The sequence below is a fragment of the Carassius auratus genome, chromosome 15 (assembly GCF_003368295.1).
Source record: "Carassius auratus strain Wakin chromosome 15, ASM336829v1, whole genome shotgun sequence".
In the NCBI taxonomy this organism is placed as follows: domain Eukaryota; kingdom Metazoa; phylum Chordata; class Actinopteri; order Cypriniformes; family Cyprinidae; genus Carassius; species Carassius auratus.
In genome coordinates this window covers 21,409,631-21,553,809 of record NC_039257.1, presented here as the reverse complement: position 1 = coordinate 21,553,809, position 144,179 = coordinate 21,409,631, and the positions used below count along the sequence as shown (strand labels likewise).

General features: G+C 36.7%; 5 protein-coding genes, 1 long non-coding RNA gene and 1 pseudogene across 7 annotated transcripts; 2 read left to right on the top strand and 5 right to left on the bottom strand.

The window, feature by feature from the left end:
• The first annotated feature begins 27,605 nt into the window (after positions 1–27,605).
• Positions 27,606–28,523, top strand: LOC113115585 (olfactory receptor 52K1-like). Its single transcript, XM_026283157.1, has one exon. It carries the CDS (start codon positions 27,606–27,608, stop codon positions 28,521–28,523), a length of 918 nt encoding a protein of 305 aa, XP_026138942.1.
• A 15,318-nt stretch (positions 28,524–43,841) lies between these two features.
• Positions 43,842–67,037, bottom strand: pgm2l1 (phosphoglucomutase 2-like 1). The gene is made up of 14 exons (XM_026282898.1): positions 66,339–67,037; positions 64,653–64,820; positions 63,355–63,461; positions 62,606–62,690; positions 62,344–62,427; positions 59,914–60,107; positions 57,650–57,839; positions 52,323–52,420; positions 51,837–52,017; positions 51,551–51,644; positions 48,001–48,130; positions 47,680–47,869; positions 47,459–47,592; positions 43,842–46,830 (listed from the first exon to the last, which is right to left on the bottom strand). The coding sequence occupies exons 1-14, from the start codon at positions 66,438–66,440 to the stop codon at positions 46,728–46,730; spliced, it is 1,860 nt and encodes a 619-aa protein (XP_026138683.1). The 5' UTR covers positions 66,441–67,037; the 3' UTR covers positions 43,842–46,727.
• A 2,404-nt stretch (positions 67,038–69,441) lies between these two features.
• Positions 69,442–101,955, bottom strand: LOC113115369 (ATP-binding cassette sub-family G member 1). The gene is made up of 15 exons (XM_026282897.1): positions 101,739–101,955; positions 96,523–96,754; positions 82,293–82,410; positions 79,881–80,013; positions 79,171–79,221; positions 78,536–78,681; positions 76,764–76,887; positions 76,541–76,655; positions 75,281–75,429; positions 74,851–74,952; positions 73,900–74,068; positions 73,691–73,791; positions 73,128–73,286; positions 72,904–73,022; positions 69,442–71,460 (listed from the first exon to the last, which is right to left on the bottom strand). Exons 1-15 carry the CDS (start codon positions 101,799–101,801, stop codon positions 71,232–71,234), a joined length of 2,010 nt encoding a protein of 669 aa, XP_026138682.1. The 5' UTR covers positions 101,802–101,955; the 3' UTR covers positions 69,442–71,231.
• A 3,131-nt stretch (positions 101,956–105,086) lies between these two features.
• On the bottom strand, positions 105,087–110,009 carry LOC113115368 (probable signal peptidase complex subunit 2). Its single transcript, XM_026282895.1, has 5 exons — positions 109,862–110,009; positions 108,685–108,768; positions 108,254–108,414; positions 107,999–108,133; positions 105,087–106,289 (listed from the first exon to the last, which is right to left on the bottom strand). Exons 1-5 carry the CDS (start codon positions 109,898–109,900, stop codon positions 106,103–106,105), a joined length of 606 nt encoding a protein of 201 aa, XP_026138680.1. The 5' UTR covers positions 109,901–110,009; the 3' UTR covers positions 105,087–106,102.
• A 1,297-nt stretch (positions 110,010–111,306) lies between these two features.
• On the bottom strand, positions 111,307–120,977 carry rnf169 (ring finger protein 169). Its single transcript, XM_026282894.1, has 6 exons — positions 120,600–120,977; positions 119,630–119,703; positions 119,216–119,302; positions 118,659–118,765; positions 117,918–118,020; positions 111,307–114,647 (listed from the first exon to the last, which is right to left on the bottom strand). Exons 1-6 carry the CDS (start codon positions 120,940–120,942, stop codon positions 113,499–113,501), a joined length of 1,863 nt encoding a protein of 620 aa, XP_026138679.1. The 5' UTR covers positions 120,943–120,977; the 3' UTR covers positions 111,307–113,498.
• A 1,143-nt stretch (positions 120,978–122,120) lies between these two features.
• On the top strand, positions 122,121–136,190 carry LOC113115365 (putative lipoyltransferase 2, mitochondrial; annotated as a pseudogene).
• LOC113115366 (uncharacterized) lies at positions 124,253–126,160 on the bottom strand. 2 transcript variants are annotated; one of them, XR_003293878.1, is made up of 4 exons: positions 126,106–126,160; positions 125,835–125,928; positions 125,021–125,038; positions 124,253–124,736 (listed from the first exon to the last, which is right to left on the bottom strand). It is a non-coding gene; the product is annotated as an uncharacterized LOC113115366 (long non-coding RNA). The 2 variants fall into 2 exon arrangements; XR_003293879.1 differs by having other exon boundaries at positions 125,835–125,902; positions 126,106–126,145.
• Positions 136,191–144,179: the final 7,989 nt, after the last annotated feature.

Genomic DNA, 144,179 nt, shown 5'->3' with positions numbered 1-144,179 from the left:
AGTGTTGATTTGGTCCAGAAACAGTATAAGTTATGCCTAAATGAACCTTAAATGATGTTGAAAATATTTCTACTGATTAATTTTTAACTAATTTTTAACTTTTGTAAGGAGGTTCTGTGAATGTCTAAATCGGACGTACAGAAGACGTCAAAAATGACGTCATAAAAACTTTCATTCTGGCTCCTCAGCAAAGACATAAAAAGACATTCACTGGACGTAACTTTGCCCAGTGGGCACCTTAGGCCATCTCATGAGTTTTTCTCGAAAGGCTCTCTGAACAATGAACGGGTTTCCATACCGCTCTTCAAGGACCTTCCAGGTGCCCTGGTATGCATCGTGAGAATTTCTATAGAAGAAACCTTCCACAGCCTTATGAGCTTCTCCAGTAAGATAGGTTTTCAAGTAGAATATCTTCTTGCTCGCTTCAAGATTATTCTCATGATTGTTGTAGGCATTCACTCGAGCTGTGGCTACCTTGACTTCTTTATCTGCTTGTAGCATCTGCAGCCTAGTCCTTTCTTCTTCTAGTCTTAGACGCATCTCTGATTCTTTCTGTTTTACCTCTGCTAGCATTCTTGCTTCATTCAGCTTCCAGTCATTCTCCATCTCAAGTAATCTGGCCTGCTGATTGTGAATTTCTTGCATAGCCTTCGCTTGCTCTACTTTGGCTGCGAGTTCAGCTTCTGCATCGGTTCATTTACTGGAAGCTCTAGAAGAGGTCTCCGATGTTGTTAGGCTTTCTGAGATGATGGTATCAGTGTTTGTGTAACCAAAGACAGATGCATACTCATCTTTATTTAATGTCTGCCTTACTCTCTCTTTTACAACTTCTTTTTGTTGGATCTGCTCAACAGTTTCTATTTGTTTGCTCACCAAATCAGAAATTTCTGCGGTTAGTGTGGCACAAACATCTACTCTTTTAACAATTTCTGAAGTTGTTGTTTGATTGTGCAATAAGGGAGCATAATGCTCATAAGCTTTATTAAAAGTAGAACCACTAATCACTAATGAATTGGTCGCTCAATGATTGAAGGTTTAGGGTGATGCCCTAACTTAGTCTTTAGTTTTCGTTCTCCTGTTTGAACTTTAATTCGTCAGACTAAGACATCGTTCCCTTGAATGACTTCAACTACTCTACCTAACTGCGACGTCCTAGTGGTATTTCATTTCTATTCATGTTTTGAAAACTGACGTAACACACTGTGACTTTGTATGACACTGTAAACCTGGCTACAATATCAAAACAATATAACAAAATTAACAGTTCAGTTATGTAGCATGTGTTAATGGTAAGATACTGCATGTAAATTTTTCTGTCAAGGAAGCTGAACACAGAAAATTAGATAGAGGTGAAAATAGAAGAATAGTGTGCACAGAAGGATGTGGTGGAGTAGGTCCATCAGGGTGCAGAGAAGGAGAAGGTAGAGGAGGTCAGACAGGATGCAGAAAAGGAGAAGGAGGTGGAGGTCTGTCAGGGTGCAGAGTTGGAGGAGGTCAGTCTTCTCTGTTTTGTTGCTAATCCATCAGGCTCTTCACCAGGCGCATAGGAAGTGGCCCATCCAGGATGTGGTACCGGTTCTTCAGGGCACCAATCACTCTCTCTGTGGGGAACATATCAGTTGTCTAGTCACCTGTTACTTTGGATTTGTAATAAAAAAAACTCAAAAATAGTTAATGAAGGCTCCTTATGTATTCATGTTATGGACAGCTAACTTATGACTCAATAACACTAACCAATGTGATTTATGATGTTGGATGCCACGCGATAATATTCTACATCTTCAGAGAGACTGAGGGGAGGTTGGGGGCTCATCTGGTTTTCAGCTGCTTGGAATGTTCGATTTGTATCTCAAAACAGTCTATTATACTGGTAAGTCTGGGATAAGGAAGTAAAACCTCTGCAGGAACTGTATTACTGATACACTCCCTGTCTTGCCAGGTGACCAGAAAAGAGACTTTGGCATACATTAAATCCAGCCAACGGGAGAATATACCAAGGAAAGAAAATACTATGAGTATCGAAAAGTTATTTATCCTTTGATGCCAAATTGCGGTTCCAAAAAACCAAGCGGCTATTTTAGTTTTTATTTTTGCCAAGCGGCTGTGTCTATGTGAGCTTGTAGCATTCGTGCATGTAAGGACCTAAATTTGCCTTGATTGGCTGTCCACCACCACGTGACAGGGAGGATTTCTGAAGATACTCACAGTCACACAACACAAGTGTAGTTGTTTTTTTCTCAAAACGTTTCCGTTTTACAATGCCAAGAGGTCTAAAGTGTGGCTACACTTTAAAAAAGTGGATGCCGAGCCAGCAAAGTGCAACATATGCGATAAGAGTATTGCAACCAAAGCCGGTGTTACTGAAGCATTTGTTTGGAGTGTTTTTCCCTCCCTCCCTGTATAGTTTGGTCTTCTCCATTGCTTATCTTGAAACACGCCCCCTTTCACATAGTCTAAAAAACAGAGAGAGACAGATTTATCTGGTACAGCGAATTTCTTTGAGCAGCAGGCCACTGTATACATTCACTTAAAACATAACTGACTGTGTTTACGAGAATACTTGCAGAGACAATTATTTTGATATAATTGTGTGTGTATGTGTTCATTCAGAAGTTACGATACGCGAAAGATGAATTCATTGTACATGCATTGTCTGAAATGCTGCTCACAGCGCGTGCTTTGAATGAGTGAGTGCAAGCTCCGAACGCGCAAGAATTGTTTAAAGCGCTTGAATCACCAATATTTAGAAACAAGTGCAAACGATCAGCTACGATCCATTTCACCCCTTCAAGCGAGTGGTTCATAGTTCAGAAAATCTGTCAGAAGTTGAGAGGAGGAGGAGGAGATCTATAACTTTAAATCAGCATCTTAATGAAGTGAATAGGAAGGAAGAAACTGGAAGTAAGTTAGATGAGCCATTTACTTTGGCTGAATTGATTAGAGCAATAAAGAGGGCAAAACATACTTCCCCAGGGAAAGATCAAGTGTATTATTTGATGTTAAAACGGTTAGGGGAAGAATCATTGTTGAAGCTTCTTGAGATATATAATAAAATATGGAAAGAGGGGAAGTTATAGTGATACCAATAAGAAAACCGGGTAAAGATCCAACTAATCCTATTAGTTACAGACCAATATCGCTCACATCCAAACGGTGTAAATTCATGGAAAGGACGATATCGGACAGACTGACTTATGTCCTTGAAAAAAGAGGAATACTGACTAAATGTCAAAGTGGATTTAGGAAGGGAAGAAGCACAATAGATTCATTGGTGAGATTGGAGACTGAAATAAAGGCGCAAGCAAATAGAGAGTCAGTAATTGCAGTATTTTTTGATATAGAAAAAGCCTACAATTTGATGTGGAAGGAGGGGTTATTAATCAAATTAAGTAAGATAGGGGTTAAAGGAAGAGTGTTTAATTGGATAAGAGATTTTCAGTTTGGAAGGAAAATACAAATAAGGATAGGGGCAGAATTATCAGATCAATACATAGTTGATAATGGCACACCTCAAGGCAGTGTGATAAGTCCATTACTTTTCATTATTATGATTAATGACGTATTTGGAACAGTTCCAGAAGATATAGGAAGGTCTTTGTTCGCAGACGATGGCGCACTATGGAAGAAAGGAAGGAATATAGAATATGTTACTAGGAAAATACAGGAAGCAATTGATATAGTGGCGGAGTGGGGATATAAGTGGGGCTTTAGGTTTTTTTCTACAAGAAAAAGAATTTAGGTAGGACTAAAGTTAAGAATGTATGGGAAAGAGTTAGAGAAAGTTGGAACATTTAAATTTCTTGGGATTAATTTGGATTCACGTTTGACATTTGCAGAACATATCAGGAGAATTGAATAAAAGTGCAAAAGAGTAATAAATGTAATGAGATGTTTGAGGGGAAAAGTATGGGGTGCAAGTAGATTAGCAAAGAAGAAAATGTATGTGGCCCTAATCCGTTTAGTGTTAGATTATGGATGTGTGGTTTTTGGTTCTGCAGCTCAATCTCTGTTAAAAAAGTTTTATGTTATCCAGGCACAGGCCTTGAGGCTGTGTTGTAGGGCTGGGCGATATGGCTTAAAAAAAAAATCTCAGATTTTTTCACACCAAACCCGATTTTCGAATAAAAATAGATTCATAGATTTTTTTTTCTATTTAAAAAACAAACTACAACCGACAAAGAAATTGCTCAAAACAAATGTACTCTTTATTTTGTTCTGATTTTCGCTTATGCAGTTTAATCTAAATTTTGCACAATGCACCTTCAAAATAAATTAAAATATAAATAACAAATAAAATTGTGTGTCCCTCTTTTATAAAACACTTTTGGTTAAATAAATGTTACATAAATGACAAAATTAGATCTATTACAAAAATACATACTTGTCACAGTGGTATTCATAAAGTGCTAACAAAACTTTAAACAGTTTTCCTGAATTCCTGAAATTGTAGTTTGTTTGTTTTTTGCGGTTGTGTGTGAAGTGCGGTCTTGTTCTCTTCGTTGAGAACTCCAGCTAAACAGTCACGTCTTGACACTTAACGTTACTTTGCATCGCCCGCCACAGGCTCTTTGTCTGCAACACGGCAAGAGGCCATAACGGATAAATTAATTTAGTTCATTTGTAAGGACATGAGACCGATCAGTATCGCGGATGGGGCACGCTTCGGGGAGTTCTGTCAAGCAATGAATCCGAGGTTTGATTATTTATCGTTTCATGTCAAGGAAAAGTTACATGTTTACCACAGCACAGCTCGTTCGGAGCATTCAATGTCAGTTCTATATGCTGTAAAACTTCAATTAATATTAATAATATTTGTTTCAATCACTGAATGAAGCCTGCTATATTTGGGACAACAGTTGCGACCTTTAATTGCTTGCAAAAAAAATGTGTTTGTTCATTTAAACCGTTATGCGCAGAGAACGTGAGGGTGAGAGCGTGAGGTCTGCAGTCTTGGCCATTAGTTGATTTCCTTGTTTCTGTGTAGGTAATACGTTGTCATATATGTTTAAACTTAAGTAGTTATGTCTATTGACATATATTTATTGACGTAATGCGCGTCATTAACAAAACGCGCAACCAGAAGTTCGAATATTCATGTATTTTTTAGAGGGAATATTCGAATATCATTTTTGAGCAATTTTGACAGCCATACTCGGCTGCATGCCTCGGTTTAAGATGCTGGAATAAATTTGTTGTGCTGCTACCTTTGGTAGCAACGGCTTTTAAACACACTTTGCAATGTGGCGTTATTTGTTCTGTGTCTGACACTAAAAAAGCAAACCAATTCCAAACAACGGATGAAACGGTGCCTTTCTTTGGAACGAGCTCTGCGCTGTTAACTGTCATGTTGTCTGTGTGCGGCTGTAAGGAAAGCGGGCAGAGGGCAAGCCCACTCTGAACTATGGAAGCCTAAGGGGAGAGCCGGTGGTGAAAGTTAAAGAGAAAACCGATTTTCATTAAAAACAAATCGCCCTTAACATCAAATTCGAGTTAATTGATAAAATCGATTTATCGCCCAGCCCTACTGTGTTGTGGAGCTTTTAAAACTCTCCTATTTCTACCTGTAATGCTGATACTGGGGTAATGTCCTTTAGAGTTAAGAAGGAAGCAGTTGATGGCAAATTATTGGGCAGGACTACAGGGGCATAATGTTTCTCATCCTACTAAGGCAATGTTACAGGAGAGCTGGGAATATGGGAAAAGGAAAAATGAAAACTTTGGTAGGATTGGGAATTGGGAAATGGCTTACAACAGACATTTACAAGCAACAGAACAATAACACGTATTAAAGATCATTTACAGCCAATTAATTCCACTTCAACCTTATTTACTTTACCTCATTTGGAAGAGGGAGAAAGTCAAGCTCATTTTATGATTGATGAGCACTTCATTCTTGGTTTTCTTCTTCATTTCCTGTACCAATATGAGCCTTTCCTCCTCCAGAGATTCGTCAGACTGGCCTTTAGGATGATCTGGCAAATGATTAACCTCTCCTCATTTGACCTTTTTCACAGCACTTGCCCCATCACCTGTTTTCCTGTTGATACTGACTTCGTTGCAACCAGCTGAACGTCCATCAGTTTGGATCTGTAATTACCAAGTTTGTACTTAATGCTCATTTTCCAGCCATCAAATCCTTTGCCATTTCCTGGCTCTGTAAGGCAGGGATGCTTCAGTACGAGTGCAGAAGCAACATCTTCAATTTCCTCAGGTTGTGGATATGCTTTCAAAGCATATTGTCTGCAATTTTTTCTAAAATGTGTGACTTCATTTCTCTTGCTACACTTAAAGCTTTGTTTGTTTGCTCATAAACATCATTTCCTTTGGGAAGCCTCAGCTCGACATCGTACGAGAAAGTAGGAATTGGAAAGGGTGATGGCCACTGTGATGTACTTCTCATATTGCTCTGAATGATGGCTGATGTGGTTTGAGGAGATACAGATGAGGACACACTGGCAGTACCAAGTGAGGAAACCGATTGTGCATCAGACTGATCCAGAACAGATTAAACTTTTACTTTCCACACAATTTTTAACACAGCCTTTTCAGCAGGCAGTTCAGAAATGTCTGATAAATTGCACAGTTCATTTCCAAAGTCGGGGTCCTCATATTGTAGCAAAAACTCTCCCTGAAGCTGTAACTTCGATTTCAGTTCTGCTTGTAAATCCTCCACCGAGGCTGGCAGTTGGGGAAGTTGGACCTTCCTAATGTTTTGGGGTGAGATGTAAACCCGAAGCCCCATTTCTGTGGAGACAAGAAATCCTAAATGTTGTTTTTTTATGTGTGAAAGGCATAAATACAACTTTACACACTAAGCTTGTGCAAACTATGACAATACAAGTGTGATGAGCAGGACGGGGTTGAGGGCCATGAGAGAATGGCAGAAAGCCAGTGGTGTGATTACTGATGAACGACACCTGCACGACGCAGCACTCTTGTATCTCTCATGGAGGAGCAGAAGCATTAAAGTAGGAGCTACGATCATGAACTCTCGTCCTTCACTGTCATCGCTCCTACTTTTATGCTTCCGCTTCTCCATGAGAGATACAGAACTGGTGCATCGCGCAGGTGTCGGTCATCAGTAATTACACCACCGGCCTCACGCCGTTCTCTCAAGGCCCTCAACCTTGACACAACACACCACAACAAGATTTACAATTTGCAAGTAAATTAACTTTTTCTTATGAACTAAACAAGGCATTAAAAAACAACAACAATGAAAGCACTTACCTTTTAATAGAGAAAGACCTTTAGAGATACCAGCAGCTTTCCTCCTACTTTATATGCTTGCATTGGGTTGGGATCATTCAAACCCAGCAGGCACAGTACATCAATGTGACGTCAGGAAGACGTTGGACTCCAATTAATCCAACGTCAGTCAGACGTCATATTTTGGTTGAAAATGAAAGTTGGGTTGACGTCTAAACCCAACTTTGTTTGACATCAAACTCCGAAATCAGACAAACGTTGAATTTTGGTTGGAATAAGCACCACACTGCAACAAAGGGTGAAATGCATGGAAGCACATTAAATATCTCAAGATCTCAGCAGAGAAGGATTAAACAACTCTACAAACAGCATTACCAGCTTCACTTATTACTAACCAGACTGACTTTATTTCTGTCAGACGTCTACAAAAGCTCTCATTGAAAATTAACAGGCGTTTAACTCTAATGTGTTTAATTTCCATAACATATAACAGTTAAACACCATTACAGTGATTAGTGTTTCCATTAGTTGGGCTCTTAACACTTATTATATCTTTTGTCTTCGCTGTGACAGTTGTGTGTCAAGCACATTTGCAGCATCAAAGAAAGCTAATGTGAAATGAGATCAGGTGATGGCTGTTATCTGTTAATGGTTTTATAATCATAAAATAACCTGATTCACTGATGTTTTTACATTCATATTACAAACTGTGTTTCTGTCACATGAGATCCAGTGGTATTATAACAATCAGTTAAAATCTTTTAAACATGAGCTCAAAAAAACTTAACCTACGCTGACACGCACAGACATCAACAATCAGCATATGAATCTCAACAGTGGTGACATGCTTCATGCAGCAATGCATGCTGGGAGCCATGAGTTTTATACTATGTTGGCTCCCAGCATGCATTGCTGCATGAAGCATGTCACCATTGTTGAGATTCATATACTGATTATTGATGTCTATGTGTCTCAAAAGATTTTTCTCTCAAAATGCATTTTTAAAAAATCTGATTGTCTGATCTGAAGGAAGAAAGTATTGTTTCTTGAATATTGTTCATTAACAATTGGGTCAATGATACGAAAACTATAAAACCTTATATTTGTTCATGGCCCCTTTTATAACAAATTATGTGTTTTGGTAAACACTGTTACGTTCCACCCAGTCTAGGATAGGGGAAAGCAACATTAAAGGAAAAAAAAAGTAAACAACATAACTGTGATACAACAATTTATTTGATGTAACACAAACAAGGAAGTATTAAGTCTTCAGGAGTGGATGAAAATCCCAAAGAAAATACAATAAAAAAAATGCCTCTAACTATTGCGACCAAGTCTACACTTACCTTACAGAAATAAAAAGTAAATAAACAACAATATAATTCCCTTACTCCCTCTCTAGTTTTAAACAGGAGAAAATGATTAAAAAATAATAAAAAGAGGGCACCCACTCCCTAGAACTTCCCGTTTGAATCTAACATTGAACGATTAGGACTTTGCAAAGGAGAAGTGCCAGAGGGAGCTCTAGATCGTGGCAATGGAACAAGCTTACTCTGCATTTGCTGAGCCTGTAAATCTAGCTGCCGCAATCTAATATCACGATCAGCTTGTATCTCAATAGCCCGAAGCTGAATTCTTTGAGCCTCACACTCTTGTTTCCTTATTGATAGATCTAATTCCTTTAGTTTAAGTGCCATCTTTGGATCATCACAAGATGCAACACTTTTAGAGTCAAGGGGAAGCTCTTGATCTATAGATTCCCCAGCTACATCTTGTACCTCTTCAATCACCTCTTCATATTCTCTTGGCAAAATACCCTCACTAACTAGCTTCTCAAACAGTTCATCTTTGATAACCTTCTTAATCGCTTCTCTAGGTATTTCAATGTTAAAGAAATCAGCGATCAACAATAAATCTTTCTTTCTACAACGATTAAATTCTTCTGTTGTAGGGCTAAGTGTAAATGATATAAGATCAAAATCCATACTGTCCCTATCACAGAATTTCCTCTTTCACCAAAGTCAAAAATAGGCAAGCAATACACACAGAAAAAATGACAGTGATCATAACAAAGGCTTACCTCCTCTTTTAGTTGAAAAGGAACATAATGAGTATGAGGAAATGCCTACCAGTTGGACGAGCCCCCAATTAATGTTACGTTCCACCCAGTCTAGGATAGGGGAAAGCAACATTAAAGGAAAAAAAAAGTAAACAACATAACTGTGATACAACAATTTATTTGATGTAACACAAACAAGGAAGTATTAAGTCTTCAGGAGTGGATGAAAATCCCAAAGAAAATACAATAAAAAAAATGCCTCTAACTATTGCGACCAAGTCTACACTTACCTTACAGAAATAAAAAGTAAATAAACAACAATATAATTCCCTTACTCCCTCTCTAGTTTTAAACAGGAGAAAATGATTCAAAAATAATAAAAAGAGGGCACCCACTCCCTAGAACTTCCCGTTTTTAGATGTATATATTGAAATTAGAAGACACGTTTCCACAATTGGTATCAAAATAAATACAGAAAGAAATAAGTGTCTATATCAATGTAACAATGTTGACAAGTTAACAGCAAGGCAAATAATTAAATAGAAAGGTTTTAACACTGATTCACAACTGAACAACAGTAAAGCTTAGAAACAACCAACTATTAGCTAAAGCCCCAAACAACAAAAGAACCACGCGTTCCTCTCCCTTGAGCGCGATGAGGCTTTTAAACTTCGACAAGACCACTCCCCAAACGATCATCCTTCATCCCAGGAGATCACCTTCACCTGGCTTTACCTGCACAGAAATAAAGGCATGGGGGGGCAACCACGACTGCCATCTAGTGGTTGGGAAGACATGTATACAAAATAAACTTAATCTGTAGAACGTAACACCCCCACCCTTAAATTACAAACCAGAGGTTTGTATATAATACAAGACAGTATACCTCTAAATTTCACCATCATAAACACGTGAGAGAGCATCAGCAACAACATTTTCAACTACTTTCTTATAATGAATGTCTAGATTGAACTCCTGTACCATGAGCGACCACCTCATCAAACGCTGGTTTGAGTTGGACATTCGTGACAAAAAAACCAAGGGATTGTGGTCCGTATACACCCTAATGGGATTACAGCTTCCACCAACATATACTTCAAAATGCTGAAGTGCCAGCAACAGAGATAGTGCTTCTTTCTCTATAGTACTATACTTTCTTTGACTCTTCGTAAACTTTTTAGAGAAGTAAGCTACAGGGTGTTCAATACCAGAGTCATCATCCTGCAGCAATACAGCTCCAGCTCCACAGGCACTGGCATCCACTTGCAACTTGAAAGGAAGTGAAAAGGTAGGAGCAGACAGCACTGGAGAATTACTAAGGAGTATCTTTGCAGAATTAAAGGCCTGTTCACATTCAGGTCCCCACACAAATTTTCTGGCCGTACTTAGCAGATCTGTTAGTGGGGATACCACCACTGAAAAATTCCTACAGAATCCACGGTAATATCCAGTCATCCCCAGAAAACATCGGAGCTCTCTCTTGTTGGTTGGGGTGGGAAAATCAACAATGGCATTCACTTTGGCATCAACTGGCTTAACTTGCCCTTGTCCAATCACTTTACCAAGATAAGTGACCATAGCTTTAGCAAATTCACACTTCGCCAAGTTTAAGGTCAATGATGCTTCAGCCAACCTCTTGAAAACTAGTTCCAAGTTATTTACGTGATCCTCCCAAGACATTGAGTAGATAACCAAGTCGTCCAGATATACCTCACAATTGGGCACCCCTGACAAAACTCTCTGCATGAGCCGTTGGAAAGTTGCTGGGGCATTTCTCATCCCGAATGCCATAATGGAATATTGCAGGAAGTTGTCAGGGGTGACAAATGCAGAGATCTCAGAGGCCCGTGGGGTCAAGGGTACCTGCCAATACCCCTTTAGGAGATCAAGCTTGGTAATGTAACGAGCAGAGCCTACTCGATCTACCCAATCCTCCATGTGGCAGGGGGAAGGAATCTGGTTTTGTTATATTATTAACCCTACGGTAGTCAGTACAAAATCTTACAGTTGAGTCAGGTTTTGGAACTAAAATACAGGGTGAACTCCATGGGCTTTGACTGGGAAAGGCCAAACCATGATTTAACAAATATTCTACTTCCTTTCTCATTAATTCACGCTTCATTGGGTTGAGCCGATATGGGTGTTGCTTGATTGGCCTACACTCGCCCACATCGATATCGTGTTTCAACACTGTAGTCTGCGTTGGCACATCAGAAAATAAAGTAGAATACTTGTGGACCAGATTTACAATGTCCTCACATTGTTCTTTAGGAAGATACCAGAGATATGATTTCAAATCACTCAAAATGGAGGAATTATTTAAGCGCATTGTCAGGCCATGAACATCACTATTGGCCAAGCCATCATTTACAGGATTATATACCACTTGCCTGACACTAGTGGACAAAACCGATACAGGTTTTGGTATTGACTCTGGAGATACCGACCTGGTCACGTAGGCTTTCAACATATTTATGTGACACAACCGGGTTTTTCTCTTACGGTCTGGGGTACTAATCACATAGTCTGTGTCACCAAGCTTTCGCTCAACAACATAGGGGCCCGAAAATTTGGCTTGCAAAGCTGAGCCAGGAACAGGAAGAAGGACAAGCACTTTTTCACCAGGTTGAAAATTACGCACTACACTTGGCTTATCATAATGAGCTTTCATTTTAGCCTGTGTTTTAACAAGATGCTGTTTTGCAACTTCACATGCCCTGTGGAGACGTTCCCGAAAAGAACTGACATAGTCTAAAACTGACATGGGTGGAGTGGTCTTAGACAGCAACTGCTCACTCAACAACTTCAATGGTCCCCGAACTGTATGGCCAAAAACGAGTTCCGCAGGACTGAAACCCAGTGACTCTTGAACGGTCTCTCTAATTGCAAACATGAGTAATGGCAATCCCTCTCCCCAGTCTTTTCCTGTATCAAGACAGTATACACGAAGCATGGACTTTAAAGTTTGGTGAAACCTTTCAAGTGCCCCCTGGGACTCAGGGTGATAGGCACTTGACAGTTGATGTTTCACCCCCAGTTCTCGTAATACCTGCCTGAACACATGAGAGGTAAAATTAGTACCTCTATCAGATTGGATAATCTTAGGCAATCCAAATGTAGAGCAAAATTTTACAAGCTCCTTAACAACTACTTTTGCTTTAAGAGTACGTATCGGTACAGCCTCAGGATATCGTGTCGCAGCACACATCAACGTTAGGATGTACTGATGACCTGATTTTGACTTGGGCAATGGACCTACACAATCAATCAGGAGTTTCTCAAAAGGCTCTCCCACAACAGGAATTGGTTGCAAAGGAGCAGGAGAAATAACCTGATTTGGTTTACCTGAGAGCTGACAAACACAACAGGAACGAACAAAGCCTGACACTGCAGACTTCAAACCGGGCCAAAAGAAGTACCTTGAAATCCGCTGGAAAGTCTTTGTGATACCCAGATGACCAGACAAAACATTCTCATGAGCCAACTTCAGAACTTGTCTACGATAACCTTGTGGAAGAACAATTTGGTAGCTTGTACTCCACTCATCCTCATCAGAGAATTGTCGCCTCCACCAACGCATTAGCATTTCCCGGTCCCAAAAATATCCTACTCTAGTTTTAGGACTTCTTTCACCAGCGCAGGTGGCACTTATGCACTTCGATAAAGTGGGATCAGACTTTTGTGCTATAGCTAATTGTTCTCTACCAAGTGTTAAAGGAATTTTCTCCACTTCAGTCAGGACATCAAGATCTGATTTAAAAAGTTCAGGGTCAATAGACAGCTTGACTTCCACCGGCTCACTCTGAGTAATCAAGAAAGAGTCTGAAAGTTCAACAACATCATCATATTTACGAGCCTGAGCACGAGTCACAGCACAAACAGGAAAGACGGATGGAAACTTTTCTGCAATGTCATTTGAACCACAAGCAGTAGGAACATCCGTCACCACAGGACAGGGAAAAACCTTTCCACCTGCTAGATCATTTCCTAGGATAAGACTTATCCCCTTCACTGGTAATTGAGAACAGACAGCTATCTTCACAGGCCCTTCAACCAGATCAGACTTTAAATGGACTTGGTGCAACGGAACTTTGACACAACCCAATTCAATCTCCTGTATTAAAACACTTTCACCAGTATATGACTCCGATGAGAATGACAGAGCACTCTTCAGAATCAAAGACTGTGCACTTCCTGTGTCCCTCAGCATCTGAATAGGCTTATAGTCAGAACCAGCAGAAAGAGACACAGAGCCGTTAAAAATGAAAGGTTCATATTGTTTGGACTTGAGTGGAGAATCAAAACTGGATGCACTCTGAACAAATGCTACACTTTTAGTCTTGGCAGAGTTTTTCTGCTTCCAGGCCTTGCACTCAGAAATTAAATGGCTGGGGTCAAGACAATAAAAGCAAACACGCCCATCTCCATTTAATTTAGCAACTGGGCTACGACCACTAGCGACTGGCATGTCATTTCTGTATGAATGAGGAGTTTTAGGCATGCCTCTCTCCCTACTTTCATCCCTAAAAGACAGATTTCTAGTTGGACGTGGTGAAGAAAACACCTGTTTATGGGTCAACACAAATTCATCACAAATAACTGCTGCATCCTGCAGAGACACAACCCTTTTCTCATTCAAGTGAACAACAATTTTCTCTGGGATGCAACGCTTGAAATCTTCCAACAAAAGCAATTCTTGCAGCTGTTCAAAACTATTAACTTTGCTAGACAGACACCATTTTTCAAAGTGATTTTTCTTTTCTCTAGCAAATTCTACAAATGTCTGATTGACTGTTTTTGACAAATTTCTAAATTTCTGGCGATAGGCCTCAGGCACAAGCTCATAGGTTCGAAGTACTGCAGATTTAACAATGTCATAGTCTAAAGACTGCTCTATTGGCAAAGCTGAAGAAACCCCCTGGGCCTTCCCTACTAAACTGCATTGCAGTAACAAGGCCCACATCTCTTTTGGCCACTTCAAATTAGCAGCCACTCGTTCAAATGCGGTGATATAAGCGTCAACTTCGCTCTCACGAAATTTTGGCACTAATGCAATGTTTTTACTCACATCAAAACCGGATTGTGAATCTAACATTGAATGATTAGGACTTTGCACAGGAGAAGTGCCAGAGGGAGCTCTAGATCGTGGCAATGGAACAGGCTTACTCTGCATTTGCTGAGCCTGTAAATCTAGCTGCCGCAATCTAATATCACGATCAGCTTGTATCTCAATAGCCCGAAGCTGAATTCTTTGAGCCTCACACTCTTGTTTCCTTATTGATAGATCTAATTCCTTTAGTTTAAGTGCCATCTTTGGATCATCACAAGATGCAACACTTTTAGAGTCAAGGGGAAGCTCTTGATCTATAGATTCCCCAGCTACATCTTGTACCTCTTCAATCACCTCTTCATATTCTCTTGGCAAAATACCCTCACTAACTAGCTTTTCAAACAGTTCATCTTTGATAACCTTCTTAATCGCTTCTCTAGGTATTTCAATGTTAAAGAAATCAGCGATCAACAATAAATCTTTCTTTCTACAACGATTAAATTCTTCTGTTGTAGGGCTAAGTGTAAATGATATAAGATCAAAATCCATACTGTCCCTATCACAGAATTTCCTCTTTCACCAAAGTCAAAAATAGGCAAGCAATACACACAGAAAAAATGACAGTGATCATAACAAAGGCTTACCTCCTCTTTTAGTTGAAAAAGAACATAATGAGTATGAGGAGATGCCTACCAGTTGGACGAGCCCCCAATTAATGTTACGTTCCACCCAGTCTAGGATAGGGGAAAGCAACATTAAAGGAAAAAAAAAGTAAACAACATAACTGTGATACAACAATTTATTTGATGTAACACAAACAAGGAAGTATTAAGTCTTCAGGAGTGGATGAAAATCCCAAAGAAAATACAATAAAAAAAATGCCTCTAACTATTGCGACCAAGTCTACACTTACCTTACAGAAATAAAAAGTAAATAAACAACAATATAATTCCCTTACTCCCTCTCTAGTTTTAAACAGGAGAAAATGATTCAAAAATAATAAAAAGAGGGCACCCACTCCCTAGAACTTCCCGTTTTTGGATGTATATATTGAAATTAGAAGACACGTTTCCACAATTGGTATCAAAATAAATACAGAAAGAAATAAGTGTCTATATCAATGTAACAATGTTGACAAGTTAACAGCAAGGCAAATAATTAAATAGAAAGGTTTTAACACTGATTCACAACTGAACAACAGTAAAGCTTAGAAACAACCAACTATTAGCTAAAGCCCCAAACAACAAAAGAACCACGCGTTCCTCTCCCTTGAGCGCGATGAGGCTTTTAATCTTCGACAAGACCACTCCCCAAACGACCCCCACGACTGCCATCTAGTGGTTGGGAAGACATGTATACAAAATAAACTTAATCTGTAGAACGTAACAACACTATTATAAGAACCACAAACTTACTAAGCCAAGAGTCAAACTACCCAACTAAAGCAAACACTGATCACAATAATGGTGATCAAACATTTTCAAATAAAACATCAACATCTAAATCTCTGTTAATTCTCAAAAATAACTTCTATAGACATCACAGAAATAAAGTCAAACTGGTTAGTAATAAGTGAAGCTGGTAATATGTGTACTGCCATGCATTTCAACGTTTTTTATGATTTTTTGTGGGGGTGTTTATTCCAGCCAAAATTCAGCATCTGGCCAACGTTGGAGCTTGACGTCAAACAGTCGTTGGATTTAGACGTCAACCTGATTTTAATTTTCAACCAAAATCCAACGTCTAACTGACGTTGGAGTCTAAATCCTGTGCCTGCTGGGGTGGTTTCTGAGATGCCATTTGCCAGTAGGGTTGATAGGGGAATCAGTTGGTTAACCGTGTCAAAAGCAGCGTATAGATCAAGCAGGATAAGTCCTGAAGATTTGGATTCTGCTCTTGCCAGTTTTAGAGCTTCAACAACTGAGAGCAAGGCCGTCTCAGTTGAATGTCCACTTCTGAAGCCAGATTGGTTGCTGTCAAGGAGATTGTTGTGTGTGAGAAATGTAGAGACATCGCTCGCTCAAGTGTTTTTGCAATGAAAGGAAGAAGGGAAACTAGTCAGTAGTTCTCTAAAAGAGATGGGTTGAGGTTGGGTTTTTTAAGTAGTGGAGTTATACATGTCTGTCTAAATGATGAGAGAAAAACACCAGTGTGGAGGAAAAGGTTAATGATGTGAGTGAGTGCAGGTACAACTGCAGGAGAAATGGCTTGAAGGAGATGAGATGGAATAGGATTAAGCGGGCAAGTAGTAGATGAATCAGCACATGAATGACAATAATAGTGACAATCAAAAAAATTTAGATAATGGGAGTTTTGTACTATGCTAGTACCCAGCATGCATTGCAGCAAGGTACATTTGATTGTCACCATTGTTGAGATTCGTGTGCTGACTGTTGATGTCTGTGTGTGTCAGCATAGATTGACTTTATCATGCTCGATAAAATCTTCTGACTGATTGTTGTAATACTGCTGGATCCCATGCTGCAAAAAACGCATGGTTTGTGATGTGAAAGTATTAATGAAACAATTGTTAGAATTAAAAAAATTAGCGTTTCATGAGGATTATAAATTCATCAACTGATAACCTCCATCACCTGACCTGAATTTTTAGCTTTATTTGATGCCACAAATGTGTTTTTCAAGCACACCATCACAGCAGCCAAAAAAGACAAAATAAAGAATAAGAGTTAAGAGCGCAACTAATGAAAACATTAATCACTGTTATGGTGACACACATTAGAGTTAAACCTCTGTTAATTCTCAATAAAAAACTTTTGTAGATGTCTAACAGAAATAAAGACAGCCTGGTTAGTAACAAATGAAGCTGGTAATGCAGTTTGTGGAGTTGTTTAATCCTCCTCTGGTGACATCTCCAAAGATTTAATGTCTTATCTTCAATTGATTTCATCTAAGGTTGTGGCTGAAGTCAGTTGTAGTTCTTGTGCTTGTGCTTCTGCTTATCCCTTTTTCTTTTCTTTCCTTCAGTGATTCTTCTTGTTAACAGGCTTACTAAGGCTGATATTGCTTCATATTTAATTATATACACAGATTTTGTGGCTCAGATGAGGTCCAGTTCTGGTTAATTTATCTACTCTTGGCTGACATGTGGCATTGCTATGGCCTGCTTGTGGCTCAAATCTGTCAAACAGGAGCCCAAGTGCCATCATTCCACACTGCATGTGGCCCAGATCATTTTTCCATGGGTGCCAGATGTGGGCCGTATCTGGGCCGACACAATGTTGGTATGTGGGGTAGAATTAAAACACTTTATACTCAAATGTTAAAGTTACTCAAATCAATGAACAGCACTAATAAAGCCCCATTCTTACAGATCATTAACTAAAAAAAATTGGCATAGGGTTTAATTACTCTTTAAGGAAGGGTAAGGAAAACAGTCTGACACCATGGTATAATGAGCACACTCGCACCCTAAAGAGAGCTGCCTGGAAAATGTAATCCCTACATAAACATTGGGTCATCCTTAAAGGGGGGTGAAATGCTATTTCATGCATACTGAGATTTTAACACTGTTAAAGAGTTGGATTCCCATGCTAAACATGGACAAAGTTTAAAATATTAAGTTGTACGTTTGAAGGAGTATTTTTGTTCCAAAAATACCTTTTCCGGTTTGTCACAAGTTTCGGAAAGTTTTTTTCAAGTATGGGTCTGTATGACGTTAGATGGAGCAGAATTTCCTTATATGGGTCCTAAGGGCACTTCTCCCGGAATAGCAGAGCAGAAACATTCACTGATCAGAGCGAGAGACCAAAATGTCACAAAAGAAGTGTATTTTTGGTCGCCAGGGCAAGACAACCCTGCACAGATTACCAAAAAAAAAAAACAGCATTAAGTGACCAGTGGATGGAGTTTATTTTTACAGAGCATCAACAGAGTTGTGCAAGTGTTTTTGTTTGTTCCCTGTATTTTGAAGATGCTTGTTTTACAAACAAGGCCCAGTTTGACGACGGATTTGCATATCGTTTATTTCTTAAGGATAATGCAGTCCCAAAGAAAAAGGGTCACGATCGTGTGTTGGAACCGCAGGCGGTGAGTAAAACTGCTTCAAATATCTCTGTGTTGTTAACTCAGCTATCGGCGCATAAGCACATCAAGTAAACAACATGCGATGTTGTCATCAAACTGTACTTTCCACATGTACACCTTAAAAAAAAAAAAAGACGACAAAGTGGAACTTAGTCATTTTCCAAAACCGCTAAGCAAATATATACAGTTTCAATACATACCACATAGAGACGTCGTTGCTGCTGCTCTTGTTAAATTTCAGCATCTGGATCTGATTCTGGATCATAAATATATGGCTGAATCTGACTGTTAGCCATGGTTTGTTTTGGATGATGTTTTTTTTCCTCACGGTAATGTCAGCTTCCAAACGCTCTCAACGCAAAAGCCTACTCACGCTCATGATTCTTTAGCTCCGCCCACACGTCACGCCTCCAGGTGCTCGTGTTTTTCCTGGAAAAAATGGTACAGACTATCTTTCTCTTATAAATATAATAAAACTAAAGACTTTTTGGAGTTATGAAGGATGCAGTACTACTATATAGGTACTCAAGATTAGTTCGTAGCAGTGAATAAAGAGGTATCATATCGATCACAAGTGCAGTAAGGAGTACCTCAAGGCTCCCTAGCAGGCACAGTACATCAATGTGATGTCAGGAAGACGTTGGACTCCAACTAATCCAACGTCAGTCAGACATCATATTTTGGTTGAAAATGAAAGTTGGGTTGACGTCTAAACCCAACTTTGTTTGACATCAAACTCCGAAATCAGACAAACGTTGAATTTTGGTTGGAATAAGCACCACACTGCCACAAAGGGTGAAATGCATGGAAGCACATTAAATATCTCAAGATCTCAGCAGAGAAGGATTAAACAACTCTACAAACAGCATTACCAGCTTCACTTATTACTAACCAGACTGACTTTATTTCTGTCAGACGTCTACAAAAGCTCTCATTGAAAATTAACAGGCGTTTAACTCTAATGTGTTTAATTTCCATAACATATAACAGTTAAACACCATTACAGTGATTACTGTTTCCATTAGTTGGGCTCTTAACACTTATTATATCTTTTGTCTTCGCTGTGACGTGAAATGAGATCAGGTGATGGCTGTTATCTGTTAATGGTTTTATAATCATAAAATAACCTGATTCACTGATGTTTTTACATTCATATTACAAACACTGTGTTTCTGTCACATGAGATCCAGTGGTATTATAACAATCAGTTAAAATCTTTTAAACATGAGCTCAAAAAAACTTAACCTACACTGACACGCACAGACATCAACAATCAGCATATGAATCTCAACAGTGGTGACATGCTTCATGCAGCAATGCATGCTGGGAGCCATGAGTTTTATACTATGGTGGCTCCCAGCATGCATTGCTGCAAGAATCATGTCACCATTGTTGAGATTCATATACTGATTATTGATGTCGATGTGTCTCAAAAGATTTTTCTCTCAAAATGCATTTAAAAAAAATCTGATTGTCTGATCTGAAGGAAGAAAGTATTGTTTCTTGAATATTGTTCATTAACAATTGGGTCAATGACAAGAAAAATAATCCTCAATCATTTTTCTTCATGATTATGAAAACTATAAAACCTTATATTTGTTCATGGCCCCTTTTATAACAAATTATGCGTTTTGGTAAACACTATTACAAGAACCACAAACTTACTAAGCCAAGAGTCAAACTACCCAACTAAAGCAAACACTGATCACAATAATGGTGATCAAACATTTTCAAATAACACATCAACATCTAAATCTCTGTTAATTCTCAAAAATAACTTCTGTAGACATCGGACAGATATAAAGTCAAACTGGTTAGTAATAAGTGAAGCTGGTAATATGTGTACTGCCATGCATTTCAACGTTTTTTATGATTTTTTGTGGGGGTGTTTATTCCAGCCAAAATTCAGCATCTGGCCAACGTTGGAGCTTGATGTCAAACAGTCGTTGGATTTAGACGTCAACCTGATTTTCATTTTCAACCAAAATCCAACGTCTAACCGACGTTGGAGTCTAAATCCTGTGCCTGCTGGGTCAGTACTAGGGTCGCTACTCTTCACGCTTTATATGATACTCTTGGGAGATATCATCAGGAAACATGGTATTAGCTTTCACTGTTATTCTGATGATACTCAGCTCTATATTTCTTTGCAGCCCGGTGAAACACACCAATTTGAAAAACTAATGGAATGCATAGTCGATATAGAACTGGATGACAAGTAATTTCTTACTGCTAAACTCTGAAAAAACAGAGGTGTTAATTATAGGACCTAAAAACTTTGCATGTAATAACCTAAAACAGTGTCTAAGTCTTGATGGCTGCTCTGTCAATTATTCGGCATCAGTTAGGAACCTAGGTATGCTATTTGATCTCAATCTCTCCTTTCCATAGAAAGCCACGTGTCTAGCATTTGTAAAACTGCATTTTTCCATCTCAAAAATATATCTAAATTACGGCCTATGCTCTCAATGTCAAATGCAGAAATGTTAATCCATGCATTTATGACCTCAAGGTTAGATTATTGTAATGCTTTATTGGGTGGTTGTTCTGCACGCTTAGTAAACAAACTACAGCTAGTCCAAAATAGAGCAGCAAGAGTTCTTACTAGAAACAGGAAGTATGGCCATATTAGCCTGGTCCTGTCAACACTGCACTGGCTCCCTATCAAACATCGTATAGATTTTAAAATATTGCTTATTACTTATAAAGCCTAGAATGGTTTAACACATCAGTATTTGAATGAGCTCCTTTTACATTATAATTCTCTATGTCCGCTACGTTCTCAAAACTCAGGCAATTTGATAATACCTAGAATATCAAAATCAACTGCTGGTGGCAGATCCTTTTCTTGTTTGGCTCCTAAACTCTGGAATAATCTACCTAACATTATTTGGGAGGCAGACACACACAGTTTAAATCTAGATTAAAGACCCATCTCTTTAACCTGGTTTACACATAACATACTAATGTGTTTTTAATATCCATATCCGTTAAATTACTTTTAGGCTGCATTAATTAGGTAAACCGGAACCAGGAACACTTCCCATAACACCTGATGTACTTGCTACATCATTAGAAGAATGGCATCTATGCTAATATTAGTCTGTTTCTCTCTTATTCCAAGGTCACCATAGCCACCAGATCCAGTCTGTATCCAGATCAGAGGGTCACTGCAGTCACCCAGATCCAGTACGTATCCAGATCAGATGGTGGATCAGCTCCTAGAAAGGACCTCAACATCCCTGAAAGACAGTGGAGACCAGGACAACTAGAGCCCCAGACACAGATCCACTGTAAAGACCTTATCTCAGATGACCACCAGGACAAGACCAAGACAAGATATTTTGTTTAAAGCACCCTACAGGTTTCGGCCCGAGCCCAACAAGTAAATTTTGATTGACAGCTTTTTAAAAGCCTGAACCCATTTACAGCCCGACATTATTCAAATGTGCAGATGCACATAGCTCTTTTGCCTTTGTCAAAAATGAGTCATTTATTCATGTTTTAACATAATTTATTAATAACTAACGTGGACTACACCACTTGGAAATTGGAATAAAGAAATAAAATTAGTCCTCTGTGATATCTTAACATCTCAGCACTCTAAATAGACATAGGCTCCTTTAGCCTATAAATAGACCAACGCACCAATAAAAATGAATCTTTAAAAAAATTTAAATTAGGATGGGTATTTGGCAATAACGAAATTAAGATAAAGACTCCGTATTTGCTTCGCCACTAGCAGCTGACATTATAAAAAATAATGCCAACATTAGCATATACACTCTGATTATGCATTTAAGACTCAATGAATATTTAGTTTTCTTTTTAAAAATCATTATTACTCACAATGATTAGGCTAAGCCTACATGTTTTTGGAAAATGAATAAATCCACTGAAGATGTCTTCAGCACGTCCCTGCGCTCTGATGGTGCGTCATTATTCTCATTATAAACATGGTCAAAACTTTTCCACACCTCAGACTTTGTTTTAGTTGCTGGTGCAACCAAAACATAATCGCCAGAGGCAAGCCTCTGTTACACCTACTCAGCATCCATTTTTCACATCTTTCTTGCGTTAGGAGCATGCTGGGGGTGCGCTCTCCTGAAGTCTTCTGAATTAGTCTATGAACAGCATTCTGATGTATGAGTCCACAATGTCAATGTGCTGTTACTCTTAATAAGATCTTTCAATCTCTGATCTGTTTAAATCTTCAGTTGATTTAATCTAAAGCTGTGGCTGAAGTCAGCTGTAGTTTGTGTGTTTGTTTTGTTTCTCTTTTCTTCAGTTACTCTGCTTGTTAACAGCAGCTGTTCATTATTGTCTGAATTCACTCTTTAGTTTTCATTTCATGGAATATATTAGTAAAAATTTGTAGGGAATAGTGAACGAGGGTGTATGATGTTATTTGAAACAGCTTCTGATTGTTGACTTTGCACGCTGTTAATTTACAATATAAAGCAGACTACTTTCTCGAACATTATGATGAATATTACCCAGAATGAAAAGCAGCATGTTGCTGTCAAAATTTGGCTGGTTTTTACAGTGATTTTTAACTGTGCAATTTGTCTGTCACCAATGTAACGATGAGAGTAACCAGTTGAAAGGGGAATATCTCTTCAGTGATAACCTGGTTTGCATTGTGTGGTGCATTGTATTTTTTTTTTTTTTAAATGCTCAGACTGTGATCAGCTGGAGCTAAATGCAATAACTCCATGCCAACACAGCAAAAAAAATCTGAGTGAAATTAACTCTGCTGGGAGTACATGTGAGACCACACTCAAGAGTGTGAAAGTGTTAAAATAGGAGTGTTAAATTAACACTGAAACAGAGTTAAAGTTAATTAGATAATTAAGTGATTAATTGAGTGATGATTGACCATTATTGACGAGACCTGATGTTAACATGTAGAATCAACAAAGACGAAAATCACTATTTTAATGGTGTCACCGTTATAGTGGTCAGTGTTTGCTTTAGTTGGGCTCTTGACCCCTAAAATGGTAAAGTCAGATTTTAATTCACCCTTCACCTTTATTTATATTGTGCTTTAAACAAAATACATTGCGCCAAAGCACTGAACAACATTCATTTGGAAAACAGTGTCTCAATAATACAAAATGATAGTTAAAGGCAGTTCATCATTGAATTCAGTTATGTCATCTCTGTTCAGTTTAAATAGTGTCTGTTTTTATTTGCAATCAAGTCAATGATATCGCTGTAGATGAAGTGACCCCAACTAAGCAAGCCAGAGGCGACAGCGGCAAGGAACCGAAACTCCATCGGTGACAGAATGGAGAAAAAAACCTTGGGAGAAACCAGGCTCAGTTGGGGGGCCAGTTCTCCTCTGACCAGACGAAACCAGTAGTTCAATTCCAGACTGCAGCAAAGTCAGATTGTGCAGAAGAATCATCTGTTTCCTGTGGTCTTGTCCTGGTGCTCCTCTGAGACAAGGTCTTTACAGGGGATCTGTATCTGGGGCTCTAGTTGTCCTGGTCTCCGCTGTCTTTCAGGGCAGTAGAGGTCCTTTCTAGGTGCTGATCCACCATCTGGTCTGGATACGTACTGGATCCGGGTGACTGCAGTGACCCTCTGATCTGGACACAGACTGGATCTGGTGGCCACGGTGACCTCGGAACAAGAGAGAAACAGACAAATATTAGCGTAGATGCCATTCTTCTAATGATGTAGAAAGTACGGTGTTATGTGAAGTGTTCCGGTTCCAGTTTACCTAATTAATGCAGCCTAAAAATCCTTTAACGGATTTGGATATTAAAAGCATATTAGTATGTTATGTGTATGCCAGGTTAAAGAGATGGGTCTTTAATCTAGATTTAAACTGCAAGAGTGTGTCTGCCTCCCGAACAATGTTAGGTAGGTTATTCCAGAGTTTAGGCGCCAAATAGGAAAAGGATCTGCCGCCCGCAGTTGATTTTGATATTCTAGGTATTATCAAATTGCCTGAGTTTTGAGAACGTAGCGGACGTAGAGGAGTATAATGTAAAAGGAGCTCATTCAAATACTGAGGTGCTAAACCATTCAGGGCTTTATAAGTAATAAGCAATATTTTAAAATCTATACGATGTTTGATAGGGAGCCAGTGCAGTGTTGACAGGACCGGGCTAATATGGTCATACTTCCTGGTTCTAGTAAGAACTCTTGCTGCTGCATTTTGGACTAGCTGTAGTTTGTTTACCAAGCGTGCAGAACAACCACACAATAAAGCATTACAATAGTCTAACCTTGAAGTCATAAATGCATGGATTAACATTTCTGCATTTGACATTGAGAGCATAGGCCGTAATTTAGATATATTTTTGAGATGGAAAAATGCAGTTTTACAAATGCTAGAAACGTGGCTTTCTAAGGAAAGATTGCGATCAAGTAGCACACCTAGGTTCCTAACTGATGACGAATTGTCAGTTATAACTGAGTTATAAAACTGATGGACAAGCAAAGACTATTGTTATTACTGAGTTAGAGTTACATTGTTGATTATTGCAGCTGTGATTCTTCAACAACGTATTTCCAGCATTTTAAATATAATCCGAGGAATTTCTCAAAAGTCGTTTGGTCAAAAATCTTTCAAAAGAGTCTTTTAAGTTAGACATGCAAACATCAAGAATCAACCTGTGAATCTCAACAATGGTGAAAATCCAAAAACCATGTTGCAGTGTTTTCTGGGTGCCACCTATCAAAATTCATCCATGACTCCCATGATGCATTGCGGCATGAATAAATTATTAGCTGAATTGTTTCAGTAATTTCCTTTATTCTTACTATTCTATTTTTGTTTTTTTATGTTACTTTTAGTAGTTTGTTTTCTAATGTTTAGAGTTGTTCTGTTTTTTCTGAATATGCTGTTTGTCACCGTTGTTGAGATTCCTACACTAATCTTTGATGTATGTGTGTGCCTAAAATGAGCTTTTTTTTTAATTATCAGAACAACTTTCAAGAAATCTTTTCAATTAGCAGGTACTGTACAATCATAGGGTTGTTATAATCATTGAGGTCAATCAAATCTGTTTAGGCTTTAGTTGAGTTTTGTGATTCAGGTCAAATGCCAATGTTTTGATTTTCTTCTTGTCTGTTTGTTAGAATTCGGTTGTAACAGCAAAACCAAATCTCACTTCAACATTTTAAGGGTCAAGAGCCCAACTAAACCAAACACTGACCACTATAATGGTGACATAAACATAGTGATTTTCATCTTTGTTTATTCTGCATGTTAACATCAGGTACCGTCAATAAAGGTTTATCATCACTCAATTAATCACTTAATTATCTCATTAACTTTAACTCAGCTTCAGTGTTAATTTAACACTCCTATTTTAACACTTTCACACTCTTGAGTGTGGTCTCACATGTACTCCCAGCAGAGTTAATTTCACTCTGGATTTTTTGCTGTGAATGTGCATTGGCTTGTTTAGTTTATATCTGAAGTAGATTGACAAATTGGGACCTTGCTTCAAAAGACCAGTCACTGACATTATGTATTTGTTCCATTCTTCTGGGAACAAGTGTTGCATTTGTAACTGAGACTTTTTTATGCTTTTGTGTATACATACACAGCAAAATCCCCAGTGTTAATTTAACACTCCCCAGTGTTAATTTAACACTCTGAGTGTGGACTCATATAAACACTGGAGCAGTGTTAAAAGTAACACTGAAGCAGAGTTGAAGTTAATGAGATAATTAAGAAGTTAATTGAGTTATCATTGACCATTATTGAAGACACCTGATGTTAACAAGCAGAATCACAAACGAGAAAAATCACAATTTGTGTGTCACCATTATAGTGTTCAGTGTTTGCTTTAGCTGGGATCTTGGCTTGTAACTTTTTACTTTTAAAGTTTGTTTGTCAAACCAAGAACAAAAATCATCGTGTGTTGATGATTATGTTTTAATGTAATCGTTGTTTGACATGAATCACTCAACTCATTTACAGTCTTTTCTCAAAGTAAAACTTCCATTATTGATTGTCACAGCTTTGATTCCACAATGAAAAAATCTGTATTTTCTATACATTTTGTAGGTATCTCTTACAAGTCATTCTGATTTTTTATTAAAGAATTCTAATTTTAGGCACACACAGATAACAATAATCAACGTATGAATCTCAACAACGGTGACAAACAACATATTCAGATAAACAGATCTACTCTGAACATCACAACAGCAAAAATAAAATACAGTTAGAATAAAAAGTTAAAAAGACAGTTCAGCTCATAATTTATTCATGCCGCAATGCATGATGGGAGCCATGGATGAGTTTTTATTGGCTACAACATGCTTTTTTGATGGTCACCGTTGTTGTGATGCTCACGCTGATTCCTGATGTCTGTGTGTCCAAACAAAAGATTACTTTTTTTTTTACGTAGAACTAACTATTAAAAACATGTCATACTATGTCAGAAATTCTGGGTTGCTTACTTTTTCACTTAATTTATGTATGCAGTAAAGAAACTTAAACTCAGGCATTCAGGTCACTCTATAACAAATAGCTCAAATCACAATCAATGGCACACATGATTGCCTCTGCTGTGGTCTGTCTGTATGATATAATTCAGTCACCACAGCCACATAAAATCTAAAGATAATAACTGAAGGGTCCAGATCCCAACTAAAGCAAACATTGACCACTATAATGGTGATACACAAATTGTGATTTTCTCGTTTGGTGATTCTGCTTGTTTACATCAGGTGTCTTCAATAATGGTCAATCATAACTCAATTAACTTCTTAATTATCTCATTAACTTCAACTCTGCTTCAGTGTTACTTTTAACACTGCTTTAGTGTTTATATGAGTCCACACTCAAGAGTGTTAAATTAACACTGGGGATTTTGCTGTGTACATGTAATTGCAGGTCTACTGAGACATGTTAGATACTATAAAACTCAACATGTACTGGTGACAGAACACAAACAGAACTCATTACCTGCAATTTATATGAAGATGCCAGGATGGTTATGTCAGAGTATATATTAGAAGGTATTATTATAATGTTTGAAATGTTTATAAACTGTGTTTTAGAAACTGTTAAATTATTACTGTGCTAGCCAGCCATTTAATTACTAAATTGCTAATCTAACTGAAGACTTTACATTAAAGGACACCTACAAACATAGGGCTACCAATATTCCAAGGTGATGAACGTGGTTTATATTCTGGTGTCTAAATTATACGAATTATATTATTTTCTTTCTTCCTCAGGTCAATGATAATATCCATTTTGTAAGGAAAATGGGAAATGGAACATATTTTTTCTTCATGTTGTTTGAAAATCTTGGGTGCGTAAAATATGTTTATTTCAGTTTGGGGTTTCTTTTTTACTGTGTTGTCATATACTTTAATGTCCTTATAATTCTTGCTGTATTTCTGGAAAGGACATTGCACCAACCCATGTACATTTTGATTTCATGTTTATCCATCAACTCTGTATATGGTACTGCTGGCTTTTTCCCAAGGTTACTGACAGACCTGTTGTATGATACACATATAATATCCTTTGAAGCTTGCCTTGTACAGAGTGTTGTCATTTACTCATATGCAGCTTCTGAGCTTATAATCTTAATGCTAATGGCTTTTGATAGGCTTGTTGCAATTAGTAAACCTTTGCATTACAACAACATAATTACCAAACGCTTTCTAACTCTTTTAATAGTTATATCATGGCTTTATCCAATGATTTGTGTTGGTTGTGCTGGTCTTTTGACTGCCAGGCTGAAAATGTGTGGTAACAAATTGTTTAAGGTATACTGCCACAACTATGAAATTGTCAAACTATCTTGTGTGAACCAGAATATTATTAATATTTATGGCCTGATTGTAACAATTACAACAGTTATTTTTCCTTTGATTTTTATATTATATTCCTATGTCAAAATACTTATAATTTGTCAAAGAAGCTCACAAGACTTTAGGAGCAAAGCGTATCAAACTTGTATTCCACACATAGCAATCCTTTTAAATTTCTCAGTTGCTATATTTTGTGAGCTTACTTTGAGTCGGTTTGTGAATGGGGAAATTCCCATAGAGCTGGCTGTTATCCTTTCACTGGAATTTATTGTTATACCACCCTTTGTAAACCCTATTGTTTATGGTCTAAACTTTCCTGGTATCCGCAAAAAAGCTAGATATCTTATAAAAGCCTTCAAATAGCCTGCTTTGTTGTAATAGTGTTACACAGACAAAATAGTTAAAAAAAAATGAATTCTTAATTCAAGCAATCACTTTTCTTAAAAAGCAATGTAATGCAGTTAATGTTTATTAAATATATGTAATATATTTTATTCAGTTGACCTTCTCAGTAAAGAAACATTATTTGTGACAAAATCTGGTAACACAAATCTGGTAGCCTTAAAATGTATAATACATTACAAAGGTATTCATAATGATTAAATAATATTAACCCAAGTTAATATGTATTATAATATAAAAATGTGTTGGATGTGTGCTGCATTATACTTTCTGTATACGTGTAACAAGGAATATATTAGAATTATAATGCATTTGATATGGTTAAAATTATTTATGAGATCATACACTGCATTAACCTCTTAACTGTTACCAGACCCATCAGGGGGATGATTTACTTCACTATATTACAAATAAATACTAATCACGACAAATTGTTAATTGTTAAACTATTACAAACTATGTAGGAATAGTAATAGATTAATTCATGACAAGAGTGCAAAATCTATATCATAACTGGATTTCTGACCTTTGTCACATTTCTTTGCCTTTTTCCCTGTCTCGCTTTAATAATCATTATAAATGATATATCGACTGAAAGCTTAAAACTTAAAAATTCATCCTCCTCAAACCATTTTAAAATTGGACATTACATTACCACAGAAATGGTATTACAAATCACATTACAAATATTTCAGTTCATGAATTATAACTATTTAAGTTTGGATATTGCACTTTCATGACTGTTCAAAATATCTGGGCACAATGAAAGGTGGTCAGAATCAGAGGTGGACACTCCGGGAGTAAGAAAGTAAAAGTCCTGCCATATGATTTTTACAGATTTGATAAGTTTGCTTTTAAGCAAACGCATTACTGTTTCATAACAAACATTTGTACACTGCAAAAACAAACTAGCAGGTAACTTATGCTTTTGATGACTGTATGAGCTTAAATTTATTATTCTTAAAAAAGAAGTGTTATTTTATTATACATCCCACCATAATACTTCAATATTAAGAAACTGCTTAGGATTATGCATTTAGTCATGATCATTTATCATATGATCCTCAACAGTGGTGATGAATAATTATTCATACTGCAGTGCATTATGGGAGTTTGTCATGTATTGCAACATGAAGCATTTTGTAGATTGTCACCATTGCAGAGATTCATATGCTGGTTCTTGATATCTGTGTTGTGTAGTATCATTTTTGCGTGCTGTAGTTTCATTGGGACAATTATTCAAAATCTAAACTTATTGTGGTCTATGGGTTGTAAGGAAATGCCACACAATACAAAAAAGTTTATTCTGACAGCGATCGATGGGAGTAAGTACTGATGAAGAACAATCAATAAAATAAAGCAAATCTTAGGTCTCTGTTGTGCTTATTTGACAAAAACAAGAGATCAATCACTGATTTCAAAATGTGAGAAATACAGTCCAGAAATAGTTTCAAATTAAAAAAGTTCAGGGTACAGATATAGGACATTTTAGTATTTCTGAATCGCCCTTGAGTGAAATTAAATGGATTAAAATACAAGAAAATTAAATATGGTAGAGCCTAATATTTGAATAAAATGAAAACAGCACATTAGCCTACCAGTCAACTCTACAGTTTTCATGAAATACATGTATAGTACCAAAAAAAAAAAAACCCAATGTTTTAATACATTCTAATAATATTATCAAAGTATGATATGTTTTAAGTACACTCATAATTGTTGCTAACATGAATTCCAACATTCCCATGTAAACAGATTCAACTACAACCAGGAAAATACACTAGCTTTAAATAACCCAGACAGCAAAACTCTTCTGGGCCAAATCTGGCCCGGGCCAATCGGAAGATCTGGCCAGATCCACGCAACGGACTCAGGCCGGGGTCTTTTGGCACAATGGGCCAATACTGGCACGGATACGTTTTTACCGGACCAGCTTTTTGGGCCAGCTCTGGATTCTTTTATGATGATTTGGCCTAAATGTGGGCTGGATCTGGTCCAGTACCATTTTGGATCTGGTTCAGAACCGTGCCAGCCAGTTCAGCCAGCTCACACACACATATTTTATATATATATATATATATATATATATATATATATATATATATATTAGTGGTGGGCATAGATTATTTTTTTAATCTAGATTAATCTCACTGTGATCTTGAAATTAATCTAGATTAATGTAGATTAAAATTTGAATTCTGCCGAAAGCATTCAGAATATGTGTGTTAACCAAATAAAATTGACAAAAAGTTAGTCTTTGAGAAGGGGTTTATCAAGCTAGGTGGTTTATTAGAAAAGGGGCTCATCTCCTGTTTCCAAAATGCATCACAAAGTGCTTGAAAAAGCTTTAAACTAATTCCACATTGCACAAGGTTCACACAACCTTACGCCTGTTTCACACATACTTCGTCTGCAGTGCGTATGCGTTGCATATTTTTTTATGCACCCATGTTAACGGATTCCAGTTGCGTTCCAGGAGTGTTGCATCTGCAGCAGTGCAGCGATTGTTTACGTACCGAGTAGCGAACTGCAAATGCGTCCTGTGTGAAAGCACATCGAGTCCGTGCTGCACCACATACGTAACACACACGGACTGCATACGCACTGCAGACGGAGAAGACGGGGCCCCGGTGAAGGTTGTACCAGTGGGCCCTGTTTAAAATTGTTTAATTTGTATGTTTGTTTATTTTTATTTATTTGTGCTATTTACACAATGTTTAAGTTTTTTTCAAGTTTGTAGGTGTCAAGGTACAGAAACCAAATAATTAAATGTAAAATAGCACTGGATAGTCTTCAATGTAAAAATGAAATCTACAATCAAACCTATATTTATTCAGACACCTTCAACATTTCTCACATTATTACAGTTTTGCTATATATATCAAAAATTATATGTGGTGTCTGAATATTTTTTGGTTTGACTGTTAAAACTACAATGTAATTCAGTCAAGAGCAGTGAGTGATTTTCATTTTCATTTTCTTGGATTAACATTACAGCAGCCAGTAGCTAAATTAGGCGCGGTCACTTTAAGAGACGATGAACGCATCCAATATAATACACATCGCATTTTTTCCCTCAACTGTTTACTTTCACTTAAGAAATAACAGACAGTTTTTTTGACCATAATTTCCAAGGTGGATATTTTGACATATTTTGTATGTATTTGTCGGCACAAGAGCAAAAAAAAGTAAATCGATGTTCAAGGGTTTTGAGACACCTTTCTCTGCGTGGGCCCTGAACACCAGAACACTAGTGATGTGTCGTTCTTGAACGATTCGTTCATTTTGAACGAATCTTTAATGTGACTCGGGAAGAACGAGTCGTCTCGGGGAGTGATTCGTTCAGTTGCGCATGCGCATTATTCTATGGGTTCTGTTCTAGTAGTAGTAATTCACCTGTCAGTCAATGCAGTCTTGAGCCGGAAAGAAAATTGATTAGTTCATAGTTCGGGTCTATCGGGTTTTTGACTCGTTCCTTGATCACGTGACAGCCCCATACGCTTACCCAATGCAGTCTGAGCCGGAAAGAGAATTGATTAGTTCATAGTTCGAGTCTATCGGGTTTTTGACTCGTTCCTCAATCACGTGACAGCCCGATACGTTAAACCCAATGCAATATGAGCCGGAAAGAGAATTGATTAGTTCATCTCATGAGTCTTCGGGTCGAGTCGTTCCTTAATCACGTGACAGACCCATACGCTAAAACCATAGACACTGACAGTAAAAGAATGCAGATAACTGAATAGTTCATCTTTCGGTTCTTCGGGTTTTTCGTTCTTTTGTACTGTGATGTGACAACATTGGCTAGAGTAATTAGTTCATTTACAACTTTCCTTACAAAATGGGTGCGTAGTACTTATTTATTATTAGTATTATTTACTCTTACAGTAACGTGATGCATTTCTGGTTTCAAATTGTTGTTTTTAATTTCTGTCATGGTGGTACTTTTCCATAACACTGAATGTGGAAATAAAGAGTTGGTTATGCTTAAAATGTTGATCTTTTTTTCTGTTTGTTTGTTTGTTTTTGTTTAGTTGTGCAGTTATTAAATCAGATTGTCTGTGTAAACCATACTTTTGTAACATATGATACTTTATAAACATTAAAAACACTGTACATACTTTTGAATAGTTGTTTATTGTTTATTACAGAAAAGCTTTGTAACAAAGAGGACAACTATTCCAAAATAAATTAAAATAATAAAAATGTAAATAATTAAAAATGAAATTAAAATTAAAAGATAATAAAGCCACAGGGTCTAATAACCTTAACAAATGAACTTTAAAAGTACAATATAAAAAAAAGAAAAACTAAATATTGCACAACAAGCTATTCCCAAAATAATTTTAAACCATTTGAATAAAAAATAAATGAAAATTAAGAGATACTAAAGCTACGGAGCCTTATAACAATAACAAATTACCTTTAAAATCACAACAACAAAAATATTGCACAACAAGCTAGTCTTTTTCTAAATAAATAAAAATAAATAAGCTTTAAAATAAACAACACACTGTGGCTATATTTTTAGGACTTGCTTTAAGGCATGTTTACATTATTAAAAAAAAAAAACAAGCTCCCTGACCTTGGATGGGCTGAGTCTGTGAGTTCTTCTGTCTGAGATAATCTGCCCAGTTTTAGAAAAAAAAATTCAGATGGCACGGATGTGGCCACAATACAAAGTCTTGTCTTTGTGACTTCAGAAAGGCTTGTGTATACTGGTGAACATCTCCTCCACCAGGCCAGAGGGTCTGATGTGCGGGGTAAGAGTGGCTCTGCAAGGTTGGCCATCATAGCATCTGAGGTCTTAGAAGAGGTAGCAGAAGGCCTCAAGCTTGCTACCCTCTCGTCAAAGTCTTCCCAAAACATGGCCCCTGCACTGGCAGCGCACCAGGATCTGAAACTCCTCACTCTGAGCTGGGTTAAAACTGTTAAAGCTGAAGTTATCATAACCTTAATGTTTTTAACATTTGTCTTTAACATTAATAATTCAAATTCAAAATGTTATTTGCTTTTAATGTATGTCATTATGTCCTTTTTTGAGCAATCTTCTTATACATATATTACACCAATATGTCAAGTCTGCCTAGGAAAAGCAATTATTATACCAGCAAACTCAAAATTGGAGTTAAAATGAACAAACTAGTCTATAAATACTTTTTATTGTAAGCTTGGATTATTATATTATTATATAGCCTAGTGTTTATTTACCGATAGACAGTCAAGAAGACAAATTAATCAAAATTGTATTTATAACAGGGTTTTATTTATTTATAAAATAATAACAAACCACAGATCCTCAACAAACAGTAACAAAAACACAGTGACAGAAATGTCAGAAATAGCGCATGGGGCTGTCACGTTATTAAGGAACGAGTCAAACTCGACCCGAAAGACTCATGAGATGAACTAATCAATTCTCTTTCCGGCTCAAGACTGCGTTAGTTTTGCGTATGGGGCTGTCACGTGATTAAGGAACGAGTCAAACTCGACCCGAGACCCGAAAGACTCATGAGATGAACTAATCAATTCTCTTTCCGGCTCGAGACCGCGTTGGTTTCGCGTATGGGGCTGTCACGTGATTAAGGAACGAGTCAAACTCGACCCGAGACCCGAAAGACTCATGAGATGAACTAATCAATTCTCTTTCCGGCTCGAGACCGCGTTGGTTTCGCGTATGGGGCTGTCACGTGATTAAGGAACGAGTCAAACTCGACCCGAAAGACTCATGAGATGAACTAATCAATTCTCTTTCCGGCTCAAGACCGCGTTAGTTTTGCGTATGGGGCTGTCACGTGATTAAGGAACGAGTCAAACTCGACCCGAGACTCATGAGATGAACTAATCAATTCTCTTTCCGGCCCAAGACCGCGTTAGTTTTGCGTATGGGGCTGTCACGTGATTAAGGAATGACTTAAACCCGAAGACTTCTTGTCAGATAAGAGGTGAGATGAGCTAATCACAGACTGAAGACCCAGGTAAAGAATGAGTATTTTTTTCTTTATCTCATAGCATTTTAGTTTTGTATTGTTTGTAGTGTGATCAACGTTTGCGTAAGTACTAGATGTGTTGGGGAGGTAGCACATAATAATTTAATAACATTTTGCTAAAATGAACGAAATGAACGAAATGACTCGAAAAAAGATTCGTTCATTTTGCTGAACGAGACTCAAAAGTCCGAGTCGGTAAAATTATCCGAACTTCCCATCACTACAGAACACCGCGAGTACTGAATTGGGCTCTTTCACATCTTTTTGTTTGTTCAAACTGTGATTTGTATTTGTTCGTTCAGGTGCAGGAGGGACTTCGAGGAGAACTTCGCAGAAGAGAGCTCGGTTCAGTGTCGCTGTCTGTGATACGCGGCTTTCTCTGTCTCTCCGAACCGAACACAGCGCGCGAGTAACCAGCTACTCTGTTAAGCTTTTCCGAGTCTTGTGTTTGGATGCTTTAATGTTTAAATCGCCAAGCGGTAAGGCTTAAAAACACGTGAGAAAGATAAGCTTTCATGACGATGCGCAGCAGTGGCCCTTCAACTGTCCTAAGCATCTTTTTAGGCTGTCCTCAGTCAGTCGGTTATATAAAATATCAAGGTGAAAGTCATCATAGCTTGCTTAGTATAGACCCAGCTCCCAATCCAACTTTGAGAATAGATTAACAGCGACATTTTTTTTATTGCCTGATAAGAGTTTCACATTAGCGCAGCACATTAATGCTGATAACAGCCCACCACTAATATATATATATATATATATATATATATATATATGCTAACACACACAAACACAAATAAGTTGCATACATATCTAGAATTGAAATACAGTTAGTTTATTTGGATAGTACTTTTCACAATACATATTTAAGAACACCTTTACAGAAAATGCATGTTTCTTTCTTACAAATAAAAAAGTAATGTCCATATACCACAGTATTTGTACAGTTACCTGATAATACAAATCACATAAATAGATTATGACTGTATTTAAGGATAAATAATTAATACCATTAAAGCAATCATTACAAGCATCTTACCTAATAGATAATTAAATATTTTACTGTCTTATGCCACTGATCTTTTTTTTTTTTTGTTAAGTTGTTATAAGAAGCTCTTAAGACAACAAAACGTTTAAAGGGGGGGTGAAATGCTCGTTTTCACTCAATATCATGTTAATCTTGAGTACCTATAGAGTAGTACTGCATCCTTCATGACTCCAAAAAGTCTTTAGTTTTATTATATTCTTAAGAGAAAGATAGTCTGTACCGATTTTTCCCGGAAAAACACGAGCGCCTGGAGGCGTGACGTGTGGGCGGAGCTAAAGAATCACGAGCGCCAGTTGTGTTGAGAGCGTTTGGAAGCTGTGACAGCTGTGAAGGCTGAAACTGAACGAGAGCAGCAGCAGCAAGGACTCGCTCCGAGCGGGGCTCGAACCCGGGTCTCCGATGGGAGGCGGATGCACTAACAAGGAGGCAGAGATATTTTAAGCAGTTTTACTCCCCGCCTGTGGTTCCAACACACAATCGTGACCCTTTTTCGTTGGGATTGCATCATCCTTAAGAAATAAACGATACGCAAATCCGTCATCAAACTGGGCTTTGTTTGTAAAACAAGCATTTTAGAAATGCAGGGAACAAACACAAACACTTGCACAACTCCGTTGATGCTCTGTAAAAATAAACTCCATCCACTGGTCCCTTAATGCTGTTTTTTCTTTGGTAATCTGTGCAGGGTTGTCTTGCCCTGGCAACCAAAAACACACTCCTTTTGTGACATTTCGCGACGCTCTCGCTCTGATCAGTGATTGTCTGTGCACAGCCTCTCATTGCTCTGCTGTACGGGAGCGCGCGCTCTTCCGGCAGACATGCCCTTAGGACCCATATAAGGAAATTCCGCTCCATCTAACGTCACACAGAGCCATACTCGAAAAAAACTTTCCGAAACTTGTGACAAACCGGAAGGAGTATTTTTGGAACAGAAATACTCCTTCAAACGTACAACTTAATTTTTTAAACTTTGTCCATGTTTAGCATGGGAATCCAACTCTTTAACAGTGTAAAAAACTCAGTATGCATGAAATAGCATTTCACCCCCCCTTTAAAGTACTGATTTAGATGTATAGACAATTACTGTACTGAACACTCTATTAAAACAATATTCATATTAAAACAATTGAATTACTACAAAAAACTAAAGATGTGCCAAAAGATGTGCCATTGTGCATCTTTTCTTTCCTTTTGATAATTTATGCACAAAAAAGCAAAATTAAAGGTTTATTTGGTACACTACCCCAAGCAGTACAAGTCTCTACCTCTAGTGCTTCCTGTCACGGTAGGAAATCCATTGTTTTCTCCGTGTCATGTTTTGCGTTTGTATTTGTACTCTCGTAGTCTCCATGTGCTCGTTTGGTTGATTGTTGTCACCTGTGTGTTGATTGTCTCGCTCCAGCTGATCCTCATCTCCACTCAGCTACAAATACTCACCCATCTCTCTGTCTGTTGTCAGATCCTCATTCATGTCACAGCTTCCCAAGTTGGATTACCATCTCCCGTGTTCGTGTTCTGGATTGTGTTCGTGTTGTCGTCTTCGTGTGAGTGTTCCGGTCTGTTCCTGGTTTCATCCATTGACCGTCTTCACATTCACCAACGACTTCACCATCCAGCACTTCTCACGCCACTGTAGACCTTCTTTCACCATTGCCTACATTCTGGACTCAGTTATCAATAAACTTCTTCTGATTGCCTGCATTTGATTCCTCCTCTTTTACGAGCCATCACAGTAGGATCTGACCATCATGGAAGCAGCAGGCGATCGCTCCCCATCTCATCTGGAGGAGTTTCTGCAGAGAGCCGTTGGTCGTATGGATCGCCAAGACAAGGCGATAGATGAGATGGGTCGAGCTTTCCAAGCAATGGTGACGAAGGTGTCCGAGCTCGCTCTCCAGGCTCAACAACAACAACCGCCACCCGCTGCGCCTCCCACGCCACCCACACCGCCGATCGTCTCCGGGGGGATTTCCCAGTCCGAACCACGCCTCCCCATCCCTGAGAAATATGCGGGTGAGCCAAAGTTTTGTCGATCATTTCTGTCTCATTGTTCTCTGCACTTCGCCCTGCAGCCCCGCACGTTTTACACCGAGGAAATGAAGGTGGCATTCGTCTTGTCACTTCTGACGGGGAGGGCTGCCCTCTGGGGGACGGCGGTGTGGGAGAACCAAGACAGCTGCTGTGCCTCGTTCCACGCCCTTTCGGAGGAGATGAGACGGGTCTTCGACCGCTCTGTCGCCGGGAGGGAGGCGGCTAGACTTCTCAAGGACCTACGTCAGGAAGACAGGTCCGTATCCGACTATTCTATTGAGTTCCGCACCCTGGCGGCGGAGTGTAAGTGGAACGAGGAGGCACAGTGGGATCACTTCCTGCATGGGTTGGCTGACCGCATCCAACAGGAGATCTGCGCCGTTGAGCTCCCCACTTCTCTCAATGGCCTGATTGACCTCACCATCAGAGTTGACAACCGACTCGACCAAGCCGCCAGACGGAGGGGGAGAGCAGTTCTCGCGACCAGACCAGAGGCTCAGCGTCAGCGCTCAGAGGTTGCAGTCAGCCCACCTGGAGATCTTGAACCCATGCAGGTGGGGCGAGCTCGGCTCTCCCGGGAGGAGAGGATCAGGCGGAGATCCTTGGGACTGTGTTTATACTGCGGCAGCCAAGAACATCACACCCAGCGCTGTCCGGTAAAAGACCAAGCCCGATAGTAAAACGGAGGCTACTATCGGGTGGGATCTCTGCCAGGAAGACCTCATCTACATCGACACTCCTTCCGGTGAGTCTACGGTGGTCCACCCACACACTCGATCATCACGCTTTGTTGGATTCTGGGGCCGAGGGTAGTTTCATGGACTTTAAGTTTGCTAGGAAGCTCAACATTCCTCCTTTTGCACTCAACGGACACAGACTGCCAGTCATCACACAGACCACTTTACCTGTTTCTCTCATCACATCTGGCAACCATACGGAGGAGATTTCATTTTTCATCACGGACTTACCTCAATCTCCCATTGTTCTCGGTCACACCTGGCTCCAGAAACACAACCCCAGGATCGATTGGCGCCTCGGATCTGTGGTTAGCTGGAGCGAGGAGTGTCATTTGTCTTGTCTTTTTGTCTGCTGGTGTTAATGTTTCTGAGTCTGTGTTTCAGGGGGAAGCAGTGGATTTGGCTAACGTGCCCGCGGAGTACGACGACCTGAAGGAGGTGTTCAGTAAGTCTCGTGCTGATTCTCTTCCTCCTCATCGTCCCTATGACTGTGTGATAGAGTTATTGCCAGGTACTTCTCCGCCTAAGGGCAAGTTATATTCTTTGTCTATTCCAGAGACGGCGGCCATGGAGAAATATATATCCAGTTCTCTAGCAACGAGGTTCATCCGCCCTTCTTCTCCAGCGGGGGCAGGGTTCTTTTTTGTGGGAAAGAAGGACGGATCCTTGCGACCTTGCATTGACGAGAGTTGTTGGCTGTCAAACTTGCACTGGAAGAATGGCGTCACTGGCTTGAAGGATCGGGTGTACCTTTCATTGTATGGACGGACCATAAGAATCACGAAAACATTAGAACCGCCAAAAGACTTAACTCCAGGCAGGCTCGGTGGGCATTGTTTTTCGGTCGTTTCGATTTTACACTTTCTTACTGGCCGGGTTCCAAAAACATCAAACCCGATGCTTTATTCCGTCTTTTTGAGCGTTCCGATCGTACTGCTCTCTATTGTGTGCGTACTCTATTGTGGAGTACGCACACAATTCTTTGCCAGTGTCATCTACGGGCATGTCTCCATTTAAGTGTAGTTTAGGGTACCAACCACCTAATTTTGTCAGTACGGAATCCGAGGTTTCGGTCCCCTCCGCACACGCACTAGTCCAGAGGTGTCACCGCACCTGGACCAGAGCTCGCAGAGCTCTGCTCCAGGCTAGGTCGCGCAGCAAGGCTAAGGCCGATCGCCACTGGTCGAAGCCTCCCCGTTACGTCGTCGGTCAAAGAGTGTGGCTTTCAACCCAGAATATTCCAATGCGTTCCGTTTCGAATAAGCTTGCTTCCAAATTTATTCGCCCGTTTTCTGTTACCAAAATCATTAATCCGGTAACAGTGCGTCTTAGCCTTCCTCCGGCGTACAGGAGGGTTCATCCCGTGTTCCATGTGTCCAAAATTAAACCGGTGATTTTTTTCCCATCTTAACCCGCCTGCCCCGGTCCCCCCAGCGCCCCCCCACCCCCCCACCCCCCCACCCCGCCCGCCCGCATCGTATCGTTAATGGGGAAACCACATATTTGGTTAATCGTATTCTGGACTCTAGACGGAGGGGACGCGGATTTCAGTACTTGGTGGATTGGGAAGGTTACGGTCCGGAGGAGAGAAGGTGGGTTCCTGCTCGGCACATACTGGATCACCGCCTTATTGATGATTACAATCTACAGGTAAAGCAGGCTGGGAACGTCAGGTGACGTCCTAGGGGAGGGGGTACTGTCACGGTAGGAAATCCATTGTTTTCTCCGTGTCATGTTTTGCGTTTGTATTTGTACTCTCGTAGTCTCCATGTGCTCGTTTGGTTGATTGTTGTCACCTGTGTGTTGATTGTCTCACTCCAGCTGATCCTCATCTCCACTCAGCTACAAATACTCACCCATCTCTCTGTCTGTTGTCAGATCCTCATTCATGTCACAGCTTCCCAAGTTGGATTACCGTCTCCCGTGTTCGTGTTCTGGATTGTGTTCGTGTTGTCGTCTTCGTGTGAGTGTTCCGGTCTGTTCCTGGTTTCATCCATTGACCATCTTCACATTCACCACCGACTTCACCATCCAGCACTTCTCACGCCACCGTAGACCTTCTTTCACCATTGCCTACATTCTGGACTCAGTTATCAATAAACTTCTTCTGATTGCCTGCATTTGCTTCCTCCTCTTTTACGAGCCATCACACTTCCTGTACATAATATTCACTAATCTTAAAGGCACAATTTTTTACAGTGTATATTTGTAAAGCACTGCAGTTTATCTTTGGGTGCGATGGAAGAAACTGAAGTGTTAGATGCTGTAGAATCTACATTCGCTATTGTATTTCTAATGTTATCTATTTTTTCAGTGAAGAAATTCATAAAGTAATTACTATTAAACATTGGTGGAATATTTGAATCAGGTGGCGTCTGGTAATTTGTTAATGTAGCCACTGTGCTAAATAAAAAGCTTGGATTGTTTTGGTTATTTTCTATGAGTTTGTGTATATGCTCTGCTTCCAAGTCAGTTTTTCTCCATTTGCGTTCAAGACTACGAGTTACTTTCTTTAAAGAGTGAGTATTACTGTTACACCATGGCACAGTATTTTTTTCTAACCTTTTTCAATTTGATGGGGGCAACAGCTTCTAATGTTTTAAAGAAAATTGTTCCCCTGCTGCCAGTCATTTCGTCTAATTCATGTGTATTTTTGGGTACAAATAGCAGTAGAGATAGACCAGGCAGGTTATTTGCGAATCTGTCTTGCAATGTTTTGCAACATATCATATCGCAACCCCTGTATCGTATCGCCAGATACTTACCGATACACAGGCCTACTAAGAGGTCACCATGCATTGGTGCGCACAGACAACACAGCGGTGGTAGCTTATATCAACCACCAAGGGGTCTGCAGCTTATGCTTTTTTTTTTTTTTTGAGGCTTTGAATGTGCATGAAGACTCTGATCATTAAAGAAATTCACACATTATTGTAAGAAGTAAAAAGCTACAATTTGAGACCAGAAATGCATCACGCAACTGTAAGAATAAATAATAATTTTAATAATTATAATAATAAGAATAACTAAGCACCCACTTAAGGAAGCTTATAAATTATTTTCTCTATTCAACTCTTTCACATCACGTGACAAAATAATGAACGATAGGTTAAAGCTTTTGAGGCTGTCACTTGATGAAGGAAAGACTTAAACCTGAAAACTTGAGAGATGAAACAATACTATTTCCGGCTCAAGATTGCATTAGTTAAGTTCATAAGGTTATCACGTGATGAAGGAATGACTTGTCAGATAAGAGGTAAGGTGAGCTAATCAAAGACTGAAGAGCTGGGTAAACAATTAATTAATCTTTTCTGTTTCTTATATTATTGTAGTTTTGTGTTGTTTTTAGTGTGATCAATGTTTCCATAAGTAGTAGTTTTTATCATATCTTAATATGTGTGTGTGTGTGTGTCATGGTCAGAACTATATTGCCACCCAATGTAAGAAAATATTATCAAATAAGGTTGTGAAAATAAACCTTTTTTCTTCATCTTTTTATTTTATTATTCATATTTTACATTTTGAGCTTTGAATAAATAAATTATTAACTCTTCAACAACAAAAAATGCTCTAAAACACACTGTTTACAATTATTTGTAGTTCTAGAAATCATAATATGAACAATATCTGAAGATCTATATTTCCAATCATATTTATTTTTATTTTATTATTATTTGTTTATTTTTAACAGACCAGGATTATAAATATGAGGAACACAAAGGCCAAATTCCTTATATCATTCATCAAAACAAGAAAAAACAAAACAAAGAATAAAGTTCTGACATGCAGCAGCAGATTGTTGAGCTTCACAAAATATAAGTCATGAAAATATCACAAAATAGAAAGTCAAACAAAACAACAACAACAAAGAAACAAAGGGCAATAATTAATCAAGAGCAAATGTACATTATCTGCCTACAGTACTATTTTTGTGTCTATATCAGTGGTGGGCCGTCAGGGTCGTTCTCTTATTAAAAATAAAATTGTGTGAATTATTATTAAGATATAATTTTCATTTGTGTAATGTCCACAAATTGGCCTATGATTAGTTTCTTTGACGTTAAACTGGAATATCTTACATAAAAAAATTAACATCCGCAGTCAAAAGAGGAATAAATGAGCAAGGATTTGACAGAAACACTAACACACTTTATTTACAAGTGACAGGTGAGTGTTTTAATATTTGATGAGTATTGTATCATGCACACTCTTATGGAGGTGTACATTGAAAATACCGTGATGTGGTGTATGTCCAGCATTTGTACACTTTTGCTGCTGTGGGTGCATAGTCATTGTAGAGTGACATGAATCTTAATATTGACCCATGTATTGGTGGATTACTTTTACTGATCCATGTAGGGACATTTACTCTGCATTTAACCCACCCTATAGCCTACTGTTGAAATTTTCGATCAGATTTTTTTGAGAGCCTGTGTGTGGCATAATATGCATATGGCTGCATCGGCTGTGTAAAATAGATGTGTAAGGGTATGTAGCTTAAAGTTACTTACTGAAGGCACTGACTGAAACCCCCTTGTATGCTACTGATCTATATTAGCTTAATGTAATGTGAGGAAGATAGTTTGAGTAGCCAAAGTCAACATTCCGAGGATCACAACTGGATAATTGTAGAAAAGAGTTTAGTCTTGGGGTCAGAAACACTTGTGATGGGCAGTGGTTGGATCTTCCAACAGAACAAATGATACGTTACAATCAACCGTCACAAAGGATCATCAAAATCAACAAACAAAATGGGTGCATTTTGGATATGAAATTTACTGCTGTGAATGAGTTTAGAAAAAAAAGTGACCAATTATTGGAAATCCTAGTGATTGTATTAACAATAATATTAATATTAATAAAAATAACATCCCCATTGTATATCATTTTGTTTCAATTTCAGTAGACATTGAAATTTTGAAGCTCATGTGGAAGTTTGCTAACGCCCCCTAGTGGGTTGCCTGGTTGATAGCCACTGATTTAATCCACCCATCTCAGCAGTTTGAATGTGAAAATGTGGATTTGTGGACTGGTTGCCAACATAATATGTTAATTACCCTACTGTCCAAGTAATCGTTGGCACCAGAATATTGTACAGATTTATTGATCTTTCCTATATTCCTTGAGAGGAGTAACAACACATCCCAAACACAAACATTTATTGGTAGAGGGCAACATTATATATATATATATATACACATATATATATATATATATATATATATATATATATATATATATACACATATATACACTGTACTTATATGCATTACACTTCAGAAAACGGTTCTTTGGTTTTCCAAACCTATCACTCACAAAAAAAATAAAAATAAATAAATAAATAATAATAATAATAATAATAACAAAAGGCAAAAGGCAAAAAAAAATAAAAATAAATCAGGTACACTCCATTTGACCCTCTCGACCAGTGAAGTCAACTAAAATATAAATGTATTACTCTTTCAAACACTGAAACATTTCAAATTGATTTTTATTAATGTTTATTTGAATATGAATAGGATCATATAGTAGCTTTAAATCAAACAATAGTACACTGAAGAATTTTTTTAAACACAGAGTATAACAAAATAGCAGGATATTAATGGCACAAATTCAATATTAAGACATAGGTAAATCTAAATCATTGGGGGGGGGGGGGGGGGACATAATAGAACAACCAAATAAATAATATAAAATAATAAATATTAAATTGGAAGAGCTGAAATCTATACTAAAACCTAAACCAAGGAATAAGCGCTTGAGAACTGATAGAAATCTGGGACCCTTTCTTTGTACACTGCTAACTCAGTTAGCGTGATTAAATGGTTGACGATTTGGCATGATCTTGGATTGGTTGGTTCTTCGAAGCTCATCTCGGAGTTGCTGTCAAAAGCAAACTGGTCTGTAAGCTTAAACCTGCTCGGGTGCAGGCTGGTTCCATATAAACAGGATTAGATTGCATCTTTTTTTAAGTGATACTTAAAATTTGTCCCAGCAACTGCTACTTTATTACACTGATCCACTGAGAATAATTGAAAATAATAAAAAATGTATTTGAAAATAATAAAATGCTTTGTAGTCTATAATCTGTAAATTTTACTCTCTGAAATATTTATTCAACATGAAATAATTACCTCATAATTGGAGTCTTACACACATGTTATAGAGTTAGTGTGAGTAGTGCATTAATTAGAGTGGTGACAGTTATTAAGAGAGTGATGGAGCGCAGGACATGCAGATTACGATCTTGACCCTTAAGAAACTTGTAATAAATGCCGTCACATAACAAATCTGCTTCAAAGATAAAATTAAATGAAATTGTAATAACAACACTGACATAATCATGTAAAACAAATAACAAATGAAATAAACACTGCACATTTCATTTATTTGTTATGACACTACTTTTGTTCACTTGGTTGTTTCTTTATAAAGGTGCATAATTTGGTCAAGCTTTCCATTAGGTGTCTTTTTTTTAATGATATGATGCCATTACGTTTCGGTCTTGCCTTCAGCCAATCGATGCTGATGGTTTCAAGCAGGAATGTTCACAAGTCTTTAACTTGGAGTCCGAGTCAAGTCTGAAGTCTTTGGTCTGAGTTCAGATGTAAGGTTAATGTACACCCAGTCTGTTACTTGTTTGTTTGAATCCATTACCATGCTCAAAACTGTTTTTCTGTAATCAGATTCTATAATAGAGTCCTATCTACCATGACACATATGTGACCGATATAACAAAACCATACAAATAAATGATTAATTTTTTTAATAAATTGGGGGTATTCAATTAAAGTTCCAAGAGGCACGGCCTCTATATTTCTTCCAAGCAGAGATCCTGACGAAAAAAAAAAGAAAAACAATCCTGTAATGAATTTTTACATTTAGATAAATGCGAGGCCATGTGACAAAAAAATAAAAGTTTCTTTTCAGGCTTTTCCTCCTGAAATCTATACTATTTTAATGTTATACTTAAAACATTATCTACAAAAAATATATACAATAATCAAAATTTTCTCAAACTTAAGCAGAAAAGAAAGATAACCAGCCGTTTCAAAGTTTAATTTGTATCCTAGCCATCTAACATAAATTTCCCAATTACAATTACATGATTCTTTTGAAATGTTCTTAGCCAACAGTTGCTAAATGTAGTTCAGAAACGTCTTGCCACATCTGGATTGAACATGTTATAGATATAATAGATACTAAGAAAAGTAACTATATTTGCAGCATTGTTTTCATTCTGCTGTTTTAGTGAAAGTAATGATAATTTTGCTGCTCTGTGTGTTTCTGTTGTTAAAATAACCGCGTCATCCGTGCCGCCGCGTGTCCAGAGAGAGAGAGAGAGCTGAACATATTTATCCAGATATTTTAATCAAATCCGTAAATTTGTTCGAAGAACCAAATTAACCAGAGATCAGTAATCACAATTAGAAAATCTGGCATCTTTTAAATCATCTCAGATCTATTAAGCAAGGTGTGAAGAACGGATCCCTATTTTTTTTTTTCTTGTGGGTGTTTGAGTAACAAATGGCTAAAGAGTGAATGATTATCTTCCTTCTCCTTGTCTCTATGTATTGGTAGAATGTAATGCCTTACTTGTTTTGTTTGCACACTGAACCTTTGATTTATTGTGTATATAACCAACAAAGGTCAAATATGCCCATCAAACACTGCAGAAATCAAAAGCTTCAAAAATAATACATTCCATTCATTACCCTGTGCGTATTCAGCGTGACAAAGCCAACAGAAACACAGGAAGCGACAAGGTGCCGTCCTGCCTGCCTAATGATTATCAATGCATATGACGCTATATAAAGCGGTGAGCATCAGCAGAGAGAAATATAAATACAATATGGACACAGATTTATGAGAGCACAACAAATACACATGCTCATAGAGCTTTAAAAGGTAGCAGCAGCAGCTCCCGGCAAAACCTCGGAGAAAACCCAGCAGGCCATGTCTACCATATTGTCTACGTAAAGAGATATTGAAATCTGGACACCAGCTAACACTGAACCATAGAAAATTGGCCTAATACAGCTGGCATTATAGTAGTAATGTGACACTCCAGAAAAAATGTAACAAATAAAATTAAAGCCTTGAGGATTTCTTTCTTTGAGCAAGACATTCAACTGCAAAAGAGCATAATGATCATGACAATATTTTGTCATATATAAACCACTAAAATGAATGAGCAGTCATGTTTACTTTTTTGTTTGAGAGCCGTAAGGTGATTATGCTTCAAATCATTACACAGTGATAAAACAACACTAACAGAACAGTTCACTGACAGGCCTTTGGGACTGGTTTTACACAAGATGCCCATGAAGACAATGATCTTACCACTATTTCAATTAAGCTACACTGATCTGCGAAGCAGGTTGTTCTTGTCAGGCTCTAGAAATTCTTCTACAAGAGCAGTGGTCACATTCCTCAACACGTCCTCCAGACTGGAGATATCACTGCAAAATAAATACATAAATAATAAAAAATTAAAAGATGTCAAATTTGCTATTATTTGTCTTTTACATTTAAAAATTAGGTGGTGTTCATGAAAATAGAGTGGCCTCAAAATGCATTTGGACATTAAAGCCACACATAAATAGGCTTTCTCAAAACCAGTATCAATGTTCAGAGCCATTTTTGGAATGATGTTTCATGAATTGAACAAAAAAGTAGTGAATAAACGATCAACAATATAATTTACCGTATTTTCCGGACTATAAGTCACACTTTTTTTTCATAGTTTGGCTGGTCCTGCGACTTATGGTCAGTGTGACTTATTTATCAAAATTAATTTGACATGACCTAAGAGAAATGAACCAAGAGAAGACATTACCGTCTCCAGCCGCGAGAGGGCGCTCTATGCTGCTCAGTGCTCCTGTAGTCTACACTGAAAACATAGAGCGCCCTCTCGCAGTACGGTAATGTTTTCTCTTGGTTCTAAATAAATGCCACTTATAGTGCAGAACGGCTTATATATGTTTTTTCCTCATCATGATGTATTTTTGGACTGATGCGACTTATACTCAGGTGCGACTTATAGTCTGAAAAATACGGTATTTGAAAACTTGAATAGAAGATACGGACCGTTCTTCTGGTGCTGCACAGAATTCTGTGTAACACTTGATCTTTGGCTCAGTCCCGCTGGTCCTAAGTGTTGCAACAATGCCATTCTGAAATGTGAATGTGACCATTTGGCTATTTCTTGACAATGGAAGAATCTAAAGGAGATATTAAGAGAACATTTATTCCAGTCAAACGGTTTGTCATCAATCAAGAAATATACAAAAGAACTGCTTTTGACGTACACATTTTTTGTCAGGCTGACTGCTGTCATAACCAGTGGTCACATCTCTGATGTGTGTGATGCAGCAGTCACCACATGATTCTGGGTAAACACCTGGACCCCCAAAATTGCGCAGCCGACTAAATATTTTATGAATAGTTGGTGGGTCATTGCAGATGACATAGGATGTTCTGGAAATGTGATAGCCATATCTGGGGTACGACAGTGAAGAGAAATATCAACACATACTGTATGATCAAATGTGAACACAATGATACATTATACACCTAAAAATCATTATCATTAGACGCTTAAAGGAAAAAAAAAGAAGCAGAAGAGATACATTTCATAGATGTTGATTAGTTGTTGATTCAAGGACAGGTTTTTGGTGTGTAGATAAGCAGCCATCTCCGCCACAACAGCAGCTGTGCTGACTCCATCCTTATCCAGAACCATGTTCCCACACAAAAACCCTGGCATCAAAATAAAGACGAAGACACAACGTTAGCATTCTTCTACATATGCTTTTACACTCAAATTGATAAATACACACCCTTTTAAACTGTGTGACGTACAGTATTCTGTATTTTTGGGTGAACTATCTAAACTATTCCACTATATTTATAGAACAAACAGGGCTGTTAAAGGGGTCATATGGTGCGATTTAAATTTCTCCTTTCTCTTTGATGTGCTACAAGCTCTTGGAGCGTGAAGATATGTACAGTTTCAAAGACTAAAGTCTCAAATCCAAAGAGATTTTCTTGATCAAAGTTAAGACTCTGCCACGCCCCCTAAAACACCTAGTTTAAATACACCCACATGTCTACATCACTATGTGGAAATATTTGCGTAATGCCACCCGAATGTCCACGCAAAGAAAGAAGGCGTGGTTTCAGTAACACAGTTAGTGTTGAAGCAGTCATGTCAGGGAGATGTATCTAGAAGAGAGCAAAAGCACTTTATTTGGCATTCCAAGAGTAGATACATTTAGGAATCTTTAAGATTACAACAGAACAGCAACGCTTTTTATGGATGACTAGGGGTGTGTCGAAACATTTATCCCACGAGACGAGACACGAGACTGGGTTCACGAGAACGAGACGAGATTTTTCGACTTTTTTTTATTAAATAAATCCTTAATGATGAAATATATAGGGAAAGATATCTTATTCAACTGAAAAACACAAAATGCAAAAAATTTAGGTGCATTTTGAAGTCAACTTGTACTTATGAAAGTAAACATTTATTTTAAGTAATTTTGTGCAGTAATAAACGTCATGTAAACACTGCAGAAGGTTTTGCCACAGACTCAACTGACAAGTAATTGCACAAAATTATAAATAGAATGAATAAAAGTAAACAACACAAATATCCCTTTAAAGTGAAGTGAAGAAGTCAGTCAAGTTTATTATTTAGTAAACTGATTTCCATTTTTTTAATAAAAAAGTATATATAATAAACACAGGCTCACTAAGGCTGAGATATATTTAGGGCCCTATGAAATCGATTTTATTTTTTCCTGAATTCTGTTTTATTTTAACTTTTTATTTTCAGTTTGAATAGTTCTCAACTCCATTTTAATAAATAAAATTGTATCAATTAAAAAGCATGTCTAATTAATAAAAATCATGAAACTTATACATTTCCACATCAATTTATTAAAAGTTTAACAAAAATTACAAGTTTAGGGCCCTATGAACTTTTTTCCCCTCACTAGATTTATATTTTTTTATTGTTACCTAATTCTGCGTTTTAGAATGTTTAATTATTTGAATGTATAAACTTATTTTATTTTTTATTAAAGTAGCCTTATGCATTTTTTTCCCTCAGAAATTCTGTGTTTATTTGTTATCACAAGGAAGGCATAAAACAGTAATTTATTTTATCATTAATCTTTTAATAACTGAAAATGAAAAAAAAAAAAGGCAAACAAAGGGGATTTACTATTAAAATTAAAACATGGAAGAAATGGTGTTTGATTAAGCCTTAAATTACTTAAATAAAAAAAAAACATTACTGTAGTAGTAGTAGTAGTATTAGTAGTAGTAGGCTATGTATATGTACATTCTACTGAATAAGAGTACTGGACTTTTATTTTGACGGGTTGCTGCGAATGCCTTTAAAGTTCTGTGTGACATGAAGCTATTTTTACTTTAATAAAATGGTAAAATGCTCATGAAGTGACTCTCAGAGAAGTTTTGGAGACATTGTTCATGTGTTTCCGTCCTCATTTAGTGAGAAGGCAGACACTGAAATCACTGTGGACGTCAGGCGTGCCTCTGTGTGTAGTAAATGAAACGCACTTCTGCGCCATTCATTAAAGAGTAACTAAACCCTAAACCAACTTTTTTTAGTTAATGATCTATAAGAATGGGGCTTTATTAGTGCTGTTCATTGATTTGAGTAACTTTGACATTTGAGTATAAAGTGTTTTAATTCTATAATATATGGTGTAAAAACGTCTGAGTGCTGCCCTCTTCAGGTTGAACAGTGGCTACTGCAGTTGATTTTTCCTATTGGATGTTGCGGTGGCAAGTGACGTAAGCAGTTTCCCTTGGTACGAGCTACCACGACCTTGGCAATATAAAAACATCTTGTTCTGTCAAAATCACTGTAGTGAGTCAGAAGTTGGAACTGCAAGTAAAACGACCAGGATAAACTATTATAGCATCTATTTAGCATAGCAATTATATAGTTATTTAGATCTTCAAGTTAGCGTAGATTTATCTGTATGTAGTACAGTGGTCAGGATGGTACGTAGGTGTGTTGCTGGTTGTGACAGCACTGCTGGACAGCATAGTTTTCCAGCAGACTTTAAAATTAGGCACCAATGGTTGCATGCACTTGGCCTGGAAGACCGTGAGTTCCCGCCTAGAGCTGGAGTGTGCAAACTGCTACGCAATGGAGGTGGAGATGGGCTTCTCCACACAGCTCGCGCTGAAAAGCGACGCGGTGCGGGAGTTGCTCGAATTGATATGAACACCTCGACATCCTCCACTTCAGGTGAAGGTAGGTGAGAAAAGTCCTCTACTTCAAATGATCGCTCTGTTGCAAAGCTACTTGCGTCATTACAGTCACTCTCCATTTTAGCGACTCTGACAGCAGCTGTCAATCAATCCGTCACTGTGGGTCTCAGGATCACGCGGCACTCGCTCAGGCCCGACCCTAGGTTCGTCCCATCTATCTCAGCTGTGCTCTGCCCACTTTTCAGCATTTTTCAAATATTGTCAGTGGGTGGAGTCAGACTCTGACCAGGGGTTTAGTTACCCTTTAACAGAGACACACAGAACATGCAGGATTAATATTTAAAATGATTGTTGTGGGTTTATATTTACAGATATATACTGTGATTTGATTTAAGTGTAATGACCTACTTTTGATTGATTAATTCAAAGTTTGACAAATTTTGTGACATTTCATGTAAAACTGTGAATTCTGTTTTTATGACTGGATAAAGACTACACTGCATAATTTTTATGAGTCCGCTTGCCTGATGTGAACAATAAATATTGTACGTAAAACCACTGGTGAAACTAAGGAAATTATTAACATTCTTTACATTTATTTTCAAAGATGAAGCGTGATTATGGAAAGGGGCGTTACATTTCCGATGAGTGCTTGTGGCTTTCGGCCAATCACAATGCACTGGGTCAGTTGGCCAATCAGAGCAGCCTGCGCTTGTCAGAAGGAGGAACTTTGTAGAAAATGACTGTTTGAGAGAGACAGGGCATAGAGGACCTACAATAATGTACAGTTTTTGATGTGTTTTTTGAACATTAAAGCATGTCAACTCTGTTACACCAAATAAACAAAATAATGATCTTCAAAAAGCATCATATGACCCCTTTAACATAGTTTGAACTTCAGGTGTGTCTGCCGATAAAGGCACTTACCAATGGATTCTTCAAAGGAAAAAATGACCTCTTTTCCTGATTTTGTTAATTCGTGGATTCTATTTCCAATCCATTTGAAGCCAGGCAATGTTTCCTAGGATGAAGGGGAGTGAAGTAAAAAAAAGTAGAGTAGAGTAATGTAAGGAGTTAAACTATTAAGCAGTGGCTTTGCATTTTATTTAGCAAAAAAAAAAAAAAACATTCTAATCTTCATTTAGATCATAGTCTATATGTAAGAATAGCAAAGCACTCAAGCAAATAACTTCAAATTGAGACTTGAACTTACCTCAAAATTAAAGCCTTCTATGCGTGCAAAGGCTTTAAGTATTTTGGAAGAAACGGCGGTGGCCAGCATGTATACTCTCTCCGAATCTGCTGGGTCAGGGTGAGCTTCCTTCCAGTTAAACAACATCCACCAGCCAAGCAATGCAGCCAACTCGTTTCCCGTGAACACTTTCCAACCACAACTGCCCACAAAACATAGGACACAAGTTATACGCCACATGATTCACTCAAGAGTTCAGAAGTACTGTTAAGTAGAATTGATACTGCTACATTTTACAGCTGAGGGTTTTAATGAACATAAAATAACCTACTTGTCTTTCTGCTCTGCAACAGCCAAGCGATTGCAGAGCTTGCAGGGCTTGCATGTAGCTGCTCAGCCATAGAAACTCATTTCATGAAGCCTCCACCACACAGTTTGTGTGCAGATATTAAATTGCAGTGGAATTCTTCAGTTGTGGAATCGGTGTTAATGAACAAGAAAACCTACTTGTCATTCTGCTCTGCAACAGCCAAGCGATCAGCATCAGGGTCTGTGGCCACAACAATCCGGGCCTCTTCTCTCTCAGCCAAACGAAGGGACAGCTCCTACAACAAAGTCAGTGTCAGTGCAACACAAGTCAGTGGTTGTATCTGCATGATGACTTAGGCCCAATTCTTTGAATAACATGACTCTAATATGAACACATTATTGAATGTAACAAAACAAAGATTACTTTTTCATTAAAATCTTTATAAATGCTAAAACTGCTTACATTTATTGGTCTTTCCGTTTACCAGGGCTGTCATGTTGCCGCTGTAGCTGCTGTATAATTAGATAATTCTCATACATCTTTGTTTGAGGTGTGGCATTGAAAAATCTTCATTTAAGGGGCTATCTGACCCTTCCCCTAGCCTTACGCTTCCAACCAAAACACCTCTACTCCTTCACGTGAACTCTCAATACGGAGGGGTTGAGGTAAATTTAGGGTGGTCAACTGATATTGTTTTTTTGACAGCTGATGCCTATATCTTTGAAAGCAGGGGGGCCGATAGCCTATATACTGTATATCGTATATAAATTGTAACCAACTGAGCACTCAGTATTCTGGGAAGTTTGTGTGCATTGGGAATCATTTTCATTAAAGCCAGGCTAACCCTCATTTTGCATACAGCACACAGTGAAAATTACATGAATATGACAGTGGGCAAATGCATAAAGCGTAGTATAATTTGAAAACATGAGTTTAAAGTTTAAAGCATTCAATTCCCATGGACGAACAGTCACACAGAGAACACGTAATCATGCTGGATAAAAATGCTCCCGTAACAAGATCTCACAGCTGGATTTGATAACGTCTGCAAGGTCTGTGAAATTAAATGTTCATTAGCCATTCAAAGGTTTGTTTAAATTGTATAAATGTGTATTTGCTCACGCTGACGAAATAGCTCACAATCTCCATTCCAGTTCATTCCAAAGGTGTTTGATGCAGCTGAAAAGCTCTTCCACACTAAAATCATCCAACCATGTCTTTATGGACCTTGCTGAAATAGAAAACGGCCTTTTCCAAACTCTTCCTTCAAAGTCGTAGGTATAGCATAGTCCAAAATGTGTTTGTATGCTGAAGCATTTAGACTTCTGTATGAGGCTGAGCACAAAAACAGCCTCATGCCATTATCTCTCCTCCACCAAACTTTACTATTGACAAAATGCGGTCAGACGGTTAATGGTCATCCATCATTTGCCAAACCCAGAGTTGCCAATCAGAAGGAACAAATTTCCACTGGTCCAGTATCCAGAAAAAGAATGCATTACACCACTCCATCTGACGTTTGGTATTGTACTTGTGGGGCATGCATGCATGTAGCTGCATTTCACGAAGCACCCACCGCACAGTTTTTGTGCAGATATTAATGGCAGTGGACATTTGCAGTTCTTCAGCTGTGGAATCGGTGTTGGCAATTTTTGAGCACCACGCACCTCAGCACTCAGTGACCCCGCTTCTTTACGTGACCTAAATGATTCAACTTTCCAATAATATCACTTACAGTTGACTGCTGAATATCTACCAGGGATGAAATTTCACGAATTGACTTGCAAAGGTGACATCCTATCACAGCACCAAGTTTGAAACTCTACAGGGCATCATACAAGTGGTTTGTTTAAAAATCATATTAAATGTACGGGGTGGGGGCTTTTACCCCACACATGGGGTAAAAGGCAACGATATTGATGCAAATAGTTCAGCTAAAATAATGTTGTTGTTTTTTTTATTATGTCCAAGTTAATACTTGTTCAAAATCACTTTAGCTAAATGTATACTACTTTCTGCTTATTTTGAAATGTATATTTTAAAATACACAAGATCAATTTAAAATATAAAGATTTTGAAAGTATCGAAATATATCCCAGAATAATTGAATATAGATTTACAGTAGTAACAACAAAATTTTATTATATGACATGTTTAATATCATGTAAGGAATAATTGACGATGGCCTGTTGAATTATTAGAAAAATATGCAACGTGAAGCAGAATGACCATTACACCTCGGGGTGTTTATTATTTTTCTAATAATGCAATGGCCCTGGGTCAATTATTCCTCTTATACTACGGTTTCCACACCCCAAGATATCGATCAGATTACATATTTAAAGGGATCTGTCCAGTTTTTATGCTTAAATCTCTATTGTGAGTAGGATTATTTTTTTCCGCATCTCATCCAACACCTCTTTTGCTAGTTCCAAAACACACATTTGAAGCTGGTAATGGAGGCATGAGCCATTGATAGCAATCTAATTCAGTTATTAAAGGGGGGGTGAAATGCTCGTTTTCACTCAATATCCTATTAATCTTGAATACCTATAGAGTAGTACTGCATCCTTCATAACTCCAAAAAGTCTTTAGTTTTATTATATTCATAAGAGAAAGATAGTCTGTACCGATTTTTCCAGGAAAAACACGACCGACTGGAGGCGTGACGTGTGGGCGGAGCTAAAGAATCACAAGCGCCAGTAGGCTTTTGTGTTGAGAGCGTTTGGAAGCTGTGACATTACCGTGAGGAAAAAAACATCCAAAACAAACCATGGCTAACAGCCAGATTTAGCCGTTTATTTATGATCCAGAATCAGATCCCGAGGCTGAAACTGAACGAGAACAGCAGCAGCAACGACTCGCTCCGAGCGGGGCTCGAACCCGGGTCTCCGATGGGAGGCGGACGCACTAACAAGGAGGCAGAGATATTTTAAGCAGTTTTACTCACCGCCTGCTGTTCCAACACACGATCGTGACCCTTTTTCGTTGGGATTGCATCATCCTTAAGAAATAAACGATACGAAAATCCGTCGTCAAACTGGGCCTTGTGAACAAGCATCTTCGAAATGCAGGGAACAAACACAAACACTTGCACAACTCCGTTGATGCTCTGTAAAAATAAACTCCATCCACTGGTCCCTTAATGATGTTTTTTTTTTTTTTTGGTAATCTGTGCAGGGTTGTCTTGCCCTGGCAACCAAAAACACACTCCTTTTGTGACATTTCGCGACGCTCTCGCTCTGATCAGTGAATCGCTCTGATCAGTGAAGTCTGTCTGTGCTATCAGTGCTCTGCTATACGGGAGCGTGCGCTCTTCCTGGAGAAGTGCCTCAGGACCCAAACAAGGAAATTCCGGCTCCATCTAACGTCACACAGAGCCATACTCGAAAAAAACTTTCCGAAACTTGTGACAAACCGGAAGAGGTATTTTTGGAACAGAAATACTCCTTCAAACGTACAACTTAATTTTTGAAACTTTGTCCATGTTTAGCATGGGAATCCAACTCTTTAACAGTGTAAAAAACTCAGTATGCATGAAATAGCATTTCACCCCCCCTTTAATGAAGTTATTAGAGCGAGAGAGACAGAGACAGTGAGAAATGACATGTGTAGCCTTTAAGCTGCTCTACTATATAGGCTAACTTATAAAATCATCAGGGCAGTGCTTAAAGCCCTGCATTTCAGCCCGAGCCTGACGGGCCCCGACTTATTTATGCCCCTAGGGCCGGGCTTCGGGCCAATTTTCACGTTATAGCTCACATGCGGGCCGGGCCTCGGGCCTTTTTTTGGGTTATCCTTCTATTTATATTTTTAGACATTAAATTAAAAAATGAGAAGCTGACGTTGGCGACAGAAAAACAAACATTTTGAAAACATTATGAAAGACATTTCATAACCTCATAACTTTCATTATCTGATAATTCAACCCGTTATAATTAAACTTACATACTGACATGACAGTCTCACGCACGTACGCACGCACGCATGCGCACACGCACGCTTTTCCGTCAACGTGACCAGCGATTATACTTCACTTATATCCACTTATTGTAGTAGTAGCTATTATAGGCCTCTAAAGTAATGTAAATTAATGTAAAGAGACCCTGCTACCGCGACTGTCAAGACTGGCTCGCTCTGTGTTTAGTGTCCCGTCAGCAGCAGCAGCGAGCGTGCCTTCAGCGCAGCGGGAAGAGTGATAGAAGAGAGGAGGACTGGGTTAAAACCTTCCACTCTGGAGCCTATTCTTTTTCTCCACGATGCTCTGTAAGAGACTGTTCTAACTTTTCATTTGACTGGACTTTATTTTCGTTTAACTGTTGGAAACTAATGGAAAAAAGAATGGATATGTTCTGTGGTGCATTTTTGAGGTAAGATAACCTGCGAGTTTGTTTTTAATTAATTTAATTTGTTTAGATTGTAGGCTATTTCTCATGTCGTTTGCGAGCTCTGTTGCAAGCCTGCCTCAGTATTTAAATTTTTTTATTTTATTTTACTCACTGTGGTTTAATAAATAAACATTTATTAAACTAACTGTCTGTGTGATATGCTTGAAGTGTTTTATATATGGATTTTATTGTAGCCAAGTAAAGTATTAGCGTTGATTTGAGAGGCTTAATTGATTAAATATGTTTTAGGCTACTTGCTGTCGGCTCGGCTGTTTAACGTTAATCGTCTTTTTTTTTTTTAAATGCTCCGAACATTTTTCTAAATTAACTTGATAAAGAAATTAACACAAAACAACACAAAACTGACCCATTTTTTAATCGTTGCAAATAGGGCAGGCTTCCGCTGTGTAATAAAATAAATAAATAAAAACACGGGCTCGTGTCAGACTCGGGCTGATAATTCTGATCAGCTGTCGGACACTGGTCGGGCTAGGGCCTGAGCGTCTCGGGCCAGGGCCGGGCTCGGGCCTAGATTTGAGGCCCGTGCAGGGCTCTAGCAGTGCTAACAACACCTTTTTGTGCAAACTATGTGACAATTATTACAGTTAAATATGTGAATACGGTCAAGAGAGCTGCCTGGAACTACGTTCGCTGTTCGTTTCCCTGAAAATAATTGCACACCTCAGAACATTTGTCAGCCAATCAGATTCAAGCATTCAACAGCCTCATAGTATAAGTTTTATTAAATATGATGGTTTCATTCTAAACATGGTGAGCTAAGATGTCTAAGATAATATATGATATTTACCATCTGAATCTAACCATGTCTTGTCAACAACTGGAAAAGTCAGCCATCTATTATGATGTTAATTAACGTGTGCCTTTTGCCCCAACAGCAGGAGCACATTTACCCCAAATACCATACTTTTACATATTCCTTCTGTTGCTTTAATTATCTTAAACGTGCCATAGAATGCAAAAAAAAAAAAAAAAAACCTGTTCGGTATTCAACCCAGTGTTTCATTTTGCTTGGCTTTAGCCTAAAATTTCTCCCCTAATAATATACACACACACACACACACACACATGGACACACACAAAAGAAAGAAAGAAAAGAAAGAAAGAAAGAAACTTACCAAAACTGTTTCTCCTTCCTCTGGGTTAGGACAACTCACAGTGGAAAAATCTGGATCTGGATCCTTCTGTTCTGGAACAGGGATTGGAGGTGGAAAGCCAAACTGCTCAAAGGCTCTCTGGACATAGTTGTGACCAACACCATGGAAAGATGAGTGCACAAACTTCAGGGGAGACATCGCATTAAGCTCTCTGCAATGAAGAAGGGGCGGAAATTGTGTGATTCTATTATTTATATATACATGCACCTCTATTAGGAATTATTTTTAATATCCCAATATACAGACTTAAAAATAAAGCTTTTTTTTTTGGTCAGTATGTTTGGTGTCAAAAAGAACATTCACAGTGCACGAAGATTCTTTGTAATAGATAAAAGGTTTTCTAGAAGATAAAAAGGCTTTTGACACTCAAATGTCCAATAATGTATTTTATGGCACCGAGATGCTGCTTTTATTTTTATCGATTAGTTCAAATTGAATGTTTTGCCACAATTATATTTTACTGACATGAGCAGTGGTGTAGCAAAAAATGTGAGAAGATGTGAGTGAACTTCTTTTAACTTGAGCGCAGCGTTGTTAGCATGCTGTTTTATGCATGAGATGCTGCAAGAGATGCTAGCGCAACAGTCAAACACGTCCACGTTTACCTAAAAAAATAGAACTATTACTGTATGTCTGATATTTAATGTTTGCATCATGGTGACAGGCTGAAAGCTGCTGTGCATCATTTTTACAGAAAATGTATAGTTAATAATAGTATACTGGTGTTCCTTCAATACCTTCAATCATTTTGCATTTGAATTACCTTGACTTTTGAGAATTTGTTTTTTTTCTTTTAAGCATTTTTCTTTTATTATTCCTGAACATATGTATAAGTTTGTACAAGATGCAGTTGTATTTATTGCATATTTTCTGCAAAGTTATTTAAGTGATTTTTTTTAACAATTATGTAATTTTGACAAAAAAAAAATTTCTTTAAATAGAGGGTTAAAGGGTTAGATCACCCAAAAATCAAAATTATGTCATTAATAACTCACCCTCATGTAGTTCCAAACCCGTGAGACCTCTTTTCATCTTCAGAACACAGTTTAAGATATTTTAGATTTATTCCGAGAGCTCAGTCCACAGTTTCTCTCCATTGAAGCTGTGTGTACGGTATACTATCCATTAGGGCTGCACGATGTGTCATTTAAGCATCGATATCGCGATGTACGAATCCACGTTTGAGAGAGACCCGGCCACACGCTCACCGTCTTCAAACAACATGAGCGCTGTCTTGCTCTCTCTCCCTCGCGCATATTAATTAATTAAACCCCATTTTTGTTTGTAAGAAACAATTTGTTAGATTTCATATTGCAATATATATCGCAGAAAAATAAAATATCGCAATGTAATTTTTTCCCAATATCGTGCAGCCCTACTGTCCATGTCCAGAAAGGTAAGAAAAACATCATCAGAGTAGTCCATGTGACATCAGAGGGTCAGTAAGAATTTTTTGAAGCATCGAAAATACATTTTGGTCCAAAAATAGCAAAATATCTGACTTTATTCAGCATTGTATTCTCTTCCGTGTCTGCTGTGAGAGAGAGTTCAAATCAAAGCAGTCTGGATATCCGGTTTACGAACGTTCATTTGTTTGAACTCAGAGGGAGTGTCACCCACATTAAAAAAGTTAACAGCTTAAGTCATTTGTGGATAAATGCGTATTAGAGATGCGAACCATTTAAAACGATTCAGTACGCTTTGGTGATGAAGATCCGGTTACATCAAATGATTCATTCGCGAACCGGATATCACTACACTGCAGTGTTTTGAACTCTCACAACAGACACAGAAGAGAAGACAATGCTGAATAAAGTCGTAGTTTTTGCTATTTTTGGACCAAAATGTTTTTCTTATCTTTCTGGACATGGACAGTAGACCGTCCACACAGTTTCAATGGAGGGACTGAGAGCTCTCGGACTAAATCTAAAATATCTTAAACTGTTTTCCGAAGATGAACGGAGGTCTCACGGGTTTGGAACGACAAGAGGGTAAGTTATTAATGACATAATTTTCATTTTTGGGTGAACTAACCCTTTAATAAAGAAAAGGGTAATTGAATCTAGTAATTATATTTTTAAGCTGACTTGCTAAAAATCAAAAAAATCAAGAATCTTGGGAAAACAGAAATGGTCTGATTACATCAGTTTCTTCCTGGCACCTTTATTTTTTTGTGTACAGTTTATAAAGACTAACAGTACTTTAGTACAGGTGAGAGACTGCACCTGTGGAAGCAGATAGTGTTTAGATCTTCCATGTACCAGCGGCAGACGTCCTCCAGTGGGTCTCTCCGTAAGAGGCTGCTTTCAACTAGGTCCTCATTCCAGGACTCAGGCCAGGGTTCACTACTCTCCTCAATGCAACGCAAGATCTCCTTATCATGTGGAGAGGAGATCTGTGCACCATTGTGCCAGTAAACCTTCAGAAAGTTGAAAAAGATAAATCGAACATCTTAGACTCACTGCACTGAGGTAATGTATATGCAAGAGGTCGTCCGATTGATCGGCTTGCCGATTAAATGGCCAATAATTGCCATGTTTTGATTAATCTGCACCGGCTGATTGTGCTGTAAATTAGGCTGATTTATTCATAAGTGAAATAAGTAATTTGCATGTGAAAGTATTGTTTTCATAAGATACTTAAAGGGTTAGTTCATCCAAAAATGTGTCATTAATAACTCACCCTCATGTTTTTACAAACCTGTATGACCTCCGTTCATCTCCATTCATAACAAAAAGGACGACTTTAATCATCATTGTCTTCTCTTTTGGGTCTGTTGTGAGCGTGTTCACGACACTGCACTGACACTGATGACGTATGAGACTGCACGTGAACGTGCTTCACAACAGTCCCAGAAGAGAAGACAATGATGAATTTTTTTTTGTTATTTTTGGACCAAAATGTATTTTTGATGCTTCAACAAATTCTAACGGACCCTCTGATGTCACATGGACTACTTTGATGATGTTTTTCTTACCTTTCTGGACATGGACAGTAGACCGTACACACAGCTTCAATGGAGGGACAGAAAGCTCTCAGACTAAATAAAAAATCTTAAACTGTGTTCCGAAGATAAACGGAGGTCTCACGGGTTTAGAGCAACATGAGGGTGATTTATTAATGACATAATTTTAATATTCGGGTGAACTAACCCTTTAAGTTTTGAGCCATGTATTATTACTCTAAAGTGGGCTAATACTACTATCTTGTAACCTGCAATAATAATTTGCTCAAACCCACTTTAATTAGATTAATTAGAAAAAAAAAAAAAAAACGGCATTATATATTGGACATCGGCTGTCCCGATTTCTAAATACCGGCATCTGCCAGTGAAAAACCCATATCAGTCGACCTCAAATCTGCAACACATACATTTATGAAGATATTAGGACATTATATTAGAGTGTGCTTGTGTTATTGTTTTCTCCTAAAATATCAGTGATATTAACCTTGGTGTGTTTACAGCCCCTTACAGAAGCTAGGGGTGCTCTGATCAGGATGTTGGGTGCCAATCTCCTATCATCGACCACAGGAAGCAGTATCTACCGATACAATAACCGATACCAATCTTTTTGAAGCATTATTTTAATAATGTAGAATTATGTATAGTTATGCTCTTCTCAGGACTTTTACAGAGATACATTCAGGGTCTGACTTTAATTGTATGCATTTAAGGTGTAATCACCACATTGTAATTTCAATCCATGTACATTTTTACCGTGAACATTGTGCTATCACTTTAATTCAGTGCGTGCAGCACAACAAATAAACTCTGTGTGGAAAAGATAGCTGATCGTTTTTTGGGGAGTTGAATAATTTGGATTACAACTGTATGTTATCCACAGGGACTTATGTACGTGAGGAGCAGGTGTGATCAAAATAAAAATGTGGTGGATAAATAAGTTTGGACCCCTCATTTGCATACCAACATGGTTGCCAGCAGTTAATGCCCATTTTAACACCATTTTAGATTGACTTACTTTTATATTGTATCTGTTAAGATTTCCATTCAAATTGAAAGCATACATCTAGGCTGCATGGTTTCAGAGAAAAATGTGAAACTGTGACATTTTATACACTGACAAGCTTCACTTGGCATAGCTAAAACCGAAAGCACATATACTTACATGCCGGTAGCCTATTAAAATAAAGGCTTGCTGACATATCATGTAAATCTGACTTTTCCAAGTTTTAAGTACTATATTCGGGTCCCTGGTGCATCTACCAACCAAGGAATCATGGAAAAATATTTACCCAGTAACTTAGTTTTGGAAAGCCTTTTTCTGCAAGTGTCTGAAAAAACGAGCGCATGTGATTTTGCTTCCTTTTGTGATGTGGCTAAGTGATCTCATTATAATATTACCACTAAGTGATTTTTATGTCATAACAAATGTGGTTTAGCCAGTGGTTACGACTAAACCACTTACCATCATTCTTGAAAATATTTTCTTTTGTAACAATTTCAGGGTGTCAAAATTATAATAGAATTCCCATTATTGGTTGTTATATTTTAATTGTACACTTATCTTTCAGTTGTCTTTTTAGCCCAAGTGTATTGTGTTCCTGTGATGCAGCAGGGATGGCCTTGATAACTGAAAACGGTTTAGAATTTCTGTTTTGTAAATAAATTCCCAATAGGATACGCAGATGCTCACCTTGTATCCATTGTCCTCTTTTCTGTTATGAGATGCAGTGATCATGACTCCAGCTGCAGCTCCATACTTTATCACAGCATATGGCTGGAGGGCAAAAAGATGGAAAAACTATTCACCGGATTCCACAGAATTATTATTATTGTTCCTTAGCATGCTTCCCAAATAACAACTTTGTTGAGAAAGATATTTTAGTGCTTTTAAAACTGTAATTTAAACACATAATAATAAGTATTATCATGATCTATCAATAATATGTTCTTACCACAAATGGGGTAGGCACATATGTAGAGAATAGATAGACAGGAACCTCTTTACAAAGCATAACAGCCGCAGTCAACCTTGCAAGTCTGCAGAGAGAAAAAAATAAATTATTATCTATATTTATCTATATACATATACACATGCATATGCAGTGCAGTTAAGTTCATGTTAAAATTACAGTAGAGTGAGTGAGTGGACGATTTTAACAGCAACTTCTAATGCTATTGTTCGTATGACTCTAAAAATGTGCTTTCAGTGCAAAAAGAATAAAATTGGGCTCAGCACATGCCTGAATGTCACATTATTGTTCAGTGCAGGAAGCGAGAATGTCTTCTCTCACTTCCTCTTTCTGCTTTTGTCCACAACAGGCAGTTTTGCTGGACAATTTTGCATTTTGCTCATTTCACTTGCAAAATGAGATGGAGAGCACTTTATTTCACAGTCTTGTTCCACCCGTATACTATATACTTATTACAATAATACAATATAATACCTGGTTAACAACTAGGTACTGACCATGAAACTACACCGAAACCATGCAGTTACATTATATTATCCAGTACTTTCCTGGGCAAGCACATAAAACAAAGTGCAACCATGAGATGTCTGCTAATAGATCCCCACCATACTACAGAAAAACATAGAAAATTCAGACTTTTGCCCAGTACTGTATATATGAAATATGTCAGATTATAAACACAATGAAGGTGTATTTGAATAAAGTTCATATATAGGAGTGGAGAGGGTTACCGTTCACTAGTGCAGCCACTCATTGTTTGGGCACGGGTGTCAAAACCGACCACCAGCCCTCTTGTTTTCAGGTCAGGGACATATTTGGCTAAGTACTTGTACATTCCCTACAACAAAAATGAAGAAAAAACAGAGTTATCATCATTATCAACAGAGAACGGACAATATGTAACTGGCAAAATAATTCAAGAAATAAATAAAAAACAACAACAAATCAAACAAGATAGAAGCTTGAGGATCTGACTTACAACTACTACACTTGTGTCATAAAGAAATCTAGGCCATGTTTCTATATTAGCATGATATTTTTCTCATCATTCGACATTGTTCACAGATGAATCTCAATTTGATTATACAGTAATATCCTGTTTACTTGTGTTGCTCAGGGGCTCGCAGGTAGGAGGGTTGGGGCTTGGATGAATGGAGGGCAGGGTCAATTTAAAGTCTTCATGAATAGAGTTATGAAACAATGTCCTTTCTTATTGCACAGCATCCAAACAGTCAAAAATAAGTTTCCAACATTTCCTAGACTGTGGACTAGCTCTTTGAACTTTGTTCACTGCTGATTTGAGTGACGATGCTTCCAGTTTCAACTGTCTGTTGATGGCCTTTCATTTTTAACCAGAAATGTACATGCAGCTTTTCTGATGTTCACTGAACTTCTCAGTGCATTTTTTCCAGTTGCCAAATCCAGTCACTTTAAATGTGTCCATTTTGGACTTTTTGCCACCAATTGCCTGGCGGACACATGAAACAAAAACCTTGACCAATGGCAGGAACATATTCAAGCATTGCATACCATTCTTTCCAGAATTTTTTTAACGGCCATTACTAGAAATAAAATTACTGGTTGATGTGGCCCAGTCTGAATACATTTGGCTTCACATCGGTCACCTCCAGTTCTGAATGAGTGGCACTTGTGTGCTTAATCACCTGGCCTTAATTACCAATATCTGCTTATGTTTACTTAATTATAATCAAGTATTACAATTACTGGGATGGTTAGCCAATTTGTCCAATCATTTAATTTTCATACAACAATGATAAACTACAGTGGAAAATAACGACATATAACCTATTATTACTTATTATCTGCTGCTCATCACCGTGGAAATACTTCAACAGTATTTCAATGGTAAAGACATATTGTCATTATATTGTGTTATATTCTTGCTATCACTATATGAATGGAATTTGTTTTGCAAGAAACACCGCAAACAGAGTTCTTTTTACCTCACACTAAGTCCAAGCAGGTCAAATAATGAGATTCCACCTGCACACTGTAAACCTGAACCAACCTGTGTAGACTGGATGACAGTGAGGTCATTGATGCAAGCAAAGCCTGCACCCATCTCCGCTCTCAATCCAGCGGTCCCAAACGTCATCCTGGAGCACAACCTCCTCCTCAGCTCCACCACACGCCCCTCTCGCACCAGAGACTCCATCTGCTTCCATGTCTGAGGATTCTAAAGACACAAAAACTAGTGTTGTCAACTTAAGATTCACAAGAAAATAGAAATAAATAATAACAACATCCTTGAACCCATGCATAAAATGACCCCTAAGTCTATATTCTTTGGGGGTCCCAACATAGTTCCCAAATGGCTTCGATTTGGGACTTTTCCCAGCAAATACTGATATGCAATCATTTATTTAATTGGCATTTCATTTATTCATTCATTCATGCAAATCAACTAACAGCCCTAACAGACCCACACATAACAGTAAAGTACAGAAGTCTAATTTAGAGGGATTTTTAAGGACAAATGTGATTCTGGGACACCGCAGAGCATTGCAAATGGTCCGTTATTGACCAGATCAAAAATCAATAATGTTCTCCCATCTAAAAAGTGAAACAGAGGGCAGCACCAGACACTCTCCCCAGCATTTGCTTTAGTATGCCAGGTGCAGCAATGAGTCAGCTGTAATGCATCTAAGCATGGTTTTTTTTTTTTTTTTTTTAAAGGATGGAAAATTTATCTTTTTTTTCCCGTTGCTGAAAGCTCATCTCTACACTTCCGATTAATCCAAACATGTAAGATAGCTGAACCACCTAAATGTGAACACAAGAATGTTTAGATGGCATTTAAAGTACATAATCAGTAAAAGAAGGCCTACCACTTAATCAGTTCATGACGGGAAATGCCACTTTCTGTCTATTTTTGCTGAACTAATGGTTTTCTCTTACAACTGCCAGCTGCTTGCTCTCGTGTACTTCTATAAACACCAGTCATCCAGAGCTGGTGGAGTCTGACATTTGCACGATGAGGTCAGCCAGACATAGGACTATAAAACTGGCCTGTGCTACAAACTGTACTAAAATCTATACACTACAATGTGCCAACACTTAAATAGCTGTTACAATGTATCAGAAAAACATAGCAAAAACATGGTGATGGCATACCATGGTACATCATCTTTAGTACCTTAAATCTAATAACATCGCTGTACCATGTCCTGCACAAACTAGAGTAATACTTTTTGTAAGAGTGGAAATAGTTGTGTGCCATGGAAGGACCATCCATTACAAAAGAGTACTGGGATCAGATGCACATACCTTGTTTCTATTATATATTTCATGATACTAAAATCCATGGACTATGGTACATATCAAATTATAATGGTATCTGCTATCATCCCTGTGCCACCACAGCCAAAACCTCTGAATGACTCAAACTGGCACTGCAATGCAGTGAAATGCAACGCAATACTGAATGTTTCTCTGAATGAGTTTCTCTCTCTAAACATTGCACTTTATGTTTATAACATAAAACACATTTATTTAGTTTCTCAACAGATGCTGTATTTAAAAGTGCATGAGTACAGTCTGATATGGACAAACAACATTTGAACAATATGAAAACACTTTTGAAAACCTCTGACGATGGCAAGGGTTGCCAACATGGTCACCCACACACCCACACACACACACACACTAGTCATAACGTCACGGTGAGAATGTTTAAAACCGGTTACATCTTCACCTTATCCCAGGCCATCCACTGACTGACTGCTTTGTCCAGGGCCAGGTCCCCAGTGCTGCTGAGACACTGTGAGTTTGCGTTGAGGTCTCCATTAGACCCCATTTCAGCGGTAGAGCCAGACGGCTGAGTTTAGATGGGAACTTCTTCTAATCCAGCTGCTTCCAACCGGCGCGACTGGATGTTTATGCGCACAACAGCGTGCTCGGAAATTAAAGATTAACGGAGTGACGTCACCGCTCAAATAGGTCACCGACGAAAGGCGAGACAGTCTGTCAACTTGTCACACTTAAACGCGCATCAAAATAGGTAACGTTACTGTTGAACTCTGCGTCACATCCATGCTCACAGACCAAATGACATCTGGATCGGTTTAAACACTACATTTTCTAGCTACATCACCAAAAACGATTCAACATTAAATGCACTGCAGCTGGATCAGTTAACGTTAACTTTAAAGCTAACAACTCTTCCTCAGCCGGTGAGCCACATGTAGTTAGCATCGATGGGTTTACGTTAGCCCAAGTGCGTTTGTTGGTGATCCGAAAGCAGTTCCGTTATTTACGCACGGCACGTCACAAAGCACGTGTGCAAATGTTTCTCTATAACTGGAAGAGAGTACTGCAGGGGCTTATGTCGCACATGAACCGCTGTGACCATCAAACTCTTCAGCTAAACTGCTGTCACAACTCAGGGGTGGGTCGGGCTGAGATGGGGGATGCTGGGAAATTGAGTTTTAGTTTTTGTTCTCTGTATTTTGTTCAACCGTGCAGTAGGCCCTCAGTGGGCTAATAGTTTTGTGGTTTGTTATTCTAGAGATCGGGAAAATGAAATTACAAATTAAAATTTAACTTAGTATTTGTAAATGTGACGAGACTTAATGAGTGCATAATTAGAAAATTGGGTAATGTATGGATAGAATACTGCCAACACACGTGTATGTCCAAACACCATGTAAAAGTGGATTTTGCATAATAGGTGCCCTTTAAATAAAGCAGCCCACCATGTTTATTGTTATATAACCTGGCATATAATGTACTGTATGTATATATACATGACCTTCATTTTTTTGTGTTGTGGACTAAATGCAAACATCTTTTATGTAAAATATCTTACTCATTCTCACAGATTCTGCATGGGGTTCCTGAACTTCCTCTTGCCACTGTAAACAACAATAATTTTAGATCAGTTTGTTGTAGCCACCTCCCCTCTAACTACACAGAATAAGGGGAACAAGCAACACTTTAAATTACAGTCCACACATTTTGTTTAAATTAAATTAAATGTAAATTTAAAATTAAATTTATGCTTTTAGCAGACACTTTTATCTAAAGCGACATTCAGTTTATTCAGGCTAATAATTTTTACCTGTCATGTGTTCCCAGTGAATCAAACCCCCAACCTTGCGCTTGATAGATGTAGATGATTAGTAAAAAAGATAAAAAATCTTTGATATCGATTGATAATGCAATGCTCTTCCAATTTGAGCTACAGGAACACTTTACAGTTTACCCTGTAAATACATGGGACAAGAGAGGAACGTTGCACTTAAACACAGAAATCATATATATTTGCCCAGCCAGTATACATCCAATTAAATATAAGTGTTGTGTCGTGTTTTTTTTTTTTTTTTTTTTTTTTTTTTGAAGCTGCACTGAACCTTGATGGTATATCATGCAAAGTTATTTGATGTTAGTGATGTTGGGAAGTTGCTGGTGAGACAAATACGCTTTCATAAGGTAAGTAGACTGGTGAGTTATAAATCATAGAAGAAACTTGTTTACTCATTTCACTAGATGTCCAGTTTTGTTGTTCAGTAATCTCCATCATGTCTCCTTTAGTAGAATATGATCAAAAATACCTAGGCCTATACCAATGTACAATTATTAAAAGAAAAAGAATATTGTCTTTCTAAATCACTCCCAAACATAAGAAGTTTGGCATAGTAGGTCATACATACCATGTAATATTAGAATAGGTACCTCTTAGTTTCAATATACTTAAGAGTATAAATGATTGGTAATTTTACAGATTGTTACTTGTATACATCCACTTACCAATAATAAATCACTTATAGTACTTCATGGATGTGTCATTTGAAAACTGTGTACCCAAAGCAGTGAGACTGGGTTGAATGCAGTATTCTTGTTTTTCACACTTTTAGACTTGATTAAGCTTCATTCTTCTGCTTCTGTCCCTTAATTACAGGTAGTTTTTTTCCTGATTTTCTGCCTTCATCCCTCCTTACTTGCTCTGTTGTGAAACATTGTCTTCATCCCTTCATTCTTGTTCATAATTTTCTTCGTTTTTATTTTTACTTTCTTTCCATTATCTCTAGCATTCATGCTTAAAGAAGAGAAGTGTGGGGAAAAGAGTCAAAGAGAGAGATTAACCCAGGATAGCCTAAAAAAATAAATATATAATAAATAAAATAAAGAACTGAAGCATTCAGATCCTAAAAACACACACACACACACACACACACACACACAAACAGAGCAAACCAAGCACAAACACTTTGAAAATCATTAATATTTATTATTATATCTAAAATGTAACAATTTGTGTAGCAGAAACATATCATAGAAGACCATTTAGAAATAAATGAAGTAATTTTAAAACATAAATGAAGTAATTCTGAATGTCTACAGGAACATCTTTTATTTAAATTCTAAATTTCATATTGTAAGGACATGATTCTAAGAAGCAAACTAAATAATAAAAACAAGACAATAACATACGTTTAAAACCAACTAAAAATATGCTCTACATTCTATGCAGAAATACCAAAAGAACAAAGATTAAATATGTAGCAAGACTGCATGGATTTCCACATCAAGGTCCACAGCAAAGGTTTGGTATGATTATAATGGTCATAACACTTGAGTTAAAGCTCAGCATTCACATTGTGGCCTGTAATGTTTAGTGAATAATGCTCTGGGCACCTACAGCTAGAACATCACTAAACATAATGGACATTAATAAAAGGAACACAGATAATAAATAACATTCTTCTTCATTTTTGTCTCCATTTACACTTTTGCATTGACTTTGCAATTAAAGTTATTTTTAGATTGTCACATAACCAGAAAGCATATAATCTGTGCATAGATGTCAACAAATAACAACACATTAATTAATGGCCCTTTAATGTGAATAAAACATGTTTGGATGATAAATGCCACTTAGAGGTGTGCGAGATCCTCTATGAAAAACCCAAAATGCATTTGTGAATGTAGAAAGAAAAAATGAAGGTTTGCCAGCCTGGAGTTTGTTAACGGTGATGAAATCCAATAATTGACCTTTCAGTGAACAAATAAAAGCCATGCATTTTGCAAAAACTGACAAAATTCTTATTCTTACATACAATATGAAGATGGTTTACTGTGCGTAATGTGGCCCCATAAACACAGGCAAAAGTTATTAAGCTCTATTGACAAATTTTCTAAACAGGCTGTATTTAGCTTGCATTTATGATGCATGCATTTATTAATCCTAAAATCAATTCCCAGATTAATCCAGAAATGTCAGCATGAATTAAATGTCACCACATGCCAGATAGCCCAGCAAGCAAGTTACTTTTTACCACATCTGTTAGCTGGAGGCGAGACTGCTCAACCACTGAAACCTTTATTCATTATTGTGTTCGGTGACAGTAGTGGCACAAAAATTACACATTATTACGATTTGATGCATTTTTCATGCATTTAAATTTCTTTTGAGTGTTTTATTAATGATAAAGTATGTGCATTCTACAGTTTAATTTTTTCCTCTGATGAGCTTGAAAATCAGTTAAACAGGTTTTTTCAAGAGCAGCAGTCATTACCGACAGAATAAGAGCTTTTCAGTAACGTAGCAGGAATGTCAGGTAGACCAGAAATTAATTAATCTGAACAAAAACAATCTACATCTATGTGCTCAAACTGGGCACCCTTGTGAAAAAGAAGCACATTTTTGCATACTTTTAAAAATAGTACATATTGAAGAAATAATTAAATCTAAAAATAATATATTTTAGTATGTTTTTAGACACTTAATCACATTATAAATGCAATTAAATGCACATTGTGCACATTTATACTGAATATAATAAACCCTGAAATTTAGAGCACTTTTTTTAACCACTTAAGTACACCATTATATGCAATTACTTCTCTTGTTTATGAAATATGGTTAAAGTTTAATTCTGAATGCACTGAAAAACATCGATGGTAAAACTAAATATACTTAAAAGTGGTTTTGATTCAAACTTTACAATATAGCACATTTAAAATATATAACTTTGAAATGTAATATCAAATAACAGTACTTGATTATAATTTAAAATGCAGTAAGACTTTTGATTTGACATTATTACAAAGTGCACTTTTTAAAAGTGAACTAAAATGTATTAAGAAACACTCATCACATTGTACTCTCTTAAGTGGTATTTTATTGCATTAATATTATATTATCTCCAAGTACATTTTAATAAATGCACTTTCTAAGATTTGAAGAACACTAAAAGTGCACATTTAATAGAATTGAACACTTCTTTTTCACAAGATTCCAGCTCTCCAGTACGATCACACAAACCCTTTTTCAGTCGAAATCAGAACCTCTCCTGTGAAAGTCTTTTATCAGTTTCTACAAGTTTTCTTCAGCATGCTCATATTTCTCTCTCTATCCGCACAGACTTTCGGTTGAGCCCCAAAACTGTTGTGTTCTAAGCTCTTTGTCTTCTTATAAAAGCAAAAGCTGGTCATCTACATACTGTGACTTCAAGTTGAGCCCAGGTTTCTGGGAAAACACGGCGATGGTCAGTTTGGAGGGAACAACCCCTCTCTGCTTTGGCTTTCTCAGCCTAGCCCTCCCTGGGCAGGAAAGTCTCCACAGTCCATCACGTCTCCCACAAGTCTACCTCTCAGCACTGATCTTGTATCGCAGGATGAAGTAGGCGATCAGACGGAGCGACACAAAGAAGATGCCCAGTACAATGAAGTCCAGGTAGAGCTTTGCATCTTCAACATCCAGCTCCTTCAAAATGGCTTCAGACTTCTGGAAGTGGCACGTCTCATCTTTGTCGCAGTGCAGGTCTTCACGGTCAAGACCGTAGATGGACAGAATGACTCCTTCAAAACCATATCTGAAAACATTTAGAAGAAGACCATTTAAGATTTACTGTTATCCTTTTTTGTTGTATTATACAGGTCTCTGGGATACTTGATTCTGATTGGTCAAATGCAACATTGTGTTGCAACTATTGTCAGATATTTAATGTCTGAACCATTAAGTACATCTTACTGTTTAGTTGCTTTCCTATCATCCTACAGCCTCTTTCTACTTGCAAAATAAAATAATTTTAATTTAGGTCAATATCATGATCATTTATCATCACGATAAACCTTTTCTACACTGTACATTATATCTTGCATATTTTAAAGAAAACATAAATCACATTTGTGGCATATTTAATTTCTGTACCATGAACTTTTTTTTTGTTTTTGTTTTTAAGCAAAGTAAAATTCTTGTTCAGGAAATAATGTTATATTTTCCATAATAATTTGACTGGAATGTAAAGGAGTTAAACACATTTAATTGTGTTAAATGTGTTAAATTGCTGTAATACACTCAATAAAATAAAAGGCTCAATAAAATAAAAGGCCACTAAGGTTTGCAAAAGGTTTCTTGAGCACACATTAAAAAGTATAGTTTTTTTGATAATGTTAAAAGTACAATATAAAAGTATAAATTTGTAATGTTTTGTAGAAGTGAACTTTTTGTGTAGATTGACATAGTAAAAAATAAAGAAAATTATTATAATTTATATATATATCACTATATCAATCAATCAATCAATCACCTTTATTTATATAGTGCTTTAAACAAAATACATTGCGTCAAAGCACTGAACAACATTCATTTGGAAAACAGTGTCTCAATAATGCAAAATGATAGTTAAAGGCAGTTCATCATTGAATTCAGTTATGTCATCTCTGTTCAGTTGAAATAGTGTCTGTTTTTATTTGCAATCAAGTCAATGATATCCCTGTAGATGAAGTGACCCCAACTATACTATATATTACTATACTATATATTTAAATACAAGTTTTAATACAGATTAGATTTTTGATTACCATAAATGTGTGTCAGTATGTTCATCAGTTCACTTTAAATACTGTATAATTCAAAGAAAATAGAATTATGAAGTTACATTTATTAAACAGAGAGTTCCGGTCCTTGATTCTGATTGGCTGAGCCACATTCAAAGCAGTTTTAAGTTACTCTAAAACATACACCCTTGTTTACGTTTGCATGTTGCTCGGCAACCACTGTTGCAACCACAACTGTTTCTGAGGAGCTACATTGTTTGGTGGAAGAATACTGTTTTTATAATATCATTACACCTTATTTGCTCGGTTTTATTTTGTGAAACCTTACTACATATATGGAATAACTGTTATATAAAAGCAATAAGCAACATGAAGCAGTGGTTTACAGTGAATTTATAACCGTCTTGTGCCTAACAACGCCCCTTAGCTCAATACTGAGTCTTAGCAATAATAAACATTTCCTGCGGTTGCTTTACCTGACATAGGAAATGTAGGATATCCATTGGAGGTATTTTGGAATGGTGTCAAAACTGACAAAGAAACCTGAAAACAGCAGCACAGGGATGGCTGTCACAGGACCGACAAAAGTTGCTACCTGTTAAAGAAACACAATACTGCATCATTATATCACCATTAGGCAAGACATGCATTTTCTATTAATGGCATCGAAATGCATTGATAATGATATTGAGGTATTTACTTGTAAGGACGTGGACGCTGCTCCTATTAACAGTCCCAGTGACTGTGCAACCAGTGAGGTGAGTGTCCCTAAAGCCAGGAAGAGTAAGAAACGCACCGCATCTGAGGGTTGAGATGTCATCCAGTACACTATACTGCAGTAGGCCACTGGGAACACGATCTGTGAGGAAGAACAGACTGATCAGATTCATCCTTTCTCAAAGTCTGTTTTTAAGAGAAGACTGACAATCTGGATACTCGTTCATAACATTCAAAACTATTTTTTCCACCTAATTGGAGAATTTTTCTGATTGGAGGACATTTCTGAGTTCTGACCAAAGGCTGCTCGTGTAACATTGCGGCAGAATTTGTCTAAACAGAGCAAACAGTGATTTGACCTGAAAAGCAAATCTGCTTCGAGCTCCAAAAACACTTTTATGCCATAACCATCTTCGTGTTCCCCCTTTCCTGATTTCGGTTCTGTTTTTAACCTGTTAAGTTTCTGTACTTTGAAGAAACCCTGCTGTAAATCCTATTCATAACTTTTCAGGAGGAAACCACATGTTTTCTTTGGTTCCATGTTACCTGAAACGGGACGTCCGCCATTGTTTTGGCCAAGTAGTATGCCTTTAGGCTGTACCAGTAATTTAGATGCTCTCTCAGAAAGACGCCCATCTCAAGAGGAACTATAATAACAATCAGATGAGCAAGGATAGCATGTCATTATCAAGATAGTGAAGGTGTGCATCATAAAGAATATAATGCACATTTCTCTACAAATTGTACAGACTCACATGTGAGGACGGTGGGCATCAAAGCTGCGAACATGAGGAACAACATTGAGAAGAACAGGAACCCTGAATTGCTAAGGACCTTCTTGGCCTCGTTGCCGATGCCCAGGTATAAAAGACCGATCAGAATTCCAATCCCAAGATGAGACATGATCCGCAAATGTGTCAACACCTACATGAAGAAGAATCAAGTTCAAATCCTTTTCACCTATACACCCAACTTCAGTACTGACTGGCTTCTGAAATGCAGCTTAGTTACTGAGTTTGAAAATATTATGAATCTAGGGAGCAACCAGGATGCATTTCCTTTCTTATAATTAAATTCTGCTGTAAAATGCTATATGTGCTAGTGTGTATTTTCTAATGTCATTTCAGTTGACATGTCAATATACCATTAATAAAAAAAAAAATTATATATATATATATATATATATATATATATATATATATATATATATATATATATATATATATATATATATATATAGTTTTTAATATTCATGCACACAATATGAGGTATTTGCAAAAATAATTTATTAAATAAATCAATATTTAATAATGCAATTTGTGTACAAATGCATAAATTAGCAATTTATCATGTTTTTCAATGTTATCATGTTTTTATTGTTACTTAGCTAGTATTTTTAAGTTATTTTTTTACCTAATCAAAATTTGATTAAGATAAATTGGAATGGACATTAAAAAAAAACCAAAAACATGACCTTTTAACAACAATTCACTAATTTTAGTGAAATACTCACAAAATTTAAATCCACGACCTCACTACTAATATTAAAAAGTAATTATGATAATTATATCTCTATATGATAAGCTTAATGTCTGTTTTTGTTGCATAACATCTGATGATCTTTATGGAAGATTTTGCTTTGCTGTGTGTGTGTGTGTGTGTGTGTGTGTTACTCATCTTCCCCACAAGCTGGCAGTGCTGCTTACCGAATCTCTCATGATGCTGAGAAAGGTTCTCTTGAAAAGCACACGAAACTGCGTCAGGCAGCTGGCAGAGAAACTATGACAACCCTCTGAAGATGAAGAGTCCTAAAGAAAACAGGTTCAGATATCACATTTACTGACTGTCAGAAAAAGACAACACCGTTGTACCCTCTTTACCCCTAAGGGGTGCACATTAGTACCTCAGAGTAGCAATATATTTTCATAAAGTAGTAATATGTAATCTTTTGGTACTTTTATGAAATGCATAGGGGCAAAGAAGGTACAAAGCTGTCTCCTTGAAGGTACTGCCCCAGTGAAAACCCAGATGTTGTACCCCTTAAGGTTAACATTTTTGCAATAAAAAAGGGTTGTATAGAGATTCAGCAGGTCTTATATGACATGTTAGATTAAGACTTTATGTATTTCTACATACCTCATTGGAAGGTCTGTGCCACAGGAAGGGATAATGGACCCCATTACCATTCATGTCACTTCTGCAGTCTTTCTCACACTTGCTCTCCTGAACGGCTTTCACCAGCCGAGCCGTCTGGTCCCCGTATTCACCAGAGGCCACCTCCATCACTGAAGAAATGAACAAAAACACTCTCAGACTCAAAAAGACACCTGTACTGAGAATAATGACCCATACTCGGAATTGGTGCTCTGCATTTAACCCATCCAAGTGCACACACAGCAGTGAGACCTGAACACACTGTGTATTACTCTCACTATATTATTCAATTATGAATAGATAGAATACAAAAATAGATGGCATACAAAAATACCATTTGCATTTGTCAGTGGTGAGTGAACTGGTAAAACTTGCAGCACAAGTGTTTTTAAATACTGATAAGAAATAAGCAACGTTTCTTGAGGAGCAAATCAGCATATCTGAATGATTTCTGAAGATCATGTGATACTGAAGACTGAGTAATGATGCTGAAAATTAGAGGTGCTCTGATCACGATCGGCCGATCGTTATGCGCATCTCCTCAGTAAAGCCGGTTTTCTAATCAGCGGTTAATTCCATCAGGTGCGTGATTTCACATAGAGCAGCTGTTACTACACAGAGCCGTTGTTAATAGAGAAGATGCGCAAATCACGTTAATTTTCAGCGTTTATTGGCCCATCTTCTCAGTTAACAATGGCTCTGTGTAGTAACAGCTGCTCTATGTGAAATCACGCACCGCTGATTAGAGAACCGGCTTTACTGACGAGATGCGCATTAACGATCGGCCGATCGTGATCGGAGCACCCCTACTGAAAATACAGCTTTGATATCGCATGAGTAAATTACATTGTTTTATATGGAAAACATTTATTTTAAAATTGTATAATTTCAGAATACTATACAGTTTTTTTTTTTTTTTTTTTTTTGCATTTTAGTCAAATAAATGCAGCTTTGGTGAACGTGAGTTTTTTTTTTTACAATTAAAAAAATCTTACTGACTCAAAACTTTTATGAAGTCTTTTATAACTTAAATATTAAAAGGCAAATAATACTAATGATAATTTATTTCAGTAATTTCCAATTAGATTTTCATAAAATACTGAAAGCAAAACTGGACTTTTTGAAAGTTTTTTATTTATTTTTTGCATGCATGTGTGTGTGTGTGTGTGTGTGTGTGCGTGTGTGTGTGTGTGTGTGTTTGCTAATTTCGGACCGCTGTGTACTGATATGTTATTTTCTTACTGAAGTCTGCGGGGTTGTGATAGGTGGGACAGTTGAGTCCCAGTTCTCTCAGATATGGGATTAAGCTCGATACTCTTCCTCTGTAAATACACTGGCCTTGACTGAGGACATACAGCTGGAAAACAAAAACAAAAAAACATCAAGAATGAAGTGTGGGAGACAGCAATTCACATAACAGCATGTATTTAAAAATATTCAAGTATAAATGTACAATCGTGATCACCTTATCGAAGAGTTCAAAGACTTTAGCACTTGGCTGGTGTATTGTGCAGATGACAGTTCGACCCCCCTGAGCAAGAGCCTTCATCAGAGAGACCACCTGGAAGCAGGAGGAACTGTCCAGTCCACTTCAGAGAGAACAAACACACAGAGAAAATGAGTTCGCAGCACCTTCCTGTGGCTGTGGAGTCATGTCACAGTAACAAACATGAACAAACTGGTGCTCTGTGGCCCTACATTATGCACCATTTCCCTTCTCCCATCCCCAAAATTACGATCTATCATTCCCATTCAGTCAGTCCATTCTACGTCACATCCGAACAAACTGACGAATTTGGACGGGACATCTCCATTACCTGAAGAAGAGAACGGAGACGTCACATCCAAATTCAAAGCTTATATACATAACCAAGATGGAACTTTTCATTCTAATAGAAACATTTCTCATTTTAATTTAGTTTAACTTAATTAAGCTTAATTTTAGTTGTACTAAAACCTAAACTGTAATAAAAAAATATATATATATATAGACACAAATAATTTTGAAAATGACAAAACATAAAATTATAAAAACTTTAACTTTAAAATTATTTACAATTAAATAAAAATAGAAAAAAAATCTAAATATTAACTATAACAGTGCATCAATGATATATTATATTATACATTTATAAAAGGCTTCATTTCAACTAGTATAAAAAATAAGACAATATATATGAAATATAAAAAACTAAATATTAATAAAACTATAATTGTATGCTATTAAAATTTTAAAATAACACTGATATTATTTTGCATTATATGATATTATATGATGTATTATATTATTAGATTCAACTTTATTGTCACTGCACATGTAAGGTACAAGGCAATGTTTAATTATATTATATTATATTATATTATATTATATTATATTATATTATATTATATTACATTACATTACATTACATTACATTACATTACATATGGTGCTGCTCAAGTGTGTTTATTAGTGGGCCAGACAAGGTTAAAGGGATGAAATTAAATTGTAATCTTCACCTCCCTCTATCAAGGCCATATTAATTATCACAGATAACAGAGAGACTGCTGGATAAAGTGAAGACTGTGTGTCTATCTTAAAGGACAGGATGAGGCAGTAGCACAACATCACTGCACACAAGCTTCTGACAGGATGCTCAGCTAATGTGTTCCTCTGAGGCATGAATGTGTCCTATTTAACTCTGTGACATCACATTAACCATAACGCTGCTGCTCTTATGTAACCTATAGAGGCAAGCCAAAGCCACATGGCTTTAACTTGCATGACGGAGAATCTGTTTATCTTTGGATAAGCATGGTTATCGTATAAATGTGATTTACCAAAGTATTGTTTTATGCCAAAATGAATTTAGTTTGCCACTCTCCAAGAAAATCAGGGAGTCATTTTTGTTCTTAGCAGGCAATCCCAGAGAGGAATGAAGGGCTTAACAGAGCCCACAGAGACCAGGTCTCAGCCGTCCTACAGTATCCCAACTGGGCAAAGCCTGTAAGTGAATATGCAATTAAACTGCATTCACACGTTACAAGGATGTAACAGAGAAACCTCATGGGTTTGAGATATATTTGGATCATGTACGTCACTCATAGCCATGCATTTCATAATTTTCACGTGCACTGTAAAAATTATTTTTCAAAGTTGTAAATAAAACCAAGATTACTATTGCAAAATTCACTAGCAGTTTCTGAGTGGAAACTGTAAATCCTACACCGTTTTTCTTAGGTCTGGAGAAAGCTCACCTTGTGGGCTCATCGAAGAACATGACGGGTGGGTTGTTGACGAGCTCCAGAGCGACGGCCAGACGCTTCCTCTGACCCCCAGACAGGTTGGATGTGCGTGTTTTGGCACATTCTAACAAACCGAGAGCGGTCAGGATTTCACGAACCTACAACAACACCACATATGCATCATTATGCCATTGAGAAAGAACAGCACACAGACATAAATATCTACACTACTGTTCAAACGTTTGCGGCTGGTATTTTTGTCTCCTATGATAATGAAGGCTGAATTTATTTGATAAAAAAATATTATAAATTTTGAAATATTTGTAGCATTTAAAATAACAATGCATTTTAACCTGTAATTTATTCCTGTGATGCGAATTTTACTCCAGTCTTCAGTGTCACAAACATCATCATTGTCAGTGTTGAAAATAGTTGTACTGCTTAACATTTTTGTGGAAACCATGATAATTCAGAAGAATATGATTTATTTGAAACTGAATTTTGATAAGGCACTAGTAGTCCTTATTGTCACTTTAGTATAATGCAGCAAAAAAAAAAAAAAAAAAAAAAAAATACATGCAGGTCAAGTAATGTTTTATGCAACCACAGTAGACCTTTACCAGAAACTTCCCACGCCTCTCACTTACCATTTCACGCCTGCCTTCATCTTTTTCCTGGAGTTTGAGATTAGCTGATACCTGAGCAGGGAGAGGGAGCGATTTAGATCATGATGAGCATTTGCGGTACAGCTAAAGCTAACAGAGGGATTTGCATGAACTCCACACAACAACAATAACTGCAATTACATGAGATGTGTTCCTGTGAAACTAACAGTGAGAGCTGATACCATGTCTTCTGTTTGTGTATGTTATATTTACCGTGAGGTATTGTGCTTGGTATTAATGTGTTTTTCTTGGCTGAATATAAAGCTTATACAGAGGCTATATGCAACAAGGGCTGTAAAGTAAACGATTTTAAGCACTTTTGATGATTTGTACTTTACTACTGAAAGCGAATACTCATACTTTTACCCAATAACAGTAGTCCCCTTCACACCAGTAAACTACCGTAAAATTACCAGAATGACTTTACTGGTAAATTAAAAAATGTGGCGTTTTATTCTGGTAAGGTGCCATTCACACATCGGTTTCAAATTATTGGTATATTCTGTGACATCATTAAACTAAAAATAAAGTTGATAAAGTTTGAATCGTTGGAATCACTTTCAAAACGTTTTTTTTTAATGGAATTACTCATTAAAACACTGTTTCCTGGATACTCTATTGCAGAGTGCTTCATTAGCCACTGTTGCGTGTCACTAATGCAGCTCAGTGATATCATTTCAGCAGACACGCACCATCATGGCTTCCTGTACGGTGAGGTGTGGCAGTAACATGTCATCCTGCATGATGTAGCAGGACACTTTCCTGAAAGATCGCAGATCTCTGGGCTGCCCGTTGATCAGGATCGCCCCCTTCATGCCCGTTTCCCTGTGTGACAAACACGTTCAGATATACTGTCTTTTGAATCATCAAATTTATGACCACTGTTTCCTAATATCACGACACATTTCAAGTCAATAACAATCAACTCTATATCCTTAATGAAAAATACATATACTAAAATGCTTTTTTTTATGCTAAGTATCCTATAAATATATTTAAATATTTATGTATGGTTACTCCTTTTTACAGTGTTATTATACATTAGGTACGGTCGGAGTAAAATTAATTAACTACAATAAAGTGTTGCATTTAATTCTGCATAATTTCTTGTTATTACAATAGCACATGCATACAGTATAACTTGTAACAAGGACACCTTGAAATAAAGTATTTTATGTACATAATAAAAGTACCCTGCAATTATACTTTTGGTATACTAAACTGGTATACTTAAAGTCCACTAAACTTAATGCAATTTATTGGTGCTGAAGTCCAACTAAAGATAGAAGATATGATTGTTCAAATCAAACTACTCCATGTATACTTTTCAAAACTTACTTTTAAAGATCTTTATTATTCAAAGATCATACAATCCTCATCAATAGTGACAATAAAACACATTTTAGCCTTAATATTAAGAAATGTGCATTGTCCATAAGTACTCCAAATAAAATAATTATATTTTCTATATCAGTAAGATTTAAGCGATGTGTCTGTAAATATGTTAATGGATTGAATTATACTTAGTATGAAATCAATTTATTTTTACTACACTGCAAAAAAATCCAGAGTGAAATGAACTCTGCTGGGAGTACATGTGAGACCACACTCAAGAGTGTGAAAGTGTTAAAATAGGAGTGTTAAACTAACACTGAAGCAGAGTTAAAGTTAATGAGATAATTAAGTGATTAATTGAGTGATGATTGACCATTATTGACAAGACCTGATGTTAACATGCAGAATCACCAAAGATGAAAATCACTATGTTTACGTCAGCATTATAGTGGTCAGGGTTTGGTTTAGTTGGGCTCTTGAGCCTTACAATTTTAAAGTGAGATTTGGTTTGGCTGTTACAACCGAATTGTAACAAACAAACAAGAAAAAAATCATAACATGGGCATTTTACCTGAATCACCAAAATCAACTAAGGCCTAAACAGATTTGATTGACCTCATTGATTATAACAACACTGTGATTGTACAGTACACGCTAATTAAAAGGATTTCTTGAAAGTTGTTCTGATAATAAAAAAAAAGCTTGTTTTAGGCACACACATACATCAAAGATTAGTGTAGGAATCTCAACAACGGTGACAAGCAGCATATTCAGAAAAACAGAACAACTCTGAACGTTAGAAAACAAACTACTAAAAGTAACATAAAAAACTAAAATAGAATAGTAAGAATAAAGGAAATTACCGAAACAATTCAGCTAATAATTTATTCATGCCGCAATGCATCATGGGAGTCATGGATGAATTTTGATAGGTGGCACCCAGAATGCACTGCAACATGCTTTTTGGATTTTCACCATTGTTGAGATTCACAGGTTGATTCTTGATGTTTGCATGTCTAACTAAAAGACTCTTTTGAAAGATTTTTGAGCAAACAACTTTTAGGAAATTCCTCAGATTGTATTTAAAATGCTGGAAATACGTTGTTGAAGAATCACAGCTGCAATAATCAACAATGTAACTTTAACTCAGTAATTCAGGAATAACAATAGTCTTTGCTTGTCCATCAGTTTTATAATTTAGTTATAACTGACAATTAAAATCTGACTTTAAAATTTTAGGGGTCAAGAGCCCAACTAAACCAAACACTGACCACTATAATGGTGACACCATTAAAATAGTGATTCTCATCTTTGTTGATTCTGCATGTTAACATCAGGTCTCGTCAATAACGGTCAATCATCACTCAATTAATCACTTAATTATCTCATTAACTTTAACTCTGCTTCATTTTTTTTTTGCTGTGTAGATAGAAGGCACTACTAAGAAGCATCATATTAAAAGTAACTGCTACATCTTCCAGATTGCTTCGGGCATTCTTCATTTGTAAACTGCTTTGCATAAAAGTGTCCACAAAATAAATACATTTAAATAAATAATGCAAAGCTTCTAGGAGACGAGACAAAAGGAAGAAAAATATCCGATGGCTGTGCTGGATATGTCAAGCACATAACTGTTCAGTGATTGGTGGCAAATTTGGTGCCCCTCTACAGATGGGTCTTCATACAAACTTCACACCAATTCACTGAAAGGTAAAATAGTTAGAGCTACATGCTTCATGTTTGATGGAGTATAGTATGGTCATACTAACCTATAACCTGCTAGAATGTTCATCAAGGTAGACTTCCCGGCCCCTGAGGGTCCCATGATGGCCACCAAAGCACCGCTGGTGAAGTTCCCAGAGATCCCTTTCAGAAGGGTCTTGTAACCTGACACAAGGTGGAAGAGAGAAAAAGGTGCCCCTGTGAGAAACCTCCCACAGTCTGGACAATAAGCACAATGAACAACCTGAGCTGTCTCACACAGTTGTATAATGTACCTCATTCAAATTCTCCTGATTACATAATGGTCGCTCTGTGATTTGAGGTAAAAAGGGATTTTTATTTGTTCACCATTGTGTTTCTGAAATTTTCCAGTTGAGTGAGATCTTGAGATAAACCCTATTCTTGGCTCTAACTGACCTTTTGTTTCTAACTTCCAAAGAATCAAGAAATACTGCTATAATGCTTTCTCCAGTATCCATCAATTTTCTTTTGTCAAGATGTACAATGCATTCTTCACCATCTTACAGCAGCTTTGTGCGCAGATTTGTAAGCAACTGGACATTTTCAGTTTCCTGATGTAATGTACACTAGGCTCAAAGAGTATTTGTATGGAAGTCCGTTTCCACCACAGTTTAGAAAAAATATGATTCTGTAAGTGATAATAATGAGAAACTTTTTCATTATTATGACTTGTATCTCGTAATACTGACTTTGTTTCTCATAATAATAAGAACGTTTCTCGTGATAATGGCTTAGTTTCTCATAATAATGATAAACTTTTCTCGTAAGAATGAGAAGCTTTCTCGAAATAATGACTTAATCCACACAAATATAAAAATTATAATAATCTTAATCGACCATGCAAGACTGATTCAGCGTCCCACACCACTTCTTGCAGGACATGTGAACATGAAAAAATGCTTAATGTGGCTTAAGGTACGATGAAAAATTTAGGATACAGTATTATTGTTGCATTCAGGCAAGCATTAAGAGCCCAGAATTTGAACACAACACCCAAATTTGCACGTTAAGCGTTTACCTATAGAAAACCGTAATAGAAAATGCATAAGTATTGCTGTTTTGTGTTGCATTCATATTTTGGGTCCAGCTGAATGCCTGTATATACAATATGCATGTTCAATAATTTCTTTATTGAATTTGGTTCAATCTGTCTTTGTACTTCAAGCCACGTTTAAGCGTTATTCACGTTAGGAGTTTGTCCTCCAAGAAGTGGGAAGCTGAAGACCAAGAGGTTGCTTTGTGCTTTTGAAATGAGATGGCTTACTGAACATTGTATGCATGTGATGCATGAAAGAGGCAGCCAATAAAACTAATAAATCCTTGAAATAAACATCTATAAATTAAGTTTATTTGTGTAATGGGTTTCATTTCTTCATAAAATGCCTGGACTTTCTTTACTGAAATATTAGTCTGGAATGTTTGAAGCCATAACTATCTAGCAGAGTAACAGTGTTACGAATTAACAATAAACTACATGCAGATAATTTATATGAAATCATTATTTAATTACAGATTATAGAATTATACACTTTAGATTACAGAGCAAGCAATGTTTGGGCTGTTACTGCATGTTTTGCAACAGATGTCACTAGCTTGCCATCACTCTTGCGTTGCACATGCGGTAAGATTTTTTTACAAAATTTTGTGTGTTGATTACCGTAATATATATATATAAGTCGCACCTAAGTATAAGACGCATCAGTCCAAAAATACGTCACGACAAGGAAAAAAAACATATATAAGTCGCACTGGATTATAAGTCGCATTTATTTAGAACCAAGAACCAAGAGAAAACATTACCATCTGCAGCCGCCAGAGGGCGCTCTATGTCTTCAGTGTAGGCTACAGGAGCACTGAGCAGCATAGAGCGCCCTCTCGCGGCTGGAGACGGTAATGTTTTCTCTTAGTTCATTACTCTTGGTTCATGTCAAATTAATTTTGATAAATTAATTTTGATAAATTTTTATGAGAAACTAAGTGAATATTACAAAAAATATTCTCAATATAATGAGTAAGTCATTACTATGAGAAACTAAGTCATAATTATGAAAACGTTTCTCATTATGACTTACAGAATCATATTTTTCTAATCTGTGGTGGAAACAGGCTTCCATATATTTGACACTCAAGGTCTACTTAAAATATACGCATTTTATTAGGCCATTGGTTAAATTTTGTTGCATTAGACTACAAGATTACTGAATATCAGGATATGTTGTCACATTACATTACATTACATCACAGGGGGTGATGTAGTCGTGGCCTAATGGTTAGAGGGTTGGACTCCCAATCGAAGGGTTGTGAGTTCTAGTCTCGGGCCGGACGGAATTGTGGGTGGGGGGAGTGCATGTACAGTTCTCTCTCCACCTTCAATACCATGACTTAAGTGCCCTTGAGCAAGGTATCGAACCCCCAACTGCTCCCCGGGCGCCGCAGCATAAATGGCTGCCCACTGCTCCGGGTGTGTGCTCACAGTGTGTGTGTGTGTTCACTGCTCTGTGTGTGTGTGCGCATTTCGGATGGGTTAAATGCAGGTCACCATACTTGGCTGAATGTCACTTCACTTTTAATTAATTATAATGCTTTATCACAATGGGGTAAAAGAAAATTACTGTTTAACACAAATATAGTATAAAAAATTCATTCATGAAGCTGAAATGTGGTAACTGACGCTGAGAGCAGGAACTATTGTAAAGATCAGATATTGAATTTGCCAATTGGTGGCTGGCTTTTTAAGTTGGAAAGTCAAAACTTAACTACTGCAACTGCCATATTGAGCGTTGAAATTTTCCACTCAATTACAGGTAACTTTAAAGCACATTTTCAAAGTTTTAATAATCTTCTGTCTTGCTTTAAAGAAGTACACTTATTTTGATGTGTTGTCTAACATACATCTAAATTTAATCTATTTTAACATATACTGTACGAAAATTGCCACTTCAAAAAAAGTTTGCAAGTGCATAATAAAAAATATATTTAAATACATGACACACAAGTTTTAATAGATTAGACACTTTAGTTAAACGTAAATCACATTTAGCAGCACACTCCAACCATATTTAAAAACATTTAAGCGTCCAAAACACTACTTAGATATATTAAAGTACTCTTAAGTATAAGTATATACTATTATTTTAAAAGTGTATTCTATTTGTTTTCTTTTTTTTATCAGTTTGGAAATGATAACAGTAACACTATTTACTTAAGAGTTTGCCCTCAGTAAACTCCTAATTTGCTGCTTATTGACAGAAGGCAATATACTGTAGGTTAGCAACTAGTTAATAGTGAGTAGTGTTCCCTAATCTAAAGTGCAACCATTATAACTCATGTTTTTATACAGCAAAAAGAGGACATCCACAGGATGACCGATTATAACCTGTTATTTATCCAGTAGCTGAAGCTGAGATGCTAATCCATTTGATTGTAGTGGCTGCCAGTTTAATTGGATTGTACTTACAATCCATCAGAGCAACACACAAATACCTCTGACCTTCCTCGTCCTCTTTTAGTGCAGGATCCCAGGGCTTCTCCCTCTGTGCACTGTAGTAACCCCCAAAATACAGAAAGGAGCATCAGAGATCAGACTGTTTCTGAAGTGGTACAGTCTATAGGTGAAACCAACTGGTTAGCAAATAACAGCAGGATGATTTTGCCTAGTGCACCTGATGTGCAGCATGTGACAGAAGAGAGAGCTATTCCTGGCCATGAGGGACTCCAGGGTTACTTTGAGTCATGATCAAGTGTGCAAGAAATCAAAATAATATAGAACATGCTGCGGTACTGCATTTTGGTATCTTTTGCACCACCACAGTAGGGGAAAAGAATAAAACAATTCTCTGCTACTCTTATACTCATGTTGCACTGGGTTTAATCAGACGAGGCATATGTTATGCTCTATAACAACATTCAAATCACTTGGCAAAGAGCAAACTTGTGCCCTGGGGATAAATGTAAGTTTGATAAGTAGTCAAATGAAGCGCCTACACACTTTCACATCCTACACAACCAAATCACCAGCAATCTAAAACACCATATCAATATAAAACACGAATGGCACAGAACCAGATCATATCATGATCGTACCACGGAATTGCTAGATTTTGTGATGGTTTATTTTAGACATATTTGTGTACACATTTCCCATAGTAAAGTCGTATTGTGGTGCTATGGTCATGTTATCAGATTTTAATTCTATTATATTTAATATATTAACCTTTAATATATTATATTAAAGGTTATATTATAACCTTTAATGTCTTGCATCCACTGAAAAAACAATATGACTCACCAGTTTTCTGTTGCGCCATGGACCACCGCTCAGTTTTCCATTAAACTGCAGTCATACCAATTATGTTAGTCCTTAATAATTTCTAATATACATATTGACTTCACTCCAGGCTACAAGACTGAGTATTGTACATTTTCCAGTATACATTTATCTTTTTGTGCCTTGAATAAATTATACGCTTCATATGAATGCCTAAACTTGAAAATGCAAGCAACAGAATGATGTGTATGGTGTGTGGGATGCTTCTCATAAAACCAGCTTGTCAGTGCAGAATTGTGACTAGATGTCTTGGCTACAATTTATTGTATGGCTATTCACAGTAACTCCTTATCTTATTGGTTGGGGTTGGGTGGGAAAGAGCTTGGGTACCTCATTCACTGATTCATTTCTATACCTAGTGGCAGAGGCAGGGGAGGCACAGCTTCCCCAAAAATGTTAGGTGAAAATTAGGATGATTTAATGTAAATAAAATGTACAATTTTAAGTTCATGTTTTAGAATGTGTATTTTTTTGTATGTAATACCATAACATGTTACTGAATTTGGAAAGTGTGACTTTTCTATCGCGAATGTGCCGAATCTGCTAATTGAATAACAACCGCTAAGTAATTCAGAAGGGGAGGGGGACGCCGGGGGAGAACTGTTGTGCCTCCGTTGAGTAATAAATAAATAAATAAAATAATAATAGCCAATCATCATCGAGTGTTCACTTTCAGTGCTGAGGAGTGTTGAGAAAAGAAACCTTGTAGCGGAGGCTAGTCTCCTTTCTGGTGTATCAACCAATCATCATAGAGACATAAATGACATGATATTAGTTTGAATGTCTCCCACTGCGCTGATAAAGTATGAAGTACTAAGGATGAGAAGCGATATTGAATATTTGATTACCAAAAAATTTACCAAGCTGTCATTCAAACAGTATATATACAAATTAAAAAATAGAGGGAGAATGTGCCAAGCTCAATATAGGATATATTCAGCATATATACAGCAGGCAGCTCTCTTTTAACAGACTTTTATGAAGGGATTGATGTTTGCTTCAAGTGATAGGCCAGGTAAGTGACGTTATGATATCTTGCTTAATGTGTGTCATTTGACTAAAAGCCACAAAAGCCATTTTAAAGTGGTTAGCAAATAATAATAATAACAATCAGCAGGGATCCCCAAACTAATACAATTAGTGTTCCTCCTCTATTTTAAAACCCATGAGCTGCCACTAAACCTGCAATTCAGAACATTGCTTCCATGCCAATGTTTTACAAGGCAGCTATTTTGGTCTTTCTGACCTATGAAGGAGATTGAGCCATCAAGCTATTAGTCCTCCCTGGCACATGCTTCATTTTCTCCCATGCAGCTACTACAACACAAGGGATCAGTCAAGGTAAAAATACCAGAGGAGGAGGAGAGGGACTACAGAGTTCACTTTACTCTTTTACATGCTTGAGTAGGCTGGACATAGACATTAGTTTCTGTGACATTTTCACCCATACAGGAGGTTACTCGAGGCTTAGCAAGGTTCTTTAAGGGCTTTTAAATGCTATTAAATACTCTACTCACACAAATATCATGGAAAATATTGTTTTAGGACATGGCAAAGTACACAGCATAAGAGTTTTAGACTTCAACATACTGTGTAATATAATGTATATACACACACACACATACAGTTAGTTTTAAATGTATTGCATTACAAGATTGCATTGCTCTTTAAAAGAAAAAATTCTCAACATGGGGACAGGAGAGCTGTCGGTCAATAAATGGTAAAACAAAATAACTGGCGTTACTTATTTGAAAGGTAAATTAGATATTTTTCATGTAAATTAAAAAGTAATGTTACTTTAGTAGTTACTTGAAAAAGTAATCTGATTACGTAACTCGCATTACAATAATGTGTATAATACATAATGTGTTACCACCAACACTGTACAGTAAATGATGATTGCAATTTAATACAATTAAAAACAATGACCTTCTTTATATACTTCTAAGTTCTAATATCTGAAGAAAACTACAAGTGCAGATTCAATTACAATTCAGTGCACTTTTTTTTCACAAGGGTATATAAAACACTTCATGTTTGAGTAATGCAAAAAAAAAAAAAAAAAACTCTGTGCTGACCTATTGCCCATCAAATAGCCATGAGGTTGTGGTCACATGACTTTAACAGAAGGATTGTGAGAACTTTTTCAGGTCCCAGAAACAACACCTGAAAAATCACTCCTGTAGATTGCACTATTATATATTTCTGACACAATCATTGGCAAGGAATCCATGTGAGTGCTTAAATTATTACAACACTTTCCAGGAGACCCAACATTTGGAAGAAATTAGGTCTTCGAAATTTAATGGCAAAATCTAGATATAGCGATCAAGATATTTAAACAACCATAAGATATTCATGGTTATGTCTCAGTTAAACTTTGATGTTAGGGGCCATGCATCTAAACATAGAAAATAGCAGAATAGAACAGGTACAATAAAGTAAATAATAAACTGAATGTCACTGCGTGTCGGCCCTTCCCATATTGTGCATTGGTCTCCAGGGGTATATTATCATTATAATGCAATATATAAGGGAAAATTTAACTTATAATTCATTCTCATATAAAACTCAAATAAAACTTACAAATAAAATGTAAATTATTACGAATAAAAAATGTCTTGTTTGAAACAGTTAAATGAATAGAATAGACTAGACTAGACTAGACTGGACTAGAATAGAATAGAATAGAATAGAATAAAGTCCTAAATTTTCACCTTGGGACATGATGTGTATAATGATGAAGACAGGAAAATGCACTGTGTAACAGGAATAATCCATTAATGATGGAAAAATGAAGTCATTCCTAAAGTAAACAATCCACATCCAAGATATTCTGACAAGTTACCTAGTGACAGCGCAACATGCCTCCTCCACAAGCATTGCTCATTAGCAGCCTTATCTTCTCAAGTGCACAGCGATGGTTTCATCCTGTTCCAGCGCACCCTCAGCTCTCAGCAGAGGTTACTGGAGTTTATTGACCGATAGTTACCGGCTGTGAGAGCGGAGCTGGGCCGCAGGCAGTGCCTCTGCTCGCTAGGTCTTTCCTCTAAGTATGGATTACAAAGATTTGTTAGAAAGCTGAGTCCCGGTTTCTATTGCAGTAAAGTGATAATAAACAAGCTGAAGCTGTCCATCACTCTCTATACCTTTCTGGTGAACATTTTTTAAAGCAACTCAATGGTTCAACAGACTGACACCCAGGAGAAGTTTAAACCAGATAAATTCAAGGGTTAAAAATAGAAGGACCTTCTTTTTCACGCAAACATCAAGACTCAGTGTATGAATCTCAACAATGGTGACATGCTTCATGCTGTAGTGTATTCTGGGTGCATCATACAAAACTCATCCATTGCTCCCAGAATGCATTGCGGCACAAGATTCATACACTGATTCTTGATGTCTGTGTGTATCTAAGCATTCAGTAGCTCAAAGTGATTTATAACCAATGTAATTTAAAAAGTAAAGGTACACATACAGAATATCTGATTAAAACTGCTGGATCTTATGTTCTTGAAACTCATTCACTATAATCACTAATTTTAAAATAACAGCATAGACTAGATACTAGATGAGAGCAGTTGATCAGATCATTAAAAGTAGCCAACATCACCTGACCACACTTTTCTCTCAATGCTTCTGTCATAACAAACAGTCAGAGCAGCCAAATAAAAACTAATGATTTTTAATCTTTTCATATAAATGAGCTTGTGTTTATATTCAGAATTATATTTCAATGCATACATTTAATGCATTTCAGTCATATATTCATATTCAATAAAAAGTTTTTGTTAACCTAGTTTACTGCATCAGATGGCATAGCATAGCACATCGGCTGGCAATAACACATAAGCTGCATAAATGCTTCAGACTCGTTGTTCAGCCCAAGGCTCTGAAAGCTTTGATCGCTGCTGTTGTCAACAGGACCAAATCAGCCCTGTCCACATCTGCTCCATACTTCCAGAATGTGACATCATCATGGTTCTATCCCTGATCAGTCCTGACAAGATTCTCTTATGCATGCCTGTCTGTTTGCCAATCCAGAGCATTTTCTGGCTGTTTCCAATGCTAAATGCATGATATGAAGGCAGGGCTGTGTGTTGAGCACCTTGTTCTTTTTGGAGAAGGACAAAAATGCTGATGGCAATCTAAGAGGATTGAACCAAAGTCGATAAGTGAGCCACCAGAATGATGAGCCATTTGGCTTTGGGACCTGGACTTATATATATTTCATGCCACAAAGTGACAGTGGAGTCTGTCACTGAAGTTTAAAACTTGCTTCTGTACTTTAGGAAAAAGTTTCCACATTTCAAACTGTAATTATTCACAATGCAGTACAATTTGAATGGCAAGCTCAAACTGACTTCAAGAGGAATATTTAAACCAGAAATGATTTTTTCAGTAATCATGTCATACACAGCCTGAACACTATTATGTATAAGGATTTTTCCAAGGACAATTATCATTTATGGAGGCCACTATAAAAGTGCCATATGAAAATACTCCATATGATGACAAAAAAAAGAAAAAATGATACTTTCATTTTCAGACTAAGCATGAAATTAATTAATTAATTAATTCATTAATTGATTCATATATTCATTCATTTAATCAGTTATTTATGGCATAGAGCCACAAAATGGTACATTACAAAGACAAACAGTTAAAAAAAAAAAAAAAAAAATTTAATTAATTATATTAATTACGGTACATTTATAAGATAATTATATATATATATATATATATATATATATATATATATATATATATATATATATATATATAAATATTTTGCTTTCTAAAGTCTAGTCAGAAATCAATTGATTTATCTGTAAGTTCACATTCATTCAGGCCCTGTTTACACTAGTGCTATTTCATTTTAAAACACGTAACATTTCCTACGGTTACGCCTATCGTTTACACTACTCTGGCATTTTCCACGTTCAAAAACATAGAATTTTGAAAATGCTGCCGACTTAATTGTAGTTTGAAAACTGCAGAGTTTGTATTTCAGTGTAAACAGACCAAAATGGAGACTCACAACGATGGCGTGGCTGCCCATGTGATCTCTGCGTATCTTGATGACCATGCAACTGAATCATGAACAGTAATCATGCTTATTGTTGAACCTGCCAGTGACTAGCAACCTACTTCTTGTTTACACTTTTACTCGCATGCCCAGTTTGCATGATTGGTCATGTGACATGCGTTTTTGCTTATGTAGTGTAGACAAGATCGTTTTTGAAATACAGCTAAAAGGCAAGTATAAAAGTGGATCATTTTAATTCTAAAACGCTGTTTTAATTCGAAAACACACTAATGTAAACGGGGCCTCAGTCATTCATTCATTTAGTTAGTTATTTTTTATTAAAGAGCCACACAGATGGGAAATCAAAAATTACCTATATTACAGTGTATGATGTAGCTGTCCATCTGTGTAAACAATGTGCAAAGTAATTAAACCAAAAAGTACACGATTTATAAAGTTATTGGCTTCTAAAGTAAGGAGTCGACTCTGAATCGCTGAAACGAGTCATTATAGATTTCAAATCTTTTGCCCATCTCTATGTACATTACTAGGAACACTTTGCATAATAATCTCCGCCTACCGTCTTGGGAGAAACGGGACTCTGACCTGCCCCATCCCCCCACACAGACGCTCTGGTTGGTGTGAGAGCATCATGTCGAGGAGACAGTGTGTTTTTAATTGTAAAGGCAAGTTTGTTTTATTTTCACTGCCAAATAATGAAGATCAGAAGAACCAATGGCTAAAATTTATTTTTACCACAATACCAGAGCAGTACAACAAATCCCTTTTGTTGTGTTCACAACATTTCACTGATGACTGCTTTTCTAATCTCTGTGAGTACAAGGCGGGATTTTCAAAGCATTTGGCCATAAAAGAGGGTTCATTACCAACTTTATTTAGACCAACGAGCATCTCCGAATCACAACGCGAAGTATGATTATGAAGTTGTGTGTTTTTCTCCCGAGCGTCTTATCAGTATGTGTGCTGTCTGCAGCCTTTGTCTGCGCGGATCGTCATGTACAAACACGTCATTAAAATGAAGTGCAACTCAGTGAATACTCAACAAAGAGACATGAGAGAGATATCTATAGAAAGCTTGACATGTCTTCTTTAAAACTAAATAAGTGCTGCTAACAGATATTCTGTGATAAAGTAATCCATATGAAAACAACGCGATGTCCGTTTTTCACGTCTCCCTTCATTATATCTAATGTGACCACGTCCCCGCACTGAACGCGCTATTCAGATTCAAACTGAAGTGTGCGGCTTGAATACGGAACAACCAATCAAAACTATGTTAGTTGACCAATCAGACCACAGTATGCTACCGAAAGGTGGGGTTTAAGGAAACTGAATCTTTTGAACAGCTTCGCGCGAACCGTTTGGGGATCTCTGAGAATTGAGGTAATTTTAAAATGATATTTTGACAAGATGACAATGTTTTTTAACCTTGGATGGATTTAAACCTATTGTACAGGACTTATAAACAGTGATAGGAAGCTTAGAATTTTCATCTAACTGGCTCTTTAATAATTTTTATGTAAAATTTATCAGAAAAAAAAAAACATGTTTCTACATGTGATAAGAATAAACAAAGTAAGTGCTAATCACTAACAACTATTCATTGTTTTTATCAGAAGACCTAGGTCACACTGAGCAATGAAGAAACACATCCCAAATAGCTATAGGGGAAAGATGACAAAATGTGGTAAAAATAACAGATTGTGTGTCTTGAAGGATGAAGAGCGCCCATCTCTCTGCCCTCTGTTCAGGCATGGCAGCTCAGGATTTACTGCTTTACAAAGCTGCTGCTGCTGAACATTTGCCAACTTAAAATTACATTACAATCCAGATGGTGAGCCTAATGAAGACATCACTGCCCGTCAGTAAAACCCTGCTCCTTAAGGTAAAAGTACGAAGAGCAAAGTCAAGGCAAAGCAGACAGCTGGGCTGTTATGTCAGCCTCAGTGCTTTATTTATGAATTTCCTTCAGAGCCTGCATGGAGGCATTTCAGGATAACATCCATCAAAAAGGACACTTTTGGAGCCAAAGACTAAACACTCTTGGCGAAATGCATACTCTTTATATTACTGGACAATTCATGTACTACTGAAAATGATATTTCCCACTGAAATCAATCCAATTAAAGGTACAATTTGTAAGATATTTGCAGTAAAATATCCAAAAACCACTAGGCTAGTGTTATATATTTTGTTCAGCAGATTACTAAAAAATCTCTCATGTTTTGAACTACTATCATGAGAAAATTCCTGTGGCGAGTGGGGCGGGGCCGAGAGGCATGGGAACGAGGAGTGAGGCCAGGTGTAGTGATTGGAGATGAGCCGGTCTTGAGTCCCACATAGGAGATGGAAGGATATAAAACTGGAGCGACGACCGTGAAGGACGAGAGAGGACCAGGCCTGGACAATATTTTATGTTTGCTTTTTATTTTGTGCGCACCAGTCGTCCGTGAGGGGCTGGTGCGCTGTTTTGTGTTTATTTTTGAATTATTAAAATGTTCCCGCCTCCTTCTTCCCGATGAATAGAAAGCTTTTATCATTACAATTCCCATTCTAAACAGTGACACGGGGCAGTGCAGTCACCTGTCAAAGACGGTAGTTCCCCTTTGTTACTGCCTTTACTGACGTAGAAACCACAAGACAACAGTGTCGTGGACAAATGCGGAAGTAGTGTCTAGCGTACAGTAAACCACTAGCTTGCTTCAATCAGTTCCTTATTCACTTCTTCTTGCATGTTTTATGGTCTATTGTGATATTTATGGAACATAATTACTGTTTACTGTCTGCCGCTGGTTCTGTCGACAAGGACAGCTCCCGTAAATGTAAGCGTACGTGCCAATTAAATGAACCAAGAAGAGTTTGGGACAAGAGGAGAGAAAGAGCGAGGATCAATATCGGTGTTACATTCTGTAGATGGAGAGAGCTTCACGACAAACTTCAACTAGAAAGAGATGCCGATCTCGCTTGTGTTTTACTCGACAGGTGAGTTGTTTTGATTTGTATCTTTACAAAAAACGTATGCTATTATAACGATCAACAAGATTAGTATTATGGGGCATACACGGCAAACATAGGGCATCGCATCTCTAGACCCCCGTGAGGACGCGTCTGATCCATAATCTGATCGCGTCTTTGCATTGATTTTGTATGTAATCTACTCACGCAAATAGTTGAACTCGCGTTTGCTATGTATGCCCAATTATTGTGTTTGAATGTACACAAGTGTATATATTTGTTAAACAAGTGGTAATCGTTTTCATATTGTCTGATTGATGGCCATCAGCGGTTGGGTAGAAGACAACAAATCCCATCATTCCACGCTCCTTCTTAGCATCATCAAACCACGCGATTGTTATTGTTTTGGTAGTGCGCCCTCTAGTGGCAGGTCCTACAACCTGTACCTTAAAACAGAATATTTACAACAGAAACCAACAAATACCGTTTGTAGTGTGCTTTTAAAATACATTTTCTAGACATAAATTATTCAGAATGCATATCTGTTTAAAGAAAGTACACTAAATAACTGTTAATTTTGGAAATACTTAAACTAAAATAAAAAAGTGTACTGCTGAATCTACTGACAATCATTTATAGTAGTCTAAAAAATACTTTAAAGGGGGGGGTGAAATGCTAATTTCCTTATATGGGTCCTAAGGCACTTCTGCCGGAAGAGCGCGCGCTCCCGTATAGCGAGGCTGAGCAGCACAGACATTTCACTGATCAGAGCGATTCACTGATCAGAGCGAGAGCGTCGCGAAAAGTCACAAAAGAAGTGTGTTTTTGGTTGCCAGGGCAAGACAACCCTGCACAGATTACCAAAAAAAAAAAAAAACAGCAGTAAGGGACCAGTGGATGGAGTTAAGGATGATGCAATCCAAACGAAAAAGGGTCACGATCGTGTGTTGGAACCGCAGGCGGTGAGTAAAACTGCTTCAAATATCTCTGCCTCCTTGTTAGTGCGTCCCCTCCCATGCCAGAGACCCGGGTTCGAGCCCCGCTCGGAGCGAGTCGTTGCTGCTGCTGCGTTCAGTTTCAGCCTCTGGATCTGATTCTGGATCATAAATAAACGGCTAAATCTGACTGTAAGCCATGGTTTGTTTTGGATGATGGGTTTTCCCTCACGATAATGTCACAGCTTCCAAACGCTCTCTACGCAAAAGCCTATTCGCGCTCGTGATTCTTTAGCTCCGCCCACACGTCACGCCTCCAGCCGGTCGTGTTTTTCCGGGAAAAATCGGTACAGACTATCTTTCTCTTATGAATATAATAAAACTAAAGACTTTTTGGATTTATGAAGGATGCAGTACTACTCTATATGTACTCAAGATTAACAGGATATTGAGTGAAAACGAGCATTTCACCCCCCCTTTAATGTCATTGTATTGAAACTTGTATGGATGTAACATGATAAAGTTTGAATTCAGTAAATTTCATTTAATAAATGTACTATTGAATAACACTGCTGGTAAACTGCTGGTAAAAAAAATAATCAAGTACTTACATTACACTTACACTTAAAACACAACAAAAGATTATTAAAACTATCGTTTTAAATATGTTTTGAAGTAAAACTTTTAATTTGACATTACTACATAGTGCAACTTAACTGTGCTTAAAACGTACATAAGTGTGTTAAGAAAAAGTCATGAAAGTGTGCTCTTGTAAAGTAGACTTAAGTGGCCTTTTATTTCATTAGTATTATCTGCAGTGTTTTTTTAAGACTTAAATCGCAGTACAAGTGCACGTTCAGCACTATTAAGTGCACTACTTATTCACAAGGATCTCTCTGAATGCATTAGAATTCTGCAGTAAACCTGAATAGTAATTCTTTACTTTTATTACCCATTGCAGTGCTTCAGTGATTGGAGGTCACACATACCTTTTTTTCTCCACCATGGTCCTTCAGGAACGGAGTACGAGAGATCTTTGAATTCGATGTTGACTGCGGGTCTGCGGGGGAGATAGGAGAAGCGCTGGGCCTCGGTCAGATTGTTCTCTACTTTCTTCAGGTGTCCGTGTAACAGCGGCGTCTGCTGACTGGACATCAGTTCATCAATGGACACACACACGGTTCTGGGGTCTAGCATGAGATCAGGAGGTCCATTTGTATTCTGAGGGAGGACAGACAGAGCGCTTACAGTGCAATCGGTTCGGACATTGCACAATACTCATTCAATAAATGCACAGCTAAACAAATGAGTTGTGAGTCTAGATTTAAATGTGACTAGTGTTTTAGCACATCTGATCTCTTCTGGATGCTGATTCCAACTGGGGGGGGGGGCATAGTAACTAAAGGCGGACTCCCTTTGTTTTGTGTGGACCCTTGGTATTTCTAACTGACTTGATCCTAATGATCTGAGTGCTCTGTTAGGTTTATATTCAGTGAACATACAGTATTGTTCAAAATAATAGCAGTACAATGTGACTAACCAGAATAATCAAGGTTTTTAGTATATTTTTTATTGCTACGTGGCAAACAAGTTACCAGTAGGTTCAGTAGATTCTCAGAAAACAAACAAGACCCAGCATTCATGATATGCACGCTCTTAAGGCTGTGCAATTGGGCAATTAGTTGAAAGGGGTGTGTTCAAAAAAATAGCAGTGTCTACCTTTGACTGTACAAACTCAAAACTATTTTGTACAAACATTTTTTTTTTCTGGGATTTAGCAATCCTGTGAATCACTAAACTAATATTTAGTTGTATGACCACAGTTTTTTAAAACTGCTTGACATCTGTGTGGCATGGAGTCAACCAACTTGTGGCACCTCTCAACTGTTATTCCACTCCATGATTCTTTAACAACATTCCACAATTCATTCACATTTCTTGGTTTTGCTTCAGAAACAGCATTTTTGATATCACCCCACAAGTTCTCAATTGGATTAAGGTCTGGAGATTGGGCTGGCCACTCCATAACATTAATTTTGTTGGTTTGGAACCAAGACTTTGCCCGTTTACTAGTGTGTTTTGGGTCATTGTCTTGTTGAAACAACCATTTCAAGGGCATGTCCTCTTCAGCATAGGGCAACATGACCTCTTCAAGTATTTTAACATATGCAAACGGATCCATGATCCCTGGTATGCGATAAATAGGCCCAACACCATAGTAGGAGAAACATGCCCATATCATGATGCTTGCACCTACATGCTTCACTGTCTTCACTGTGTACTGTGGCTTGAATTCAGAGTTTGGGGGTCGTCTCACAAACTGCCTGTGGCCCTTGGACCCAAAAAGAACAATTTTACTCTCATCAGTCCACAAAATGTTCCTCCATTTCTCTTTAGGCCAGTTGATGTGTTCTTTGGCAAATTGTAACCTCTTCTGCACATGCCTTTTTTTAACAGAGGGACTTTGCGGGGGATTCTTGAAAATAGATTAGCTTCACACAGACGTCTTCTAACTGTCACAGTACTTACAGGTAACTCCAGACTGTCTTTGATCATCCTGGAGGTGATCATTGGCTGAGCCTTTGCCATTCTGGTTATTCTTCTATCCATTTTGATGGTTGTCTTCCGTTTTCTTCCACGTCTCTCTGGTTTTGCTCTCCATTTTAAGGCATTGGAGATCATTTTAGCTGAACAGCCTATCATTTTTTGCACCTCTTTATAGGTTTTCCCCTCTCTAATCAACTTTTTAATCAAAGTACGCTGTTCTTCTGAACAATGTCTTGAACGACCCATTTTCCTCAGCTTTCAAATGCATGTTCAACAAGTGTTGGCTTCATCCTTAAATAGGGGCCACCTGATTCACACCTGTTTCTTCACAAAATTGATGACCTCAGTAATTGAATGCCACACTGCTATTTTTTTGAACACACCCCTTTCAACTAATTCAACTAATTGCCCAATTGCACAGCCTTAAGAGCGTGCATATCATGAATGCTGGGTCTCATTTGTTTTCTGAGAATCTACTGAACCTACTGGTAACTTGTTTGCCAAGTAGCAATAAAAAAATATATGAAAAACCTTGATTATTCTGGTTAGTCACATTGTACTGCTATTATTTTGAACAAAACTGTATCTGCAATATATTTCGGTCCTAGGTCATTGAGTGATTTATAGACGAGTAAAAGTGACATATATAGCAAATGTAAGTCGCTTTGGATAAAAGCATCAGCTAAATGAATAAATGTAACTGTAAATGATAGTATGTTACTGCTTTGACATGACTACTGAAACTAAGGTCTGTCTCCAGAATCACACCAAGATTCCTGACTTGATTTTTATTTGTTGACCACTAGAGTCAAGGTATGCATTCACCTTGAAAACTTCATCTTTGTTTCCAAATGCAATGACTTCACCAATACATTGGCAGAGGGAGTCAATGGGGCTGTAGTCATTTGGAGATAAGGCTAGGTAAATCTGGGTATCATCAGCAGAGCTGTGATAGGCAATTTGGTTCTTTCTCATTATTTGACTTAGTGGGAGCATATACAGGCTAAACAAGAGTGGTGCAAGAATTGAGCCTTGTGGGACTCCACATGTCATGGACGTCCACTTAAGACTTATGCTCTCCTATACTCACATAATACCCTCTCCCTTCTAAGTATGATCTGAACCATTTGAGTACCATCCCAGAAAGCCCGACCCAGTTTTCCAGTCTCTCTAGTAGTATGTTATGACTGACAGTGTCAAACACAGCACTGAGATCTAGCAATACCAGCACTAATATTTTGCCAGTCAGAATTTAAGCGAATATCATTTATTATCTTAATGATTGCTGTCTCTGTGCTGTGGTGCGGTTGGAAACCAGATTGAAAATTGTCCAGGTATCTATTTGAGTTTAAGTATTTGTTCAGCTGACTAAAAACTAGCTTTTCTACACTTTTGCCTATAAAAGGAAGAATAGATATTGGTCTTAAATTGCTCAAAATGGTGTTATCAAGAGGGGCTTAACAACTGCAGTTTTCAGGGAGTTTGGAAATGTCCCAGAAAGAAGTGAGGTGTTCACCACTTCTAAGAGATCTGCTTCTAACCAATTTAGCACACTTTTGAAAAAAGATGTAGGAAGTGTGTCAAGATAGCAGGTTGACGATTTTAGGTGATGCACTATTTCTTCCGAAATTTTGCTATCAATTGCTTCAAAAGTAGACATAGTATCGTTTTGATATTGTGGCCAAACCTGTCTGACCTCTGCATTTCTTGAGGATGTGCCAATCGCCTAATGTAACACACTGCAGCCCAGATAATTTGTACTGAGGACAACAAACTCTCTGCTGACAAATGAGATGCTCAGAAGACATCAAAGATTTTTATCAAAAGTCACACTGAAAAGGTGTACAGTAAAGAAGAAGATTCAAATGACACCAAAAAAAGATGACTACTGAATACTGACAGAAATAATTTTAGATATCATAAAATAGCATGCTATTACATATATTAAAAAATATAAAAGGTTTTGGATCAACACAATTTTTTTCCTTAAGCCCATAAAGGCTGCATTTATTTAATCAAAAATAAAGTAATAACAATAATATTGTTAAATTAAAAAATGTATTCATATACCAAAATTTTTAATGAAAATCCACATAACATAAGAAAAATACCATCCATCACATGTTTCAAAAAGGCATGTGTACTCACTTATTTATTTATTGTCCTGTTTCTGTTTGTATTGTTTTTAATTGTTTTTATTTGTTTAGCCTGTGCTAATGTTTTGTATAAGTGTTTTTGAGCTTGTGTTGTAAATTGTGTTTTATGTTTCATGTTCTGCAGAACAGGAACCTGCTGGAAACCCGTTTTTAAACCGAGTCAGGCCCATTTAAATCAAAATAAATCTTTCATGTATAATAAATGAAATGAAATAATATAACCATTCAAAATAATATTTCTATTTTAATAAAATATAATTTATTCATGTGACCAGAGCTGAAATTCCAGCATCATTACTCCAGTCTTCAGTGTCACATGATCTTCAGAAATCATTCTGATTTATTATCAGTGTTGGAAACAGTTTATTTTTTTACTAAGTTATTTATTGACTGATTGATTGATCCTGTAGTACTTTTTTAAAAATCCTTAAAATAATAAAACAAATAACAGCATTTAGAAAAATATCTTTACTGAAACTATTTACTATCACAAAACAACAGGAATAAATTATATTTATATTAAAATATATTAAAATGGAAAACCATTACTTAAAATAGTTAAAATGTTTCTCAACATTTGTTTTTTAATTAAATAAATGCAGACTTGATGAGCATGATGAGCATTATTTTTATAAACAAATAAATAAAAATAAAAAGTAAACAGTCTCACTGATCCCAAACTTTAAAACACCAGTGTATGTAACATACTATTTTATATCTATAAACTATAAATTATTCATCTCATTACATCACCGTAAGCACAGTGGTTTAACCACCGTAATTCTTGGCCATACCATATCTATGGTGTTCAACAATATTTCCATGGTATATTTTGAAGAACATTATCGTGTTATTGCTCTCTAATAACATCACTGTAACCTGATGGTAAAGACAGTATTTTTGGAACAGAACTCCATGCAGCAATTTAACCTGCAGATGCACTTGATTGTTTAATAAAATGCATATAAGGGTTGCAAATTGAGGACTATATGGTAGTCTATATTAATAGTTCATTAGTGAAACGCATGCTAAATTTAAAGAGAGACAACCTAATCCGCCTCAGGCAGATGAGGTTACTATCAGACAAAGCTTATTCTAAGCTCTGGGAAAACAGTACTGCCCAAATGTCTGTTTAATGCACTAATGTGTTTTTCATATTAAAACTATATGATGTAATATAAAAGGATATTAAAATCTACCTCATCAATTTCACATATGAATTTTTTATAATTTATTACATTTTAGCAAATTTAGTCCTGGCATCTCATTGTGAAGGGAAATATTTATTTTGCGAACCAAGGATTGTGCAGTCTATAACAACATGAAAGTACATTGATATAAAGTCGTCAGTGAGTGAGGGTTACTCTAGCTCATTTGAAATACATCACTGAAGCATGTTTTAAACATTGAACATTTATATGCAGCTTATCGAGAATATGTTTAACAAACATTAACTCTGAATATTAAAACACGTTTAAAATCAAGTTAAAACATAATCTTACCATTATGATGGAGTTGGTCACTGTAGTGTTGTTGACTGAAAAGGCTGCCATAAGACATGCCATTCCTGTAGAGTGTGCTGCGACAGACTCAGTGCAGTGAGATGCAGCATTCGTTCTCGCCTCTGTTATTGTTTACACGCGAGCTACCTGGAGGGTGACGTCACAGGAGCGGAGGACGCGTGCGATGCACACACGGCGCGTTTTTGCAATGAAACCAGACGGAACACAATATGATATCTACCAGGCGCGTTGTAAAACGCTGAACTGTTTTGATAAAACGTGACGCGAAATTCCACGCACAGAGCAAGTGACAAAAAAAAAGTCACGTGTAACTATATTTATACTATTATATAGAATTAAAATCTATTGTACACGTATAGCTAGTAACTTACTCTATGTACATGCATGCATTCAATCAAAATGTTTACTCAAATTAATTCTACATTATTTAGTGCTATAATGTAGTGCTAATATATGTTATTGTAAATAACTGAGTATATCAGTTCGTTCCCCAGAGCCTTTAAACAGAAATATAGCTCAACCTTTTATTCTATCGATGCAGAATGCAGAGAACTGGTTTAATGCACTCCCTCCCTCTGGTGGCTGATTACTAAAAATTACGTTTTATTGGCAAAGAAGTGAACAACCATAATAGTACTAATTTAAATGTATGCCAATTTTATTGCAAGAATATATATATATATATATATATATATATATATATATATATATATATATATATATATATACAATTACTACTACTACTACTTCTGCTATTGCTATTACTATTACTACAACGACTATTAATAATTAGCATTATAAATTAACAAACAAATATAGACAGACATGCATGCATACATAGATAACATGGAAGAATGTTCAGTTAGGTTCTTTACCCAACTTTTTCTGACTGTGGATGGGTTGTGTGTGTGTGTGTGTGTGTGTGTGTCCTGGTCACAAGGTATTGCATGTGAGCAGCTGTTGCCACTGCAGTGGGTCCTGAATAGTGCATTTTTGCTGACAGCATTCCTGAGTCTGTTGCACAACTACCTGTTTATCAATGAGTTTCCACTGCAAGAACACACACTTATGAGTGTGAAATGAGATCATTCTAAACGTGCAGTCTACTTCTTTTTTTAGATTCACAATGATATTCTTATCAGCAGTGATGCTGATGGTCTTCTGAGGTCTTAGCATAAAATGCCCCATAACTTGTACAAAACAATGCAATATATCAAGTAGAAAGAATTGAATTATGTTACAAATCTGTTACAAAACCAATCCATCCACATCAGTTACAATTTTTTCAAAATACGCTTTGATTAGACAGAAAATAGACACATAATTATCAGTTGAATGAAAACTATGTTATATTGACCGGGCCTGCTGCACAATATAAATGTGAGAGGCGTCAGCCGTCTGGACAGAGATGCTTTGAGCTACAACATGAGGGCACTGGGACTGATCATGATAACTCTGCTGCTGCTGACATGAGCTGTATGCCAAAATCATCAGTATTAAAACAATAAAAGACCTGAAATATTTCAGTTGGTGTGCAATGAATCTAAAATATATGAAAGTTGAATTTTTATCATTACATTATAGAAAATAAAGAACTTTATCACAATATGCTTATTTTTTGAGAAGGACCTGTACATTCTGATTGTCAAAAGGATCTACCAATATGTACTCAAAATAGGTTGTCCTTCAGTCTATTATTGGACTGGTCACTGTATACATGCAGTAGAGTGTTTGGTATTGGCTCTAATTGGATTAATGGAGAAAGTAGCTCAGCTTTGGTTTTCAGGGTATGACCTGCATAAAGCAACAAGAGTTCACTGACCTACATATGCCTCTCTAGCATCAGCTAGCAAACAATCCCATCCAACACATAGAGAGCAAATGAAAGTTTAACGTCTTTTAACAGTTCGGTCATGAAGCAGTTGGATTGCTGAATGCTTTGTGTCGTTCTTGTTGTTTTTTGGGGTATTTCTCTTAAATAAAATTAACTGTTAAAGAAACATATATCGTCTTTTATTCAGAATGTCAGTTGTGTAAGAAAATAAATGTGCAACTTTTTTTCTCAGAATTGCAAACTCGCTAGAAGTGTGAGATATGAACTTAGAATTGCGAATTTATATATTGCAATTAAATATGTCATAATTCTATGACAATTGTGTGAAGATATTCCGTAACACTGACTTCTTTACTCTGAATTTTGAGACATAGGCTTGCAATTGCGAGTTAGAATTGGAAGTCCAATTCTGATGAAAAATAGCTTACAAATATGATTTTTTTTTAACTGCATGAAGTCTGAATAGCTGTACAATCTCTAAATTCTGAGGAACATAATCAGACCTTCTAGTTAATATCTTGCATTTCTGACTTTGTAACTCAAAATTACGAGCTTATATGACACATCTGTCAGAACTGCAAGATGTAAACGCTAAATAGCACTTAAGTTGCAATTAACTTTTTTTTTTTTTTAGGAAATGGGCTTCCATGGCCCTTGTGTTATGTTAAGCCATTTAAAAATTATGACCAGCTGAAAAAATTCTAATGTGTCAAATTCTAATCTGGCCTAAAGTGTATTATGTAAATGCCTGGGACTTTTTCCACCTAGTTCAAAGCTGGAGTGTTAATGTGAATGAAAATAAGATTCAAATTCCTGACGACTCTTTTCGACAATTGAGAGCACTCCTTTTTTTTTTTTTGACAGACAATAACTTAAACTATCTGAAAAGTTGTGAAGCTGACAGTGCATGATATAAAATGTTCATATACACAGGCTCTGCCGTCACAATGATATCTGGGATGACTCCGCCAACTTTAACATTTGAAAGGATACTATGACAAAGTTATCACTTTCCTTATTCAAACTGATGTTTTTTCACAAATATATGGTTGACCTAAAGAATGAAAGCTTTATCATACACTTTTATGAAAATTATGAGCTATATCACCATTTATCAACACTAGGGGTGTGACAATACACTTTACTCACGAGATGAGAACAAATACAGATACTTGGTTCACTAGAACGAGACAATATTTTGCATGCATTCATTTGACCTCCGAGTGAAACACACCCAAAATGCCACTTCAAAAGTGCTCCTGTGACAACTTTGCAGTGTAACTTTACTGTAATTTTTAACAAAAAAATTTTTTTTACATGATGCTTTCCTATTTATTTTTAGAATTATGACTGATATAGCAATAAACATGTCATTTAAATATTCGATCCAAATATAAATTTTTGACTGGAAAATGAATGGTGAAAATAAATAAATAAGATCTGGAAAAAATTACTAAAATAAAATAGAAATGAACAAAGATCAGAACAGACAGAAATTTAAAAATGCCTTATCACTTTATTCTTTTTTTCTAATTTGATAACAGGCACATACAATATCGGTAGCTAAAGCTGAATATCATTAGACAAAAATGCTAGGAATAGCAAGCCTTATATTTCACAATACAGAAAAACAAGCTGCATCCAGATGTACTGTTCTTTCAAAATAAATTACAGATAATCTACTTGAAATTTTTTGTTGGCAGAACACAGAAAGAAATTAAGGTCCATTCACTCCTGAGTGTGAAAACAGGTCAAAACTGATCCAATGCTCAAAAAATAAAAAAAGGAACATAAAACGATTATCCCTGGTTTAAGCTTAAATGGCCGAACAGAAAAGTATCAAAGCGGCAAGGGGACAACACAACAGATGGACAAAGTCCCTTTTTTTGCTTGTCATTGTCACTCATAGCCTAAACAAGTAAAATTCAGAACATGAAAAAAAAAATTGCAGATTGAAAAGATACAAAGATGTAATAAGGCTTGGGACAAAATATACATATACACATTACATGGTGAAATATGTGATAACTAATGAAGGACACCTCCAAAAAACACTCCTATTAGGATAGGATTCTGCTTTATGAAAATATAAATTTCTTCCCAACAATATCTTTCCCAACACCTAAAAACTTTATTGGATCTGGATCTTAATTACGAGAAAAAAAAAAAAACATTTATTTAAAGTGATCCTTTAAATTGAACAAAAATCTAATGATATTGTAGAACATTGTTTTTCTATCTATGCTTGTTGTAGAAATGTCTGGATTTTTAATAAGAGCATTAAATTGAAACACCAAACTGAAGTTGCATAAAAAATAAAAGTTCACAAAACAAAAACAACTGGACCATTTCTTTAACAGAAGCAATAAAAAACACTGTGTTGATCTGATGTACTGTTCCAGCTGTGAGCTGAACTCTGATAACACTCACTAGCCAGAATAACATGGGGTTTGTCCCACTAAAGCCACCGTTACTGCGTGTGCTGGGTCGCTGAAGTTTCTACTAAAGCTTACTTCGTCTTCTTGTCTGTGGCCAGCGTGTCATGAAGCTTTGAGACACATTTCTCATACTGGTCCATCACCAGCGTCCCGTTCTCATCGAAGAACGCCCCGACCGACTTCGTGATCTCCATCTCCCTCGACTGCTTGGTTTTCCCATCAGTGAAACTAATTTTAAACGTATACTGGTCATCAAACCTAATGGAAACAAGTCTGTTAGCTGCAACCAATTTAGATTTAGAAAATGTACACTTCAGTATGTAAGTGTCAGTAACACGGTCACCAACAGCTCGCTTAGTATTCTGGGAAGTTTGTGTGCACTGGGAATCATATTTTTCTAATAAAGCCAGGGTAACACTCGTTTTACATACAGCACACGGTGTAAATGACATGAATGTAAACGCACAAAGCTCAGAAAAATTTGAAATCACGAGTTTGAAGTTTTCATCATTCATTCAATTCACACACACCGACCATCACACGGAGAACACGCGATCATGCTGGAAACACACACACACACTTCACAAGATCTCACAACTGGATTCGAAGTTTGCAAGGTTTGTGAAATTAAATGTTCATTAGTCATTCAAAGATTTGGTTAAATTATATAAATGCATATTTGCTTAATTCTGACAGCAAACGAGAAAGTATATGATATTTGCCTTTCTTTTACTAATAATATAAAAGCAATCGTTATAATGCTTTTCTTTTCTACATGAATTCCTTTGTCTAACCGTTGTATCTGATTATTAGACAGACTTCTATCTGTTTTAGACAGAACTGTTAAGGATGACAGCAAACAAATGGGAGAATGTGTGAACTGCATGCTCAGGCGCTGCTGCTCTCAGCGTCGTCAAAATTAGTGTAGCCTCGAACAAACGGTCTAAGCAAAAAAAAATGTATCGGCCTTGGTGATATATCAGTCAACCACTAACGGACATAATGAGTTACTTTGTGACAGAGTCATAACAGAATAAGATTCAAATTCCTGACGACTCTTTTCGACAATTGAGATCAGACTCTTTGTTTTTTGACAGACAGTTACTTAAACTATCTGCAAAGTTGTGAAGCTGACAGTGCATGATAGATAATGTTCACATACAGCTACATGACACGCTGCATGAAAGGTAATAGTTGAAAAAAGGCATAATAGGGGCACTTAAATAAAAAAAAAAAAAAAACAAAAAAAAAAAGTTGATTTAATTTTGCCCATTCCGGTGGCACAATCCGTTTCAACCTTCACTGAGTTTAAACGTTTTGTTGTCGACACATATTCATGTGATTACAGTGGCTGTAGCTTTCCTGTCATAAAGAAATTGGCCAAATATTAAGGATTAAGTGCTCATTTAAATTAAGTTCTTTGGCCAATATTAAACAAGGATTGTGCAGTAAAGTGTACGAACAGTCTCAGGCCATTGGTGCCCTCTGCAGGCATTTGATAACGCATAATGTACATTATTGTTTGTAATGCATTATGTATTTCAACAGTTTTGTTATGTATTATATTCATTTCAAGGCCATTTTTCACTTGGGTCTATTTTTATCACTACTAATTAATAAATAAATAAATGTATATTAATCATCTTAATTTTCAACCTAGTACTCGATTACCAAAATAACCTTTAGTGACAGCCCTAACGGAAAAAAACTGTGGAGAAGAAGAATTATTAAAGTTATTTTGCACAAAAAAATAAAAAAAAATGGATTCTTGTAGATTTGTAAAATTATGCTACGTTTCTGAGTCTGGGAACACTGCTGTTTATGGAGGGTCAGAGAGCTCTCGGATTCATCACAAATGTATTAATTTGTGTTCCAAAGATCTTACGGGTGTGGAACGACATTAGGGTGAGTAACAATTTTCATTTCTGGGTGAACTATCCCATTAATAAATTAAAGGAGAAAATCACCTTTTCAGGCTAGAGGAGAGCTGCCAGATGTGATCCGGGTCCATGCCAGCTGGGTCCTTCTGCAGGGCCACGAGGAAGATGTTCTTCTCTTTGTAAGACGTGTAGAGGGTCAAAATCCCCATCATGATGAAGTACGTGTGGATCTGTTAAGGATAAGAACTGAAGCAGTGCTAAGTCTATATTCATTCACACTGTCAAGCCTCCAATGCTAACGCTCATCTCCATTCTGTTGGGAGTTTGCTCGGTGAAGGATATGAAACGACGCAGCAGGCCAGTACAGGCTTGGACTCTGGGAACGGGTGCAGGTAATCCCAAATTAAAGCTACGATGGCGAAAAGGCAGGAGACCGTGCAAATGAACAGACGTCCATCGACCAAGTTGAAGTTTTCAACGTAGCCGTATTTTTCAATCAGAACCTATGGTTGAAACAGAAAAAGTGATCCATTTAAATATGCAAATAAACCACATCATAAATATATCCACCCACATACAGGTGAGATCAGAATAAGGGATACATTGGATGCATATAATATAATGTAATAATATATCTCTTATGGATCTTGTGACACTGAATATTGGAGTAATGTCACAAAAAATATTTAAAAGTATTTCACAATATTTTTGATCAAATAAATGCATTACGATTATAAATTCTACCACGGTTTTATTACTAGAAAAGCTCCCACCTTCTTAGCTGCATCATCTAGAGAGTTCTTCACCGCTGCACCGTCCCATTTGTCAATCTTGACTGGCTTTTCATCAATCCTCCACTGAAATCAAGGAATTAACTGAGATACACTACAGATACACACCATTTTAGACTTCACTGACAAAAAAAATTACTTTTCCAATTTTCATATTTGCAGGAAACATTGAAATGTTTGAGCTGCTGCTAAATTCACAGGCATAAAAGAAATGATAGTTATCAGAGCTGTCATTATGAAGCGAAGGTGATGATATAAAAATGCCAAGACAACACATCTTTCTATGGCAGTGTCTTCACTGGCTGGACTTCAAAACATTACTTTTGCAAATAGTGGAGCGTCAGACTTTAAAAAAGGTACTGTTTTGGGTTTCTGTTGATCTAAAACCAGTATTATTGACTTGATGTTGGAAATCACATTTACATTAGAAACACATTATAAAGCATTTGCAACACGTGACAGAAATCAAACGGGGAAAAACACCTTTAAATAATTATTTTTAAAACGCAAAGGTATTTTGAATGTATAAAGCTTGCATAAAAGTGCATGAGATAGATTTCCTTTATATGGTTGGTAACCGTCAGATGGCTTACTGAATTTTTTACTTATGCATTTTATCCTAAAAGTTATTAAAAAAAACCACTTGTGCATTTAAATACATTAAATGTTTTATTTAAAATATGATAAACCTGCTTCTGACAGAGCGCGAGTTTCTAATCACATGTAAATATACAGTAGTCACAGTGCACAAAGAAATATGAAACGTTAGATGTCTCAACTGAAAACAACGCCACATCAGCTTCCTAGTTTCTAACTCCATATGCTTGCTGAAGATGATACTAATGATGAACACGACTCAAAACTTGTGCAATGTTGTGTAATCTTCTGTATCTAAGTTACACATGTAAACGACATCAAATGATTTTAATAAGCTCATTTAATCATGTAATGTTACAAAAGCACATTGAATAAAGTGCATCCATTTGTACAAGTTAACGTTTTGGCCCAGAGCGACGGTCGCATCATCAATCCGAGTTACGAATGCAGATGATTAACGTTAAATGTATATAAAAAATAATACATTTCTGCTGGGCTTTAATGATGGCTACGCAAATATATAGCTATCTCTAAAATGTTGCATTCAATAAAGATTTCTTACTTTTTCCAGTAGACCATTCTTTCCGTTCCTCGCCGCCATCTTTTCTTCCTGTTCAATTGCTGTGACCTGGGTGACTGTGATTGGTTAAAATCACACAAAAACCGTCCAATAGAAATCGACCTGAAACAGAGCGCCCTGGATGCGGTCAAGAGGACGAGCTCTATGATTGGCTAGACGCGATTACGTTTATCCGGTTACAATCTTTTGAAGAAATATCTCATATTTAGTCTGTATTTATTTTTATTTTTTTAGAACTGGTATAATAATACAATTATTTCAGTACGTGATATTTTTCTGCTGTCATATTATGAGATTTTTAGAGAAGTTTACCTGTCTAGTCGTCTCTGATGCTGTTCCTTACACTGTTTAAAGCCGATAGAGCTCTGTATCGCCATCTCTTTGTGATCCCTTCCAAACATTCAAGAAAAACAACAATTCTCCAATAATAAGCCACATTTTAAGGGGTTTATTAGAGAGTTGCAACAGTATTTTGAAACGCTCTCAGTATCAGAAAGGCGGGGAAGACGCTAAACTATTGTGCTTTTTCTGGGATTCCCCTGAAAAATTATTACTTTGGATTTATTTATCTGTTTATTCATTTGCTTATTTTATTTTGTAATGTTTGTATATACATATATAATTTTATTTAGGTTATACATGGCTTTATGTTTCCCTGGCTGTTATCTATGTTTCGTGTTATATTTCCTGATATTATGTTGCACTGTACATTTGAAATATCATTGGTTAATAATAACAAATACCTCATAGTTATTCTATTAGTCCGTGTAAATAAGCCTCCTTTTGTAAAGTGTAATTTTAATCTGAGATGGCATTCACTTGAAATGATGAACTGTACATCAACAGCGTTAAATTTTAAAGTTGGGAAAAGCCCATTGCTACAAGACAGTGATGAAATAAATAGTCCACTAAGAAAATATACCTAATAATAATAATATAGTTATTTAATTCAGGTAGCCTACATTTAGCACCTTTGATTGCAAAGCTATAAATGGAGGTATATTTGCTAAGCTATGAAATAAAGGCCAAGACCTCTAGTTCACATTCTACTTTTATCCTCCTTTATTAAATTATTATTATTTTTTTTAATCTTGATTTTATTCAATGAATTCCTTCAAGGTAAACATGACAAAATATATATAAAAAAAATGACTGGCAAACATAACAATTGGAAAGAAAAAACCTTTAGAAAAGACTAAATTTCTGTCATAAGAGAGCAAGGCATGTATCCTTAAAGAAAGAAAGGGAAAAAAAAATGTATATATTTATATATATAAAACCCTCCAAAGGCAAAAATGTTTCTGTAAATACTGAATGAATGCTAGATTATTTCACTCATGTCAAGTCAGTTATTATGATCATAGTGTTTTGTTGACTGAAACATGATTTTTAAATGCAATATTTAAAAAGATGACATTATTACAAAGTCCTGTTCAAATAAATATAATGTGCTTTCCATCTCCACAGAATCCAAACATGTACAACATTCTCGTTCAAATCCAGCAATAACTTTCAACAACGGAAGACAATCCAAGTGCTTTGAAAGCCCATCAGAAACAGTTCCTATTAACATCTTTGCATCATTATCAATATAGGCAAGTCATATTTCCAAAATAGTACAGTAATGTATAAAAATCTATTTCATCTTCTCTGAGTACATCTGGTAGCCTACAGAATTGTATATAACAAATTACCTACATTAAAAAAAAAGGACAAAATGCCTGATTTGCAGAAATCAGAAATGTTGGCACATTAAAAAGAAGTATACAGTAAGGAAAATGAATCTGTTTGGAATAATAATAATTAAAAAAAGATCAAGATCAAAGGTAGACAGGATTAATTGTATGTGCATTTACATGCGGTCCAACTGAATGTGTCATTTTTCAGCAAAAGAAACATTTACAACACAAGTCACAAAATAGATCGCTCTCGTAATCCAAGCTTAATAGATGAAGTTCTGAAATGAAAGTAGCCCTTAAGAGTAGAGTGAACATTAAGCTAAAAGTGAAATGTGGATAAACTACAAAAAACAAAAATACGGAAAGACTGTGTCTTTGGAGAGTGTCAAAACACTTAATTTAGAAAACAAAAAAAGTGGGTTTTAAAAATAAAACAAATAAAACAATCAGATTTCTTTAGAAATATTAACGTGTCAACACGGCAATGCCTTTTAGCATTTTAAAAAACATTTTATAGATATTTTATTTAATAGTGTAAAACATTAGCAGTTAGGCTTAAAACAAACTCTACACAAATATGCAAATGCAAACTTTTGCTACTTAAGTTTGATTTTACACGAAGTGTGTAACAAAATTTGTACTGTCTGCACAAGTATGTGTTGCATTCTGAGCACTTCCACAAGGGGCGCTAGCAGGCTCAGGAATAAACAGCTATCTATTATCTTCAATGGATTTTATATGGTGAACTACTTGCACCTTCTTTGATGCTTTCCGTGGTTTATTTTGTAAATAACCTACATCAACGCACACTCTTTAACCAAAGATCTTACTGTACCGGGCAATTCCAATCTATATGGCCTAAAAAAATAAATAAAAAAAAAAGTATAATGGTCACCCTGGATCATGGTATGCCTCATAAACCAATCAAATTATTGCCTTGATGTAACTAAATTGCTAATTGAGCCAAGTACAATAGTCACTCACAATTTTCAGATGCCATATAAATAGCCAGATAAATAATCTGCCTTAAGTCCAAAGTATACTTCGTTTTTGTACTTCGAGTACGCCTTTCAAAGTACACTCCATTTGATCGCATTTGATTTACTGTACTATAAATGTGTACTATTTTAAACCCAAGTCGCTGCCATCTCATAACCCTCTCACACTGGGAAAGCTACAAAAAAATACATTTTGGTTAATGGCAGAAACATTTGAAGGTAATTCTATCACTGCCTTGAGTTACTGAGGTTTGTTTCCATTGCAGTTAAAATAAGAACAAAGTAAACAGGTTACGTACAACAAGACTGCGAGTACTGCAAATTGTTGAGCAAGCATTTGCATCTACATACTTGTGTTGAGTAGTTTTCTGGCCTAAGGCTACAATTTTTACTCGTTTCCATGTAAATTGTTAACAAAAGAGTTGTCTGATAGATGGATGTGTCAAGAGAGATCTTTCAAAGACACTATGTTATAAATCAAAGGAGTTATGCTACAGTTTTGTACAAAACAGCTTCAGGTTTAACAAATGTCCTATGATGGCCATAAAACATGCAAGCAAACTTCTTGAGGAACAATTGTGATGCGCACAAAGGGATTGTAAGGAGTACTGTCATCCTCACTGGATTGAAGAAGTAAAAAGACTTATAAATCCCATTCCTGCAGAGATCCAACACAACGGTTTGTAATTATCAAGCGCTCCTGAAGATCTTTATTAGTTGGTTCAGTTGTGTTTGATCCTGGTTTAAGATGAACTTTTTAAGATCTCCAGGAACAGGATTGGCTCGATTAATGCAAGTTGCTTTGGATGAAAAGTCAAAAAAGTACATACCTTATCTTGCAATACTAATCTAGATGTTAGAAAGCCTCTGTAGTGCCTCAACAAAGAAAATAAAATCATAACAATAACCGTAACAATAATAACTCCATAACCGGAGGTCACTTCAACAGCTGTAGTTAAAGTGCTCATTTCTTTTGGAGATTCTTCCTGATCTGCGTGTATTATGTCCCACCATCCCATCATGTGTAGCCCAGGACCGGAGTTCGTATTTGTTACGACTCGTTTTGTGCCTGTCCACTTTTTGACGCTCTCTGTCAAACTGTCTCTGTAGCTTTAGTGCCAGTTTTCGATCCTCCTTTTCCCGATTCATTCGCTGGACAATCATTTCATCAAGCCTCTCACAGACATCCGTACGGGACACTTTTGTCTGTAGGGTGTCTTCCAAATGTTTGGTTTTGTGGCTTCTCTTCTTGCCCCTTCTTGAGGTAGGTCTGTTAAGTACACAGCTCCTGGTGGTAGGCTCATTTACGAAATTCTCCGGACCTTTAGTACCGTGATTACAGTGTCCAGCGTGTTTATCAAGCATCGCTTCACAAATTTCTGTGGGTTTACAGAGTTCTTCACATCTGCTAGACCTTTTTGCGGATAAAGTATCTGCAATGGTTTGAGTTGTCGACCTGATGCGAGCACGAGCTTCCTCTTTGCTACACTGATCAAATACAAGCCGTCGTTTATTACAGACTACCGGTTTATCCTTCCGATCCTTAGCACTTGAATCACAAATGCACTGATGATCTTGCGAGCTGTCCTTGGCTACAGCACAGCTGCAGAGTCGGCCGTCCCATTCTTCAACCGGACTCAGTTTAAGGCTTACGTCCTCTGCGATCGGACTCGTGACCGTACCTTTTGAGGTCACCTTGAAGCACTGACGATCAACTTCAATCTGCTTCCACTTCTGCAAGATGGTCGGGCTGGCCTCGTAGCTTGTGGACTTGTGCAGAGAGCGTGTCAAGTTCCTTGGGGTTGACTTCACGATCGTAGGCTCCAACAGTCGCCCATCGGAAAGCCTTTTGGGTGGAGTGCACGGCGAGCAGACAATAGGCTTGAAATGGTTGAGTTCTTCTGATATGCTGTCGTTGCTCTCGGGGCTAATGGACCTCTCTGGTTTCGTTTGAAGTACGAGTGACGAGGATGAGGTATGGATGCCCCGCCAGTGGTGTCTCTTATCTAGGCTCAGCACCGGGGCTGAGAAAGAACGACTGTTTTCTGAGGAGAGAAGGATTCCAGCGTTGTAACTATGAGTGATGATAGCCTAGAGCGGGGAAAGAGAGGTTGAGTGGCATCACTGACTCTAAAATTGACAAATTAGCCTATTGCCAATCCTGCCACAACATTGTCCATTTCCTACTATAGGAGTATAACAGTCATGCTCCTAAAGGGTCAACATCCTGCCGTGTTTTACACCAACCTGCCCCAACACACTTGCCTGGAAGTTTCCATTTATCCTGAAGATTTTGATCAGCTGGTTCTGTGGTGTTTAACCAGGATATGTGTGTTGTGGTCTAGTGGGTAATGTTTAGGGGTGATTATACGCTAAAGCTCTGGCTGTGCATATGAGGAATAGGAATGCACAAGATCCATAGAAGTGGAACAAATGAAATGGGTTGTAAAATAAAGCGTGAATATCACAGATCTCACTTCTGAAAGCACATCTCGACCTTCCTGAAATTCTCATTTTGTTGTGGTGCAGATGTTAAAGTTTGGTTGAATGACCAAGTGTCAGTTTTCAACATGAAATGTGTTAGTCAGTGTTTTTGTGTGTGTGTATTATAAACAAATTAAGGCTGGCCTGAAGAATCATCACTGTGTACCGTTCCGTACGTGTGATTTGAATGATGGGATGGAACGGACCTGGGCCGATAGCCTCAGGATTCTTTAGGGTAGTGTTTTTGTTCCTGTACTATGATAAGTTTTGGCTGATACATGAGTCTCACTGATTCACTGTTGCGGCCACTACACCCGATTCAGATCATCAGCTCATTAGTAGAGACTCCAGGATCAGAAATAGGTGTTTCATACAAAGGAGATACTCCAGGAACAGGGTTAAAACACACTGCTCTGGGTCAGGTTTGTTCAAATCTGACCCTGGAGGTTTTTCAAACTCCTGAATGATTCGTTTTTGTCATTCATGCTTAGAACATTGAACCTCTTGTGTCATATGTGACCCTGGACCACAAAACCACTCTTAATTTGCTGGGGTGTAATACTGGTTTGTAGCAATACCCAAAAATACATTGTATGGGTCAAAATTATATATTTTTCTTTTATGCTAAAAATCATTAGGATATTTAGAAAAGATCATGTTCCTTTAAGATATTTTGTAAATTTCCTACTGTAAATATATATATAAAAAATTTTTTGATTATAAATATGTTGTTCATTTGGGGTTGGGGGTGTTAGTTAATTTGAGTTTCCCTCTTTTCTTTGTTTTCAAGAGGCTTGTTAAAGTGCCATGCACATTTTACTTTCACTTTCAAATTAGTGGCAATTTAATTGCTGCAATTCAAGCAATTGTTGGAGTTTTCCCTCTTTTCCTCTGATTTCTTGGCTTTCAAATCGCTTTTTTTGAAACAGGACTGTTTTTTTACAAAATCACCCTAAATATCAAATTAGACTGCTGGTTATTTTAACATGCTCAATAGTATATATTTATTTAATGCCATGTCAGCATCAAAGACTGTTTTAATGGCAAAAACAAATTTTAAAAATAGAAGTATAACAGATACAATAAAAACCAACAAACAAACACAAGTCATAATCACACAATATTTTTTTACATTAATGTGATATAAATTCTAAAACTTTTCCTAGCAAAATTTTACTAAATAACACTTCATAAAAGAGCTACCTCCTTACATTAAAAGCTGGACAGTCCAATAAAATATGTTCAACAGAAAGAGGAACCTTGCTAAACCTACATTGAGTAGGGTCTTCACCTTTAAGCAAAAATGCATGAGACAGTATTGTACACAGCACAATCCCCAGTGTTAATTTAACACTCTGAGTGTGGACTCATATAAACACTGAAGCAGTGTTAAAAGTAACACTGAAGCAGAGTTGAAGTTAATGAGGTAATTAAGAAGTTAATTGAGTTATGATTGACCATTATTGAAGACACCTGATGTTAACAAGCAGAATCACCAAACGAGAAAATCACAATTTGTGTATCACCATTATAGTGGTCAGTGTTTGCTTTAGTTGGGATCTTGGCTTGTAACTTTTTACTTTTAAAGTTTGTTTGTCAAACCAAGAGCAAAAATCATCGCGTGTTGATGATTATGTTTTAATATAATCGTTGTTTAACATGAATCACTGAACTCATTTACAGTCTTTTCTCAAAGTAAAACTTCCATTATTGATTGTCACAGCTTTGATTCCACAATGAAAAAAATCTGTATTTTCTATACATTTTGTAGGTATCTCTTGGAAGTGATTCTGATTTTTTTTTAATTAAAGAATTCTAATTTTAGGCACACACAGATAACAATAATCAACGTATGAGTCTCAACAATGGTGACAAACAACATATTCAGATAAACAGACCAACTCTGAACATCACAAAACTAGATACAAAAAAATGAACATAAAAACAGCAAAAATAAAATATAGTTAGAATAAAAAGTTAAAAAGACAGTTCAGCTCATAATTTATTCATGCCGCAATGCATGATGGGAGCCATGGATTAGTTTTTATTGGCTACAACATGCTTTTTTGATGGTCACCGTTGTTGTGATGCTCACGCTGATTCCTGATGTCTGTGTGTCCAAACAAAAGATTACTTTTTTTTTTTTTACGTAGCACTAACTATTAAAAACATGTCATACTATGTCAGAAATGCTGGGTTGCTTCCTTTTCTTTTTCACTTAATTTATGTATGCAGTAAAGAAACCTAAACTCAGGCATTCAGGTCACTCTATAACAAATAGCTCAAATCACAATCAATGGCACACATGATTGCCTTTGCTGTGGTCTGTCTGTATGATATAATTCAGTCACCACAGCCACATAAAATCTAAAGATAATAACTGAAGGGTCCAGATCCCAACTAAAGCAAACATTGACCACTATAATGGTGATACACAAATTGTAATTTTCTCGTTTGGTGATTCTGCTTGTTTACATCAGGTGTCTTCTATAATGGTCAATCACAACTCAATTAACTTCTTAATTATCTCATTAACTTCAACTCTGCTTCAGTGTTACTTTTAACACTGCTTTAGTGTTTATATGAGTCCACACTCAAGAGTGTTAAATTAACACTGGGGATTTTGCTGTGTATGATCTATGTGACAATCTGGTAAATACCACTTGATCTAATCTAGTTTTAAAATAAATACAAAATATTTAGCTAATTTATTATTTGCACTCAATATATGTATTTTATGTATCCCACTTTTCTTGCCACTTATTTAATATATAATGATTAATAATAGGTCCGATCACTGAGGGAGGAATCTGACATTTGTTTACTTCCTGACTAAAAGCAACATACTCATTAAAAGCATGAACTGAGATGTAATACCTTGTCAGGAAGGACATGATGTGTGTTTCCTCTGGTTTTTCCTCTTCCATCCTCCGAATCTGTACAGCTCCTGCTCCTCTGAACAGCACTGCTATGAAGACAGCTGTAACACAGCACAATCTCTTTTTAACAATCAGAAAACTATTTATTGAGAGAAGCATCAAAATGTAAGTCACAATATCCTTCTTACTGATAATAGGGTTGTTTTTTTATACTACTTGTGGTAGTTCCTGTTTGTGGCAGTTATATCACTATAAAGGAAATTAATTTTCAAATAACGGTCTTGTTTGTTTGTTTTTGTGAATTTTGAGTGAACATTGTAAATATGTTTAATAAGTGTATGGCTGCAGTCTAGACACGTCAATCTCTAAATAACTTCTAACATGTTATAATTTTCATTTGCTTGACACTTTACATAATTTCTATTCCTCTGTGTGTTATTGTTTTGATGACCGTTTACTTAAAATGCCACAATAAACAAATAAGAAGTGTCAAGTCAACTTTATTTATATAGTGCTTTAAGCATAAGTGTGTGCTGTCTTTTTCATAGTTTATTTCAGGCCCTCCTGAATAATATATATATATATATATATTATATATATATATATATATATATATATATATATATATATATATATATATATATATATATATGGATAATTGGACCACTAATATAAGCATATTTCATTCAAGATCAGAAAATGATCAAGTCAAATTATAAAGTAAATATAAGTTCAATACCCTCTATTGAAAGCAGGGGAGCATCTTGTTTTTCGCACAAATGCTGACACATGTCTTGTCCTCTTTCCCACCGGCTTTTCATTCTCTGAGTCTGACAGCCCACAGAACTGAAACACAGTAAACTAGCGTGAGAGATGGACCATCATACATAACGGAGCAGAAACTAAACCCTTTAAAGGATAGTTCACCTCCAAAATAAAACATTCTGTCACTCATTTCATTACTTTCGTATGTTGAACATAAAAGATATTTAGAAGAATGCTGGTATTCAAACGTTGCTGGTCCCCATTGACTTCCACAGTATGTCTGTCCCTTCAATGGAAGTCAATGGGGACCAACAACTGTTTGGTTCTTCAAATATCTTCTTTAGTGTTCAACTTGGGAGGTTTGGAATGACATGAGGGTGCGTAAACGACGACAAAAAATGTCATTTTTGGGTAAACATTTGCTTTATCAAAAGAAATATCCCCAAGTATGTGAATTAACTGAACATGTGTGTGTTTAAACCCTGCTTAGATCCAAACAAACAATGATAGAAAGAAGAGTTCTGAACGTACAGGACATTGACAAAGATTCAGCATCCCACACTCTTCTTTTCTGTGGATTTTTTTCTTTCTCTCTTCGGTTTCCTCATTGCTTCCACCCTAAAGAGATAACACTGAGCTTTATATATGACTATTACTGTATTTCAGGCTATAACGAGAAAATATAATAACATAAGCTTATTAGAAATCAGAAGTGCTTTGCGTTTTACCAAATGTCAGGCTATTCTTTACAGCCGGTACAAAAGAGGTTTGTGGATGCTTCCACTGTGTTAGAAATAGTTCAGGAATTTTATGAAATGTTAATATCATAGCACATAGTACCATAAAACATTGTAAAACTATATGTTTACTTGTTTGTAAGTTTTTAAAGAAGTTAATGTGAGGAAACTGCAATGAAGAGTGTACAGACTTTACTCAGTAGCTTACCTTCATCTTTTGTTTCTCCAAATCTTGACGCATTTCTCCAGATTTCTGAATTGGTACAGGTGCACGGAAAATGTCTAAGGAATGAAAGCATAAATAGGCTTTTTGAGCAAACTCAGCCAGCTGGCTCATTAGATGGACAAGAGCAGATTAAACACACTGGATTCTGTTACAGTCTCAGTTCTGTCACTAGCTCCACCCACTGGACACACACATGCCTGGACAAGACACCACAGCTGATCAAGATCACAAACCACCAGGATACTGTACAGATATATATTAATACTGACAAAAAAAAAAAAAAACCTTTCAAGAACTTAGTTCATATTAAATTATTTGATCAGGTTTGACCAAACTGGAGTGTTTGCTTCACTGGGCTATTGCGTTTGAAAACACAGAACGCTGAACATTTTGACATTAATCAACAAAACGCTTTTTTTTTTTTTTTTTTTGTCAAAATAAGCCTTTAATTTGTGTTTAGTAGCCAGCGGAATACAACCGAGTACTCAAGACATGGCCTGCGTCTCAGTTTGCACACTATCCATTCTAAATTCTATGTTATATTAGCAATTTTCACTACTATTTAGGGCAGAAAGGGTGTATAGCAAGCACACTGGGACGCAGGGATGTTTTTGAAGTTGAAAACGCAACGCGGGAGACGCGACGCGACCAAACATAAAAAACAGCGCAGAAGGAACGCGTCAAGTGTGAACGCCCCCCAACACAGTGCTGTTTTCCTTCCAGATTACAGTTTAAAAATAATAAAAACCTACTTACTTTATTTCCCTTTACGTTGTTACGTTGTCCATTGCAAAAACATTACATTTATAAAATAAATAAAATGTTTTAGTTTTATTTCTAATATCGACTGAATTGAAAACAGTGAAGCTGCCAAACTGTCACGCCGCGATTTGTCGACGCGTAAATAATGACTCCGAACTCATGATCGTGTGATCTGTCGAGCCCCACGAACCTCCGTCGGCGGTCTGTCCGTCTCTCTGCTCCAGCCTCCGCCGGCATCTCTCCGGATGGCTGCGGCGGATCAGCTCCCAGAGCTCGGTGTTGATTAGGCTCTTCTCCCGGGACTGTTTCCGGGCCCAGCTGGACACCCGCAGCCGGCACAGCGGACAGCACAGGCTGCTCAGCTTCACCGTGCGCTGGAAGCAGTGCAGGCACACCGAGTGTCCACAAGGCATCGTCACAGGCTCCAGCAGGATCTCGGAGCACACCGGGCACCGGGCCTCCTCCAGACTCAGAGGAGCGCTCCTCTGCCCCACTCCAGCGGGTTTGGCGGACCCCAGCGCCGCCATCTTCATCGCTGTGAGCCTGCGTCTGGATTTGAAAACAAGCCCCGCCTAGCATTTACGTCACATGCAGCGGTGGAGCGTCAAATTTACAATATTTACAATAACAAAGTACTGGAGATATTTAAACAACTTATAATTTTTTTTATTAAATTAACTTTTTTAAAATCATTTTAATAATTATTAAACAATTAAATATAAAAATTAACAGTCTAAAATATTATCAATGTTAGATTGATCAAAAGTTACTGTACACACACACACATATAAACTTTATTTATTTATTTTTAATGTTATATTCATTAAAAAATCCTAAAACACATCAGGGCTTCCACAAATATATCAGCACTGATAATATTTTGTGAGCATCAAATCTGCATATAGAGTTATTTGTGAAGAAATAGCTGATCTGAACTACATTTTACAATTTGTTAAAGTAAAGAGAAAGTTATTTGTACAAAGACACAAAAACAGAGTTATACTGCTTTTTTAATCAAATAAATACAGTTTTGGTGAGCATAAACTTTCAAAGTAATAATAATAATAACAATAATATACATTGATACTAATATACATATATTATAAGAAATCCATTCACTTTTATTAGTTGTGATAAAAATGTTTTACATTACCTTTGTAAAAAAATATGAAAATAATTACAACACATGTATTTTATTTGTTACTATTATTAAAAATGGACAAATTATTAATAATAAATAACACAGAGAGGTTTCCAAACTTCTGACCAGAAATCAGGTTTCAACATAAGCTTCATTCTTATTTTCATTTTATACAGTAGCCACAAAGTACACTTAAATTACTCTTAAAATGTAATTAATTATTAAAATACTACTTTATACATTGAATTTCACAATACCAAGATAGGTGACACTTCAGTAAAAAGGTCTATATTTTATCACATACGTGAAAGAGAGAAATGTTAGTAAAGAAGTTAGTTCTAGGATCTTTTGTTTGTGTGATGCATGGCATTTTATTAATAACCCGAAAACAATACATTTGCAAGTTTGCTCATATATAGGCTCTCAATTAAAAATAAATAAATAAATAAATAATATTATCTGTTATTATTATAGTTATTAATTTTTATTAATTTCAATTTTTTGTAATGATGACGTACATTTTTAAACATAATCATAAAAAAAAAAAAAAAATCGCACCAAACCAGTAGATGGCAGTAAAGCGGCTCCAAGCTGATGAGTTAAAGCAGATGAGTAAGATCTGTATGGCAGTATGGCAGCTTACAGTAAGAAATGACTCTCTTTAGATCAGTTTGTGTTTGTGTGGATCTGCTGTTAAAGCTGCAGTGAAATCAGGACATCACAGTTAGTGCTGGATTCCTCTGGAAATGGTGTAGGTCAATTGCAGTCTTTGTTTTTTTTTTGTCTACTGTACTGATTTTCCTTGCCAACTTTTTATCATTCTATCTTTCTGTCATTGCACCGGGTTTGTAGTTGCTTCATGACATAAAATAATAATTTTGTTGGTTTGCAGCACTTTCTTTTATTTCACTACACCTTTTCACAACTGTTATTTTTATTGTAACCTGGACTTACATGATACCGTAAAACTGCATTCCTCCTCATAAAATAATAATAATAAATAGATTTTTTTTTACTTATGTTTATATTTAATTTTATTTTAGCCTTATTTAAATAAAAAAAAATGTAACAAAAAAAATGTTTTTGTTTTTTTCTGTTATAATAGTTGTAGGGGCAGTATATCATGTCACACTGTTAGTTACTTACATTGTTATTCCAACCTCTTGTGGATTAACACAAATAAACTACGGGAAGTAATTGTGACCTTGTTTTCTGTTTCTTTAGTGAGTAAGTGTCCCAAGTGAGGACACGATGCCAGTCTCTAGGGCAGCTGTGAAGGTGCTGCATTTGGGGAGGATTCCCTTCTGCGGTGCCTTGCAGGTCCAGCAGCAGCACATAAAGCAGCATCTGGATTCCCAAACACTTTATTACTGTGTGAACACGAGGCTGTGTACACCGTGGGCATCAGACGCACTCCTTACCCTCCTGAGGAGGAGCAGAGACTCCGAGCGCTGGGCGCAGGCTTCATCCGCACCAACCGAGGAGGTCTAATAACGTTTCACGGTCCTGGTCAGCTGGTGTGTTATCCCGTCCTCAACCTGGCCTGCTTTAAGAAGAGCGTGAGATGGTGCCGTAAATTTGGGATCGAAGCCTCCACTTCTCCGGATACAGGTGTCTGGGTGGGCGACAACAAAATCTGTGCAATTGGTAAGTGCATCTTTAATATTTATATAAAAATTAAGGTAACACTTAAGTATAGGGTCCAATTCACACTAATAACTACTTGCTTATTAGCATGTCTATTATTAACATATTGGCTGTTTATTAGTGCTTATGAAGTACATATAATGCATGACATCCATAATCCTACCCAATACCTTAAACTTAACAACTACCTTATAAACTATTAATAAGCAGCAAATAAGGAGTTAATTGAGGCAAAAGTCATAGTTAATGGTTAGTTAATAGTGCAAAACGTTTACCTTATGTGCGCTGAATATACGCGATGGCCGGATCAACATTCTGTCCAACGTTATATAACCAATCCAGGGGTTTTTCTGCATTGATCATTTTTTTGGTGGCTGTCAAAGCCTTATTTGATCGGTAAGTGATGCCTCACAGGGCGCGTAAGAGAGAGAGCCCCGGCTGTGCGCGCACACTCACAGTCTTCAAACAACACGAGCGCTTCTTTATGGAAGGCCAAAAGGGTCAAATTCACGTGAATTTTAACGCGTCAACAACACGTTAAATACGTGTATTTCACGCGTAAACAACACGTATTTAACGCGTTAAATACGTGTTGTTTACGTGTTAAAAATCAGCGCGTACTTAACGTGTATTTAACGTGTATTTCACGTGTTAAATACACGTGAAGTACACGTGAAGTACGCCTTAAAAATCAGTTTGAATGGGTCAATGTCATTGGCTGCTGAGGACTTGGGTCAAACCACTTCTGTGAGCTTAGAGGGGTGTACCATTCACAGACAGGCAACCATCATTTAACATGCTATAGATCAGCTTATTCAGCCTTATTATTTTGTCTTTTTTTGTATAGACTATAGAAATAATATAATTTAATTGCAGTTTTATGAAATATTTATTTTTTAATAAATATTAATTAACATTTTGTGGTGATAGTATAATGTTTATAAAAGTTACAGTATTTTGTAATGAAACAGGACTTTTTGTTTAGCTCCCCAGATAGCAAACAGTTATTGAAACTATGCTGAATCAACATCACGTTGTCAACATTAAGTCATTGAATCAACATCGAACTCTGATGTTGATCCAACATCATTTTGCACCCTGATTTAATATTGAAACAATGTTGAAATTCTGTCCATAGATCAACGGAATTTCAATGGTATTTCAATTATCAGGAATATTGAAACAATGTTGAAATTTCAACTGAACTAAGGATCAACGTGATTTCAATGGAATTTCAATCATTTTTAAATGTTAATTTTAAATGTAATGCCATAAATTAAATAGCCTGCTTTATCTACAGCCAGGATGTTAAAAATTAATGGAACATTTAAAATCTTGTATAAAACACAGAACACACCACACTATTTAAAATCAAATTCATGTTTATTAGCCTCTCTACTCTTTATTTACACTTCATTGTCATCTGATGCCTGCATAAGTTGTCGTCCAGTCCCTCCTGCCCGGTCTGGCGCATAGCGCAGCCACTTTTGGGTGAAAATTGGGTGATGGTAGCTGTCCCCATCTGCTGAGTAAGAGCATCTAAAACAGAAGATAAAATCACAATGCAAAACAAATTTAGCATTTAAGTTAAACAGAACATATATTTGAACAAATTCAGTAGCCTAGGCCTAACTGGATACTAATTAAATAGTTAATGTAGATTAGAGTTACCATAGACAAAATATGTTTTGACAAAATAATCATAGACAAAAACCGTTGCATTCAGTTTTTGATGAGGTTTTGGGCTGGAAAACCAATTGCAAGTGGTGCAAGTTGTTTGCAGAAATAAAATAAAATGAAATCAAAAATATTGTTTTGCTTACTTGGTGTGCAATAGTGATCTGTAAAAGAACAGAAAAGACAAAAATCTCTGTTAAAAACAGCAATTAAAATTCACAATCATACAGTGTGACTGTACTTTATACATATGTACTCAGGTAACCAATCTGTTATTAAAAATATAAAAACAAAGAATATAAACAACATAATATACAAATTACAAATATACAGTGGTTTATTCTTTTCAGCTACAGTTGATGTCATAGTAGCATTCAAGAAATAAATGTAAAATATAAAAAACGAAATACACTTTAATGTAGGCCTATAAAATATACAATTCTCATTAAAGCTAATGAATTACGCCCCATTAACTGGACTCCCCCGGCCTCTCAGATCACCATACATGTTAAAGGGATTTTAATGCTAAAATATGCTATTTTTTTTTCACTTTCTTCCTATAGTGAATATCAAGCTACAATATATATGTTTGTCAGCTCAAATGTTTCAGTGGTAGAACTTTTGCCTGGCGTGTCAGAGGTCTGGGTTTGGGTATTAAAATGAAGTACAATAGTTGTGCAAGTACAATGCTGTATCACTTGTGACGCAAACATCCAAAAGCAAATGAAAGCCGATGAGTACAACTGATGAGTAGTTTACACTTTATAGATTAGGGGGTGCAGAAAGCTTTGTAAATTATTTATAATGTTTATTGAGATAATAGTACAATGTTGACATTTCAGTGATTTATAAGTGATTAATAATATATTAACTAGTAACTATTAACCATTAAGGATTTTGTTTGATTCAGTTGTTTACTGAAGGCCCTGACTGAAACCCCAGGGTACTCAGGGTACTCACTGTCTGACAGCAGGTTCACTCAGACTCTGCTCATCATCACTGAAGAGTCCAGGAACAAAATAAGCCATCTGACACAGAGACAACAATATTTACTCTGCAGTTCCAGGTTCATTAGAAGGAAACGATAAAGCAGAGGTAAAATGCAGATAAAAGACAGAATAATATATATAACAACAATAATAACATATGTAATATACAAATTCTACTACTAATAATATAATCTTAAAATAACAGAATCTATATTTTTAATTTTAGGTTGAGTGTGACTTACGTTTTGATGTCAGGGACTTCTTAAAATTGGTGAAATATATTCTGAAAAAGGCATATTAATGTATTTCATGAGCTTCTTTCATGAGTATTTCATGAGCTTCTTTTCATGAGTTCACCTGTATTTCTAAGTCAGTATCTCCCGTCAGCCACATTTCTGAAGGGAGATACTGACTTAGAAATACAGATTTACTGAAGAAGCTCATGAAATACATTAATATGCCTTTTTCAGAATATATTTCACCAATTTTCTTTTCAAAAATCTTGGAGTTTCACTTTGTTCTGTATAGTTTCTTTCTGTCCTCCTGAAATCACAGAACAATTTGTATTAATATCTGTTTATCATGAAATATAAACACTCATGTAAACTTGTTTTCAGCCGATTAACGTTACACTCTCAGTGTAAGTGACGTCATCGATTCAGTAAATCAGCCTTTTCCAAAAAAAAACACTGACAAATCACCAGCAAAACATTCACAGAGCCATCAAAATATCTCATACACACACGAAGATTTGATGAAAAGCCCAGAGTTTCATCAACAAGAGCTCAAAATTAGCCTAACGTTACCTGAAAACTGCTAAGACGCTAACGGACTTTTTCGAAGACATTAAACCATTTCTATAAAATAAATTTAATTGAAACATGTCAATAACAAGTAAGAAACTTGTCAGAAACATTTGTATATCATATTTGTGTGATTTTAGCGACTAAACTTACCTAAAACAGCGTCAACCGCAGCGAGAGACGGAGATTACTGCTTGCCAGTAACAGTTTTTGTGTTGACGCCCCGTTTCCATGGCAACTCTGCTCCTCGCGCAGAACTCACCGCACACACAGCATTCACACAAACAAACGTCTAGAGTTAAAACATTACATTTATAATGTACAGCCTCATTCAATAATCACTCACTATAGAGACGGATTCTTTCTGGCAGCCTGTAAAAGAGTGAAAAACACGACGAAAAAGCAGTCAGGACTTCTCTTTAATAAACCGCTTTTACATTTTCCCTCCGAGAAACTGCTGGAAACTCAAGGCTTTAACATTAATTTACCGTGACCGTTGTCTAAACAAGTTAACGGTAACATTATTTGAAAATGAGCCAGTCTCTTCAGCTGCCCACAGACTGTATAAAAACACACCGCGTGCCTGTGCTGTCTGGGTTCATATCGAACATTAAGCAAGCTTACCTGTACGCTTGTGCCAAGGGTCCACAAATGAGCTGTGTCCGGTGCAGTACGTTGGGTATACCACCCGTTGATCTCCCGGTCAACCAAAAATCGATGGATTTTCAATCATATTTCCCGGTCAACTATATTTCGATGCATTTTCAATCATATTTCCTGGTCAACTATACTTCGATGCATTTTCTATCATATTTCCCGGTCAACTATATTTCGATACTATTTAAATACTGTTGCTTTCTGAGTGCCATACACAAAAATACCAACTCATAACTCCACGAATATAGCAAGGAGAGTCAAAAGTTATAGTCTGAATCTACTGTGACGATCCAAGGGGCTGTAGTATTTTATTTTGCCCAGCAGGTGTCATGGGGTAACACTTTTTGTGTCTTTAGGTTAAGTGCTGTGATGCAGGTGTGGAAAATTGATTGTGATTAACCATGCTGCCTATAAGATGCTGGCTTTCTTACCCTTTGGAGGGAAGGAGACTGGTGCTCGGTCTTTGCTGGTCTTGCTGTTTGGTGGTCAGGCGGACTTTCTCACGCTATCAGTCCAAGGCTTGATGTTGTGTTTTTGTATCTTTATATTTTTTTTATGTTTTACCTCAATGTGGTTATGGCTGTTTTCTGATTAAAACACATATTTGTGCAAATTTGATTATGTTGTATCTCTATTCATGTTGCTACTCCTTGATCCAAGGGGTTGTAACACTACGTTCTGTCAAATGTTTAATAGAGCTCTCAAACTGATTCATGGGTTTAGGTATTATTTACATATGAAAGATCATAATGGATTGTTTTGATTTTGGACTCATTTCAATCTGGAGAATCGGCTGTAAATAATGATATGCCATTTTCACAATCAGAGCATGTTTCATGAAGTTATAAAGGTAAAACCATGAGAATATTGTAGCATGTGTGTATTTGGAGTTTTTTTCTTGTTTTGTTATAATTCGATGACGGATATCTTCAAATCTGAATGACAGATTATTGTATAATTGGGCTCATTTTAATCGAGAGAATTTTTAATTTTCCAATATTATTAAAATAACTAAATTACTAGTAACTACTGCTCAACTCTGACTTTCAGTAAATAAAAATATATATTTGCACATTCTCCTGCTGAGAAATAACTGACAAAATGTAAGAAAAAATATAGTGTTCAAGATAAATTATTTATATCCATCTTATTTGATATTCAATATCTCAGGACATACATAAGTTTAGTTGAAGTATCTGTTTCAAAAGTTTTGTGATAGTATAAGACTTAAGTTAGCATCGAGCATTAACATTTGTGTGGGGGAAATAGTTACAATGGAGGTAAGCAATCAATTCAGGTTTAAGATATACAAACCATTGAAATCAATATCTGTCTTTAGAAAACAATCATCTTAGGAATCAACAGCTTTTATTGTGCTTACATTTACAGCAATCACCAAGCAGGTGGCACTTATTGAAACCTCTTTTTTTGTTCAGCAATTCTGCACTTTTTGTTCAGCGATTATGCACTCATCAGACAATCAGTAATTAGGTACACAGGTGATGTTATAAGACATAAGCGTTTAAGACTTTCAGGATTAGAATGAGAGCTTGTACTAGGGTCAGGACAACAGAAGTATTCTACTGCTACCACAGTCAACCCCCCCAACACATCAATATTACTAATCATATTTTTTTTTTAATCGCTGTCCATATAAACAATATTGACTTGTAGCCTAAAAGATTAACTAACAATCTGCTCAACATAATGTATTAGAAGTACATTTCTACAAGAAAGGTAACTTACTGAAAAAGTTTTGGTGCTTAAAGTGTTTCACTGAGGTGAAATTTAAACCTAAAACATCTCAAGATACATGAAATAAAAAGAAAATCTAAATGAAGGGTTTTAAGGGCTTCAAACTGAACATATCATGGCTCAATGTCTTATGGACTATCCTCCACTGCAGTCACATGCCCCTCAGATGGACAATTCCTTCTTGATTTCTTGATCTTTGGCCTTTGCTAATCCAGCTGGCCACACTCTCTCTAGCATCAAAATCTTCCAGACTTGGCCATCTACACTGATTCTTATGGGACAGGTGAACAGTCCCTAAACAGCTTACACTTATTGGATCAGCTATTAAAATAGTTCAGTTTTATATGTAATAGAAAAGTCATTATATTTTGTTAATATAATATATTTTATTAAGTTAGAAAAGCGTTTGGAGCATTTTATGTTTGTTAAATATAAGTTTTAGGTTTTTTTTTTTTTTTTAAGTAACGACCAAGCTGACAGACAGTGAGCCTATATGTTTGATCAATTTAGCCTTCTCAAATCATCACGACTTGCCTAAAATAAAATCTATAGATATAAAACAGTTGAAGCATATGACAGTGTTTGTTAGACTCAGATAAATGTAAGCTATCCAATCATTTGTGAGGAGATGCTTCACTTGCAATTTTTTCCTTGGATATGCCATCATTTTTGCTTATAAAAGGTAAAAGTAATACATTATTCGTAACTGTACACACAATATCAACAAAACAGTTGCTCGTTCTGCCGTGTTGTCTTTAATAGGAGTACAAAAGTTAACCGAAACTCAGTGAAAACATATACATATATATACATACATAAATATAGCTTTAAATAACTACTTAACAAAATAAAAAAAATAAAAAACAAAAACTCTTTCATTATAATTATAACCCATAAAGATGTACTTATCTCTAAAAACGCTTCTAATGAGGAGATGACGAGTCGGGATTGCAACTGTCATGATCCCAGTTCGGTCTCCATCTGCTGGTTCTTTCTTTTCCTTTGCGCTCACTTATCTCTACTCTCATCATCTTCAGCTGTTCCTCGTTCTCTTCCGCTCACCTGCTCTCTATCTCCGATCATTAGGCTCTCTATTTCTAGCTCTGTCTCTTTCCATTCCCTGTTAGATTATTACTAACCACTTTGGATGTTTCTGACGTTTTTGTGCTTTTTCTACAGACCATTAGTCTAGTCTAGTCTTGTCTAGTCTAGTCTAGTCTAGTCTAGTCTAGTCCTGTCTAGTCTTGTCAAGTCGTTGGGAGAGTTTTGTATGGACTGTTTGTTGCCTGTCTTGTTCTCCCCCAGTTATCTGCCGTGAGGAGTAACGAGGGGTCCGCTGCCTCACCTGTACCCTCGCTGATCACAGGCTTCCCAGACCAGCCACTTTAGGCTCCATTGTTTTGACCAGGAATTATCCCTGTACTCTGCCTTTGTTTTTTGGCCGTTGCGGCTTTGCCTTATTTCTACTACAAGAGCATTAACTTGCCATTCGCCTCCTGGGTTCTCTCTCTCTCTGTTCCGTGACCGCAACTTCATTCTTGTGATACAGATTCAGAAAACACTAGTTTATTAGTAAATTAAAATATCTTCTTCTTAAACCTTAATTTGAACGCAGAACTGTTCAGCAGTGCTGCTGCGGGACACAAAACACCGTCGAGCCACTCTTTACAGTCGTGGCATCAAGGTTTCCTGTTGTTTCCAATAGGGCAGCAAGTTTTTTTTTCATCGTTAATTGACTAATGTCTAAAATATAAAAGTAAGAAGAAGTCTAAACAGACTGGAGGCCCGGCCCACATCTGAACAATCGAAGCCCGGCTCGAGGGGTTCCCCTTAAATGGCTCGTTGCACCGGTGCGACCTCAGAGTTTTTTTTAGTCGCACCATTGAGAAATTGTTTGAGGCTTTGAATAAACTAGAGCGAGTTTTGTACAAGAAGTCAACCCCAGACCCATATAATAATAATAATAGCCCTATTGATGTCACCATTTTACTTGTAACTTCAAAAAACAAGATTTCAGTGTAAAATTATGCACCAGCATTTAGATTATATTCTCCTTTTTAAAAGAGCCCAAAACTATCTGTCATTTATATCTAAAGATTTTCCTCATAAATTTATAACGCACATAAAACTGCACAGAGAGCATGTAGTTTAGCCAAAAATCTATGTTAGCTGTCATGTAGGCTTTCCACTGATAACTTCATGAAAAAAGCATAGGCTATATCATAAAAAAGACAAGTCACTATTTGCAGATTAAACACAGTCGAAACTCACCATAAAACATCATTTAGATCTAAATATATATTTCATAAAGATATAACACATAGAAAAAAACTTAGGTAATATATCTTAGAAAAAAAAAAGAAAAAAAAATCAGAGGTTTCAGTCCCGTGCCTCTTAACTTCACGAAACATGCATAGATCCTATGATCAGATCGAAAGATTTCGTTCATAGAGCTGTGACACATGAAAGCAGACTGGCGCACTGAGGCTGCAAAGAAAAACAGCTCGATACTTCACGTTTCGTTTTCATTCATAGCTTCAAGAATCATGCATAGATCATTATTTTCAGAAAATTATCCCAATTAAAATGAGCCCAGAGATACTGTAATCCATGGATGAGATCCAAATATATTGCTATAACACATAAAACCCAAAAGGCACAGCACAACAAATAACTTTAGTTTCCCTTTGCACTTTTATTAATAACTTCATGAAACATTAGATCATGCAAAATCATATGTCATTTTTTACAAAATTCTACAGATTAAAAAGAGCTCAAATTCATCATAATTTGTTCACTTGATCTAAATATATTACTTACGATATTATCACACACATGAAATCATTCAACTGAGAAAATAACATAGGTTACGTTTCCATTCATAACTTCATGAAACATGCATAGCTCGTGGAAAGTGTTAAATTCTCTCGATTAAAATGAGCCCAATTATACAATAATCTGTCATTCAGATTTGAAGATATTCGTAATCGAAATACAACAAAACAAAACAAAAACTTTTTTTTTAAAAGGTTTTACCTTTATAACTTCATGAAACATGCTCTGATTGTGAAAATGGCATATCATTATTTACAGCCGATTCTCCAGATTGAAATGAGTCCAAAATCAAAACAATCCATTATGATCTTTCATATGTAAATAATACCTAAACCCATGAATCAGTTGGAGAGCTCTATTAAACATTTGACAGAACGTAGTGTTACAACCCCTTGGATCAAGGAGTAGCAACATGAATAGAGATACAACATAATCAAATTTGCACGAATATGTGTTTTAATCAGAAAACAGCCATAACCACATTGAGGTAAAACATAAAAAAAATATAAAGATACAAAAACACAACATCAAGCCTTGGACTGATAGCGTGAGAAAGTCCGCCTGACCACCAAACAGCAAGACCAGCAAAGACCGAGCACCAGTCTCCTTCCCTCCAAAGGGTAAGAAAGCCAGCATCTTATAGGCAGCATGGTTAATCACAATCAATTTTCCACACCTGCATCACAGCACTTAACCTAAAGACACAAAAAGTGTTACCCCATGACACCTGCTGGGCAAAATAAAATACTACAGCCCCTTGGATCGTCACAGTAGATTCAGACTATAACTTTTGACTCTCCTTGCTATATTCGTGGAGTTATGAGTTGGTATTTTTGTGTATGGCACTCAGAAAGCAACAGTATTTAAATAGTATATTTTGGCGAGTCAAGAGCTAAACAAAAAGTCCTTTTTCATTACAAAATACTGTAACTTTTATAAACATTATACTATCACCACAAAATGTTAATTAATATTTATTAAAAAATAAATATTTCATAAAACTGCAATTAAATTATATTATTTCTATAGTCTATACAAAAAAAGACAAAATAATAAGGCTGAATAAGCTGATCTATAGCATGTTAAATGATGGTTGCCTGTCTGTGAATGGTACACCCCTCTAAGCTCACAGAAGTGGTTTGACCCAAGTCCTCAGCAGCCAATGACATTGACCCCTTCAAACTGATTTTTAACGCGTACTTCACGTGTACTTCACGTGTATTTAACACGTGAAATACACGTTAAATACACGTTAAGTACGCGCTGATTTTTAACACGTAAACAACACGTATTTAACGCGTTAAATACGTGTTGTTTACGCGTGAAATACACGTATTTAACGTGTTGTTGACGCGTTAAAATTCACGTGAATTTGACCCTTTTGGCCTTCCATACTTCTTGCTCTCTCTCTCCCTTGTGCATATTAATCAAAATCATTAAACACGATAGAAAAAGGGCGAAACACCAAAGTTTCACGCGCGCTCGCGCACTCACAGTCTTCAATCTACACGAGCGCTGTCTTGCTCTCTCTCTCTTTCTCTCTCTCTCTCTCTCTCTCTCTCTCTCTCTCTCTCTCGTGCATATTAACCAAAATCATTAGACACGATAGAAAAAGGGCGGAATGCCAAAGTTTCACGTGGAGCATTCGGAGATTTTTTTTTCTCCATGACATTCTGCTGGCTCCCACTGTTAATTTATTTATTTATTTATTTATTTTTGGAAAAACACTGTATTAGCTTAAAGCCCTCAAGTTTACATTGGTTACTGTATCCTTTCAGTTGCTCTAAACAAGTATTTTGAGTGACCTTTTTTATTGAATGCTAGAGATCAAGTTGTTGTTATTTTTATCTGAAAGAAGAACTTTTTCTCAGTAAGCTAGGCCCTACGTGTTCAGTAAGCTTGTTTCAGTAAGCTATGTGTTTTCAAGGCTTCAAGGTTTTATTGAATGCTATCTCTATATAAGTGATGCATTCTTAGTCAGTCTTTTATTTTGTAATTTTAAGAGCAATAAACATATATTGCAATGTTAAGGAATTCATGTTTTTTTTTTCATTCAGATATGTAAATCAACATGTATAAATTGTTAGTAGTCAATTAATGTGGAGATAATCGAAATCGAATCGGTCTGAAAAAGTTCATCGTTAGATTAATCGATGCATCGGAAAAATAATCGCTAGATTAATCGTTTTAAAATAATCGTTTATCCCAGCCCTATTTACTACTTATCGTTGTTAATTAATATATTTGTGGGAGCCATGATTTTTTAGGACTCTTTTAGGATTTTTTTAAATGAATATAATGTTCAAAAGAATGTTATTTATTTAAGATTTTTATTTTTAACAATTTGTAACGATGTAAAAGCCTTTACAGACGTTTAGATCAATTTAATGCATCTTTGTTGAATAAAATAATTATTTTCTCTGAAATAAATAAATCTTTTCTAAACTTTTCCCCATGAGCATTTTCATTGTCACAATTTGTTTTCTTTTCACTGGTCTCCTAGAAATAGTGCAGAATATTCAGAATATAAATTTTAGTTTGTTATAACATTTATTTGTTTAAAATGATAAAACAGGTGTATTTACAATTTCGGGTTTAATGAAAAGAAAAAAAAAAACACTGGTCACCGTTGTACTTTTTGTCAGTGAAATAAAGTTTAAGAGAAGATTGAGGTGAAGTGTTAATGTTTTGTCTTGCAGGTATTCACTGTGGAAGATACATCACCTCCCATGGCCTGGCTCTTAACTGCAACACAGACTTGAGTTGGTTTGACAACATTGTGCCGTGTGGGATTGTGGGTAAAGGTGTGACATCACTGAGCCGAGAGCTGGGACGAGACGTCCCAACTGAGGAAGCCGTACCAAAACTGCTGGAAGCCTTTACTGAACAGTTTAACTGCACTTTAATATATAATTAATAAATGCATAAATAATTCAGGAGTTTGAAATGATTTGCCATTTATGTGCAACATTGTTTTACCTCTCTGAGAAAATACTGCGGTGGTAGCTTGTCATATAATAATACATCATTCTCCAAAAATCTTGTTCATGTTTGAGCCAATAGATTTCCTTTATGGATTTTATTGAGATATGTTGCTTGAGCAAGTGAATAATATAAACCATGAAGAGCAGGGTCAGAGTTCTTCACAGTTTCAAAGGCAGAAGTGACACAATACAGCGATACATTTTAAGACGTTTAAAACACTAATAACAAATATAGACATATGTTAAATTCACTGAGTATAAAGGATCCTAAATGATCATAAAGAATGTTCTTGATTTCTTAGAAAAATCTCTGCAAAGAGGAAGGTATTTTTATTATTTTATTATTAGAGCGTTTGTACTCTACATGGGTAAGACATTTATATATAATTCAATTCATTGAAGAATCCTGGACGATAATAATAATAATACGAACAGCAACTATTATTATAATTATTATTAGTGTCCAATAAAAAAATGGAGTTGCACAACTGATTTTAACATTGAATATTATAACATATCGTTGATAATATTTAGAAATGTATCTCGAGCCTAATATCATCATATTAGAAGGATTTCTGAAAGATCATGTGACACTGAAGACTGGAGTCATGATGCTGAAAATACAGTTTTACATGAGAGGAATTACATTTTAAAACACACACACACACACACATATGAGGTTTATGACTTTTGAAGAAAAAGAAATGTCTTTATGAGAGTGTCTAAAGCAAAGTGTCAGGAATGTATCATCTTCTAAAATTCTTGGTTCCATTTTTTCTGTCCAAACTTTGGTTTCTGTGAAAACAGTGCCAAATTGTAGAGCTGTAATTATGTTTTGGAGCAGCTCACTGTAAAGACATGATTTATATTCTGTCAGGCTTGTGGTGGAGCAGCGGTGATTTATAGGTGTTTTTCCTCTGATCATTGCAGTGAACGGGCAGACGCTAGATTCAATTACACGTCCTGTCCTCTACAGATGTGTGTCCTTGAGGCCAAAATCTTGTGAACACATTTGTCACTACTGAAATGTCACCTTTTGAAGCAGAGAATGATTATGATTTTATAGCTGATGTGGGATATGGATTTTCTGCATTTGCTTGATAGCAAAAATGTGTGTTTGGAAGAATCACACCATTTCAAGCTCAGACAATGAAACAAATCATGATATCACTTGCTTCATATGTGACATATTTCACATTTAAAGGCTGTGGTGGAGTTTTCCAGTGTATTTCTGTCTGTAAATATTTTTATGTTACAAAAGATTTCCATTTCAAATAAATCTCTGTGTTTGGACCCTTTTGTTCATCAAAGATAATCCTGTAAGAAACGATATGGTTTTCATGTTTTCTTAGAAAGCACAAACATGTTTATCTGTGAAATGTTTCTTGAGCACCAGATCATCATATTACACTGATTTCTGAAGGATCACGTGACTCTGAAGACTATGACGTTGAAAATTTGAACATGACAATAGAACGTTTTCAGTTAGTTAATTGTCACAAATATATTTAAGAAATACAGTGTTTTACTGTATTTCGAACACAGAAAAGTTGCATGTGGTAGTAAACGCTTTTTTTACTGTAAATGTATTATTAGAAAAAGTGTGAAGTTTCCATTTGGCTCACCGTTTTTAACGGTTCCTTTAATAGAGAGCTTCTTACAAACCTTACCCAACAGATGGCAGTGCTTCACTGCGTATCTGCTTTAAAAGACATTGTGAGGATAGATTTGCAGTGAATAGTTCTGTGGCATTTGTAATCTGGAACCAAAGCCTTTCTGAAAGTAACCTTTTGTGACCTTTCATGTTTATTAATCAGGTGCCCTTCAACACATACACACAGTAAAATGGAATCCCATTGGGAAAAGGTAGCAGTGTCTATATCCTGCCTGGTACAGCCTCATTGTTCCATTTATTGATTGTGGCAATTGATCATTAATTACATAGTCATATGCAAATCAGAACCTTCCACTGAAGTGGAATCAGATAGACCAATAAATCTATTGTCACCCCAGGAATGTGTGTAAAAAGAAACCACCAACTGATTCACTCCATCACAATCTGGATTAAAAAAAAAAGGAAGCCTGAAAGCATGACACTATTATGGCCCAACAAAACTGATCAGCTGGAATACGTACTGTATTTATAGGCCAATAAAGATGAAAGTTTGACATTAAAAACAGACACAAAAGAAATGCAACCCTAATGGAGTCTGTCTTCAGGATTTTAATGGCTCTCTAGAGGATTTCAACACAACAGTCAGCAAACAAGAACAATGCTATCCTTCACAGTGTGCAATGGTCGCACGGCTCCCTCTGCTCAAACGCTCTCATTGATGGCCGGGTCTTACAAAGCAAGCACTGATATCAGATCACAGAGCAGCGGCGCAAGGACGCCCTTTTCCTTCTGGAGAGAGCGCTAAAGGAAGCTTGACTGAGAAACAGACAAAGAGCATGTTCTGCTACCCAATTAGACCGTGTGGATGACAATTTTTAAATGATTTGCTGTAATTAAAGAAAAACTTTACTATATATATATTAAGCTAACCATATGGTGCATTTTAACTAAAGCACAACAAAATGTTTCAGAGCCCATTAATAGTTTTACCAAACCTGCAGTTCCACACAAAGTCGGAAACGGAATAGTCCTAGGTCATCCACTGCTAGACAGGTTTCACAAATGAAAAGAAAGAGAACATTTTGAGATTGCAAGCTGTAAATACAAGTTCTGAGAACATAAGTGATTTCTTGTGACTGCAATTTTGCATATGGTAATTCTGTAATTGACAGGGATGCATGGAATCCTTGACCTACCAAATGCATTTTAGATTTTAAGTTTGACTTATAATGTCATTCTGTTGCATTTTTCCAAGTAGGAAGTTTGAACTTTCTGAGTTGAATGGAACACAGCGTGCGTGTAAAGATCACTCACTGTAATAGTAGAAGTTGCTGTGAGCCACATCTCTGGTGTATGTGTGAAAACTCTCCTCAAATCAGCCGTCATCATATGCTGCTGCCGGTGCTGTAGGCATAAGCCGTGGTGATAACACTGTTATCCTTATGCTACTGGGATCTCGGGCAGCAGGGGTTGAGATGATGCCCAGGAGGAAGAAGCTAGTGTCAGTAGAGCTTAATGAAGAAGCTGGAAAGTGGCACTTGTCATCGATATTTTCACATTGTTATGCCAAAATAGACCCCAGTTAGCCCATTTACAGTCAAACCCCCAGACTCTGTTTGCAGGCAAACATAGCATAAACAGGATGTTGCAAAGTATGACATGTTCCTGGATCAGGATCTTTTGCTGAAGATTGGTATTACCATGCCAGGAGGCTGGCTTTACAGGGGTTTTACCATTTCTTTAACTGGTCATGGGAAACAATTTGAATATCCAGCTACTACACAGCAAAAAATCCAGAGTGAAATTAACTGCTGGGAGTACATGTGAGACCACACTCAAGAGTGTGAAAGTGTTAAAATAGGAGTGAGTGTGGTCTCACATGTACTCCCAGCAGTTAATTTCACTCAGATTTCTTTGCTGTGTAACAGCTAAACACCAGTTTGGCCAGACTGGGAGACCCAGTTTGATCATCTTAAACCAGCTTAGACCAGCCAAGCAGCTTAAGCTAATTTTTAACTGTTTTATCGAAAATAATACATTTTCAAGTCACCATTATGGAGATAAGTGCTTTCTTTAGTTGGGTTCCTGACCCTTGTCTTTTTAACCTAAGGTTTTCTCTGGCTGCTGTAATCGTGTTTCTGAAGCACATTTGTTATAGCAAAAGTTGCAAGAAGACAAACTGATCAGAGAATGATGATTACGTATTAACTATTACTTTACTCATACCTAGCACAGACAGCTTTAAAAAATGTACATGCTTTAAAAAAAGTTCTTCGTATATATAACTTTGCATAAATAATTTAGCAGTACTGTTGCAGCAGTATACTGCTGGTAAACATCCTGACACTGCCCACACTGCTAAAGACAATGATGAAAATGTAAATATGTGCTGCTCGCTTTCCTTACAGTAACAAAATAAATGCACATCAAACATAATAGTGCTGAGAAAACAGTAGTTAAGAAAGCATTTGATCACAACGATGTGGATATGTTTCAGCCAACTATTAGTTAATCCAAAACCAGCCATTTGATGTTGACGTCAATATGAAACATTAGCATATTGCCCACCCAATTCCCTACTTGCAAAGTAATAGCAGATGAATGGTGAAAATTGAGGCCAGTTCCATATAGGGTTGACCGCTCTGTGTGGCTTATAGCATAGAGACACAGAAAAAATAAAAAGACTGGCTGGAGGAGGGATGTATTTTTCCCAACCGCTGTGGCGATGCAACAGTGCGTGCAACATGCTGTTAAAACAGGAGTGCTACTATTTTGGGCTGTTGAGCTGTCGCCGGCCAGTTTGATGGGAAAGCTGAAGGGGTGGAGTGGATGAGGGAGTAAGGGTAAATGTGAAAGTGAGCGTTTTGAAAATTAGCTTTACGAGTTGTCAGACATTGAAATGGACGGAGAGAATTTTCTATTGGATTACAAAGCAGAGCCAAAGTGATCCTGCTATTGGATAACCTACATGTGGGAATGTGCTTGTACTTGTGTACTCTCTCCTGGAGGCCCATTAGCCAAAGCGGAGGAGCTGTTATTGATCTGTGCACCTCCAGAATCCTTGTTGTCTGAGTACAACATTACTGCAGTGAATTATTGACATTGTAAACCATGAATTATTTTATGTTTCACAGTGAATCAAACATGATTTCCTTATAGCCAGTTACATTCTCATCGGCATTACAGCTTACTCAGGAAATTAATTCTATGTAAAGAAATAAAACTAAACCTAAAGCCATTTGGAACGTGTTCAATTAGAGGTGATGTGTTTATTAAAGATAAACAGCCTTTGATTTATGTCTGGTGTTTAATTTGTTAAATGTAAGTGTTTAATTGTTTTATGTTAAGATGTTTAGTGTAAGAAGTTACTCACTGAAAATGTAAAAATAGTTGTTCTTTGAAATCTGTCTGAGCCAAGAAGGTCAGTATAGGATAATACATGGAGAAATCTAACTGTTAGCATTCCCATGCATCAAGTAGCTTGACTGGTGCAAGGCTGAAGAATTTGATTTAAATCCAGTCATTTTTGCTAATGGGCGGCATTCAGCTCTAGACACATAAAAGGACAATGCTGTAAATATCATGATGTGACCAATCACTCTGGAGCCACTCCACTTTGCTGACCTTGTAAATGTGTTGCACATTTTAGGTTTATTCAAAAGGAAATGGACTTTGCAAGCTATTCCGGATTGGAAAGTAATGCATTGGCCTGCATTCTACATAGACCCATATGGAGTCTGTGTTCACACAACAACACAGTTTAAATCCAAATCTGAGTTCTAAAGATTTTCCTCCAAAATCAGTAGAGAGAGAGAGAGAGAGAGAGAGAGAAAGAGAGAAAGATTCTATGGATTGTTATATCACTATTGCAGGTACTGAGTACTGGTAATGATCTATTTTGTGATTTATTTGCAAGTTGCAAGTCCATTTGTAAGAGAACCAAGTTACTCTGCAGCTTGTCTTAGAGCAACTTTTTATTTTTTTGCTGTAGCCTGCAATCTATGTTCCTCTTGATGTTCATTTCACTGCCTGAAATCTTATTTGCATTTACCAGGGGATCCTGCTTAATTTTATTTGGCACACCAAATGATTGCATTACACATACTTTAATGCTATGGTGATCATAACAGCGTCAGCAATATTAATAGTAATTGGACACACAATGTACTAACTGAGCATGCAATGTTTTTAAGTAACCACATATTATGTTCCTTTCCCTTCCTTGCATTTATTTTGTTTTCCCATAGAAAAATGTTCGGTTGCAATTTTGCTTGGTTTATTAAAAAGTTATTCAGTGATTAGGTAAATGACATGACATCATGCTTATTTTTCTGTTATCTGTTAATTATAAATTAATTTTAAAATACATTACAAATGCTATTTACCTTCCAGTGGCTAAACCATTAACACCCTCCATGATGAGCATGTTTTTAATTTCTAAATTAAATTAAGTTTAAACATTTTTAGGGGACATAAAAGAAAACGTCAGTTTGAAACAACTGTTCTAATAGATAGATAGATAGATAGATAGAACTAGATGACTATTTTAATTTACATAAATTCTGTCATGTGGGTTCCTTTCTTTGCAGATATCATATTTAATGAATCACAACAAAGCCAATGTATGCTTACAGATTTGTGTTCACTCTTCATTGTCTTTCAAGGACAGTGCGCAGCAAGACATTCCACATCATTCCACATTCATCCACAGTCTATAGAGGCATCCCTCCGACCCGACACACCCACTCAAAGGAAGTGCTATTCTGCTTGGTTTTCTCCATGTCTTCAGGTGAACGCAGTGCCGTATAGACGAAGCCCTTCCTACCATGGAGTGATGTTATTCAGCATGTCAGTACAAAGGCAGCCAACCATGGGATTGGGGGTTCTGGTCGGGCTGGATCCTGTAATTGGACTGGTGCATACCGGCCCATCACTGATGGTCAGGGTCGAACGGCCTGTCAATCAAAGAGCTGGCCTGCTGCGTTGGTATTCAAGCACAGTGCTTGTGGGTGAATAGAAAGGAGGAAAGGGGGCAGGACTTGGACTGCAGTTGCAAAATGGAAGACACCTCAGCATGCAGTGTGAAATGAAGGTTTAAATGAGGCCGAATGGAGGACGACGAGTCCTGATGAGAAATAACTCTCCCGAGCTGCTGCTTTCGTCAGATGAAAATGAAATGCAATGTTCCCTAACCTACAAAACATTTCCAGCCTCCATAAACAACACTACAACCGGCCATATTGATTAGAGGCACCCATACTCGAAAGAGTCACGCGGGGAGAGACTCATATAAAACCCTTCAGCCTGTCAAATTAAAGCGAGATATTACTCTCCGGCAGGGGTGCAAAAGTGCACCCGAATGAATGCTTTTCTGCAGAGAGAGCTTCTTGCCCCTCTTTTGTGTCTGTGAATCAGGAAGTCTTATTCTCTCTTCAGGGCAATTGATTACCGATCTGGTCTTAAACAGGCATTAAGCGAGTGGGAAACTGGGCTGGTGATTTTGCCCCTTGAGACTTCAGGTTGTACACAAGCTCCAGAGGAATAATTTCTGCCATTAAGAGTTTACTGTGAGTGTGGCTCTCATACTGACAAAACCAGACTTTTGACTATAGGCATAATGTCTGGTCTACTTTGCAACAGAACAACTCATTTAGACAGAAGAGACATCTGAATGTGACCACACACAATTTATTTTACTATTATGTGCCATTCAGATGCTTTACATCTGAAATTGATGATAGAACACTAAATATATTAAATTCATTAAAATAAAACGGGGTGGCATTTTATAAAAAAAATAAAATAAAAGCAGATTTATAAAAATGAGAAACAAAATGAACTGGTCTAAAACACTGCAGAAAAAATAACTAATTCACAATCTTTCTTAAGTTGGTAAATTAATAATTACTTGATGTAAATAATTAACAGTCACATCTCCCTCATATCACTTTTGTGGGACATAAAATGATTAAATTTATCAAACCTTAAAAAATATGTGGTGGTCACTGCCTATCAAGGTCAGTAAAATTATTTTATTTTATTGTATCTAACCCTTGGAAAAACAAGAGAACTTAATTGTAATTGTAAATGTGCACTTGTACTGTCCTATCCTAGTTGAAAAAGCTGTTAAAATAATGTACTTGCAGCTAAAATAATATTAATGAAATCAAACATCACTTAAGTGTATTTGAAGAGAGTACACTTTCATGGCTGTTTCTCAAGACACTTAAGTACAATTATAGTTTGTAATAATGTCAAATGAAAGGTTCTTCACAAATGCTTTTCAGTAAATTTGACAGGACACATGAACCATATTTAAAAGACATAAGAAGTTATTTTGAAATTACATATAAAGATGTACTTAATTCCTAAGTAGGTAGAAAAAAACATTCATAAGTTTAATTTATTGCATTTAATGACATTTTAATTGAATTACAATTAACATGCAATTCAGTTTCTGAAAACATTTAATTCAGTCACACTTAAGTATAGTCTTTTAACATATTAATGCATTAAGTACTTTTTTGAAGTATTTTAATGTGTACCTCTTTTACACTAGGGATTGATAGGTAGACCAATTTAATATTGTTGCCATGAATTTTTTTTAAAACCATCGGTCATGTTTTATTTAAGACATCAAGTGATCAAGAACAGACCCTCAGAGCGAAAGAACAATAACAACAAAAAAAGATATTGAGGAATTGTTGTGCTTTTTTTTATACTATTATCCAATTTCTGATTTCTGATTTTATCAGACAGGATGGCGTAAGGAAGACAAACCGTCTAATACCACAAAACATCACATAATCAAATCCATTACTTTTTGTGCTGTTGATTTCCCATCAAAATGATGTCACTTCCTGGAGATTGACATCTAGAAACTGGCCTATGTTAACTTTTTCTGTCTTAGCAGCCCAGTCTGTTTCTTGAAAGACCAGCAAAAACCTCCAGGAAACTTCAAGGAAAAAAAAATAAATGCATAAAGTCACGCAATAAAACTAAACCTTGCAATTATGAGAAAGCTATAGGCTGAATGGACTGTGGGCAGTGAGACAACCTTCTCTGCTGTAATAAAGAGGCTGAAAAGACTTATTGCTGTTAATTAACGAGGTGACCTCTATTCTTTTTATACCGTCTTTCTTTAATCTATCTCGGATGCTCAGTTCCCACTTTTATGTGATTGCATTTAATAGGATCTATTATTAGTATACAGTTTAGCTGCCGAGGCGCTTAGCTTTAGCACTTGCTCTGCCATCAAACAGACTCAAGGTTTGAATAAATGGGCAATAGTGGAGAAAGGGGAGTGAAAGTAAATACACTGAGACTGAATGGACTTGAAATGGCTTGCTGTCATTGTTTGAAGAGCGTGACACAGTGACGCACAACACCAGCCTCCTCCGTTCAGGCAGCAGTTTTTCATTTCCCATCTCCCAAACCAAACAGACTTGACTGGGTTTTGTGTCAGAGCATCTTTCCAAGCATCCTTTTTTATATATAATCTAAGCAAATTGATTTTTCATCCCCTTTGTACCCTTTATGGCACAAGTAAAAGCCATTTGTGGCTGATTTTGAAGCTTTTGAGATTAAATGTTCCACCTCCCCTGAGGACATTTCCATATATCATCTGTAAATAACTCATTAAACCTTCATCTGTAGATAGGACACAT

Coding starts and splice junctions, on each gene's coding strand:
- pgm2l1 (XM_026282898.1), bottom strand. CDS start 66,440: ATGGGGTCTAATGGAGACCTCAACGCAAACTCACAGTGTCTCAGCAGC. Junction 48,131..51,550: donor TTCCTTTGAAGAATCCATTG/GTAAGTGCCTTT, acceptor TTTTGATGCCAG/GGTTTTTGTGTGGGAACATG. Junction 47,870..48,000: donor CTAATCAACATCTATGAAAT/GTATCTCTTCTG, acceptor GTCGTACCCCAG/ATATGGCTATCACATTTCCA.
- LOC113115585 (XM_026283157.1), top strand. CDS start 27,606: ATGGGAAATGGAACATATTTTTTCTTCATGTTGTTTGAAAATCTTGGG.
- rnf169 (XM_026282894.1), bottom strand. CDS start 120,942: ATGAAGATGGCGGCGCTGGGGTCCGCCAAACCCGCTGGAGTGGGGCAG. Junction 119,704..120,599: donor CGGACAGACCGCCGACGGAG/GTTCGTGGGGCT, acceptor TTCATTCCTTAG/ACATTTTCCGTGCACCTGTA. Junction 114,648..117,917: donor ATCATGTCCTTCCTGACAAG/GTATTACATCTC, acceptor TCCCCGCTCTAG/GCTATCATCACTCATAGTTA.
- LOC113115369 (XM_026282897.1), bottom strand. CDS start 101,801: ATGGCATGTCTTATGGCAGCCTTTTCAGTCAACAACACTACAGTGACC. Junction 82,411..96,522: donor ACCATGGTGGAGAAAAAAAG/GTATGTGTGACC, acceptor ACCTTGTGTCAG/GTTACAAGACCCTTCTGAAA. Junction 73,287..73,690: donor TGGCGGACGTCCCGTTTCAG/GTAACATGGAAC, acceptor TCTTCCTCACAG/ATCGTGTTCCCAGTGGCCTA.
- LOC113115368 (XM_026282895.1), bottom strand. CDS start 109,900: ATGGCGGCGAGGAACGGAAAGAATGGTCTACTGGAAAAA. Junction 108,415..108,684: donor TAGATGATGCAGCTAAGAAG/GTGGGAGCTTTT, acceptor TTTCAACCATAG/GTTCTGATTGAAAAATACGG. Junction 108,134..108,253: donor CTGGCCTGCTGCGTCGTTTC/ATATCCTTCACC, acceptor ACAGATCCACAC/GTACTTCATCATGATGGGGA.